The sequence below is a fragment of the Salmo trutta genome, chromosome 35 (assembly GCF_901001165.1).
Source record: "Salmo trutta chromosome 35, fSalTru1.1, whole genome shotgun sequence".
Taxonomy (NCBI): Eukaryota; Metazoa; Chordata; class Actinopteri; order Salmoniformes; family Salmonidae; genus Salmo; species Salmo trutta.
Window position 1 is genome coordinate 32,154,273 of NC_042991.1, and position 141,572 is coordinate 32,295,844.

At 42.7% G+C, this 141,572-nt stretch overlaps 12 protein-coding genes and 2 long non-coding RNA genes across 24 annotated transcripts; 3 read left to right on the forward strand and 11 right to left on the reverse strand.

The window, feature by feature from the left end:
• The first annotated feature begins 5,205 nt into the window (after positions 1-5,205).
• On the forward strand, positions 5,206-12,470 carry LOC115175083 (myosin-6). Its single transcript, XM_075074273.1, has one exon. The coding sequence runs from the start codon at positions 5,308-5,310 to the stop codon at positions 11,104-11,106; it is 5,799 nt and encodes a 1,932-aa protein (XP_074930374.1). The 5' UTR covers positions 5,206-5,307; the 3' UTR covers positions 11,107-12,470.
• A 19,805-nt stretch (positions 12,471-32,275) lies between these two features.
• Positions 32,276-33,703, reverse strand: LOC115175085 (cerebellin-2-like). The gene is made up of 3 exons (XM_029734259.1): positions 33,450-33,703; positions 32,960-33,097; positions 32,276-32,660 (listed from the first exon to the last, which is right to left on the reverse strand). The coding sequence occupies exons 1-3, from the start codon at positions 33,646-33,648 to the stop codon at positions 32,482-32,484; spliced, it is 516 nt and encodes a 171-aa protein (XP_029590119.1). The 5' UTR covers positions 33,649-33,703; the 3' UTR covers positions 32,276-32,481.
• A 525-nt stretch (positions 33,704-34,228) lies between these two features.
• Positions 34,229-36,198, reverse strand: LOC115175084 (complement C1q-like protein 2). 2 transcript variants are annotated; one of them, XM_029734258.1, is made up of 3 exons: positions 35,800-36,198; positions 35,502-35,633; positions 34,229-35,276 (listed from the first exon to the last, which is right to left on the reverse strand). In XM_029734258.1, the coding sequence occupies exons 1-3, from the start codon at positions 36,047-36,049 to the stop codon at positions 35,005-35,007; spliced, it is 654 nt and encodes a 217-aa protein (XP_029590118.1). In that variant the 5' UTR covers positions 36,050-36,198; the 3' UTR covers positions 34,229-35,004. The 2 variants fall into 2 exon arrangements, with proteins under 2 accessions (XP_029590118.1, XP_029590117.1); XM_029734257.1 differs by having other exon boundaries at positions 35,794-36,198.
• A 290-nt stretch (positions 36,199-36,488) lies between these two features.
• LOC115175086 (uncharacterized) lies at positions 36,489-38,129 on the reverse strand. The gene is made up of 2 exons (XR_003871907.1): positions 38,068-38,129; positions 36,489-37,015 (listed from the first exon to the last, which is right to left on the reverse strand). It is a non-coding gene; the product is annotated as an uncharacterized LOC115175086 (long non-coding RNA).
• A 13,041-nt stretch (positions 38,130-51,170) lies between these two features.
• On the reverse strand, positions 51,171-52,527 carry LOC115175087 (cerebellin-2-like). The gene is made up of 3 exons (XM_029734260.1): positions 52,256-52,527; positions 51,854-51,991; positions 51,171-51,553 (listed from the first exon to the last, which is right to left on the reverse strand). Exons 1-3 carry the CDS (start codon positions 52,512-52,514, stop codon positions 51,261-51,263), a joined length of 690 nt encoding a protein of 229 aa, XP_029590120.1. The 5' UTR covers positions 52,515-52,527; the 3' UTR covers positions 51,171-51,260.
• Positions 52,528-53,352: 825 nt separating this feature from the next.
• Positions 53,353-54,928, reverse strand: LOC115175088 (complement C1q-like protein 2). Of its 2 annotated transcripts, none has more exons than XM_029734262.1 (3): positions 54,602-54,928; positions 54,308-54,439; positions 53,353-54,082 (listed from the first exon to the last, which is right to left on the reverse strand). In XM_029734262.1, the coding sequence occupies exons 1-3, from the start codon at positions 54,849-54,851 to the stop codon at positions 53,811-53,813; spliced, it is 654 nt and encodes a 217-aa protein (XP_029590122.1). In that variant the 5' UTR covers positions 54,852-54,928; the 3' UTR covers positions 53,353-53,810. The 2 variants fall into 2 exon arrangements, with proteins under 2 accessions (XP_029590122.1, XP_029590121.1); XM_029734261.1 differs by having other exon boundaries at positions 54,596-54,894.
• A 1,978-nt stretch (positions 54,929-56,906) lies between these two features.
• LOC115175089 (cerebellin-2-like) lies at positions 56,907-58,243 on the reverse strand. The gene is made up of 3 exons (XM_029734263.1): positions 57,979-58,243; positions 57,599-57,736; positions 56,907-57,293 (listed from the first exon to the last, which is right to left on the reverse strand). The coding sequence occupies exons 1-3, from the start codon at positions 58,235-58,237 to the stop codon at positions 57,001-57,003; spliced, it is 690 nt and encodes a 229-aa protein (XP_029590123.1). The 5' UTR covers positions 58,238-58,243; the 3' UTR covers positions 56,907-57,000.
• An 832-nt stretch (positions 58,244-59,075) lies between these two features.
• LOC115175091 (complement C1q-like protein 2) lies at positions 59,076-60,652 on the reverse strand. Of its 2 annotated transcripts, none has more exons than XM_029734265.1 (3): positions 60,325-60,652; positions 60,031-60,162; positions 59,076-59,805 (listed from the first exon to the last, which is right to left on the reverse strand). In XM_029734265.1, exons 1-3 carry the CDS (start codon positions 60,572-60,574, stop codon positions 59,534-59,536), a joined length of 654 nt encoding a protein of 217 aa, XP_029590125.1. In that variant the 5' UTR covers positions 60,575-60,652; the 3' UTR covers positions 59,076-59,533. The 2 variants fall into 2 exon arrangements, with proteins under 2 accessions (XP_029590125.1, XP_029590124.1); XM_029734264.1 differs by having other exon boundaries at positions 60,319-60,617.
• A 1,976-nt stretch (positions 60,653-62,628) lies between these two features.
• On the reverse strand, positions 62,629-63,962 carry LOC115175092 (cerebellin-2-like). Its single transcript, XM_029734266.1, has 3 exons — positions 63,699-63,962; positions 63,319-63,456; positions 62,629-63,015 (listed from the first exon to the last, which is right to left on the reverse strand). The coding sequence occupies exons 1-3, from the start codon at positions 63,955-63,957 to the stop codon at positions 62,723-62,725; spliced, it is 690 nt and encodes a 229-aa protein (XP_029590126.1). The 5' UTR covers positions 63,958-63,962; the 3' UTR covers positions 62,629-62,722.
• Positions 63,963-64,795: 833 nt separating this feature from the next.
• Positions 64,796-66,265, reverse strand: LOC115175093 (complement C1q-like protein 2). Of its 2 annotated transcripts, none has more exons than XM_029734268.1 (3): positions 66,049-66,265; positions 65,751-65,882; positions 64,796-65,525 (listed from the first exon to the last, which is right to left on the reverse strand). In XM_029734268.1, exons 1-3 carry the CDS (start codon positions 66,248-66,250, stop codon positions 65,254-65,256), a joined length of 606 nt encoding a protein of 201 aa, XP_029590128.1. In that variant the 5' UTR covers positions 66,251-66,265; the 3' UTR covers positions 64,796-65,253. The 2 variants fall into 2 exon arrangements, with proteins under 2 accessions (XP_029590128.1, XP_029590127.1); XM_029734267.1 differs by having other exon boundaries at positions 66,043-66,265.
• A 2,582-nt stretch (positions 66,266-68,847) lies between these two features.
• On the reverse strand, positions 68,848-85,673 carry LOC115175098 (uncharacterized). 6 transcript variants are annotated; one of them, XM_029734273.1, is made up of 6 exons: positions 85,320-85,667; positions 84,918-85,069; positions 84,642-84,749; positions 84,220-84,378; positions 83,716-83,865; positions 68,848-69,289 (listed from the first exon to the last, which is right to left on the reverse strand). In XM_029734273.1, exons 1-6 carry the CDS (start codon positions 85,336-85,338, stop codon positions 69,005-69,007), a joined length of 873 nt encoding a protein of 290 aa, XP_029590133.1. In that variant the 5' UTR covers positions 85,339-85,667; the 3' UTR covers positions 68,848-69,004. The 6 variants fall into 6 exon arrangements, with proteins under 6 accessions (XP_029590133.1, XP_029590132.1, XP_029590134.1 ...); XM_029734272.1 differs by having other exon boundaries at positions 83,716-83,868; XM_029734274.1 differs by having other exon boundaries at positions 83,716-83,868; positions 84,232-84,378; positions 85,320-85,666.
• LOC115175099 (uncharacterized) lies at positions 70,796-75,437 on the forward strand. Its single transcript, XR_003871909.1, has 3 exons — positions 70,796-71,044; positions 74,864-74,968; positions 75,125-75,437. It is a non-coding gene; the product is annotated as an uncharacterized LOC115175099 (long non-coding RNA).
• A 5,450-nt stretch (positions 85,674-91,123) lies between the features above and the next one.
• Positions 91,124-94,843, reverse strand: zbtb1 (zinc finger and BTB domain containing 1). The gene is made up of 2 exons (XM_029734269.1): positions 94,679-94,843; positions 91,124-93,324 (listed from the first exon to the last, which is right to left on the reverse strand). Exon 2 carries the CDS (start codon positions 93,318-93,320, stop codon positions 91,224-91,226), a length of 2,097 nt encoding a protein of 698 aa, XP_029590129.1. The 5' UTR covers positions 93,321-93,324; positions 94,679-94,843; the 3' UTR covers positions 91,124-91,223.
• A 208-nt stretch (positions 94,844-95,051) lies between these two features.
• Positions 95,052-99,159, forward strand: LOC115175096 (zinc finger and BTB domain-containing protein 25-like). Of its 2 annotated transcripts, none has more exons than XM_029734270.1 (3): positions 95,052-95,625; positions 96,735-96,924; positions 97,540-99,159. In XM_029734270.1, exons 2-3 carry the CDS (start codon positions 96,752-96,754, stop codon positions 98,786-98,788), a joined length of 1,422 nt encoding a protein of 473 aa, XP_029590130.1. In that variant the 5' UTR covers positions 95,052-95,625; positions 96,735-96,751; the 3' UTR covers positions 98,789-99,159. The 2 variants fall into 2 exon arrangements, with proteins under 2 accessions (XP_029590130.1, XP_029590131.1); XM_029734271.1 differs by having other exon boundaries at positions 96,788-96,924.
• The last annotated feature ends 42,413 nt before the right edge of the window (positions 99,160-141,572 follow it).

The following is a 141,572-nucleotide window of genomic DNA, read 5'->3' on the forward strand; positions in this document are numbered from 1 at the left end:
GTTAGCTGACTAGGCTACTGATGTACCCCTGTTAGCTGACTAGGCTACTGATGTACCCCTGTTAGCTGACTAGGCTACTGATGTACCCCTGTTAGCTGACTAGGCTACTGATGCACCCCTGTTAGCTGACTAGGCTACTGATGTACCCCTGTTAGCTGACTAGGCTACTGATGTACCCCTGTTAGCTGACTAGGCTACTGATGCACCCCTGTTAGCTGACTAGCCTACTGATGTACCCCTGTTAGCTGACTAGGCTACTGATGTACCCCTGTTAGCTGACTAGGCTACTGATGTACCCCTGTTAGCTGACTAGGCTACTGATGTACCCCTGTTAGCTGACTAGGCTACTGATGTACCCCTGTTAGCTGACTAGGCTACTGATGTACCCCTGTTAGCTGACTAGCCTATTGATGTACCCCTGTTAGCTGACTAGGCTACTGTACTGTTTGCCAACACTGGATATCTATGTATTGTAGCTTTCTTATGTCAACACCCATTTTCACATGCATTTTTGTCCTTCAGAATGTTCTGTATCTGACCCTGTACAGCAGTTTATATTTTTCATACACTTCAAAAATGTGACTTCACTTTGCACGTTAGTACTTGGTAAGTACTGGTAAAGGACAAAACCTATGAAGGTACTTCTTTACATTTTTTAAAATAAATATCTGTGAACAAATGATTTTTTTGTTGTTGCAAATATCATATTGATTATGATTTAAATACAGTTAATTGGCCTACAACATGATATAAGCATATATGATATATATATGCATAAGAGCCTCTGATAAATGATCAAATACGTATACAAGTCATTGCCATTCAGGTGAGATCATCGATGTCCTAACAATTTCACAGGATACCCAGGATCTCTTTAATTTTGTGTTTTTTTAATCAGGTGTTTTGTGACCGAGCTTTCTGTGGCTGTCATTACACCTTATCATGGCATCTTTTAATGTGATGAAAATCACTAAATTATGGTATGAGTGACAAAGTGTTTCACAGAGTTTTAATAATTGCAGTAATTTCTACAACACACACTATACCAATGTAAAACAAGTGATGTGAGAGAAAGGTTTCCCAGAGGGATCTGTATTAACCTGGCTTACGTTAATGAGTTAGAAATATGGAAATCTTGTTGAAAAAAAGGATGACAAACAACCCTGTGAATTTCAGCGTGACTCAGTTTTCACCTAAATAATGTGCGATGAAGTTTGCAATGAAAACCCTTTTCGGTCATTTTGAAAACATTTTCATCACTTATAAAGCATGACAAATTGGGTGAAGAAATCAAATAGATAGATACAGATAAAGATATTCAATATGTTTCCTTAACAATAGTTTCATAATTACAAATGAAATGTCATATCAGTTATTGTATACAGCACAAAACTGGTACACAGTATGTAACACGTGATTGCGTAAGAGCAGTTAAACTGGCACTGCAGCTTTTCATAGCGCTTAACACAGCCATGTTTTTTCCCCCTCATTTTAAGAATGTTCAACTTGAAGAATGAAGGAGAATGAACCGTCTCAGAAGAGATTTGACACTGCTGTAGGATTGCAAAGGGAGGGAATTTTACCAGTAACTCTAGAAATGTACCAGTAAACAAGCAGATTTTTGGAAACTTGAGTTTTCATAATGTAAAAAAATTTATAAAATAATAAATTGTTTTAATATGAAAAAAGAATCTCAAAGCTGTAAAACATTATCGGAAATATAACCCATCAACTTAGTGAACGCTGTTACTCTTTAATGAGGGTTTCAGCATGCAATATCCTTTATATTTTGGGGTTTTATTTATTTTACAATGCCAATATATCTTTGTTGTAAATGTTTTGGGGACAAATTGGTGGCAGTTGTGAAAAAAGGTAAGATGTGTTTTTCATTATTAGGCTATTTTCTCCTGAACCACATGGCCTATCTACTAGAAACGATGGACATCGTGGAAACAGATATAAAGAATATGAAGAAAATATGAATATGTTTAGATTTCCAAAATTACCTTTAAATTACAATCATTTCTAAAAAAGAAAAAGTTATTTTGGTAAATTATCGGGAGTTTTACAAACCTACACTGCTGTCAATAGATCTGGCAAATGGCAGGCAATGCTTTTTTTTTATGTCCCTCACAGCCACTAAAGATTAGAAGTTGTTCAACATTTTCTAGAGTCAGAAACAGTGGAATTAAACAGTATGTCCATGTCCTGAAACCATAATTTCATTTCAATCAATTCAACTGTGAAATATGAACTTAGGCTGTCCATGGACATTTAGATGATATCAAATGCACAGGACTTCTTAATGCAGTCTTATGAAGAGAAATGCTATAGCAAAGCGGTTTCAAAAGCCCTATGTGTGACACTCTGTAAAACTTATCTCGGAATTAAGGACGGAGAGTGCTTGAAAGTGTGCAGGAGTGACGTATGGCAAGCTAGTGAGGCACTTTGTGATGATAGGCCTTGTTATCAACATACTCTTCAAGAGTCATTGAGAATTTAAGGCAATGCATGTTCTCAGTTTCTATAATTAGGCATGGCAACATAGCTCAACTCCAATTGTGGCAGCAAGAATATAGGGTTAGTCTGTTCAGAGTTGTGGATTATATAGGATTATATAGTAAACATCTATGTTCAGAGTTGTGGATTATATAGTAAACATCTATGTTCAGAGTTGTGGAGTATATAGGATTATATAGTAAACATCTATGTTCAGAGTTGTGGAGTATATGTATATACTGAAGAAAGATATAAACGCAACATGCAAGAATTTCAATGACTCAATGACTTTACTGAGTTACAGTTCATATAAGGAAATCAGTCAATAGAAATACATTTTTTAGGCCCTAATCTATGAATTTCACATGACTGGGAATACAGACATGCATGCATCTATTGGTCACAGATACCTTTAAAAAAAGGTAGGGGCGTGGATCAGAATACCAATAGGTTGGACCTGGAACACGCTGTCATACACATCGATCCAGAGCATCCCACACATGCTCAATGGGTGACACATCTGTGATGCAGCCCATGGAAGAACTGGGACATTTTCAGCTTCCAAGAATTGTGTACAGATCCTTGCGACATGGGGCTGTGCATTATCATGCTGAAACATGAGGTGATGTAATGTAACCAATTTGTAAGTCGCTCTGGATAAGAGCGTCTGCTAAATGACTTAAATGTAAATGTTAAATGTAATGTAATGTAATGTGATGGAGGTGGATGAATGGCACGACAATGTGCCTCAGTATCTCGTCACAGTATCTCTGTGCATTCAAATTGCCATCGATAAAATACAATTGGGTTACCATTATCCCGCCGCCACCATGGGGCACTCGGTTCACAACTTTGACATCAGCAAACTGTCGCACACATGACGCCATACACGTGATCTGCGGTTGTGAGGCCGATTGGACGTACTGACAAATTCTCTAAAATGACATTGGAGGCTTACGGGAGAGAAATTAACATTACATTCTCTGGAAACAGCTCTGGTGGACATTCCTGTAGTCAGCATGCCAATTGCACGCTACCTCAAAACTTGAGACATCTGTGGCATTGTTTTGTGTGGCAAAACTGCACATTTTAGAGTGGCCTTTCATTATCCCCAGCACAAGGTGCACCTGTGTAATGATCATGCTGTTTAATCAGCTTCTTGATATGCCACACCTGTCAAGTGGATGGATTATCTTGGCAAAGGATAAATGCTCACTAAGAGGGATGTAAACAAGTTCGTGCAAAATATTTGAGACAAATAAGCTTTTTGTGCGTATGGACCATTTCTAGGATTTTTTATTTCAGCTCTTGAAACATGGGACCAACACTTTACATGTTGCGTGTATATTTTTGTTCAGTGTTGTTCAATCCCATTACTTTTCAAAATACATACACTTTAGCATAGTTGTTTTAGAGGGGCAGTGGTATCGTCATCTAAAATGTGACATCTGTAAAGAAAAAGACAAAAACATAATTTAAAAATACTTCAACATAATTTGTGGCCTTACCAAGTCCTATGTAATGGTGCTTGTTTTAAAGGTCCAATGCAGACATTTTTATCTGAATATCAAATCCTTTCTGTGTAACAATTAAGTACCATTTTAAATTAAAATGGTCAAAAATGAACAAAAATATCTTCTTAGCAAAGAGCAATTTCTTAAGCAAGAGTTTTGCTATGACTGTCTGGGAGTGGTCTGAGTGGGGAGCGGAAAACTAGCTGTTATTGGCAAAGAGGTTAGGTAACTATTTCATCGCCTGGTGATGACACCAGGCAGGCCAAAACTCCATCCCACCAAAACAGGCTGAAATTTCACGCTGTCTTTTCAAACAGCCCTTACACTAAAAGGGCATTATCATAATTTTCACAATATCACTATTATTCCAACCTCATAGAGTGGAAATATACATAAAACACAGAACAATCAAGTTTTTGACTGCACTGGGGCTTTAATTCATCACAAACAAACAAAATATCAATAATTTGGTTGTTATGACGCAATTACCTTTTACCATATAATTGTCCAGTAGATGCTAGGTAACTACCAGACTGCAATATACAGTAGAATGTAACTAAATAACCTCTACACATTTTGAGAGTCCATACACGACTTACGTGCAGACCTGAATCAGTGAAACACCCCATTAAATAGGCCAGAGTGCCTTTGTGTGCTGTGCTATTTGAAGGGAATTGTTGAGTGGAGATGAGCCGAGACAGCTTGTTTTGTGAGAGCTGTGAGAGGTGTCTATGTCATCTCTTAGATAGGGACCATGGCAAGCAGCCGACCACAGATAAGGAACCAATTCAGCCGAACCACCATGTCATGACTATTCAGCTAAACACAGCAATATCTACTGTCATTTATGATACCTCTCAAAATTGTCCAATTTTGTGTACTACTCTTGCATAATATGGTTGGTTCATAATAACAAATATGAATGGACACCCAATGCTAAAGAGCTACAGTAAACTTTCAGGCTACGTCTATTAGGCAGAGCTGTGTGGAAAGTATTTCAAGGAGGGTGAACGGCAGGAGATAAGCAGAGACATGTCACTTTCCCTAAAATGGATACTAACAGCTAAAGGTCTTGGAAACTGCCCCCAAGGCACTTCTCAGTCTTGGGATAAAATTGGGTTCTTTTTTTGTCATGCCACCAGCTACATCCTAATTTGGCCTTCGGTCCCCCTTTATAAGGATCAGACAGCAGAGATGAGCTCGCAGTTACCCACAGAGTCAACAGAAACAAGATCTTTGCTCTGTGTTCACCCCAACTGAGTATCTCTTTGTCTGTGGACCTCCAACAGCAACAATGGGTGACGCTCTCATGGCCGAGTTTGGGAAGGCTGCTCACTTTCTGAGGAAGTCAGACAAGGAGCGCCTGGAAGCCCAGACCAGGGCTTTTGACATCAAGACCGAGTGCTTCGTGGTTGATGACAAAGTAGAATATGTCAAGGGGCAGATCCAAAGCAAAGAGGGGGGAAAGGTGATCGTAAAGAGGGAGGACCAGACTATCGTGACCGTCAAGGAGGTGGACGTCCATCCCCAGAACCCGCCAAAATACGATAAAATTGAAGACATGGCCATGTTCACCTTCCTCCACGAGCCAGCTGTTCTGTTTAACCTCAAAGAGCGTTATGCAGCCTGGATGATCTACACCTACTCAGGGCTGTTCTGTGTGACAGTGAACCCATACAAGTGGCTTCCTGTCTATGACTCTGAGGTGGTGTCTGCCTACAGGGGAAAGAAGAGGACTGAAGCCCCCCCTCACATCTTCTCCATCTCAGATAATGCCTACCAGTATATGCTTACTGATCGGGAGAACCAGTCTGTTCTTATCACCGGAGAATCCGGTGCTGGAAAGACTGTCAACACCAAGAGAGTCATCCAGTACTTTGCCAGCATTGCAGCAGTTAGTGGGGTTAAGAGGGATCCAAGCAAGGGCACCCTGGAAGATCAAATCATCCAGGCTAACCCTGCACTAGAGGCTTTCGGTAATGCCAAAACACTGAGAAATGACAACTCATCACGTTTCGGCAAATTCATCCGTATTCACTTCGGGACCAGTGGGAAACTGTCCTCTGCCGACGTAGAGACTTACCTTCTTGAGAAGTCCCGTATCACCTTTCAGCTCAAAGCTGAGAGGAACTACCATATTTTCTTCCAGATATTGTCCAATCAAAAGCCAGAGCTGTTGGACTTGCTGTTAATCACCAACAATCCATATGACTACTCCTACATCTCCCAAGGAGAGGTAACAGTAGCATCCATCAATGATTCTGAGGAACTGATGGCCACTGATAGTGCCTTCGATGTGCTCGGCTTTACTGCAGAGGAAAAACAGGGGGTCTACAAGTTGACAGGTGCCATAATGCACTACGGCAACATGAGGTTCAAACAAAAGCAGCGGGAGGAGCAGGCAGAGCCTGACGGTACAGAGGCTGCTGACAAGTCAGCTTACCTAATGGGGATAAATTCTGCAGATCTGATTAAAGGACTTTGCCATCCCAGAGTCAAGGTTGGCAATGAGTATGTCACCAAAGGTCAAGGTGTAGATCAGGTCTACTATTCCCTCGGTGCATTGGCTAAGTCAGTGTATGAAAAGATGTTCAACTGGATGGTGGTGAGAATCAACCACTCCCTTGACACAAAACAGGCACGCCAGCATTTCATAGGCGTACTGGACATTGCTGGATTTGAGATCTTTGATTTCAACACCTTTGAACAGCTCTGCATCAACTTCACAAATGAGAGACTGCAACAGTTTTTCAATCATCACATGTTTGTGCTCGAACAAGAGGAGTACAAAAAGGAGGGCATTGACTGGGAGTTCATCGACTTTGGGATGGACTTGCAAGCTTGCATTGACCTCATTGAAAAGCCACTTGGGATCATGTCAATTCTAGAGGAAGAGTGCATGTTCCCCAAGGCCAGTGACCAGACCTTTAAGGCTAAGCTATATGACAACCATTTGGGCAAGAATAGAATGTTTCAGAAGCCAATTCCAGGTAAGGGCAAGGCAGAGGCACACTTTGCCCTGCTCCACTATGCTGGCACTGTTGATTATAATATTTCTGGCTGGCTGGTGAAGAACAAAGATCCATTGAATGAAACAGTGTGTGGTCTTTATGCAAAATCCTCCCTCAAGCTGTTGAGCCATCTTTTTGCCATCATAGCAACGGAGGGAGGTGACAAAGCTGGTGGAAAAGGAGGCAAAAAGAAAGGGTCTGCTTTCCAGACTGTATCTGCACTTCACAGGGAAAACCTAAACAAGCTGATGAGCACCCTGAAAACCACCCATCCCCACTTTGTCCGCTGCTTGATCCCAAATGAGAGCAAAACGCCAGGGACCATGGACAACTGCCTTGTGATGCACCAGCTTCGCTGTAACGGTGTGCTGGAGGGCATTCGAATCTGCAGAAAGGGCTTCCCAAACAGAGTCCTCTATGGCGACTTCAAACAGAGATATAGAATCCTGAATGCATCCGTCATTCCTGAGGGCCAGTTTATTGACTCCAAGAAAGCCGCTGAAAAGCTACTGGGATCATTGGACATTGACCACACTCAGTACCGGTTTGGCAACACCAAGGTCTTCTTCAAAGCAGGCTTGCTGGGTACATTGGAGGAGATGCGAGATGAACAACTCTCCCGCATCATTACAATGATCCAGGCCAACGCAAGAGCCATACTCATGAGGGCAGAGTACCAGAAGCTTGTGGAACGCAGGGATGCTCTAATGGTCATCCAGTGGAACCTTCGCGCCTTTTTAGGGGTTAAGAACTGGCCCTGGATGAAGATGTTCTTCAAAATCAAGCCACTGCTGAAGAGTGCTGAGTCTGACAAAGAGATGGCAAACATAAAGGACGAGTTCACTAAGCTCAAAGAGGCCTTTGAGAAATCAGAAGCAAGACGGAAGGAGCTTGAGGAGAAAGTGGTGAGTATTCTCCAAGAGAAGAACGACCTGCTCCTACAATGCCAGTCTGAGCAGGACACACTAACAGATGCTGAAGAGCGCTGTGAGCAGCTCATAAAAAGTAAGATCCAAATGGAAGCAAAAGTCAAAGAACTGACAGAACGTATGGAGGATGAAGAGGAGATGAATGCAGATCTCACAGCAAAGAAACGCAAGCTGGAGGATGAATGCTCTGAGTTGAAGAAAGATATAGATGACCTTGAGCTGACATTAGCCAAGGTTGAGAAAGAGAAACATGCCACAGAGAACAAGGTGAAGAACCTCACAGAGGAGATGGCTTCCCAGGATGAAAACATTGTGAAGCTGACCAAAGAGAAGAAGGCACTGCAGGAGGCTCATCAGCAGACACTCGATGACCTACAGAGTGAGGAGGACAAAGCCAACACCTTGACCAAAGCTAAAGCTAAGCTGGAGCAACAGGTGGATGACCTTGAGGGCTCCCTGGAACACGAAAAGAAAGTCAGAATGGAGCTTGAGCGCTCCAAGAGAAAGCTTGAGGGAGACCTAAAACTGAACCAAGAGAATTTGATGGATTTGGAGAACGACAAACAGCAGCAAGACGAGAAACTCAAGAAGAAAGAATTTGAGATGAGCAGCCTGACTGTAAAGATTGAGGATGAGCAGGTGGCTGGAGTTCAGCTCCAGAAGAAACTGAAGGAAAGCCAGGCACGAATCGAAGAGCTTGAAGAGGAGTTGGACGCTGAGCGAGCAGCCCGAGCCAAAGTGGAGAAGCAGCGATCTGATCTCTCCCGCGAGCTAGAGGACATAAGTGAGCGTTTGGAGGAAGCGGGAGGGGCCACATCTGTCCAGGTGGAGCTCAACAAGAAGAGGGAGAATGAATTTCTGAAACTTCGCAGGGACCTGGAGGAATCCACGCTTCAACATGAGGCCACGGCTGCATCCTTGAGGAAGAAGCATGCGGACAGTGTGGCCGAACTGGGTGAGCAAATCGACAACCTCCAGCGTGTCAAGCAGAAGCTAGAGAAAGAGAAGAGTGAGCTGAAGCTGGAGCTAGACGACCTGTCCTCAAATATGGAGAGTGTGGTAAAGGCCAAATCCAACATGGAGAAGATGTGCCGATCGATGGAAGACAATATGAATGAGAACAAGACCAAGTATGAGGAGGCCCAGAGGTCCCTCAATGACTTCTCCTCACAGAGGGCCAGGCTGCTCACTGAAAATGGAGAGTTGGGACGTCAGTTGGAGGAGAAAGAGTGCCTGATTTCACAACTCACCAGGGGCAAGAGCTCCTACACCCAGCAGGTGGAGGATATGCGCAGGCAGCTCGAGGAGGAGGTCAAGGCGAAGAATTCACTGGCCCATGCTGTGCAGTCTTCCCGTCATGACTGTGACCTGCTCAGAGAACAGTTTGAGGAGGAGCAGGAGGCCAAGGCAGAGCTGCAGAGGGCACTATCCAAGGCCAACACTGAAGTGTCCACATGGAGGGCAAGGTATGAGACTGATGGAATCCAGAAAACTGAGGAGCTGGAGGAAGCTAAAAAGAAGTTAGTCCAAAGACTGCAAGAAGCAGAGGAGGCTGTGGAGGCTGTGAACGCAAAGTGTTCCTCCCTCGAAAAGACCAAGAGTCGCCTCCAAAATGAAATTGAGGACCTGATGTTGGATCTTGAAAGATCTAATGCCGCATCTGCAGCTCTGGACAAGAAGCAGAGAACCTTTGACAAAGTCATGGCTGAGTGGAAGCAGAAGTATGAGGAGTCACAGTGTGAGCTTGAGGGTTCCCAGAAGGAGGCTCGGTCTCTCAGCACTGAGCTCTTCAAATTGAAGAATGCCTATGAGGAGTCCTTGGATCACCTGGAGACCATTCAAAGGGAGAATAAGAACCTGCAGGAGGAGATCTCTGACCTTACTGATCAACTTGGTGAGGGAGGAAAAAGCGCCCATGAATTGGAGAAACTTCGGAAGCAGCTGGAGCAAGAGAAAGCAGAGCTCCAGTCAGCACTGGAGGAGGCAGAAGGTTCCCTGGAGCACGAAGAGGGCAAGATCCTTCGGGCACAGCTGGAATTCAACCAGGTGAAGGCAGATATTGAGCGCAAGCTGGCAGAGAAAGATGAGGAAATGGAACAGGTCAAGAGAAACTACCAGCGCATGGTGGAGTCACTGCAGACCTCCCTCGAGTCTGAGACCAGGAGCCGCAACGAGGCCCTGAGAGTCAAGAAGAAGATGGAGGGCGACCTCAACGAGATGGAGATCCAGCTTAGCCAAGCCAACAGACAAGCGGCTGATGCCCAAAAGCAGCTTAAGAGCATCCAGTCATATCTGAAGGATACCCAGCTGCAGCTGGATGACTCTACACATGGGAATGAAGACCTGAAGGAGAACATTGCTCTCTTGGAGCGCAGGAACAATCTGTTCCAAGCGGAGCTGGAGGAACTTCGGGTTGTTCTTGAGCAGACAGAGCGTTGCCGCAAGCTGGCCGAACAGGAGCTCACTGAAGCCACAGAGCGCATGCAGCTCCTGCACTCTCAAAACACAGGCCTCATCAACCAGAAGAAGAAACAAGAGGCTGATCTGCTCCAACTGCAGACCGAGGTGGAGGAAGCGGTACAGGAGAACCGCAATGCTGAAGAGAAGGCCAAGAAGGCCATCACCGATGCAGCCATGATGGCCGAGGAGCTGAAGAAGGAGCAAGACACTAGTGCCCACCTGGAGCGTATGAAGAAGAATATGGAGCAGACCATTAAGGACCTGCAGCACCGTCTGGATGAGGCGGAACAAATCGCAATGAAGGGTGGGAAGAAGCAGCTCCAAAAGCTGGAGTTACGCATTAAGGAGTTGGAGAGCGAGCTGGAGGCGGAGCAGAAGAGGGGCACAGAGTCCATCAAAGGGGTGCGCAAGTACGAGCGGCGCATCAAGGAGCTCACTTACCAGACGACGGAGGATCGCAAGAACATGGCTCGCATCCAGGACCTGGTGGACAAGCTGCAGCTGAAGGTGAAGTCCTACAAGCGCGCCTCCGAGGAGGCAGAGGAACAGGCCAATGCCAACCTGGCCAAGTTCCGCAAGCTGCAGCATGAGCTGGAGGAGGCTGAAGAGCGAGCAGACATCGCCGAGTCCCAGGTGAACAAACTCCGGGCCAAGACCAGAGACGGGTCTGGCAAGAAGGGCTTGGATGAGTGAGGAGGTCCCAACACAACAATGTCACAGGTGTGTTGATTAGAACAATTACACCTTTTTCTCACAATTGCATTATAGAGCAGAATGTAGGATATGAAGAATATAACCCATATTCCAGACAATGAGTACATTTTACATGCATACTTATAATTCAATATTACTTCCTTACTTACTCTCATTATCTTAATCGGTATAAGGTCATAAGCGAAGTAAGCATAAACCGATTAAAATACCTAGATTTTTTTTTAGCAATCTTTTGAATAATTAGGACATGTAAACACCTTAATCGAAGTTCCTGTTGTGTATTTGATCTGCTCTCACCAGCAGTGCGAGCCTCCCTCTTCGGCATGAGTGAAGTGAGTTTGGAAAGTATGCATTATAGAAATGATTTTCAGATGCAAACTTTATATGTCTAAACTCAGAATCAAATAGGCTTCCCAAAAAGTATATGATCACTGTGATAAAACGTTTAAGTTGATAGGGTATTTTCTGCATTTTTCAAGTCTCATCAGGTAGCCTGATTAACAGCTGTCCATGTTAACCGGATTCTAAGGGAAATCGATCTTCTTGCAAAGCATGTAAATGTTTTAATCAAGCTATTATAGTAATGAGAGTAATCACAATAATAATAGTATTGAATGCATGTACATGTACCTAATTATTTAAGAGGAATAGGCTTCATTAGTTTAAGAATACATACCTAATTGTAATGCCCTAAATCATTTCCCTGTGCTACATAAATCACATTGTATTGTAATTACACAATTAAAGTGAAATGTGAATACCATGGTTGGTTATGATGATTACAAAAATGTCTTGCTTAGGGCTTGTGCATGTCTTTGCCGCATCATGCACACATGTTTAAACTATACAGGAGAAAGATGCATTGCTGGATTTGTAAGCGTGGCTTCATGTCTAGTAAGTGGTCATGTTGTTTTTGAGGATAGTCTGTAAACCGTAGCGGGGACATGCTATGTAATATTGTTGATATAAAGCAGAGAAAAAGGATGGGAAATGTTTTGATGTCAACAAAGATATTTCCTGAAATGATTTTGTCAGATATATAACTCTCAAAACATGAGTTATTGTCAGACTTTCCTTTTAATCTGTTCCAACCGTGTGTCCATTGTCAATGTAACAATAACAAACTGTCTCCACATTTGTAAAGTACATTGGAAATGAATGCTACCAATTGTGCACCATAACATCTTAAATCCTTAAAAGATTAAACTAACAACATTGTATTACAACTATGAAAATGAAGCATTGCTCTGCACTAAAAACTGCCTCCGGCACATTGCTTAATGTATCCCGTGGTTTTTCTAAGGATTATGTAATATGATGAATAAAGTTTGAGGAATGTAAAATACTTGGCAGGTGTATCATATATCAGAATACAGGGGAAACAGGGTAACAGGCCTGTACTCGATCCCGACCCCGCAGCTTCTCATCAAACAAGGGAGAGAGGATCTTCGCCCGACCAGACTGAAACTGTGACTGCAACTGTGCTGGGTTTGGTTTAAAAGAATTCATTTTTTTAAAGTAAAATCATACACTAGTTCTATACAGTAGGGTTAAAAAGCACCATAAGCATGATCGCTGAGGCCTGCTTATCTACACAGCCAAAGGCTACACACGCCAAATACAGGTACACTCAGTCACACACCGATCCGATCAGAGGTAGCCAAACAAATCTATTGCTCTTGTTTTGGCAGTGTCTGAGGCGGAAGTGCATTATATCCCCCCCTTTTCCTATTAGGGTCATATATCTGTCTCTTTAAAATGAGCTACTTCATTCCCTACATGTAAATAGATCTATCGTTTTACTGAAACAAACATGAATCAGGGATTGCACAGTATTTGAAATTGTGTAAATTGTATTCTCGCTGATCAGTGACAGCATATCTTGACCAATACTGACCTCTAGAGGTGTTTACGGGGAATGTTTGTGTTTCGTTAAAACTACTGTACAAAGAAAATTAATAACATTAACAACAGCATGTGAAGCACATTCATAGTACTCACGGTATAGACAAACTAACAAAATGTTTAATATAAATGTAATTCTCCTTTAATTCTGACTCTGTATGGAGAAGTGTCATACAACCTACACAGTACACATAGCCTTTTTTCTTTTTTAAACTATTTTCTACATTGTACAATAATAGTGAAAAGTATGAAATTAGTAACCACAAAAAAGTATCCACCGTTTGCCTTGATGACAGCTTTGCATACACTTGAACATTCTCTCAACCAGCTTCACGAGGTAGTCACCTGGAATGCATTTCAATTAACAGGTGTGTCTTGTTAAAAGTTCATTTGTGGAATATCTTTCCTTCTTAATGCGTTTGAGCCAATCAGTTGTGTTGTGTGACAAGGTAGGGGTGGTATACATCAGATAGCCCTATTTGGTAAAAGACCAAGTCCATATTATGGCAAGAAAATCTTAAATAAGCAAAGAGAAACAACAGTCCATCATCACTTTAAGACATGAAGGTCAGTCAATCCGGAAGAATTCAAGAACTTTGAAAGTTTCTTCAAATGCAGTCACAAAAACCATCAAGCACTATGATGTAACTGGCTCTCATGAGGACCACCACAGGAAAGGAAGACCCAGAGTTACCTCTGCTGCAGAGAATAAGTTCATTACAGTTACCAGCCTCAGAAATTGCATCCCAAATAAATGCTTCACAGAGTTCAAGTAACAGACACATCTCAACATCAACTGCTAAGAGGTTACTGCGTGAATCAGGCCTTTATGATCGAATTGCTGCAAAGAAACCACTACTTAAGGACACCAATAAGAAGAAGAGACTTGGGCCTAGAAACACAAGCAATGGACATTAGACTGGTGGAAATTTGTCCTTTGGTCTGATGAGTCCAAATTTGAGATTTTTGGTTCCAACTGCTGTGTCTTTATGAGACGCAAAGTAGGTGCTCTGTAAGGGCTATTTGACCTGGCCTCCACAATCACCCAACCTCAACCTAACTGAGATGGTTTGGGATGAGTTGGACCGCAGAGTGAAGGAAAAGCAGCCAACAAGTGCTCAGCACGTGTGGGATATCCTTCAAGACTGTTGGAAAAACATTCCAGATGAAGCTGGTTGAGAGAATGCCAAGAGTGTGTAAAGTTATCATCAAGGCAAAGGGTGACTATTTTGAAGAATAGACAATATATTTGGATTTGTTGAACACTTTTTTGTTTACTACATGATTCCATATGTGTTATTTCATAGTTGATGTATTCACTATTATTCTACAATGTAGAACATTTAAAAAATTAAGAATAACTCTTGAATGAGTATGTGTCCAAACTTTTGCCTGGTACTGTATATACTCAGTACCTTTGGAAAGTATTGAGACCCCTTTACTTTTTCCACATTTTGTTACATTACAGCCTTATTCTAAAATGAATTAAATAAATAAAAATCCTCAGCAATCTACACACAATACACCATAATGACAAAGTGAAAATGTTGAAATTTTTATTTTAGCAAATGTATAAAAATAAAAACAACAGACCTTATTTACATAAGTATTCAGACCCATTCCTATGAGACTCGAAATTGAGCTCAGGTGCATCCTGTTTCCATTGATCATCCTTGAGATTGATCATCCAGGAGTCCACCTGTGGTAAATTCAATTGACTGGACATGATTTGGAAAGGCACACACCTGTCTATATAAGGTCCCACAGTTGACAGTGCATGGCAGAGCAAAAAACAAGCCATGAGGTCGAAATCATTTTCCATAGAGCTCCGAGACAGAATTGTGTCGAGGCACAGATCTTGGGAAGGGTACAAAAACATTTCTTTCAACATTGAAGGAGGTTCCCAACAACACAGTGGCCTCCATCAAATTTGGAACCAAGAACCTGATGGTCACTCTGACAGAGTTCTAGAGGTCCTCTGTGGAGATGGGAGAAACTTTCAGAAGGACAACCATCTCTGCTGCACTCCATCAATCAGGCCTTTATGGTAGATTGGCCAGAGGGAAGCCACTCAGTAAAAGGCACATGACAGCCCGCTTGGAGTTTGCCAAAAGGCACCTTCAGATTCTCTGGTCTGATGAAACCAAGATTGAACTCTTGGGCCTGAATGCCAAGTGTTACGTCTGGAGGATACCTGGCATCATCCCTACGGTGAAGCATGGTGGAGGCAGCATCATGCTGTGGGGATGTTTTTTAGCGGCAGGGACTGGATGACTAGTCATGATCGAGGCAAAGAAGAACGGAGCAAAGTACAGAGAGATACTTGATAAAAACCTGGTCCAGAGCCCTCTGGACCTCAGACTGGGGCGAAGGTTCACCTTCCAACAGGACAACGACCCTAAGCACACAGCCAAGACAACGTAGGAGTGGCTTCGGGAAAAGTCTCTGAATGTCCTTGAGTGGCCCAGCAAGAACCCGGACTTGAACCCAATCGATCTCTGGAGTGATCTGAAAATAGCTATGCAACAACGCTCCCCATCCAACCTGACAGAGCTTGAGAGGATCTGCAGAGAATAATGGGAGTAACTCCCCAAATACGGGTGCCAGGCTTGTAGCGTCACACCCAAGAAGACTCTATGCTGTAATCGCTGCCAAAGTTTCTTCAACAAAGTACTAAGTGAAGGGTCTGAATACTTATGTAAATGTGATATTTCCATTTTTATTTGTAATAAAAAAAGGTTTTTGCTTTCATCATTATGTGGTATTGTGTATAGATTGATGAGGGACAAAAACAATTTAATACATTTTAGAATAAGGCTGTAACGTAACAAAATGTGGAAAAGGTCAAGGGGTCTGAATACTTTCTGAAGGCACTGTATATACAGTGTATATATGTATGCATGTGTGTGTGCGTACAGTGTACAGTACAGTACATTTACAGTTGATCATCCAAATAGGATTAATATTTTTATGATTGGTAAGTCATGAGATATACTTCTATTTGTGCTCTAGCTCTTGTGTAGGACAAAAACAGGACAGTGTTATGAAGATTTCCTCAAATGTCATTTCGTACTTAATAAATAAGAAGATGTATACACGTGATGAGAAGAATCATATGAAACCACGTTTAAATGAATAAGGGAATTCATTGAAAACTACAAGATATATCGGGGGGGATACAAGTATACACAATTTTGTGCACGCACACGCATTGACAGATAAAGGTGCATGCACACTCACTCATTGCGTTTCAACACTATTATGCCTCTCTCTCTCCCTCTCTGATCTCCTCTAGTTGAGGTAGCTGGGGGTGAAAAGAGAGAGAGAGAGAGAGAGAGAGAGAGAGAGAGATGCCTGTTTGATGTGCAGACAGTGGCCAATTAGAACCAGGCATTGAGACCCTTTATCTCTAGTATGGTTGTGTGTCCGTGCATTACAGTCTACAGAGGCTGTATCTCATTCTGTTTGGTGGTGGTCAAATCAGAAGCGATGAATCACAGCACAGCTTGCAGAACCATAAGGTAAAGATAGTTTGGGTATTGGTTTGTATGACAAAGATATTCTACGCCATCTTTGGAAGTGTTGTGAATATCAAGACTCATTTTTCAGAGCATTCACCTAGGTTATTACAGTAAACTAAAACTGAAACTAAAATGAAAACAAATGATGAAAAAACAATTTAGTAAACTGAAATAAAAATAATTAACAAACTTATAACTAAAACAATGATGAAACTATTATCTTTGACTCCAAAACTAACTAACTCAAATAAAATAAAAAAACTCTCATGAATTATGTTGTTTTAGTTTTTATCTAAGCTTCGGGCAAAAATCCAATTGGGTTTCCAATGGGTTATTCAAGCTTTCCGGGGCGTTTTCAAGCTACTGAATCTATGGGGTAAATGCTGGCAGGAGATGGCAATGTCACTATTAGCCTCTAGACAGATGAGTTGCTTGCCAAGCTTACAATGCTCCAAGGTCTGGGATATTTGAGACTACATCACTATCACTAGCTAACAGGGCAAAAACAGGCTATGTAGCTAACTTGTCCTACTCAGCAGAAAAAGCATTGGATTGGTGTAAACATGGGCGAGAAAGAGTTTCCTTCCACCATATTACACCAGTTTTAGCGCTATTCCTTTTAAATCCAAGTCAAATTGCAAATGACCTCCTAATTTAAAGGACCAATCAGCAGGTTAAACAATAACAAAGCGTCCTGTCCGCCACTGTTTTGGTAAAAAGCTGAAGGATGGGGATGGAGAATTGCAACCACTCTAGAATTAACAGACAAGGATTATAGTTTTAACCATGTTTTGAAGCTGCACAGTGTTTGTTCACATTTACAAACATTGAAGTAAAACAAGCTTATATTTTGGTATCTGATGGGGAACGACAATCGAACTAAGCTAATGAGGCATTTATAAGTTATATTCTTCAAGAATCAATGTGTACACATAATTTATAAGTAAAAAAATGGATGGAGCAACTGCTGATTGCCTCTTTTAAACCTGACCTATGACCTTACCCATCCCATTATGCATTGCTGTCCCCCAGACATAGACAACATAATGTCTCCAAGCCACGCATGTTTTCTCTCCCTAACACTAAAACTAAAACTGAAACTTAATAATATCAAAACAAAATAGAAATACTTCTACACAATTGAAATGAAGTAAAAACTAGCCAATTAGGTCTGACAACTGAAACTAAACTGAATTCCAAATAAACAACTAATAGAAATAAAAAGTACAAAAAAAAAACTATAATAACTTTGGGACACGCGCACGCTCGTGCACACACGTGCACACGCACACGCACGCACGCACGCACACATGCTCACGCACAGAGAGAGACACAAACAGACACACACACACACACCCGTCCCTGATAAAATCGGACATTCTTGTCAAACACCTCAAACCTGTCAAACACGGCACATCTTTATGTAACATATAAAACATAGATTGTGTAGCCATACAAAAGTGCTGAAATAATATGAATGAAAAACAATTGTAAAACATACTGAACAAAAATATAAATGTCAATTAAAATAAATTCATTAGGCCCTAATCTATGGATTTCACATAACTGGGAATACAGATATGTATCTGTCGGTCACAGATACCTTAAAAAAAATAGTTCAGGGCTTGGATCAGAAAACCAGTCAGTAACTGGTGTGACCATTTACTTCATGCAGCGCAACAGATCTCCTTCGCATAGAGTTGATCAAGCTGGATTGTGGCCTGTGGAATGTTGTCCCACTCCACTTCAATGGCTGTGCGATGTTGCTGGATGTTGGCGGGAACTGGAACACACTGTCGTACACGTCGATCCAGGAACTGGGACATTTTCAGCTTCCAGGAATTGTGTACAGATCCTTGCGACATGGGGCCGTGCATTATCATGCTGAAACATGAGGTGATGGCGGCAGATGAATGGCACAACAATTTGCCTTAGGATCTTATCACGGTTTCTCTGTACATTCAAATTGCCATCGATAAAATGCAATTGAGTTTGTTGTCCGTAGCTTACGCGTGCCCCTACCATAACCCCACCGTCACCATGGGGCATCAACATTGACATCAGCAAACCCCTTGCCCACTCAACGCCATACACGTGGTCTGCTGCTGTGAAGCCGGTTGGACCTACTGCCAAATTCTCTAAAACGAAGTTGGAGGCGGCTTATGGTAGAGAAATTAACATTACATTTTCTGACAACAGCTCTGGTGGACATCCCTGCTGTCAGCATGACAATTGCACGCTCCCTCAAAACTTGAGGCATGTGTGGCATTGTGTTTTGTGACAAAACTGCACATTTTAGAGTGGCCTTTTATTGTCCCTAGCAGAAGGTGCACCTGTATAATGATAATGCTGTTTAATCAGCTTATTGATATGCCACACCTGTCAGGTGGATGGATTATCTTGGCAAGGGACACTAATAGGGATGCAAACAAATGTGTGCACAAAATTTGAGAAGAATAAGCCTTTGGTGCGTATGGAACATTTCTGGGATCTTTTATTTTTAATACAAAATAATCTTCAGGTTGTCTGGCTTGTGTGCATTGGTTAATTGGCTGTAATTGAATGCCTGGCAGCGCCAAAGAGTCAGAGTGCCTCTTCCCCTGAGTTTATAGTGCCCAGCTGCTGCTGTTGGCGCCAGACACTTTATTACCCAACCCCGCTGCTCAAAGGCCATCAAGGGATTTTGTCTCACACACACACACACACACACCACACACACACACACACACACACACACACACACACACACACACACACACACACACACACACACACACACACACACACACACACACACACACACACACACACACACACACACACACACACACACTCTCACACTTGTTACTGTGTCACAAGATGCCAAAAGCATAAAAAACTACGTAAAGACAGGAAATGATGTCACAGGAGTATTGACAGATGGGCTAACTATAGCTCTAAAGAGGACGTCATGATGCCATGATAGAGGCCATGTTCCAGAACAGATTTGGAGGCCACCTGCTGAGCACCAAAATGGATACAAGTGGATTGCCAATCTGCAGTGACTGGTTACATCTGTCACTCTAACACACAGATCACTAGTTACACATGAATGAGCACACTCACTCACAAAAAAGAGCAAAAACTGCAAAAAGTACACATAGACCTACATTTCACACACTTGCAGGAATAAGCATGTACAGTGTGTGTGCTTATTTTTTCATTAAAATATTACAGATACACTCACTCCCCCCATTTTCTAGAGGATGAAACGCAGAGGAGCACAGATGTGTGCCGGAGGCTGTCGCCATTGGAGACAGTCACCAGGGGAGACTGACTGACGTAGGCCTGCTGTCAGTCAGCAACATTAACCCAGTGGCCCCTGTCTCTGCCTCCTAGGAGACCACCCATCCAAAATTCATACAGCAATCCCAGAGGGAATATGGAAAAGGTTACAGAGCACAGAATATGTCCCTTTTCACGAAGACGGGTACGCTCAGTCGCACACCTAAGCTGGGCAGTGGTTGGCATGAGCAGTAGTGCAGACATAGGCTACTAATTTATGTACTGCTATTTCATGAAGAGATCTGGTCATATACACACGTGTTTACAACATACACAAGTGGAAGGTGTTGGGTTTGCATATGGTTGAGTAAAACTTGGCGCTGATGGAACATCTGTTGACAGTGTGCTTATTAGGGATAAATGGGCTATAGTTCTCACCACACACACACACCTCATCTGGCAGAAAGTAAGACCCTCATCAGCACAAATCAATGAGCTTCATCCTTGAGCCTCTGCATAAATGCAAATCTAATTTTATGTAAGATCCAGGAAATGCTTGTTTTTTTTCTCTCTCTCTCTCTCTCTCTCTCTCTCTTTCTCTCTCTCTCTCTCTCTCAAGCAATTACTTTTTTCTCTGCTAGGTAATGAGTGGGTGTATCTGTTAATATCTGTTTTTTTTAAGAGCACGTTTATTTGGAATGTCCCTTAGTCAAGCCTACACCTTGTGCAAAGACAGAAAATGATACTATGATGCTCCACAATGACCTTGAAAACACTAAAGCATCAATGATTGATCACCAAATTCAATTTAGATCAAAGTACCAGGCAGCTATGGGGACCATGATGAACCTTTTCATAGCCTACATTCACTTATGACAGAGGTCTGGACCCAACACAGGAAGTCAATATAAATGGACTATGTAAAGAGAAACAAGTACCGCATTCCTGGCTGTGCTAGTTGGATGGAGTCCCAGAACAACAAGGTCCCCTCCCTTGACAGTCCCGGGTGCGTCACCGAGCTGAAAGAGATGTGCCTGCTTGCTTTGGAACGTAGCTTGCGTCATGGCGCTGACGTGATTCACGCAATGCCATCATCGAGGCACAGCTGACGCCGGTGTGTGACTAAAGTGTGAAGTGTAAAAACATGGATTGTTGCATGTAAAAAAAAAAACGGTCTCCTGTGGTATTTGTTTCGCCTAGACAATGTAGCTTAAATGTATTTGTTATTCTACTAAAAGAGTTACAGAAATGGAATAAATTATTATTTGTGCACAGCCTTCCTTGTCTGGTAATCTGAGCTCTGATCTGAACATTTATTTGGGTAGAAATTGATAGATAGGTCTTATATCAGCGAAGTTAATAGTGTCACTAACTTCAACCAACCACAATAGAAGGGTAAGAAATAAAATCCTTCCTCAACTTAAGAGGTAGCTACAACTAATAAGTAGGCTATAGTATAGGCATAGGCGCAATGGTGCGTGGGCTTCATGAAGCAATTCCTCCATCCTTTAAATGAAATGAAATGAGTAGGCTATTGTATAGTGCATAGCTTCATCAAGCAATTCCTCCATCCTTTAAATGAAATGAAATGAGTAGGCTATTGTATAGTGCATAGCTTCATCAAGCAATTCCTCCATCCTTCATCCTCCATCCTTGGGCTTTTACAAAATTGCAGTAAGATGACAGTTCTGTATTCTATCACAATTGCTAACAGGTGCACCTAAGCTTAGCTCATACCTCTGTTTGTCCCAATGGTTTACTACGCGGAGCTGTCCATGCAATCGATCGCTTGTGCTCAATGCCAACATCACTCGATGCGCATCAAGACTTTATGTAGTTCAAGTATTTGATGATGACTGAACAATGACAACAACAAAAAAGTAATCCAAATAGATCCTGGGGGATTAATGAATTATGCGTATGGTACATTTCAGGGATCTTTTATTTATAATACAAAATAACCTTTAGTGTGTCTGGTTTGTGGGCATTGGTTAATTGCCTGTAATTGGGTGTTCTGGCAGGCAGGCAGGCTATAGGTCTATAATATAGTCTATAGGCTGATAGGTGACATACTGTGTGTGTTGCATGTGGTCCAGTATGGTTAATTTTTATCTTTGTGTTTTTACATGGACGTAAAAAAGAAAGATCACCATGTGCACTCATCTATCCTTATGCAGATTACAATAAGTATAGGCTAATGCAGCGAGAGAGAAACATGGAGCCTATTTTCATGAAGTCTGATGTCTTGAAATCATGGCATTTGAGGACAGTAAAATGGATCAATGCAGGGTAAAAAAAAATATTGAAATTTCTTCGCTTCATCAAAGGCCCGCCTCCTGACCATGTTTTGAGACCAGACCGTCCACTTAATTTGCTGGACAACAGAGAGGCGCCCTTGTACGTTACCTCATTTAATGAGTCGAATTAATCACATCCTAGCTGCCTGGACGCAAAGCCTCTAAATAATCGCCTACAAGAGCTTTCGTCGGGATAAACAATTGCAGTGAGCGTAGCAGAAAGCGCATGGACCACGGAGACTAGCGCGCCGCACCATCTCATTATCTTCCCAGTAAATGCCTGGTAAATAACGGAAGGGTGCAACCGCTTTAGGAAGTGAGCCGGTGTTATATCCGAGCCAAGATGAGCGCGATAGTAATCTGTTTGGTTACGAAGTGATACGTCGGTGTGAAAGACACATTTTGTGTGCGTTAATTAAGCGGGTAAGCATCTTCTCTTGCACCGTGGATACCATCTAATCCTTCAAGACGGACGGCGCGGCGGAGCGAAGAGGGAGAAGGTCGAAAATGAGGGACAGGGACTTCATGCCCAACATGGAACGGGGGAAACCCGCCACATACACGGGGGACAAAAAGGCGAAAATGGCTGCGAAGACTAACAAAAAGTGGGTGAGACTGGCCACTGTTTTCGCATACGTGTTGTCCGTTTCTCTGGCGGCTATAATATTGGCCATATACTACAGCCTAATATGGAAACCGACGTCTGCCGCCTCCTCATCGTTTGCGAGCCACAATGCTGTGACCGTTGTCGCGGCGAATACTACTGCGAACATAACCACCAGTAGTGCGCCGAATAATACAACGCACACAGGTACGCAGACGGACGCTAGTATACGCGACGACACGAGGTCCAAGGCATCACCAGTTACCATCAAAACAGAGACGTCCGGGACTGAGGCATTTCAGTGGGCGGATAGTAGTAGTAAAAGTCCCACGGTCTCCGCAGACGACAATACGCCCAAAACAGCAAATATCGGACCAACGAATGGACACTTGATCTCCGCGCAAAGCTACGCAGCCACAAACAACAAATTGGCAACTCCAACAGAAGTCAGACACGGGTCTCCAAGTGTCACTGGAGAGGATTCAGTGAACTTGCCGACGCACGCAACCATGGACCAAGAGGATAAGTGGTGGATGTTTAGCTTGGTCTCTCCTGCTGTTGGAGTACAACACGAGCCTGTGGAAGGATCTGGGCTGGATTATATTCAAGAGAGCCAAGCTACGGATTCTTATCGGATGAGCGCAGTGACGCTGGCGGAAGCCGCAGCGGCTACAATCGCAGATCATCAGACTTTGCCCACCGACTCTACCTCTGACCAGGCCCAGGGTACGTGGGGACCGGTTACCTTTACCGATGCACAACGTGATTCGGATTTAATAACGGATCGGTCCTCTAACGTACCAGAGCACAGGCAGGAGGAGATAGTTACCATGGAAAACGGAGATGCTCCAGCGAGAACTACACAATCCTAAACGCACATGCTTTTTTGGGCACCATTCAAACTGCGTTATAGGGCCTATTCTTATGATGCATTAACGCTTTTTGAAAATTAGCATTATAGCCTAGCATTCCAATATTTAAGTTATGCCTTCATTTGGTACCCTTATTTGGATTGTTGGCATCACAACATTTCTATCGAAGCATCTTCAAATGTGACCCCATAATGTTGAGGAAATGAACGAAATAATTTGTGCGTCTGGATTCGAGCTATAGGCCTATGTTTAAATGTGTTGTTTACGGAGGATAACGGAGCCATGATAAACAAACAGCCTATAGCTATTTAACGAGAAAGGCATTTGTATGGTATATCTTTATTGTCTCTGTCCCAAGGTAAGATGATATCAGGAATGGATTGGCAGAGAAAAATATGTAGACCCTCTCAGGTAGCCTATGTCCATAAACTAATACATTTAGCCGCAAAATACACTGTGTTTTGGTCTTTTCAGTAGGAGTAACATTGTGCGCACCGACCATTGTTGAAGTTATAGCCAAATGTAGCCTCCTTTTTACAATATCCATGTGCAATACGTAGCCTGTCTGAACACACAAATAAAGCCTTTTGAGAATAATATTGTTTTTCATGGTTTGTCACGTTTACACTACAGTATGTTACTTAGACAACCGGACTTGAGATCATGCTTTATGCACTTATTTCAATAACTTTTGCGCACGCACACCTTTGTTGACTAAATCAATGACCCAAGTGTCAAGTAGAGTAGGGCGTTCTTATTATTTCAAATGGGAACCATTGAAATCTTTATGCTCTGAAATGTTGCTTTGTCTTCAATATTTTTCAATTAGATATTGCTTGTTGGCGCGTGGGATAATTTTTCAGGGCAGGTGGAGAACAATATGCTACATTAAACATTTTGGAACGTGTCCATGTCTTATCAAAATATACAGAGGTACTGTACAAGAAAGCATGTTCTCGTTGTTGTAAACAAATTATTGCTGGGATGGAGGAAACGATGACACAACGGCCCTCAGCTGAGAAAAAATATGATATATTACAAAGTATGACAGCTGTTTCGATATTGGTGTATTGGCAATGGGCCATGAAATGGGTTGCTTGCAAACTGCAGACATTGGGCAATACCAGAGTGACAACGGTTTACAGGCTGACACATTTCCTAATAAATTACACATAACGTTTACATTAAGAATATATTTCAAAGTTCTGGGGCATTGCCCATTAAATGCTTTGTGAATGTGTGAATGACAAGAGAAATAAATGGCACCAGAGAGGAAGGGAAAGGTTAATGAGGGGGAGAGTTTTCATCTAATCAGACTGAACTTCAAGAGGAATAGAATTTCTTAATCAGGATAGACTTCCATCCTATCCTTCCAACTTCCAACCTACCACCCACCCTATCCTTCCAACCTATGCTTCCACCCTATCCTTCCACCCGATCCTTCTAACCTATCCTTCCACCCTATCCTTCCACCTATCCTTCTAACCTATCCTTCCACCCTATCCTTCCAACCTATGCTTCCACCCTATCCTTCCACCCTATCCTTCCACCCTATCCTTCTAACCTATCCTTCCACCCTATCCTTCCATCCTATCCTTCCATCCTATCCTTCCACCCTATCCTTCCACCCTATCCTTCTAACCTATCCTTCCACCCTATCCTTCCACCCTATCCTTCTAACCTATCCTTCCATCCTATCCTTCCACCCTATCCTTCCACCCTATCCTTCCATCCTATCCTTCCACCCTATCCTTCCACCCTATCCTTCCACCCTATCCTTCTAACCTATCCTTCCATCCTATCCTTCTAACCTATCCTTCCACCCTATCCTTCCATCCTATCCTTCCACCCTATCCTTCTAACCTATCCTTCCACCCTATCCTTCCAACCCATCCTTCCATCCTATCCTTCCACCCTATCCTTCCATCCTATCCTTCCACCCTATCCTTCCACCCTATCCTTCTAACCTATCCTTCCACCCTATCCTTCCAACCCATCCTTCCATCCTATCCTTCCATCCTATCCTTCCAACCCATCCTTCCATCCTATCCTTCCACCCTATCCTTCTAACCTATCCTTCCACCCTATCCTTCCAACCCATCCTTCCATCCTATCCTTCCACCCTATCCTTCCATCCTATCCTTACACCCTATCCTTCCATCCTATCCTTCCACCCTATCCTTCTAACCCATCCTTCCATCCTATCCTTCCACCCTATCCTTCCACCCTATCCTTCCACCCTATCCTTCTAACCTATCCTTCCACCCTATCCTTCCACCCTATCCTTCCACCCTATCCTTCCACCCTATCCTTCTAACCTATCCTTCCACCCTATCCTTCCACCCTATCCTTCTAACCTATCCTTCCACCCTATCCTTCCACCCTATCCTTCCACCCTATCCTTCCACCCTATCCTTCTAACCTATCCTTCCACCCTATCCTTCCATCCTATCCTTCCACCCTATCCTTCCATCCTATCCTTCCATCCTATCCTTCCACCCTATCCTTCCACCCTATCCTTCCATCCTATCCTTCTAACCTATCCTTCCACCCTATCCTTCTAACCTATCCTTCCACCCTATCCTTCCACCCTATCCTTCCACCCTATCCTTCTAACCTATCCTTCCACCCTATCCTTCTAACCTATCCTTCCACCCTATCCTTCCATACTCCCGAGACCAGAATGGGCTCCACTCTTCAGTGTCGTAAGAGCGTCCTCCACTAATCTTAGCTTGACTCTGTATCATTCTATGCCACAGTGGGCTTTAAATTGCTGCCTTGACCACCTTCCAGAATCATTTGCCCAGGGTCGGACTGGCCATCTGGCGTTTCGGGGAAATGCCAGATGGGCTGTTCCAATTTAAAGTCTAGTGGGCTTGTCAATTATTTATTTTTTTGCAGAATGATAATTATCTGGCTAATAATGGGGCCTCGAGGAAAAAATAGTCTGGTGTGTTAGAAATGCCAGGTCCATTTTTTGGTCCCAGTCCGACCCTGCATTTACCTGTGCCCTGCACCGTACCATGTATGCTCCCAGGCTCTGATGGCAAAACCTGGCCATTGTTCAACAAAAGGCGAGGCTGGGCTCTTCAATACCATGAGTTACCGCACTCCCGCTCATCCGAGTAATAGCTCTCCTCCCCAATGGGACCTGCATTAGTTCTGGCAGCTTCTGCCACAAATAACTGTACCCTCAGAGGACTATCACATGCACCCCTCCTTTCAGTCTTTAACACCCTTCTTCTAGAGAGCAGTGTGTTTTCTTAGGAGGAAACTAACAAACAGATGCTAGTCCAAATGGGAGTCTGGTCAACACTAAAGTGGCCAAAGCACATTCAGGGCTCAAGGTGTCATGTAGGCCTTTCTGTCCTTCAAGCATGAGAAATGGATGCATACTACTTCACTTCATGTTATGTTGAGTGTTGGTAGGAGGTTTTGAGAGTAAGGGAAGTGGAAGGGCAAGGGAGTTTAATCTTACAGATAGCCTTTTGATGGTGCAAAGATATATATATATTTTTTTTATTTAACTAGGCAAGTCAGTTAAGAACAAATTCTTATTTACAATGACATCCTAGGAACAGTGCCTTGCTCAGGGGAGGAACAACAGATTTTTACCTTATCAGTTCAGGGATTTGATCTAGCAACCTTTTGGTTACCGGCCCAATGCTCTAACCACTAGGCTCCGGGGTGGCAAAGATCAAGGCCTGATCCAGATCTTTTAGCAATGACAAATACAATACAGACAACAATAGGCACTTCAACTGGTCTAAAGCCAAGAATAACTAGTATTTTACTGGGTGACTTTCACTTTTACTTGAGTCAAGTAAAAATGACTCAAGAAAAATTGAAAGTCACCCAGTAAAATACTACTTCAGTAAAAGTCTAAAAGTATTTGCTTATAAATATACATAAGTATCAAAATTAAAGGTAATTGCTAAAATATACTTAAGTATCAAAAGTAAAAGTATAACTAGTTTTAAATCCCTTATATTAAGCAAACCAGATGGCACAACTAAGACAATCATTTACAAAGAAAGCATTTGTGTTTAGTGAGTCTGCCACATCAGAGGCAGTAGGGATGAACAGGGATGTTCTCTTGATAAGTGTGTGAATTTGAAAATGTTCGTGTCCTGCTAAGCATAAAAAATGTACAAAAAACTTTTAGGTGTCAGGGAAAATGTTTGGAGTAAAAAGTATATACTTTTCTGTAGGAATGTAGTGGAGTAAAAGTAAAAGTTGTAAAAAAAATATATAAATAGTAAAGTAAAGTACAGATACCCCACAACAAAAGTAAAGTATTTTTACTTACACCACCACATTTTTGTGTTAATGGTGCAATCAGTTGGTTGTAGTTTTGGATAGAGCAGACCATATATTTATGTTAGCTACATGTGTGACATAACTCCGCCAGTCCTATTTATGATATCATTAATAAAGATTATACCGTTTGTAATTTTGTTTCTCCCCCCCCAAAAAATATATACATCAATTTGTATATTTGAGTTTAACCATAATATTTGCTGTAATATGTGTTCTGTCTTTTAAGGTGGATTATACTGAAATTGCAACCAGCTTTCTATAGCTTGTTTTAAAAATAGCGATATTCTGTAGATGATATCATTTTTCATGACCTTTGTTTTGCTGCAGTTGATAACCAGGCCTTCTTGCTGGCCAAAGGACTGGATTTGGTCAATTTCTGGCTTGTAGATGTTGGTGTGTGATAAAAGAGTTGTCATCGGTGAAGTCAAGGTCTTAGTAAAATTCAAGGTCCATCGTATACCTCTTGCCTGATCTTCTGTTGTTCGCCGCATCACCCAGTCTATTGCCAGGTTGGAGAGTAGGGCTGAAATCACACAATCTTGACAAACTCCAGACTTCACAACAAAGCTCGTGTTGTTTGTTCCCACAGTGCATGAGAAGTTGCCGCAGAACTGTTTTATGATGTTAATGACATGGGTGGAGATTCCATAAATTCTTAATATCTTCCATAAACTGCCGCGGCGGATGCTGTCAAAAGTCTTCTGGAAGTCAATAAAGTTGATGTAGAGCTTCCAATGCAACTCACTACATTGATCAATAATGTTCCTGAGGGCAAAGATCTGGTCTGTACAGCTCCTTCCTCCACTAAAACCCGCTTGTTCGTTCATAAGCACTTTGTCTACAGCTGGAGACATCCGTTGTACGATATTCTTGCAATAGATCTTGTTGGGAACTGATTTTGCAGTTCCATCCTGTTTTTGCAGTTGTGTGCCCTTCTTAGGTACCTGTATGATGATCCTTTTGGTCCAATCTGAAGGTATCTTTCCTTTCATTCAGATTTCAATGAAGATTTTGAACAGCTCTTCATTGAGGCTATCAGGACCTGGAGCTTTTCCATTCTTACTGGACTTGATGGTAGTGATTATTTCTTCTTCGGTTGGTGGGTCGGTGTTTATGTCTAGATCTTCTGGAGCAGTTTCAGGTGTGTTAATTAGATCCACAGGGGGTTGAGAACCTCTGAAATGTTCTGTCCATCTTGCTTCCTGTTCATTTTCTGTATTTGACTTGAAGTTTCAGTCACAGATTAGGTTAGTGATTTTTTATACTGTTCCTTACGTCCTTTTGTCTCTTCTGACTAGCCAGTTGTCTATTCTGACTAGCATGTTCATTTTTCTGTACTGCTCTTCCAGTTTCTGTTTCAGCCTTTTTGATTTGGCATCTGTTGTTTTCTCTTACAGGTCCCCTCTTTCTTCAATAATTTCCCATGCTTCTGGGGTGATCCATTCCTCAATAATTTCCCATGTTTCTGGGGTGATATATTCCTCAATTTCCCATGTTTCTGGGGTGATCCATTCCTTGCATTGCCGCCTTCTCTGTCCATGGTTTCCTTGCTGCTTTTACTGTAAGCCTTAATCACTTTCTCCCACTTCCTATCTCTCTCTCTCTCTATATATATGTAAATATATACTGCTCAAAAAAAATAAAGGGAACACTTTAACAACACATCCTAGATCTGAATGAAAAAAATAATCTTATTAAATACTTTTTTCTTTACATAGTTGAATGTGCTGACAACAAAATCACACAAAAATAATCAATGGAAATCCAATTTATCAACCCATGGAGGTCTGGATTTGGAGTCACACTCAAAATTTAAGTGGAAAACCACACTACAGGCTGATCCAACTTTGATGTAATGTCCTTCAAATAAGTCAAAATGAGGCTCAGTAGTGTGTGTGGCCTCCACGTGCCTGTATGACCTCCCTAAAACGCCTGGGCATGCTCCTGATGAGGTGGCGAATGGTCTCCTGAGGGATCTCCTCCCAGACCTGGACTAAAGCATCCGCCAACTCCTGGACAGTCTGTGGTGCAACGTGGCATTGGTGGATGGAGCGAGACATGATGTCCCAGATGTGCTTAATTGGATTCAGGTCTGGGGAACGGGCGGGCCAGTCCATAGCATCAATGCCTTCCTCTTACAGGAACTGCTGACACACTCCAGCCACATGAGGTCTAGCATTGTCTTGCATTAGGAGGAACCCAGGGCCAACCGCACCAGCATATGGTCTCACAAGGGGTCTGAGGATCTCATCTCGGTACCTAATGGCAGTCAGGCTACCTCTGGCGAGCACATGGAGGGCTGTGCGGCCCCCCAAAGAAATGCCACCCCACACCATGACTGACCCACCGCCAAACCGGTCATGCTGGAGGATGTTGCAGGCAGCAGAACGTTCTCCACGGCGTCTCCAGACTCTGTCACGTGCTCAGTGTGAACCTGCTTTCGTCTGTGAAGAGCACAGGGCACCAGTGGCGAATTTGCCAATCTTGGTGTTCTCTGGCAAATGCCAAACATCCTGCACGGTGTTGGGCTGTAAGCACAACCCCCACCTGTGGACGTCGGGCCCTCATACCACCCTCATGGAGTCTGTTTCTGACCATTTGAGCAGACACATGCACATTTGTGGCCTGCTGGAGGTCATTTTGCAGGGCTCTGGCAGTGCTCCTCCTGCTCGGTAGCGGTCCTGCTGATGGGTTGCTGCCCTCCTACGGCCTCCTCCACGTCTCCTGATGTACTGGCCTGTCTCCTGGTAGCGCCTCCATGCTCTGGACACTACGCTGACAGACACAGCAAACCTTCTTGCCACAGCTCGCATTGATGTGCCATCCTGGATGAGCTGCACTACCTGAGCCACATGTGTGGGTTGTAGACTCCCTCTCATGCTACCACTAGATGAGTACTACTGAGTAGCATGAAAGCACCGCCAGCATTCAATTATTGGGGGTGTCTTGCTAATTGCCTATAATTTCCACCTGTTGTCTATTCCATTTGCACAACAGCATGTGAAATTTCTTGTCAATCAGTGTTGCTTCCTAAGTGGACAGTTTGATTTCACAGAAGTGTGATTGACTTGGAGTTACATTGTGTTGTTTAAGTGTTCCCTTTATTTTTTTGAGCAGTGTATATATATATATATATATATATTCTTGATGGTTTGGTCTCTCAGCATGCCAACATGTTGATGGTCCTGAACGTTTCAGCTAGCAGTCACAAGATGGTGGTCACTGGCAACATCTGCTCTCCTTCGCAACTTGACGTCCCTCAGCGAGCTTCTCCACTTGCCGTTGATCACCAGGTGATCAATCTGGTTTGCCTCTTCCATTAGGAGAGTACCATGTCAGCTTGTGGATATTCTTGTGGGGAAACTGGCTGCCACCTATCACCAGGTTATTTGTGACGCAGAATGTTGCCAGTCTGTCACTGTTATCATTCATCTCTCCACAGCCGTGCTCCATATTGCTCTCTCGTAGTTAGTGTTGTCGGTGCCAACCATTGCATTCAGGTAACCAATGAAGAGGATCAGGTCTTTAATAGGTGTTTTCTCTACTTCAGATTGGAAGGTGTTAAAGAACAGGTATTTTTCTTCATCTTTGGCATCGTTTGTGGGAGCATAACACTGAATTATTGTTAGTTTGGTTGGTTGTCCATTGAGCCTGGCTGTTATCATTCTGCTGCTGATTAGTTTCCATTCCATTAGAGTTCTCTACACCTTTCTGTAGGATGATGTCAACACCGTCACAATGTTGTCCGTCCTCCTTTCCAGCATGTAGTACTGTTTCTCAAGTGCTAGTTCTTGTAGATTCAGAGCTAGTCCACCTGACTTCCCTCACCCCCAGGATCTGTAGCTTGTATCTCCTCATTTCGTTGGAAACCTGTGCCAGCTTTCTGGACTCAAACATTGTTCAAAAATTACAAAAGCCAAAGTGCAGTTTGTTTTTGGTGTTCAGTGCTCCCATAAGTCTGTCACTAGATTCCCGTAGGCTTTCACTGATGGTGCTCATACAAGTCTGGGACTCTGGGAGATCTTCATATCCAATTGTAGAATTGTAATTTGTTGCGGGTTCTGTAGCACAAATTTTTTGCGGTTTCGGGTTGTTAGCCCCATGCCCAACAGTCCAACCTTTCTGTTTTCGGGAGATTTTGGAGATGATTTGTTAGTCCTCTCCCCTGACCTTTTGTCTTCCTGGTGATGGATTACAGTCTCATACCACGTGAGGCCAGACAGGCTTTGGGTTGTGTACAAGCAGCCCCGGCACGTCAAGCCCAACCAACTACTGCTACGTTGGTTTTACCAGTTCATACCAGCAGCGCAAAACATTTTTGACTGTATCAACAGTGGACTAATTAAAAAAATACCAGAAGATAGCTTTTGAGTGGATTATTCCTTTAATGAAATGTTGAAATAAGCATTTTCAATTCTTGCTTAGTCATGCCATGTAAATATCAGCCTTTTACTATTACTTATTATTGATAGGAAATCGAAGGTAACCACTAAACATGTTAATTCTGCTGTTGTCAAACATGCTACTGCCACTCCAGAGAACCACATTGACTTTGTCTCCTTCCACTAGGTCTAGTGTGACTCCATTGGCCCCCCGCCGTGGTATATTCCGGATTTTGGGTTTGCAGTTTCATAGACGGCAACCATTTTCACACCGTTCTTAAGCAACGCTGCATTCGCCTTCCCTGAATTCCCAACATTGCAAGTGAATGTGAAGTAGTAGGCCCCTCCCACAGGTGCAGTAAAGACACCTGCATCAGGTAGGAAAGCAAGGTGGACAAAAACAACTCTGTGTGATTATGACACAACAGAACAAGGACATAAAGACACCTCAGTAACATACATAAAGGTGCAATCTGTATCTTTCATCATTGCCAGTGGCAACTCAAAGTACTACAAACACTTTCATCCAAGAACCGAAATATTAAACAAACTGTTTGATTCACTAAGTCTCATCCCCTCAGTTTATAAGTGCAGGGCAGCGCTTGACACTAAATGAAATTACCGATTGCACCTTTAAAATAATGTTGAGAGACTAGTGGGTAAATACCTGTATCTGGGTTATATGCTTCACCGATGTTCGTAATGACCTTTTTATACACCACGGTGGTGTTCTCGTCGAAAGGTCCTAAGTGATAATGTTCATCATTGACCATAAGTGTAGTGGAGAAGGCCACTTTTGGTTTTCCTGTAAAAAGACATTATGTTCAGATTACTACACATCATACGTTTGAAGCCAGATAGCTTGACAGCCTGAACTTTTGCACTTCTTTCCAATGACACTGTGAAATAATGACAGAGCATGAACACACTTCCACTGATCATGCGTACACACACACACACACACACACACACACACACACACACACACACACACACACACACACACACACACACACACACACACACACACACACACACACACACACACCCACACACACACACACACACACACACACTGTTCCTGCACGCCCTTAGGAATACCGACACACATTAAGAAACTTAGTCTAGGGACAATGATAAGAAATGGCCAACATTACCGTTACACTCGCTCTCCAGTTTCTCCACTCTGGCTGTCAGTTCCCTCAGCAGCCTGTCAACCTCGGACGGGACAGCTGAGAAAGATGTTGAGATGGGAACCTGGTTTGGCCCAGGTGTTGGTGAGATAGGCTCACTCTCCGTCTGAGTCTCAACCACACAACAGCAAAGCAACACCACTACAGCCAAAACAGACTCCATCGCAGGGCTTTCAACGAACCGGGTGGGAAAGGTTTGCTGAGATGTCTGACTGCTCCTCATATGTTGAGTTAGATATATATGGATTGGTTTATTTAAAATGTAACCAGGGTTGCAAAATTCTGGGAACTTTTCATAAATCCCCAGCTTTTGCAGAAATCCTGGCTGGAAGATTCCTGGAATCAGGAGGGAATAAGCAGGAAATCCAGTACTCCTCCAACTGGGATTTCTGGACCACCTGGGAATTTTGTCAAAATTACCTGGATTTTGCAACCCTAGTATCAGCATAGTTCACTCAACTCTGTGCGTCAACAAATTACATCAAACCGATCCTTCGCTTTTTACCGTAATAGAACAGCGAAGACAAATGTATATTTTGATTAAAGGAGCAGTCGACAATATTTCTATAAAACGTATGTCTATGTTGTATCTATAGTAGTAAAGGAAGAAAAAAACGAAACATAATACCCGTATGGCCAACTGACATAACCTTGAAATAGCAGATGTTGATGATAACAAGAAATACACTTGTTTCTCTATAACCAATGATTAAACAAATAAAACAACATTCTTGAGACATGGGTAGGTTGGATCCTTATATTTGCTTTATTTTCCAGAACAGAACAAAAAACATTTTATTAAATCAGGTTATGTGAACAAAACTGTTTTCTGTAAGGCTGCAGTATGTATGGTACATTCAGTTTCTGATGCTCCTTGGTTACATAAGAAGTAAAAAAATGTAAAAACAACTAAACATATTGTCACTCCTGCTCCCGTTCTTCCCCCGAGCGCCAGGCTCCCCTGCACTTCACACATCATCATTACTCACACCTGCCTTCCCCACATCACGCGCATCGGCGATTACTGGACTCACCTAGACTCAATCACCTCTGTCATTACCTTCCCTATATCTGTCTGGTTCCCCGCTCTGTTCCCTGCTTCTGCATTGATTGTCATATGTCCATGTTTAACCGTGTGCTGACGCTGTCCTGTTACCTGTTTGTTCCTGATTAAAATGTTGACTCCCCTTACCTGCTTCTCATCTCTTGCGTCGGTCCTTACACTTATGCTCTAGTACAGTGTGCTCAGGCTCACTGTAGTTAGTGCTGGATATGTTAGTGGGGGGATTCCTATGCATCTGTGACATCTGATAAACTAGTTTTACTGTATTGGTGATTAAGAATCTTTACAAATCATACATTTGTAAAACCTTCAGAATCCTGTTTGCATAAACGTTGGAGAAATGCACCTGCAGTATTTCCTGAAGGATGACGAACATCACTGTTTGATTATTGTACATACATTCCTACAAAAACTTTACAATCATTACAGATACAACAAGCAAATGGTATGCTCTCCTCACATTGGAAAGAGCAGGACACCAGTGAATGTGCTCCTGTATCCATTGTCATAGATGCTGTTGTCACGCCAGAGGATAATTTTAACATGATCACCTTCATTTAACTGCAGTATTACACTATTTGACCCCATGCTGTCAACATTACCATTTTCAATCACGGCAGCCATATTTTGGCCATTCTTCAACAGTGCCGCATTCACTTTTCCTGTAGTCCCAGAATTGCAAGTGAACGTGAAGTAGTAGACCCCTCTCACCGGTGCAGCAAAGACACCTGCAGTGCAGAGAGAGGAGATGCATGCAATAGATGCATTCATTTCAACATCATACTCGTGATGAACATGAATTCCTTTTGGTACAATTTATATAGAATGGTTGACTTGCATGTTTGATGTCCGAAGGTATATAAAAGTCACGGACAATCAAAGCCCTCTGAGCTCATATTACAATTCAAAATAAATTAAATTAGAAACAGTAATTATGCTGTAAAATAAACTACCTGTTCCAGAGTTGTAAGCTTGGCCAATGTTTGTGATAACATTTGTGAATATCAGGGTGGTGTCAATATTAAAGGGCCCTCTGTGTTGAGATGATGGGAAGAGCGATGCTGAGAACGCCACCTTAGGTCTCTCTGTGAAGAAACAAGTGTAAATTATTTCAAGAACACACACACAAACACGAAAAGTGATTGAAATTAACTTTGGCTTTAGAAGTACCGGCCATTGGGGAAATTCACAATGTTACAAAATGTAGCAAGAACACCATCATATCGTGCTCAGTCACTTACTCACCATTACCTGCCTTCTCCAGATTTTCCACTTTGGCAATAAGTTCTCTCAGCACAGTGTAGACGTCCGATTGGGAGCCGGTGGTGCCTGCCGCTTCACCGGAACTCTCCATCAGCTCGTTCATCCAGTCGTTTCCTACTTTGTCGTCAAAGTGTTGAGAGCTTTCGTTTGTGACGTTTCCTTCATTACTGCTCTCAACTTGCGCTCCAGACAGACTGCAGCAGCACAGCAACAGCAGCAGAACACTGACAGCCTCCATCTCTTAATAAAGCAACTGCTATGAGAATTTTGTTCCCAATGTTCATAAACTGAACTTCAATTAAACTACTCAGTCTGCACCCCAGAGTTTGTAAGGTTCTGGTTAAATGACACAGATGGAGGCCCAGCCTACAATAGTCAACCAAGTTTATTCACGAGAGCTCTGAATATCATACAATGTACACAACCTTTTATACCTAACATTTGGTCATATCATATGTCATACCCCTTACAGATGCCCCCTCCTCTTCTTTAACACTGTCAATGCTTATTTAAAAGTCTTCTCCATCACATACATTGCTTATCATATCCTGCCCCATGTTACATAATTTACTGTAAGCCTAAAGGTTTCTCCCCTCCCTGGGTGGGGAGACCTTCTTCCTGTTATTAGTTTCACAGTGGTCACAAGTTGTCTGCTGTCTTAACAGTTCCCCTTTTTCCTTGAATGTCTTGCTTACATTGCTAAATCCTTAAGCTTAAACTTTTCCTACACACACACATTAGTACCTTCATCTTATAATCACTCGGTTATACATTTTCAGGGTGAAATCATTTAGTCAAACCTTTAATCATAACATTTTCATTACAATCCACCCTATTGGCTAAATATTTCACATACACTATTACACATCTATTTTTATTGGATTCAGAAATGTCACCCAAAATCAACTAGATAAAAGAAAACAAATACATGTATTTTCATTACATACTTATCAATGACTGTTCTAAGCCTATGTCCAGTCATAACTCTTCGGATTAGGATTTTCGCAATGACCTTCATTTAAAGAAACAGCCTTCCTAAGTGTTAAAGATGGTTTCATCGAACATGGGTTCCTCATAACTGAATGGATCCTCCACCAGGCTCGGTGGTAGGTATTTGTCATCCCACTGGTCTGAACTTGGAATCAGTCCGTATCTCACCATCTGCTCCGTCATTGATCTCTCCAGAGCCCTGGAAATGAGACCTCTTGCACAAGGGACCAAACAACAACCACATAATATGCTAGTTCTGAACGTCACATGCTAATGTAAAAAGCTGTTTTTTTATATAAATATGAACTTGATTGAACAGACATGCATGTATTGTATAACATAATGTCCTAGGTGTGTCATCTGATGAAGATCATCAAAGGTTAGTGCTGCATTTAGCTGTGGTTTGAGTTTTGGTGACATTATATGCTAGCTTGAAAATTGGGTGTCTGATTATTTCTGGCTGGGTACTCTGCTGACATAATCTAATGTTTTGCTTTCGCTGTAAAGCCTTTTTGAAATCGGACAGTGAGGTTAGATTAACGAGAGTCTTGTCTTTAAATAGCTGTAAAATAGTTATATGTTTGAAAAATGGAAGTTTTCGGATTTTAGAGGAATTTGTATTTCGCGCCACGCCCATCATTGGATATTGGAGCAGACGTTCCGCTAGCGGAACATCTAGATGTAAGAGGTTAAAGACAAGACTCTCGTTAATCTAACCACACTGTCCGATTTCAAAAAGGCTTTACAGCGAAAGCAAAACATTAGATTATGTCAGCAGAGTACCCAGCCAGAAATAATCAGACACCCATTTTTCAAGCTAGCATATAATGTCACAAAAACCCAGAAGACAGCTAAATGCAGCACTAACCTTTGATGATCTTCATCAGATGACAACCCTAGGACATTATGTTATACAATACATGCATGTTTTGTTCAATGAAGTTCATATTTATATCAAAAAACAGCTTTTTACATTAGCATGTGACGTTCAGAACTAGCATACCCCCCGCAAACTTCCGGGGAATTTACTAACAATTTACTAAATTACTCACGATAAACGTTCACAAAAAGCATAACAATTATTTTAAGAATTATAGATACAGAACTCCTCTATGCACTCGATATGTCCGATTTTAAAATAGCTTTTTGGTGAAAGCACATTTTGCAATATTCTAAGTAGCCCAGCCATCACGGGCTAGCTATTTAGACACCCAGCAAGTTTAGCCTTCACCAAAGTCAGATTTACTATAACAAAAATGTTATTACCTTTGCTGTTCTTCGTCAGAATGCACTCCCAGGACTTCTACTTCAATAACAAATGTTGGTTTGGTCCCAAATAATCCATCGTTATATCCAAACAGCGGCGTTTTGTTCGTGCGTTTTAGACACTATCCGAAATGGTAAATCAGGGTTACGAGCATGGCGCATTTCGTGACAAAAAATATCTAAATATTCCATTACCGTACTTCGAAGCATGTCAACCGCTGTTTAAAATCAATTTTTATGCAATTTATCTCGTAAAAAAGCGATAATATTCTGACCGGAACTCTGCGTTTCGGTAAATAGAGGGAAAAAAAGAAGGACTGGGGCGGCCAGTGCACGAGCCTAAGCCCTTTGTCCTCTGATCGGCCACTTGACAAAGGCGATAATGTGCTTCAGCCTGGGGCTGGAATGACGACATTCTGTTTTTTCCCCGGGCTCTGAGAGCCTATGGGAGCCGTGGGAAGTGTCACGTTACCGCAGAGATCCTTTGTTTTGGAAAGAGATGTCAAAGAAAGCCAATAAATGGTCAGACAGGCCACTTCCTGTAAAGGAATCTCTCAGGTTTTTGCCTGCCATATGAGTTCTGTTATACTCACAGACACCATTCAAACAGTTTTAGAAACTTTAGGGTGTTCTCTATCCATATCTAATAAGTATATGCATATTCTAGTTACTGGGTAGGAGTGGTAACCAGATTAAATCGGGTACGTTTTTTATCCGGCGGTGTAAATACTGCCCCCTAGCCCTAACAGGTTAACCTGCATTCAATGGTACCGTTCATGCGCTCAATCAGGCCCGTGGATTGTGGACTATAGGAACAATGTTTCTTCATATTTATACCTAATTTTTGTCCAATGTTATCTATTATTTGATTAGAAAAATGGGACCCATTGTCGGAATAAATGGTTTCTGCTAGACCAAATCTAGGAATGATATCTTGGCATAATGCCTTAGCCACTGTTAGTGCATCTGCAGAGGAGGTGGGAAATGCTTCCACCCATTTAGTGTATTTATCTATGAGGGTCAGACAGCACTTCTTTCCTTCACTTCTAGTAAGTTCTATAAAATCCATTTCTAGTTGTTGGAAAGGATATTTTGCCCGGGGATATTCTCCCTGTGGTGCTCTCTGTCTACCCTGGTGATTACTTTGTGCACAAATAACACATCTGGAACATTTTTTTTAAGTAGTTTGTAATCCCGTATGCTACGAAGTGCTTTCTTATTATTTCTACCATCCCTCCTGTTGATACATGGCTCTGCCCATGTATCAATATTGTTGTATATCTAAACAATGACTTAGGCAGTATTGGTAATCTATCCTTATACCAAATCCCATCTGTATGGACCGCTCCTAACCTTTCCCATTTTGAAATCTCCTTCATTGGTGCTCTAGATTGACTGTCCTGTAATATTGTTCTGTCTATGCTCACTTCCTCTTTTAACAAATGCTGTGTCGGCAGTTGTGGCTTGAGGCCTGCCCGTTTTGCTTCCTGATCCGCCTTCCTGTTGCCATTACTGATACTATCCTTTCCAGTAGTGTGAGCCTCACATTTACAAATAGCTAACTTTTCTGGCAAAAGTACAGCATCTAATAGATTCAAAATTAACTGAGCGTGTGTAATAGGTTTTCCAGAAGTGGTTACCATTCCCCTGTTTCTCCATTGGGCTGCAAATATGTGTACTGTGTTAAATGCATAGGCACTGTCTGTGAAGATAGTAATACATTTTCCTGTCCCTAACTGACACGCACGGGTAAGTGCCACTATCTCTGCTTGTTGTGCTGAATAGTTTCTCGGTAACGGTTCTGCTTCCAAGACCTCTGTGTCTGTAACTATAGCATACCCTGTCGCATTAGAACCATCAGGGTTTTTTCTGGATGAACCATCTACGAACATTGTCAGTTCCCCATCAGATAAGGCTAGGTCAGTCAAATCGGGCCGTGGTAGGACAACTTTCTCAGTTTCGGTTACACAATCATGTGGGCTGCCATCTGTTGCAATCGGAACTAATGTTGAGGGATTCAGAGTCGTACAACGTTCTATTGTCAAATTAGGCATATTCAGAAGAATTATCATACAAGACAAATGTCTAGCTGGTGACATGTATGCCATCTTATGTTCTAACAACAGTATGGATACGGCATGAGGAACTGTTAAAGTCAAGTCATGATAGAGCACCACAGAAGCCGAGTCCTTCACTGCCTGAGCTGCTGCTACCACAGACTGTAAACACGGTGGCATGGCTTGGGCTACTTCATCTAATCGGGAGGAATAGTAAGCAATAGGCCTACTTTTTCCCCTGTGTCTCTGGGTTAGTACTGACGTCATGAACCCCTCCCTACAGTCTACTGTCGTGTCTTTGGGTACCATTAAACTGAAGATAGGTTTATCAATTAACTCCCTGTAATTATTATCACGCGATTAAACTGATTAATCGTTTAATTGTAATTAACTAGGAGATCGGGGCACCAAGAAAAATATTCAGATTACAAAGTTATAATTTTCCTAATATAACTTTCCTATATTATAATATAGGCCGATTATCTTCTGGTTTCAATGGTGTATTTTACCTCTAGTCCAGTCTCATTCCAAACGTCGTAAATTGTTGTATCTGCACGAACCCAGTCTTTACTAAAATCATCCATACATCAATTGTCTTAAAATCATTTATTTACTACACTAAGTAATTAACAGAAAACATACAAACAGTAATTATCGTCACAAAGGATTGGTAGCGTAATGTGCCCTAATGGGCTAACAGGCAGGTCGGCCTGTTGGACAATGGATCATAAAAGTCAGCTGAGGATGCACACCTACAGAGTTCATTAATATTACAATTGACAATTGAACGCTCACTCATTCGGGAACAATTGCAATCAATATATATTTACGCTCAGTGTCGTCGGGATCCTTGTTGAAGCGTTCTGTTCTAATGGAGAGTTCTCTCTCTCTCTCTCTCTCTCTCTCTCGTTTAGAATGGATCTTTCAAAGCGACATTCATTAATGTCGTTATAGAATGGATGTTTCGTTGGTCTTCGCGTTCGATGATATAATTTACTTAGCTGCAGACTAATAATTAATATCAAAGACTTGTTCTTATTCTGTCTGTCTCGATAGTCTAAAAGTTAACCACGTGGTATAGTTCACTTTCAGTAGAGTACTTGGATGGTCAAACCTATGGGCCAACTCGCAATGGAGTGGAGGCCTGGTCTTAAGAAAGTAAATCAGGGTGGGGGTTTTTATAGATGACCCTAGAACAGGCTTGTCAAATGACGCCTGGTCCTGTCTGTGTCCCTTGGGGGGCGTGCCGATGGCTGAGTGAAGCTTGGTACAGAAATCCAATTCTATCACATTAACATCAGTACATAGCATCTCAATGTATTACAAATAGCTTTATCCTTATTAATACATTTTATACAACCATTATGAGGCAAGTCTCATCGCTGAGGCTATTATATAAACAGTTTTATGGTAATATGGCTATATTGTCTCTTCTGAGTATCACAAAATTGTACCAAGCGGACCAGTTTGTAGCTGGACTCTTCACCAATCTTCCATACCCTCTCCAGAACACACCTGTCGCTCGGTTCTCCAATTCTATGAGTTGGAAGAATTTCCTTTGTCTCTCTATGGAACATGTGATAGGAGATTCTCCTCTTAGAGTTTTTACAACCCTTTCACACAGGGCCTGGGTTGGGGGGAAGGTAGGTTGGGGGATGGTACAAAGGGGAGGGGGTCAACTGATAGCCCTGTACCCAAAGAGGCCAACGTCATGACACTACTGTCTGTGTAAAGGGGCAATCATATCTGGGAAACGCCAGTACGAGCTCGATGTTAATAACTTTTTAATGTTTACAAACTGGTTTTCAGCCTCATCTGTCCACTTGATCTTATCTTTTGCTGCCATAGCTTTACCGTATATCAACTCACTAAGCTTCCCTGTATGTAATGCAAAATGGGGTATCCATGCACGGCAATAGTTAGTCATTCCAAGAAAACTCATCATCTGTTTCTTATTGAGTGGTTTAGGTGCTTCTAGAATGGCTGTCTTTCTGGTAGAATTAAGTGTTCTCCCTTCTTGAGTTATAGTGTGCCCCAAATAGATAACTTCCTCCTGCCAGAGTTGCAACTTCCTCTGGCTGACTTTATGACCTTGTTCTGCTAAGAATACTAACAGAGCCAGAGTGTCAGCCTTACAGCCCTTCTGAGAGGGATTCGCCACCAAGATATCGTCTACATATATTAAAATTTGGCTGTTATTTGGAGGATCAAATTGTCCTAAATTTCGGGTAAGGGCTTGGTTGAATATTGTTGGACTTGCCGAAAATCCCATTGGCAGTCTTGAATACACCCATTTTTTTCCCAAAAAGGTAAAGCCGAACCATCCCTGGCTGTCTGAGTGTACTGGAATGCTAAAAAATGCATTTGCTAAATTGATCACCGTGAAGTATGCATTCTCTGGTTTCAACTGGTTCAATAAAGTGTGTGGGTCTGGTACGCATGGAGTTCGTGGAATGATACTATTATTAACCCCCTGTAAGTCTGTGACCATCCTCCAATCAGTACTAGGTGCTGCCTTTTTAACATGGAAAACTGGTGAATTGCAAAATGCTTCATCTCCTGGCACTATCACTCCGCCTTGTCTCAACTGCTCAAAAACAGGCATAATGCCTTTTATTGCCTCTGGTTCCATAGGATATTGCTTCTGATATGGTCGAAAATTAGATTTTGGCACTACTTGTATGGGGACTACTCCTTTAATTAATCCTACATCTGCTGGACCTTGTGACCATAAATATTCAGGAACTTGTCTCAATTCCTCCTCTTGTCCCTCAGTTAGAAGATACATCTTCTCTCATTTCCCCCCATGGTCGCTCAAATGTACCCCAGGAATACTATTGGCTCTCCAATTCAGCTTCCTACGGTATCGATCAGTGGAGGGACTGTGCTGGTCTCCCCCCGTCACATCAATCCAATCTGTAATTCTCTTTCCCTTAGACACCCACTCTCCCATGTCCTCCCACCCCTCTGAAGGCTCTTTGGCGAGAGATACATGCGCACTCCACCTCTCCCTGAACAACTTCTTAGTCTGAGGCAATAATTCTACTTCAACTGCAGCGTGTGTACTGTCATAGTGAAACCACTTCAAACCAATAGTTCTTTCTGCTGTTTTGAACAAAACTTCCTCATAGACTGGGTCTGGACCTGGGTATTTGTTATACCAGAGAGTACAGTGTAAATCATCGGGGGACATCTTGGTGGGTCCTGATACTACATCATCAGCGAGTTCTATCAAAGTTTTAGGAATGTCAGTTAACCCCCCCCTCAGTAGATCTTGACTGTACCAATAACATGGTTCCCCATCCCCACAGACAACCATATTATCCCGGACTATGTATGCTTTCATACCCCTCTCAGTGGGAGTAACGACCACATTCAATCTCGTCATCACATCCCTGTTAACTGGGCAAAGTTTAGATATCAGTACGGGAACCGTAGCTTCTCCCCCAGACGCCTCATGTTTCAGTGTTACAGGAGCGGATAGCCTCTCCATGCACTGATGTCCCGTTGCTGATCGTACAATGATTTTCTCCCCTGATGACTCAATCCCCCTGGGGGCATCCTCATTACATATGGCTGTTCTACAATCCCCAGTATCACATAGGAACTTAATTTTCTTTCCCATTACTGTAAGAGTTAAAAACAGTTTCTGTTCCTGTGCCAAGGCCAGATCCACATTAGCTAATTCAAACACTTCACATTCAAAATCTAAGTTATTTGACATACTCAGTTTTAAATCTATTTCTCCTTCGTCAATGTCAGGCCCTCCATACCAGTTTGTCCAGTCAGTCTCGTTCTCTGTCATAGGGTCCTTCTCTAGTCAGGATTCATCGTCTTCGTCCTCTGAATGAGGATTTGGGCGTCTTTCCCTTTTCCCCTTTTTATCTACCTTACCCTTTGGTTTTTGTTTACAATCGCGGTGATTATGTCCCGTCCTACCACAATGCTCACATGGGGCCTTACACTCTCTAGCAAAATGTCCATCTTTCTGACAATTGTAACATTTTCTAGTTTCCCCTTTGACATTCCTTTTCCGTCTGGTCTAGTCCTGTCCTCTCTTTCTCTTCCTCCCATGACCTTGTCTTCTAAAACTGCCATTAGAAATTCATCTTTCCTGTTCTCTTTCTTCCTCCTTTCTGTCTGTGTATGCTGTTCATGGTGGACAGCATATCTTTTTACCTCCGCCAGGGTAGCTAATCCCCATCCTACCAAATTTTTCCTTACCTCCTTACTTACTTCAGGATGCATCCCTGTCAAAAAGGCTATCTTTAATTGCTGATGATAAGGGGTGTTTTGGTCTCCCCCGTGGGGAGGTTCTGGTGTGCCACTGTTGGCGTTAAATACATCCTTTAACCATTCTAGGTACTGGCTGACCGTCTCACTATCTCCCTGTCTGCATTCAGTTATCTTGGAGAAATCAGCATGTCAGTGATAATGTACCGTCAGATTAGCGCATAATTCCGTGATTTTAGCTCTAAAAGGATCCCCTGGCCCCTCGGTCCACTGAATGACATTCCCGTCCTGCCCCGTGGGCACCCACGCCCCGCGCACGGCGAACCAATCCTTACCTACAATGGTTCTGACTGCTCTCTCTATCTCCCCTGTGTTTAATCTAAAACTGGACGCTAGCCCGCTCAAATCTCTCTCAAATCCAGCCATTCCTGTCTTTGGGTGGGGAATCCCAACCACTGCTTTCTCTATATCTCTCTGTGTCCAGGGCCTGTAGACCCGAACAGTAGGTTCGTTATCCTCCACCCCAGCTTGGGGATTGGGTAGTTCTATCAGGGGATACTGCTCTTCTCTCTCCCCACTGTCTTCTTCCCCACTATAATACTGAAACTCCCTCCTTGGTTTTAGTCTATTCCTTTCTCCTGTGTCTGATGTTCTCCTGAGTAGTCCTGATTGGTTCTGCCTTGGAGAATGTGCTTGATACTTTCCCTTCCACAACATTTCTCTATCTTTTACTGTTTGAGCCTCGGCCCATACTCTACTTTCCTTGATGCTGCAACAATCAGTTCCTGTTCTTTCTCCCTCTCTATTTTTCTATTTCTCTCATTCTCTCTCTCTCTCTCTACCTCTTCACCACCCACGCCTCAATCATAAGCTGGGGGAGGTTCAACCCGGGGCGGCAACTGCACCCTCCTCCGAACCACCACCACCTCATCATCGGGATTTCTCCTCCACGCTTGGTCTACCAGCGATGGGTATAGGTTTTGACCCCCACCCCCACCCGAGTGGCTTATTCTTTCGGCTGGAGGAGCGGAGGGTAGTGTTTCTTGACTCTCTATGATTTCCTTTTTCTTCTCTCCTTCCACCCTCTTTCTGGCTTCTGAAAGCCAGACCCTAGCTGTGTTCAAACCTTGTTTTTTCTGCTTGTTCTCATCTCTCCCACATTCCTTATGCATCCGTTTAATCATAGACTCCAGTTTATCTACGTCCAGGCAACCCTCAAATCTTCCTCCATTTTGGGCCATAATCTACATTCCGTTTATCTTTTAGCTCCATATATCTCTCATCGCCTGTGAGTTCTCCACGCCCCTTAGACCCTTTACTTCCCATTTTAACCTGGTTTTGTTCTATTACGACTACTAATTTGGATCTATGATTATCTTACCTGGTTTTATTTAATTCCACTCTGTTAATTTGGATCTACAATTAGTTTACCTTGTTCCGTTTAATTTAATGCTCTCGCCTCTCCTCCTTTTTGGACTTTATTTCAGTGTTGTCTTTTGAATCGGATCTATGGTTAATTCACTCTTGTTAAGTGACCATTTGAGTTATCTTGTTCGCATAGAATTACCTTCCTATCTCACAAAACCTATTTTATATCCTCTCCTCAATTTAGGATTTTATTTAGGTATGTCTCTTGACTCGGATCTATGGCTAATTTACCACTCGTTAATTAACCCTTTAAGTTATCATATTTGCACAAAATCACCGTCCTATCTCACAGCACCTATTTTAACCTCTTGTCGTTCGCCTAGGATAGGGGGCGCTACAGCGTTTTTTGAAAAAAATCGTGCCCATTTTAAACGGCCTCCTACTCAAACTCAGAAGCTAGGATATGCATATAATTAATACTTGTGGATAGAAAACACCCTAAAGTTTCTAAAACTGTTTGAATGGTGTCTGTGAGTTTAACAGAACTCATATGGCAGTCAAAACCCCGAGACCAATCGTAACAGGAAGTGGAATTCTGAATTGCGGACTCAACTTCATCTCGTTGCCTATAAATCACACAGTGAGCAATGGTTCATTGAGCACTTCCTATTGCTTCCACTAGATGTCCCCAGTCTTTACAAAGTGGTTTGAGTCTCCTACTGTGAAAACTGACTGAATGACACGCTGTGGAACGTGGTCCCCTTTCGAAACGTTTTGAAAGACAATGCAATCTTCCCCCTTGAATCTTATTGGAGCTCTGGTTGAAAAAGGCCCTAAAGATTTATGTTATACAACGTTTGACATGTTTGAACGAACCTAAATAAAAACAAATGCATTTTTTCGAAAGAGGTGTCCCGCGCACGACGGAACTTTTGGTGCAGCCTTCAGAACGAGCTAACAAGAACAAGCTATTGGAACATAAAGGATTAATTTTTTCGAACGAAAATACATTTGTTGTGGACCTGGGATACCTAGAAGTGCTTTCTGATGACTAGATTTGATATGGCCACAGTGTCTTCTGATCCCTCCTGTCTCAGCCTCCAGTATTTATGCTGCAGTAGTTTATGTGCCGGGGGGCTAGGGTCAGTCTGTTTCATCTGGAGTATTCTCTTGTCTTATCCGGTGTCCTGTGTGAATTTAAATATGCTCTCTCTAATTCTCTCTTTCTCTCTTTCTTTCTTTCTCTCGGAGGACCTGAGCCCTAGGACCATGCCTCGGGACTACCTGGCATGATGACTCCTTGCTGTCCCCAGTCCACCTGGCCATGCTGCTGCTCCAGTTTCAACTGTTCTGCCTGCGGCTACGGAACCCTGACCTGTTCACCGGACGTGCTTGTTGCACCCTCGACAACTACAATGATTATTATTATTTGACCATGCTGGTCATTTATGAACATTTTAACATCTTGACCATGTTCTGTTATAATATCCACCAGGCACAGCCAGAAGAGGACTGGCCACCCCTCATAGCCTGGTTCCTCTCTAGGTTTCTTCCTAGGTTCTGGCCTTTCTAGGGAGTTTTTCCTAGGGAGTTTTTCCTAGCCACCGTGCCTCTTTCACATGCATTGCTTGCTGTTTGGGGTTTTAGGCTGGGTTTCTGTACAGCACTTTGAGATTTCAGCTGATATACGAAGGGCTATATAAATAAATTTGATTTGATTTGATTTGATATGCGATTGTTCCAAGATGGCACTGACCTGTAACGCTAGCCTATTTTTCTGAGTATCGCATCCCCTTTTATCGCAAAGTGTGATTACCCAGTAAAGTTATTTTTAAATCTGGCATTACAGGTGCTTTCAAGAGATATTCATCTATAAATCTTAGAATGACAATATTACATTTTAAAAATGTTTTCGAATAGTAATTTAGTAAATTGTAGCGCTGTTTCACCAGATGCATTTGAGGGAAAATAGTTAGTCAACGTTACGCGCCGATGTAAAATGCGGTTTTTATATATAAATATGAATTTTATCGAACAAAAGAATGCATGTATTGTGTAACATGATGTCCTAGGAGTGTCATCTAATGAAGTTTGTCAAAGGTTAGTGCTGCATTTAGCTGTTTTTTGGTTATTTGTGATGCATGTGGTTGGTTGGAAAATGGCTATGTGGCTACTTTTACGATATACCCCTCTAACATAATCTAATGTTTTGCTTTTGCTTTTGCTGTAAAGCCTTTTTGAAATCGGACAACGTGGTTCGATTCAGGAGAGGTGTATCTATAAAACGATATAACATAGTCCTATATTTGAAAAAAAATATATTACATTTTGTTATGCTATTTGGGTTAGGATTTTTCGCTGGATGTCCATCCCGTATGCCCGACCAGGGGTTAAAGAAGAGGAGGGGGCATCTGTAAGGGGTATGACATATGATATGACCAAATATTAGGTATAAAAGGCTGTGTACATTGTATGATATTCAGAGCTCTCGTGAATAAACTTGGTTGACTATTGTAGGCTGGGCCTCCGTCTGCGTCATTTAACCAGAACCTTACAAACTCTGAGGTGCAGACTGAGTAGTTTAATTGAAGTTCAGTTTATGAACATTGGGAACAAAATTCTCATAACAATTTGGGCCTTCGAGCCGGATTTCAATACCTGTCCCTGTCGTCCATATGTGACACGCCGAAAACCGTGCACGGGCGGGTCTTTGACCCGTAAATTAAAGACCTGACCCCTGACATTGGGGTTCCATAACAGGCCGGCATATATCTAAGGTCGACAGAGACGGTGACGGAATCCAACCAACATTGCCTTTCCCAGCCTACAAGACGAAGGTCAGTAAATCTTAATTCACTATTTTTTGGGGAATAATTTAAGGTATCTTGGATTTGATGTTCTAAATACTTGGAATTTATCAATAATAAGAGCTTAGTTATTCTAAACAGATTCACTAAGGTGTTTTTACTTTGTGTATTAACAAAATCGATAAGGGAGCAGGTCCGCAAAGACCTGAGGTACATGTGCACTACCGTAAATTAAACTAGCTTAATAATTGAGGTCAGTGTTTTCTTTGTGAAGTGGCCGAGATGTTATTAAGAAGGGATTTAACACTGTCAATGCTTATTTAAAAGTCTTCTCCATCACATACATTGCTTACCATATCCTGCCCCATGTTACATAATCTACTGTAAGCCTAAAGGTTTCTCCCCTCCTGAGTGGGGAGACCTTCTTCCTGTTATTAGTTTCACAGTGGTCACAAGTTGTCTGCTGTCTGTTAACAGTCCCCCTTTTTCCTTGAATGTCTTGCTTACATTGCTAAATCCTTAAGCTTAAACTTTTCCTACACACACACATTAGTACCTGCATCTTATAATCAATCGGTTATACATTTTCAGGGTGAAATCATTCAGTCAAACCTTTAATCATAACATTTTCATTACAGCAACAAATCGGGTTCCATGGGAAAGGAGTATGCCAAAATAATAATTCTTCTTCAGAACCATAAACTAAACATTAACTAGATGTTTCTCATCAACTTGGCATCTGATCTGACCTAATGCAGATATTTGTAAGGATACAAGTGAGTGTTTTTGGCCTGTGTCCCCACCCCCTGAGCAGCCATTGGACTCCTCACTGGTCATTACAAAAATGTAACCATATTACGAGGAGGAAGTTAACCACAGGAAAAAAAAGTGTTTGTCCCTTCTCAAGTAATAATTAATGGTTTTATCTGACAGATTGTAGATTAGATAGGCGACTATGAACCAGATAAGATGTAAAATATTCTCAGATAATACAAATAGGTTCCTCATCCTTGCATGACTCTTCCAAGGTTTAGATTGTTTACTCAAGGACTGACCAGTCAAAGACACTAAATGAAAATTGCCATGGTGCCCAGTCTCTTCCAACTCCTAGTATCTCCTTGGAGTGGACCCCAAGTGATGCAACTACCACTTCTTACTACATTTACTTAGCCAGGACGGTCCACTCAGTAACACTTGCCACTGTTCTCCCATTTAACCCTCATCTATTAGCGATACCATGTTTATAGACATGCTGGTAGCATAGATTCTATCAGCATACAGTACACAACTAGGAGAGAGGCAACCAGAACAACTTCATGAGTCCCTAAGAGTATAGTTTGTGGGAGCATAACACTGAATTATTGTTAGTTAGGTAGGTTGTCCTGTGAGTCTGGCTGTTATCATTCTGCTGCTGATTAGTTTCCATTCCATTACAGTTCTCTACACCTATCTGTAGGATGATGTCGACACCAGTCAGGGGTGTGAAGTACTTAAGTAAAAATACTTTAAAGTAGTACTTAAGTCATTTTATGGGGGGTATCTGTACTTTACTATTTATATTTGACAACTTTTACTTCACTACATTCCTAAAGAAAAAAATGATGTACTTTTTACTCCATACATTTTCCCTGACACCCAAAAGTACTTGTTACATTTCAAATGCTTAGCAGGACAGGTAAATGGTACAATTCACACACTTCTCAAGAGAACATCCCTGGTCATCCCTACTGCCTCTGATCTGACCGACTCACTAAACACAAATGCTTCGTTTGTAAATTATGTCTGAGTGTTGAAGTGTGCCACTGGCTATTCTTAAAACAAGAAAATGGTTTCGTCTGGTTTGCTTAATATAAGGAATGTGAAATGATTTATACTTTTACTTTTGATACTTAAGTATATCTAAAACCAAATACTTTTAGACTTTTACTCAAGTAGTATTTTACTGGGTGACTTTCACTTGAGTCATTTTATATTAAGGTATCTTTACTTTTACTCAAGTATGACAATTGGGTACTTTTCCACCACTGACACCAGCGTGTAGTACTGTTTCTCCAGTGCTGGTTCTCGTGGATTCAGAGCTAGTCCACCTGACTTCACTCACCCCCAGGATCTGTAGCTTGTATCTCCTCATTTCGTTGGAAACCTGTGCCAGCTTTCTGGACTCAAACATTGTTCAAAAATTACAAAAGCCAAAGTGCAGTTTGTTTTTGGTGTTCAGTGCTCCCATAAGTCTGTCACTAGATTCCCGTAGGCTTTCACTGATGGTGCTCATACAAGTCTGGGACTCTAGGAGATTTTTGCATCCAATTGTAGAATTGTAATTTGTTGCGGGTTCTGTAACACAAAGTTTTTGCGGTTTCGGGTTGTTAGCCCCATGCCCAACAGTCCAACCTTTCTGTTTTCGCGAGATTTTGGAGATGATTTGTTAGTCCTCTCCCCTGACCTTTTGTCTTCCTGGTGATGGATTACAGTCTCATACCACGTGAGGCCAGACAGGCTTTGGGTTGTGTACAAGCAGCCCCGGCACGTCAAGCCCAACAACTACTGCTACGTTGGTTTTACCAGTTCATACCAGCAGCGCAAAACATTTTGGGACTGTATCAACATTGGACTAATTAAAAAAATACCAGAAGATAGCTTTTGAGTAGATTATTCCTTTAATGAAATGTTGAAATAAGCATTTCCAATTCTTGCTAAGTCCTGCCATGTAAATATCAGCCTTTTACTATTACTTAGTATTGATAGGAAATAGAAGGTAACCACTAAACATGTTAATTCTGCTGTTGTCAAACATGCTACTGCCACTCCAGAGAACCACATTGACTTTGTCTCCTTCCACTAGGTCTAGTGTGACTCCATTGGCCCCGCCGTGGTATATTCCGGATTTTGGGTTTGCAGTTTCATAGACGGCAACCATTTTCACACCGTTCTTAAGCAACGCTGCATTCGCCTTCCCTGAATTCCCAACATTGCAAGTGAATGTGAAGTAGTAGGCCCCTCCCACAGGTGCAGTAAAGACACCTGCATCAGGTAGGAAAGCAAGGTGGACAAAAACAACTCTGTGTGATTATGACACAACAGAACAAGGACATAAAGACACCTCAGTAACATACATAAAGGTGCAATCTGTATCTTTCATCATTGCCAGTGGCAACTCAAAGTACTACAAACACTTTCATCCAAGAACCCGAAATATTAAACAAACTGTTTGATTCACTAAGTCTCATCCCCTCAGTTGATAAGTGCAGGGCAGCGCTTGACACTAAATGAAATTACAGATTGCACCTTTAAAATAATGTTGAGAATCTAGTGGGTAAATACCTGTATCTGGGTTATATGCTTCACCGATGTTCGTAATGACCTTTTTATACACCACGGTGGTGTTCTCGTCGAAAGGTCCTAAGTGATAATGTTCATCATTGACCATAAGTGTAGTGGAGAAGGCCACTTTTGGTTTTCCTGTAAAAAGACATTATGTTCAGATTACTACACATCATACGTTTGAAGCCAGATAGCTTGACAGCCTGAACTTTTGCACTTCTTTCCAATGATACTGTGAAATAATGACAGAGCATGAACACACACTTCCACTGATCATGCGTACACACACACACACACACACACACACACACACACACACACTGTTCCTGCACGCCCGTAGGAATACCGACACACATAAAGAAACTAAGTCTCGGGACAATGATAAGAAATGGCCAACATTACCGTTACACTCGCTCTCCAGTTTCTCCACTCTGGCTGTCAGTTCCCTCAGCAGCCTGTCAACCTCGGACGGGACAGCTGAGAAAGATGTTGAGATGGGAACCTGGTTTGGCCCAGGTGTTGGTGAGATAGGCTCACTCTCCGTCTGAGTCTCAACCACACAACAGCAAAGCAACACCACCACAGCCAAAACAGACTCCATCGCAGGGCTTTCAATGAACCGGGTGGGAAAGGTTTGCTGAGATGTCTGACTGCTCCTCATATGTTGAGTTAGATATATATGGATTGGTTTATTTAAAATGTAACCAGGGTTGCAAAATTCTGGGAACTTTTCAAAAATCCCCAGCTTTTGCAGAAATCCTGGCTGGAAGATTCCTGGAATCAGGAGGGAATAAGCAGGGAATCCGGAACTCCTCCAACCAGGATTTCTGGACCACCTGGGAATTTTGTCAAAATTACCTGGATTTTGCAACCCTAGTATCAGCAAAGTTCACTCAACTCTGTGCGTCAACAATTTACATCAAACCGATCCTTCGCTTTTTACCGTAATAGAACAGCGAAGACAAATGTATATTTTGATTAGAGCATCCCACAATATTTCTATAAAACGTATGTCTGTTGTATCTATAGTAGTAAAGGAAGAAAAAATCAAAACATAATACCTGTATGGCCAACTGACATAACCTTGAAATAGCAGATGTTGATGATAACAAGAAATACACTTGTTTCTCTATAACCAATGATTAAACAAATAAAACAACATTGTTGAGACATGGGTAGGTTGGATCCTTATATTTGCTTTATTTTCCAGAACAGAACAAAAAACATTTTATTAAATCAGGTTATGTGAACAAAACTGTTTTCTGTGAGGCTGCAGTATGTATGGCACATTCAGTTTCTGATGCTCCTTGGTTACATAAGAAGTAAAAAAATGTAAAAACAACTAAACATATTGTCACGCCTGCTCCCGCTCTTCCCCCGAGTGCCAGGCTCCCCAGCACTTCACACTCCTGCCATCATCATTACTCACACCTGCCTTCCCCACATCACGCGCATCAGCGATTACTGGACTCACCTAGACTCAATCACCTCTGTCATTACCTTCCCTATATCTGTCTGGTTCCCCGCTCTGTTCCCTGCTTCTGCATTGATTGTCATATGTCCATGTTTAACCGTGTGCTGACGCTGTCCTGTTACCTGTTTGTTCCTGATTAAACGTTGACTCCCCGTACCTGCTTCTCATCTCTTGCGTCGGTCCTTACACATATGCTCTAGTACAGTGTGCTCAGGCTCACTGTAGTTAGTGCTGGATATGTTAGTGGGGGGATTCCTATGCATCTGTGACATCTGATAAACCAGTTTTACTGTATTGGTGATTAAGCATCTTTATAAATCATACATTTGTAAAACCTTCAGAATCCTGTTTGCATAAACGTTGGAGAAATGCACCTGCAGTATTTCCTGAAGGATGACGAACATCACTGTTTGATTATTGTACATACATTCCTACAAAACTTTACAATCATTACAGATACAACAAGCAAATGGTATGCTCTCCTCACATTGGAAAGAGCAGGACACCAGTGAATGTGCTCCTGTATCCATTGTCATAGATGCTGTTGCCACGCCAGAGGACAATGTTAACATGATCACCTTCATTTAACTGCAGTATTACACTATTTGACCCCATGCTGTCAACATTACCCTTTACAATCACGACAGCCATATTTTTGCCATTCTTCAACAGTGCCGCATTCACTTTTCCTGTAGTCCCAGAATTGCAAGTGAACGTGAAGTAGTAGACCCCTCTCACCGGTGCAGCAAAGACACCTGCAGTGCAGAGAGAGGAGATGCATGCAATAGATGCATTCATTTCAACATCATACTCGTGATGAACATGAATTCCTTTTGGTTCAATTTATACAGAGTAGTTGACTTGCATGTTTGATGTCCGAAGGTATATAAAAGTCACGGACAATCAAAGCCCTCTAAGCTCATATTACAATTCAAAATAAATTAAATTAGAAACAGTAATTATGCCGTAAAAGAAACTACCTGTTCCAGAGTTGTAAGCTTGGCCAATGTTTGTGATAACATTTGTGAATATCAGGGTGGTGTCAATATTAAAGGGCCCTCTGTGTTGAGATGATGGGAAGAGTGATGCTGAGAACGCCACCTTAGGTCTCTCTGTGAGGAAACAAGTGTAAACTATTTCAAGAACACACACACAAACACCAAAACTGATTGAAATTAACTTTGGCTTTAGAAGTACCGGCCATTGGGGAAATTCACAATGTTACAAAATGTAGCAAGAACACCATCATATCGTGCTCAGTCACTCACCATTACCTGCCTTCTCCAGATTTACCACTTTGGCACTACGTTCTCTCAGCACAGTGTAGACGTCCGATTGGGAGCCGGTGGTGCCTGCCGCTTCACCGGAACTCTCCATCAGCTCTTTCATCCAGTTGTTTCCTACTTTGTCGTCAAAGTGTTGAGAGCTTTCGTTTGTGACGTTTCCTTCATTACTGCTCTCAACTTGCGCACCAGACAGACTGCAGCAGCACAGCAACAGCAGCAGAACACAGACAGCCTCCATCTCTTAATAAAGCAACAAATGAAGGTGTTTGTAACTAGTCATTCCTGTTGGATATTTATACACATGCCTGGTAAAACATTAACATCGGGTTCCATGGGAAAGGAGTATACCAAAATAATAATTCTTCTTCAGAACCATAAACTAAACATTAACTAGATGTTTCTCATCAACTTGGCATCTGATTTGACCTAATGCAGATATTTGTAAGGATACAAGTGAGTGTTTTTGGCCTGTGTCCCCACCCCCTGAGCAGCCATTGGACTCCTCACTGGTCATTACAAATATTTAACCATATTACGAGGAGGAAGTTAACCACAGGACAAAAAAGTGTTTGTCCCTTCTTAAGTAATAATTAATGGTTTTATCTGACAGATTGTAGATTAGATAAGATGTAAAACATTCTCAGATAATACAAATAGGTTCCTCATCCTTGCATGACTCTTCCAAGGTTTAGATTGTTTACTCAAGGACTGATCAGTCAAAGACACTAAAGGAAAATTGCCATGGTGCCCAGTCTCTTCCAACTCCTAGTATCTCCTTGGAGTGGACCCCAAGTGATGCAACTACCACTTCTTACTACATTTACTTAGCCAGGATGGTCCACTCAGTAACACTTGCCACTGTTCTCCCATTTAACCCTCATCTACTAGCGATACCATGTTTATAGACATGCTGGTAGCATAGATTCAATCAGCATACAGTACACAACTAGGAGAGAGGCAACCAGAACAACTTCATGAGTTCCTAAGAGTATAGTTTGTGGGAGCATAACACTGAATTATTGTTAGTTAGGTAGGTTGTCCTGTGAGTCTGGCTGTTATCATTCTGCTGCTGATTAGTTTCCATTCCATTACAGTTCTCTACACCTATCTGTAGGATGATGTCGACACCAGTCAGGGGTGTGAAGTACTTAAGTAAAAATACTTTAAAGTACTACTTAAGTCATTTTATGGGGGGTATCTGCACTTTACTATTTATATTTGACAACTTTTACTTCACTACATTCCAAAAAGAAAAAAATGATGTACTTTTTACTCCATACATTTTCCCTGACACCCAAAAGTACTTGTTACATTTCAAATGCTTAGCAGGACAGGTAAATGGTACAATTCACACACTTCTCAAGAGAACATCCCTGGTCATCCCTACTGCCTCTGATCTGACCGACTCACTAAACACAAATGCTTCGTTTGTAAATTATGTCTGAGTGTTGAAGTGTGCCACTGGCTATTCTTAAAACAAGAAAATGGTTTCGTCTGGTTTGCTTAATATAAGGAATGTGAAATGATTTATACTTTTACTTTTGATACTTAAGTATATCTAAAACCAAATACTTTTAGACTTTTACTCAAGTAGTATTTTACTGGGTGACTTTTACTTGAGTCATTTTATATTAAGGTATCTTTACTTTTACTCAAGTATGACAATTGGGTACTTTTCCACCACTGACACCAGCGTGTAGTACTGTTTCTCCAGTGCTGGTTCTCGTGGATTCAGAGCTAGTCCACCTGACTTCACTCACCCCCAGGATCTGTAGCTTGTATCTCCTCATTTCGTTGGAAACCTGTGCCAGCTTTCTGGACTCAAACATTGTTCAAAAATTACAAAAGCCAAAGTGCAGTTTGTTTTTGGTGTTCAGTGCTCCCATAAGTCTGTCACTAGATTCCCGTAGGCTTTCACTGATGGTGCTCATACAAGTCTGGGACTCTGGGAGATCTTCATATCCAATTGTAGAATTGTAATTTGTTGCGGGTTCTGTAACACAAAGTTTTTGCGGTTTCGGGTTGTTAGCCCCATGCCCAACAGTCCAACCTTTCTGTTTTCGGGAGATTTTGGAGATGATTTGTTAGTCCTCTCCCCTGACCTTTTGTCTTCCTGGTGATGGATTACAGTCTCATACCACGTGAGGCCAGACAGGCTTTGGGTTGTGTACAAGCAGCCCCGGCACGTCAAGCCCAACCAACTACTGCTACGTTGGTTTTACCAGTTCATACCAGCAGCGCAAAACAGTTTTGACTGTATCAACAGTGGACTAATTAAAAAAATACCAGAAGATAGCTTTTGAGTGGATTATTCCTTTAATGAAATGTTGAAATAAGCATTTCCAATTCTTGCTAAGTCCTGCCATGTAAATATCAGCCTTTTACTATTACTTAGTATTGATAGGAAATAGAAGGTAACCACTAAACATGTTAATTCTGCTGTTGTCAAACATGCTACTGCCACTCCAGAGAACCACATTGACTTTGTCTCCTTCCACTAGGTCTAGTGTGACTCCATTGGCCCCGCCGTGGTAAATTCCGGATTTTGGGTTTGCAGTTTCATAGACGGCAACCATTTTCACACCGTTCTTAAGCAACTCTGCATTCACCTTCCCTGAATTCCCAACATTGCAAGTGAATGTGAAGTAGTAGGCCCCTCCCACAGGTGCAGTAAAGACACCTGCATCAGGTAGGAAAGCAAGGTGGACAAAAACAACTCTGTGTGATTATGACACAACAGAACAAGGACATAAAGACACCTCAGTAACATACATAAAGGTGCAATCTGTATCTTTCATCATTGCCAGTGGCAACTCAAAGTACTACAAACACTTTCATCCAAGAACCCGAAATATTAAACAAACTGTTTGATTCACTAAGTCTCATCCCCTCAGTTTATAAGTGCAGGGCAGCGCTTGACACTAAATGAAATTACAGATTGCACCTTTAAAATAATGTTGAGAGACTAATCTAGTGGGTAAATACCTGTATCTGGGTTATATGCTTCACCGATGTTCGTAATGACCTTTTTATACACCACGGTGGTGTTCTCGTCGAAAGGTCCTAAGTGATAATGTTCATCATTGACCATAAGTGAAGTGGAGAAGGCCACTTTTGGTTTGCCTGTAAAAAGACATTATGTTCAGATTACTACACATCATACGTTTGAAGCCAGATAGCTTGACAGCCTGAACTTTTGCACTTCTTTCCAATGATACTGTGAAATAATGACAGAGCATGAACACACACTTCCACTGATCATGCATGCGTACACACACACACACTGTTCCTGCACGCCCGTAGGAATACCGACACACATAAAGAAACTAAGTCTCGGGACAATGATAAGAAATGGCCAACATTACCGTTACACTCGCTCTCCAGTTTCTCCACTCTGGCTGTCAGTTCCCTCAGCAGCCTGTCAACCTCGGACGGGACAGCTGAGAAAGATGTTGAGATGGGAACCTGGTTTGGCCCAGGTGTTGGTGAGATAGGCTCACTCTCCGTCTGAGTCTCAACCACACAACAGCAAAGCAACACCACCACAGCCAAAACAGACTCCATCGCAGGGCTTTCAATGAACCGGGTGGGAAAGGTTTGCTGAGATGTCTGACTGCTCCTCATATGTTGAGTTAGATATATATGGATTGGTTTATTTAAAATGTAACCAGGGTTGCAAAATTCTGGGAACTTTTCAAAAATCCCCAGCTTTTGCAGAAATCCTGGCTGGAAGATTCCTGGAATCAGGAGGGAATAAGCAGGGAATCCGGAACTCCTCCAACCAGGATTTCTGGACCACCTGGGAATTTTGTCAAAATTACCTGGATTTTGCAACCCTAGTATCAGCAAAGTTCACTCAACTCTGTGCGTCAACAAATTACATCAAACCGATCCTTCGCTTTTTACCGTAATAGAACAGCGAAGACAAATGTATATTTTGATTAGAGCATCCCACAATATTTCTATAAAACGTATGTCTGTTGTATCTATAGTAGTAAAGGAAGAAAAAAACAAAACATAATACCCGTATGGCCAACTGACATAACCTTGAAATAGCAGATGTTGATGATAACAAGAAATACACTTGTTTCTCTATAACCAATGATTAAACAAATAAAACAACATTCTTGAGACATGGGTAGGTTGGATCCTTATATTTGCTTTATTTTCCAGAACAGAACAAAAAACATTTTATTAAATCAGGTTATGTGAACAAAACTGTTTTCTGTGAGGCTGCAGTATGTATGGCACATTCAGTTTCTGATGCTCCTTGGTTACATAAGAAGTTAAAAAATGTAAAAACAACTAAACATATTGTCACGCCTGCTCCCGCTCTTCCCCCGAGCGCCAGGCTCCCCAGCACTTCACACTCCTGCCATCATCATTACTCACACCTGCCTTCCCCACATCACGCGCATCAGCGATTACTGGACTCACCTAGACTCAATCACCTCTGTCATTACCTTCCCTATATCTGTCTGGTTCCCCGCTCTGTTCCCTGCTTCTGCATTGATTGTCATATGTCCATGTTTAACCGTGTGCTGACGCTGTCCTGTTACCTGTTTGTTCCTGATTAAACGTTTACTCCCCGTACCTGCTTCTCATCTCTTGCGTCGGTCCTTACACATATGCTCTAGTACAGTGTGCTCAGGCTCACTGTAGTTAGTGCTGGATATGTTAGTGGGGGGATTCCTATGCATCTGTGACATCTGATAAACCAGTTTTACTGTATTGGGGATTAAGCATCTTTATAAATCATACATTTGTAAAACCTTCAGAATCCTGTTTGCATAAACGTTGGAGAAATGCACCTGCAGTATTTCCTGAAGGATGACGAACATCACTGTTTGATTATTGTACATACATTCCTACAAAACTTTACAATCATTACAGATACAACAAGCAAATGGTATGCTCTCCTCACATTGGAAAGAGCAGGACACCAGTGAATGTGCTCCTGTATCCATTGTCATAGATGCTGTTGCCACGCCAGAGGACAATGTTAACATGATCACCTTCATTTAACTGCAGTATTACACTATTTGACCCCATGCTGTCAACATTACCCTTTACAATCACGACAGCCATATTTTTGCCATTCTTCAACAGTGCCGCATTCACTTTTCCTGTAGTCCCAGAATTGCAAGTGAACGTGAAGTAGTAGACCCCTCTCACCGGTGCAGCAAAGACACCTGCAGTGCAGAGAGAGGAGATGCATGCAATAGATGCATTCATTTCAACATCATACTCGTGATAAACATGAATTCCTTTTGGTTCAATTTATACAGAGTAGTTGACTTGCATGTTTGATGTCCGAAGGTATATAAAAGTCACGGACAATCAAAGCCCTCTGAGCTCATATTACAATTCAAAATAAATTAAATTAGAAACAGTAATTATGCCGTAAAAGAAACTACCTGTTCCAGAGTTGTAAGCTTGGCCAATGTTTGTGATAACATTTGTGAATATCAGGGTGGTGTCAATATTAAAGGGCCCTCTGTGTTGAGATGATGGGAAGAGTGATGCTGAGAACGCCACCTTAGGTCTCTCTGTGAGGAAACAAGTGTAAACTATTTCAAGAACACACACACAAACACCAAAACTGATTGAAATTAACTTTGGCTTTAGAAGTACCGGCCATTGGGGAAATTCACAATGTTACAAAATGTAGCAAGAACACCATCATATCGTGCTCAGTCACTCACCATTACCTGCCTTCTCCAGATTTACCACTTTGGCACTACGTTCTCTCAGCACAGTGTAGACGACCGATTGGGAGCCGGTGGTGCCTGCCGCTTCACCGAGACTCTCCATCAGCTCTTTCATCCAGTTGTTTCCTACTTTGTCGTCAAAGTGTTGAGAGCTTTCGTTTGTGACGTTTCCTTCATTACTGCTCTCAACTTGCGCACCAGACAGACTGCAGCAGCACAGCAACAGCAGCAGAACACAGACAGCCTCCATCTCTTAATAAAGCAACAAATGAAGGTGTTTGTAACTAGTCATTCCTGTTGGATATTTATACACATGCCTGGTAAAACATTAACATCGGGTTCCATGGGAAAGGAGTATACCAAAATAATAATTCTTCTTCAGAACCATAAACTAAACATTAACTAGATGTTTCTCATCAACTTGGCATCTGATTTGACCTAATGCAGATATTTGTAAGGATACAAGTGAGTGTTTTTGGCCTGTGTCCCCACCCCCTGAGCAGCCATTGGACTCCTCACTGGTCATTACAAAAATTTAACCATATTACGAGGAGGAAGTTAACCACAGGAAAAAAAAGTGTTTGTCCCTTCTCAAGTAATAATTAATGGTTTTATCTGACAGATTGTAGATTAGATAAGATGTAAAACATTCTCAGATAATACAAATAGGTTCCTCATCCTTGCATGACTCTTCCAAGGTTTAGATTGTTTACTCAAGGACTGATCAGTCAAAGACACTAAAGGAAAATTGCCATGGTGCCCAGTCTCTTCCAACTCCTAGTATCTCCTTGGAGTGGACCCCAAGTGATGCAACTACCACTTCTTACTACATTTACTTAGCCAGGATGGTCCACTCAGTAACACTTGCCACTGTTCTCCCATTTAACCCTCATCTACTAGCGATACCAAGTTTATAGACATGCTGGTAGCATAGATTCTATCAGCATACAGTACACAACTAGGAGAGAGGCAACCAGAACAACTTCATGAGTTCCTAAGAGTATAGTTTGTGGGAGCATAACACTGAATTATTGTTAGTTAGGTAGGTTGTCCTGTGAGTCTGGCTGTTATCATTCTGCTGCTGATTAGTTTCCATTCCATTACAGTTCTCTACACCTATCTGTAGGATGATGTCGACACCAGTCAGGGGTGTGAAGTACTTAAGTAAAAATACTTTAAAGTAGTACTTAAGTCATTTTATGGGGGGTATCTGTACTTTACTATTTATATTTGACAACTTTTACTTCACTACATTCCTAAAGAAAAAAATGATGTACTTTTTACTCCATACATTTTCCCTGACACCCAAAAGTACTTGTTACATTTCAAATGCTTAGCAGGACAGGTAAATGGTACAATTCACACACTTCTCAAGAGAACATCCCTGGTCATCCCTACTGCCTCTGATCTGACCGACTCACTAAACACAAATGCTTCGTTTGTAAATTATGTCTGAGTGTTGAAGTGTGCCACTGGCTATTCTTAAAACAAGAAAATGGTTTTGTCTGGTTTGCTTAATATAAGGAATGTGAAATGATTTATACTTTTACTTTTGATACTTAAGTATATCTAAAACCAAATACTTTTAGACTTTTACTCAAGTAGTATTTTACTGGGTGACTTTCACTTGAGTCATTTTATATTAAGGTATCTTTACTTTTACTCAAGTATGACAATTGGGTACTTTTCCACCACTGACACCAGCGTGTAGTACTGTTTCTCCAGTGCTGGTTCTCGTGGATTCAGAGCTAGTCCACCTGACTTCACTCACCCCCAGGATCTGTAGCTTGTATATCCTCATTTCGTTGGAAACCTGTGCCAGCTTTCTGGACTCAAACATTGTTCAAAAATTACAAAAGCCAAAGTGCAGTTTGTTTTTGGTGTTCAGTGCTCCCATAAGTCTGTCACTAGATTCCCGTAGGCTTTCACTGATGGTGCTCATACAAGTCTGGGACTCTAGGAGATTTTTGCATCCAATTGTAGAATTGTAATTTGTTGCGGGTTCTGTAACACAAAGTTTTTGCGGTTTCGGGTTGTTAGCCCCATGCCCAACAGTCAAACCTTTCTGTTTTCGCGCGATTTTGGAGATGATTTGTTAGTCCTCTCCCCTGACCTTTTGTCTTCCTGGTGATGGATTACAGTCTCATACCACGTGAGGCCAGACAGGCTTTGGGTTGTGTACAAGCAGCCCCGGCACGTCAAGCCCAACCAACTACTGCTACGTTGGTTTTACCAGTTCATACCAGCAGCGCAAAACAGTTTTGACTGTATCAACAGTGGACTAATTAAAAAAATACCAGAAGATAGCTTTTGAGTGGATTATTCCTTTAATGAAATGTTGAAATAAGCATTTCCAATTCTTGCTAAGTCCTGCCATGTAAATATCAGCCTTTTACTATTACTTAGTATTGATAGGAAATAGAAGGTAACCACTAAACATGTTAATTCTGCTGTTGTCAAACATGCTACTGCCACTCCAGAGAACCACATTGACTTTGTCTCCTTCCACTAGGTCTAGTGTGACTCCATTGGCCCCGCCGTGGTAAATTCCGGATTTTGGGTTTGCAGTTTCATAGACGGCAACCATTTTCACACCATTCTTAAGCAACGCTGCATTCGCCTTCCCTGAATTCCCAACATTGCAAGTGAATGTGAAGTAGTAGGCCCCTCCCACAGGTGCAGTAAAGACACCTGCATCAGGTAGGAAAGCAAGGTGGACAAAAACAACTCTGTGTGATTATGACACAACAGAACAAGGACATAAAGACACCTCAGTAACATACATAAAGGTGCAATCTGTATCTTTCATCATTGCCAGTGGCAACTCAAAGTAATACAAACACTTTCATCCAAGAACCCGAAATATTAAACAAACTGTTTGATTCACTAAGTCTCATCCCCTCAGTTTATAAGTGCAGGGCAGCGCTTGACACTAAATGAAATTACAGATTGCACCTTTAAAATAATGTTGAGACTAATCTAGTGGGTAAATACCTGTATCTGGGTTATATGCTTCACCGATGTTCGTAATGACCTTTTTATACACCACGGTGGTGTTCTCGTCGAAAGGTCCTAAGTGATAATGTTCATCATTGACCATAAGTGAAGTGGAGAAGGCCACTTTTGGTTTGCCTGTAAAAAGACATTATGTTCAGATTACTACACATCATACGTTTGAAGCCAGATAGCTTGACAGCCTGAACTTTTGCACTTCTTTCCAATGATACTGTGAAATAATGACAGAGCATGAACACACACTTCCACTGATCATGCATGCGTACACACACACACACTGTTCCTGCACGCCCGTAGGAATACCGACACACATAAAGAAACTAAGTCTCGGGACAATGATAAGAAATGGCCAACATTACCGTTACACTCGCTCTCCAGTTTCTCCACTCTGGCTGTCAGTTCCCTCAGCAGCCTGTCAACCTCGGACGGGACAGCTGAGAAAGATGTTGAGATGGGAACCTGGTTTGGCCCAGGTGTTGGTGAGATAGGCTCACTCTCCGTCTGAGTCTCAACCACACAACAGCAAAGCAACACCACCACAGCCAAAACAGACTCCATCGCAGGGCTTTCAATGAACCGGGTGGGAAAGGTTTGCTGAGATGTCTGACTGCTCCTCATATGTTGAGTTAGATATATATGGATTGGTTTATTTAAAATGTAGCCAGGGTTGCAAAATTCTGGGAACTTTTCAAAAATCCCCAGCTTTTGCAGAAATCCTGGCTGGAAGATTCCTGGAATCAGGAGGGAATAAGGAGGGAATCCGGAACTCCTCCAACCAGGATTTCTGGACCACCTGGGAATTTTGTCAAAATTACCTGGATTTTGCAACCCTAGTATCAGCAAAGTTCACTCAACTCTGTGCGTCAACAAATTACATCAAACCGATCCTTCGCTTTTTACCGTAATAGAACAGCGAAGACAAATGTATATTTTGATTAGAGCATCCCACAATATTTCTATAAAACGTATGTCTGTTGTATCTATAGTAGTAAAGGAAGAAAAAAACAAAACATAATACCCGTATGGCCAACTGACATAACCTTGAAATAGCAGATGTTGATGATAACAAGAAATACACTTGTTTCTCTATAACCAATGATTAAACAAATAAAACAACATTCTTGAGACATGGGTAGGTTGGATCCTTATATTTGCTTTATTTTCCAGAACAGAACAAAAAACATTTTATTAAATCAGGTTATGTGAACAAAGCTGTTTTCTGTGAGGCTGCAGTATGTATGGTACATTCAGTTTCTGATGCTCCTTGGTTACATAAGAAGTTAAAAAATGTAAAAACAACTAAACATATTGTCACGCCTGCTCCCGCTCTTCCCCCGAGTGCCAGGCTCCCCAGCACTTCACACTCCTGCCATCATCATTACTCACACCTGCCTTCCCCACATCACGCGCATCAGCGATTACTGGACTCACCTAGACTCAATCACCTCTGTCATTACCTTCCCTATATCTGTCTGGTTCCCCGCTCTGTTCCCTGCTTCTGCATTGATTGTCATATGTCCATGTTTAACCGTGTGCTGACGCTGTCCTGTTACCTGTTTGTTCCTGATTAAACGTTTACTCCCCGTACCTGCTTCTCATCTCTTGCGTCGGTCCTTACACATATGCTCTAGTACAGTGTGCTCAGGCTCACTGTAGTTAGTGCTGGATATGTTAGTGGGGGGATTCCTATGCATCTGTGACATCTGATAAACCAGTTTTACTGTATTGGTGATTAAGCATCTTTATAAATCATACATTTGTAAAACCTTCAGAATCCTGTTTGCATAAACGTTGGAGAAATGCACCTGCAGTATTTCCTGAAGGATGACGAACATCACTGTTTGATTATTGTACATACATTCCTACAAAACTTTACAATCATTACAGATACAACAAGCAAATGGTATGCTCTCCTCACATTGGAAAGAGCAGGACACCAGTGAATGTGCTCCTGTATCCATTGTCATAGATGCTGTTGCCACGCCAGAGGACAATGTTAACATGATCACCTTCATTTAACTGCAGTATTACACTATTTGACCCCATGCTGTCAACATTACCCTTTACAATCACGACAGCCATATTTTGGCCATTCTTCAACAGTGCCGCATTCACTTTTCCTGTAGTCCCAGAATTGCAAGTGAACGTGAAGTAGTAGACCCCTCTCACCGGTGCAGCAAAGACACCTGCAGTGCAGAGAGAGGAGATGCATGCAATAGATGCATTCATTTCAACATCATACTCGTGATAAACATGAATTCCTTTTGGTTCAATTTATACAGAATAGTTGACTTGCATGTTTGATGTTCAAAGGTATATAAAAGTCACGGACAATCAAAGCCCTCTGAGCTCATATTACAATTCAAAATAAATTAAATTAGAAACAGTAATTATGCTGTAAAATAAACTACCTGTTCCAGAGTTGTAAGCTTGGCCAATGTTTGTGATAACATTTGTGAATATCAGGGTGGTGCCAATATTAAAGGGCCCTCTGTGTTGAGATGATGGGAAGAGTGATGCTGAGAACGCCACCTTAGGTCTCTCTGTGAGGAAACAAGTGTAAACTATTTCAAGAACACACACACAAACACCAAAACTGATTGAAATTAACTTTGGCTTTAGAAGTACCGGCCATTGGGGAAATTCACAATGTTACAAAATGTAACAAGAACACCATCATATCGTGCTCAGTCACTCACTCACCATTACCTGCCTTCTCCAGATTTTCCACTTTGGCACTAAGTTCTCTCAGCACAGTGTAGACGTCCGATTGGGAGCCGGTGGTGCCTGCAGCTTCACCGAGACTCTCCATCAGCTCTTTCATCCAGTTGTTTCCTACTTTGTCGTCAAAGTGTTGAGAGCTTTCGTTTCGAGTGTTTTTGGCCTGTGTCCCCACCCCCTGAGCAGCCATTGGACTCCTCACTGGTCAGTACAAATATTTAACCATTTTACGAGGAGGAAGTTAACCACAGGACAAAAAAGTGTTTGTCCCTTCTCAAGTAATAATTAATGGTTTTATCTGACAGATTGTAGATTAGATAGGCGACTGTACCAGATAAGATGTAAAACATTCTCAGATAATACAAATAGGTTCCTCATCCTTGCATGACTCTTCCAAGGTTTAGATTGTTTACTCAAGGACTGATCAGTCAAAGACACTAAATAAAAATTGCCATGGTCTTCCAACTCCTAGTATCTCCTTGGAGTGGAGCCCAAGTGATGCAACTACCACTTCTTACTACATTTACTTAGCCAGGACGGTCCACTCAGTAACACTTGCCACTGTTCTCCCATTTAACCCTAATCTATTAGCGATACCATGTTTACAGACATGCTGTTAGCATAGATTCTAACAGCATACAGTACACAACTAGGAGAAGCAACCAGAACAATGTCATGAGTCCCTAAGAGCATCGTGCCCCACTAGCAATGGTTTCGTTTGCACAGCAAGTGAAAAGATGCCAATACATACATGGATTCAGAGTAGGTCGACTGAGGCAAAGAGGATCAGGACACCTAGGTCTTTGCAATCACTTTTTAATCATTGGGTGGGTTTTACGTAAGCCTGATAATATTGAGAGTGGACAGCGTTAGCAGCAGAGGCGTTTGTCCTCTTCAGGGCCCTAATCTCTGCAGGTGTCGAAGTGAAAATGAAATTACTTATAGGCATCATAATCCCAACGATGCCCGCAAACACAATACACACAAAGCCCCACACAAGCACACAGCTGCAGAGGACATCCACCCCCACCAGCCAAGGTCTCAAGGGCTCTCCCTGCATGCCACTAGGGAACACTGAACCACACTAAAGGATTCAAAAAGGATGACGTGTGGCTATAGGGGCCATACTTTCAGTGTTCTACATACCATGTGAGATTGGGACAACACAGAGCCCGGTTCAGTGATTGATGCCAATTTCTACAGATGTGAACAATTTACACTCACACTTGTGTCATGAAGACTAACCCAGAGAAGCCAAGTAGAGTAGTTTGATGTATATTTGTTAAGATGTTTGGGCCTATTCTAAGCCTGGGGGTAAACAATAGCCAAAACAATTCAATGATGCCCCAAAGTCAACATTGGCCAAAACAATTCAGAGGCAGGCTTATTCCATTTCCAACAGACAAAGTCTCTTCAAGTTGTTAAGTGACTTTACACCTCATGAAGTACACCATGAAGTTATTAAAAGCCAGACAATGACCTGTCATAAAACAAATGGAATTGTGATTTAAAAAGAGACATTTGACCTTGATATAAAACATACCAACACTTTAGTCAGTCATTTTGTAGTCCGCTTTCAACAGGCTTTTGATTAAAAGATTTAACACAAGGATTTGTCATCTTTACTACTCCCAAATATGGCGAGGCTTTCCAACCCCATAGTAAAATAACTCCCCCGCTAAACCATCCACACTGTATTGTCTGAGAACAAGCTTTTCTGGGAATTCATTTGCTTCCTCCCACCATTTAATTGCACGTCCTAATCTGTTGGTTTAATAACTACTCCAGATGCACGCTGTGACTTGGGAAAGTTGTGAATAGCTTATGTAGGCTATTCTAAACTATTATGCACTTAGGTACGAGTCCTAATTGAATGTACTTATTAGGTTGCAATATACTGTATTTCCATATCTGAAATGTCTTGGTGCAGAGCTGGCAGACGGTCAGCCAAGTGGACATAGTGACAATGCAAAAAATCCCCCCCACTCGCTACGAGGGACAATGTTCAAGGTAGTTTGGTGTTCAAATAACTTAAATTGAGAAACATTAACCAGAGATAGCACATAAAAGCAACTTGTCATTACAGTATCTGACAAATGTCTACACTACCTACCCACCCAGATCAATTAATGGTATAGTTCTCCCAATAACTTTGTTTCCTTATCCTGTAAGCAGTCTATGGACAAGGTAAAACAGCAATCCATGCTTCGGTTTTTTCCCTGGGGATGTGTGAAAAATGCTAATATAGATACCATGACTTGGGATTTGTGTCAAACGTATCTAGTGACGCAGGCCCCATTGATCTGGTCAAACGACATCAGAACAACCACTATAATGAGGACCACTAAATTGCTTGCTCTATACAAATGAAAACGTCCCTTAAGAGGTTTCAATCAAAAATGGGTCACTGGCATATATAGTACCTAACATGACAGTCAGTAAACTTCAGTTGTTCTCCAGGTGAGTATTCTTTTTGTTAAACGTTTAAAGAACCAAAAATGGAAGCAAACAGTGTATCAAATTGCACATCAGCTACGCAGACAAAAAAATAACATTTACAACAGGGGAATTCAGGGAACACTTCATTACACAAACAGAACTGTCAGCGTACACACTAAGTTACGGTTTGGATACAAAACCCAGAGTAAAGACAAAACTTTTAATCAAAGACCATGGCGGTCCATCTCCCCTGGGCATCATGCTAGAATAAGAAAGAGAAGTGAAGTACATTCAGACTGTTAACTTTATCTCTGTCAGAGAATGTGTGAGGAAAGAGAAAAACAAAGCTTGTGGTTGCTCATTTTACAGATTGTTTATAAAGTACAGAAAATTGTAACATTAACAGTGAAAATATCAAGAAATAAAGTGCAATACACCAATAAACATGCACAAATACAAACAGTGGTTAACTGAACAAGAAAATGAGAATTGTGTCATTGTCCAGCTAACGGGCCTTCTTACGCTGCTCCCTGCTGCTCTGTAGGTGTACTGCCAGGTCGTCCTGGTCGAGCAGTTCCATCTGCTCCTTGTTGCTCTGGAGGTGTACTGCCAGGTCGTCCTGGTCGAGCAGTTCCATCTGCTCCCTACTGCTCTGTAGGTGTACTGCCAGGTCGTCCTGGTCGAGCAGTTCCACAATCGAGCGGTTGCATCCCTTCTTCCAGCGTAGGTACTCTCGCCTCTCTACGTCCGATGTGCTGCCACGGTGGTCTGTGCAGTAGTCTCCTGCATCCTGGGAGATAAAGAGAGACTACTTAGAAATAGGAGCCAGTTGAGGAACTCTGATGTTACGCTGCTATTTTGCTTCCAACGGTCTTGTGGCCTTTGTTAATAAGGTCAACGGCATCATTAACTTTACCAAGTACCAGTTTAGCCAAAAAACTGGTTGCCTCTGCCAGGAAGCTGACATTTGGCAAGTGGCTCTACCAGCAAAACACCAAGCACACCAAAATATACAAAGAAATGGTTAAAAGACAAAAAAATATATATATATATAAAAAAAATATATATATATCAACATTTTGCAATGGCTGTCTCAGTCTGCGGACTTGAACCCCATTGAAAACCTGTGGTTTGAATTGAGGAATTCCATTAGCGCAGACAAAGGATAAAGGACCTGGAAAGCATCCGTGTGGAGGAATGATCTAAGATCACCCCCAACGTGTTCTGCAATTTCAAAACATTTTAGAAAAAGGCTCAGTCATTATCCTCACTTGTGGAGGGTGCTAGAGTATTGAAAACAGGGGTGCCAATCATTTTGACCCCCATCTTATTACTTGTTCAACAAAATCTGAGCAATTGTATTGGTCTAAAATATACTTTGATAATACATCTCAGCATTTGCATTACACAGTATTTTTTTTTTTTTAATAGCTCATCTTTGTCAAGAGTGCCAACAATTATGGACCTGACTATATCAGTCAACAACAGCTAACTAGGTTTCTTCTTGACATTCAACTTTTAGCTACAAATCACAATATTTAAAATTGAAGGCAATGGAAAGACTAGTGAAGAATCTGCTTCGACTTGCTTTCTTGTTCGATAGCCAGCTAGCTAAGTTAACCGCGATAGCTAATATTAGCATGCTAGCTAACTGCTTCTAAAAACAGCCAGCAGAGCAACTCTTACAAACAATTTGAAAAAGTAGTGACTGGCGAAAAGGACAACGCATATACAACAAAAACACCAGCTGTGAATTGATTGGCTTGCTACATAGCGTGTGTGCAGTGTGCACTCCTGAGCCCATGTCTCTCCTAGGCTCCTTCTCACCACCTGAGAATTTAAGTTGGGGAAAAAAAAGAAAGCTGCTGGACAAATCACCTACGGGCCTGTCTAAGCCAAATGGGATGTCATGTTCCAAGCAAATTTAAAGCATAAAAAAAAATAAGTGAGATGGGTGTTACCGTGTGTTTTATATAATTTCTAAAAACCTGTTTTCACTTTGTCATTATGGGGTATTGTGTATAGATTGCTGAGGATTTTTATTTATTTAATCCATTTCAGAATAAGGCTGTAACGTAACAAAATGTGGAAAAAGGGAAGGGGTCTGAATACTTTCCGAATGCGCTGTATGCTTTGGCCACAACTGTAAGTAAAAGGACAAGTCAACAACTATTTGGGTAAGAGCAAAAAAATTATTTCACTGGACTGTTTAACTACTGGTGTGACTGTGGCGTGTTTGAGCTGAGGAGGGGGGGGGGAGGGGGGGGGGGCACATAGTGGTGAGGGACTGGTTGATTTCTGTGAAGGCACCAGAGCAGGTAAGCAGGGAAGTTGGGATAGGGTCTTGTGAACAAGTGGTGAGCCTCATTGTCCTAACCAGCTTGTTACATCAGCTGCAGTAACTGTGGAGGAGAACCTTGACTCAGGGATCGGAGGATCTGGGTACATCACCTACAGGGGCTGGAGAGGACAGGATGTTGTCGTTTCCAATATTAACATTTGGAAGAAGCACAGGTATTGACGGCACCGTTCTGAGGAGGCTGAGGTAGGTTGGAGAAGCTTGCTCACAGTAGAGAACAGCACCTGGGAGTTTGTATTTATTAGGGATCTAAGTCAGCAGCTACTCTTCCTGGGGTCCAGCAAAATTAAGGCAGTTATACATGTTAAAAAACATTACATTCACAGATTTCACAACATATTAAGTGTGCGCCCTCAGTGTGCGCCTCTACTACCACATATCTTTAACACAAAATCCATGTCTACATGTGTGTATGGTGCGTTTGTATGCATGCGTCTGTGCTGCTTCACAGTCCCGCTGTTCCATAAGGTGTACTTTTGTATATCTACATTGTACTGTTGGCATGAGTTACTTGATGATGTGGTGGAATAGAGTTCCATGTAGTCATGGCTCTATGTAGTACTATGCACCTCCCAGTCTGTTCTGGACTTGGGGACTGAAGAGACCTCGTGGCATGTCTTGTGGGCTATGCATGCATGGGTGTCCGAGCTGTGTACCAGTAGTTCAAAACCGTCAGCTTGGTGCATTCAACATGTCAACACTGCTCACAAATACAAGAAGTGATGAAGTCAATCCCTCCTCCACTTTGAGCCAGAAGAGATTGACATGCATATTATTAATGTTAGCTCTGTGTTCACCACTGCCGTTGCTGATCAGTTGGGAGTAGTACAACACCCATTTGTAGTTTTGCTGATGTTGCGCAAACATCGCAGTTTTCATATACTGTGTACAAAACATTAGGAACAACGTAATATTGAGTTGCACCCGCTTTTGTCCTATGAACAGCCTCAATTCGTCGAGGCATGGAGTGTACAATGTGTCGAAAGCATTCCACAGGGATGCTGGCCCATGTTGGCTCCAATGCTTCCCACAGTTGTGTCAAGTTGGCCGGATGTCCATTCTTGTAACACAAAGGAAACTGTTGAGCGTGAAAACGCCTTGAGGCATGGACTGTGTATGTGTGCTGTGCCTTTTGAACAGGGTATGGTAGTAGGTGCCAGGCGCACCGGTTTGTGTCAAGAACTGCAACGCTGCTGGATTTTTCAACACTCTGTTTCCCGTGTGTGTATCAAGAATGGTCCACTACTCAAAAGGACATCCAGCCAAATTGACAACTGTGGGAAGCATTTATTTACCTTTATTTAACCAGGTAGGCCAGTTGAGAACAAGTTCTCACTTACAACTGCAACTTGGCCAAGATAAAGCAAAGCAGTGCAACAAAAAACAGTTACACACATGGGGTAAACAAACATACAGTCAATACAACAATAGAAAAGCTGTATACAGTGTGTGCAAATGAAGTAAGGAGGACAGGCAATAAAATAGGCCATAGTGGCAAAGTAATTAATTTCAGCAATTAACACTGGAGTGAGATGTGCAGATGATGTGCAAGTAGAAATACTGGTGTGCAAAAGAGCAGAAAAAATAAATAAGGGGATGAGGTAGGTAGTTGAACCCTGTGGCACCCCATAGAGACTGCCAAAGGTCCGGACAACAGGCCCTCTGATTTGACACACTGAACTCAGAAGTAGTTAGTGAACCAGGCGAGGCATTGGAGTCAACATGGGCCAGCCCTGTGGAACACTTGACATCTTGTAGATTCCATGCCATAATGAATTGAGTCTGTTCCGAGGGCAAACCAGGGGTGCAACTCAACATTAGAAAGGTGTTCCTAATTTTTTGTAACACTCAGTGTATATTTCCACACCGAGTTTGGAATAATACTGTGAAAATGATAATGCCCTTTTAGTGTAAGAGAGGTTTGATTTTCTGCCCGTTTTGGTGGGATGGAGTTTTGGCCTGTCTAGTCACCAGGCAGTAAATTATACTGAACAAAAATAGAAGAAAAAAAAACCTCAACATGTCAAGTGTTGGTCCCATGTTTCATGAGCTGAAATAAAAGATCCCAGAAATGTTCCATATGCACACATTTGTTTACATCCCTGTTAGTGATCATTTCTCATTTGCCAAGATAATCCATTCATCCAGCTGACAAGTGTGGCATATCAAGAAGCTGATTAACAGCATGATTACACAGGTGCACCTTGTGCTGGGGACAATAAAAGGTCACTACAAAATATGCAGATGTGTCAACACAATGCCACAAATGTCTCAAGTTGAGGGAGTGTGCAATTGGCATGCTGACTGCAGGAATGTCCACCAGAGCTGTTGCCATAAATTGTCCTGTTAATTTCTCTACCATAAGCCACCTCTTAATGTTATTTTAGAGAATTTGGCAGTATATATATCTATATTAAAAAAAGAGTCTTCATTGGACCTTTAAATCATTTACTAGGGTACTTTTGGAATTTCCCTGCGCCTTAAAGTTCAACCATACGTAAACTACCCTTGGGATCAATGAGCGTTTCACTTAGGGAGAAACTCTTGAAACACCAACACATCTCTATATAAAAATGGAAGATTTTTCAGGTGTTCCATTTTCTAATCAAGGCTTCTTTCTTGGTAAGACCATTACGTCTCTGAAGGCTCAGTTCACAGTGATCTACACGATGTGTGTTCTTTACGTGCTCCCTCTCCTTGCTCTGCTGACTGTGGGAAACTGTTGTGTAGGGATACACTCACCAGCAGACCAACATGCAGTAAGTACAACTTATGGAGTGGGGCTAAGCCATGCTGGGGTACGTAAAAAAAAGTAAGACTCTCCTCCCCCCCTTTCCAATTTGTAAAATGAATCTACCTTCAAAATGCATTTGACGTCAACTTTTGTGCTGATAGGCAGAATACAGCGTCGGCCCTCAGGCACAATGCTCCACAGACAACTAAAACGATAAAGTATTACAAGGAAATGACAGACCAATCTATTTTCCCAGGGATCTTTGGATCTTCATTGAGGGTTTTGCAGACCATGAGATGTTCAATGCGGTACTGAGAAAGACTAACAGCGCCTGGATTTAAATCTTTCCCACATCACACAAAGAGACTGTTTTTAAAAGAGGGAAACATGATGTAAGCGATAGTAACCCTCCACAGCCTTGTCACTAATGACTTGTGTCATGTATCATTACACAGTGGCTGTGAAGAGACATTCTACAGATCTAACAAAAGTAACCCTCCACAGCCTCACTAATGACTTGTGTCATGTATCATTACACAGTGGCTGTGAAGAGACATTCTACAGATCTAACAAAAGTAACCCTCCACAGCCTTGTCACTAATGACTTGTGTCATGTATCATTAGACAGTGGCTGTGAAGAGACATTCTACAGATCTAACAAAAGTAACCCTCCACAGCCTCACTAATGACTTGTGTCATGTATCATTACACAGTGGCTGTGAAGAGACATTCTACAGATCTAACAAAAGTAACCCTCCACAGCCTTGTTACTAATGACTTGTGTCATGTATCATTACACAGTGGCTGTGAAGAGACATTCTACAGATCTAAGAAACGTATCTAATGAGCATCTCCTTTCCTCTGCCAGTGATGGAAAATGCTTCCATGCATCTGACATGACTTTTTCCTAAATACCTTTTCCAAACACCATCCACCTCACACGTAATTCAAACTTTGTTGACTGGCTGGCCTGCTTCAATTCAACATCCTATGCCAGATGATCAAATAGAAATGAGTGGTGTGTTTTTTTCTTACGTAGACAGTAATGTGACTTCCACGGGAAACTTCATTCAAACCTGTCCTGACTGTCTCATCATGGACTTCAATAGCACCATGGCTGGAGTTCATATTCAATCTTTCTATATCTTTGGTATCTGTGTGCTTTTGAGAACCCTACAAAGGCCAAATAATACCAAACATTTACCCAAAAGCTTTTGGAAACCTTGAAGTCAATCAAGTCATGTAACCAACAAGTTTTTGTTTCTTTCTAGGTAAGACCAGGACACTGACGGAGTCAGAGCTGGAGTATTTCCAGAAAGCAGCAGAAAGCCTCGAGTATCCTCAACCTGCACAATATTCCTACGAAGGAGTCACAGGTCACTTTCCCTAACCTACACTTAAAAAAAAGGGACACTAGGCAACATTTAGCATTGATTGAGAATGTAATTTATCAATTTAGTATAGGTCGCCATTAGCTGTTTATTTAAACCTTGTCCAAGTTGTCACTAACGTCTCCCCTCTTCTCTCTGCAGAGTTATGCGCTGAGGAAAAGGAGAGCACGCACATTGCAGTCTCAAGTTGAAAAGGACGGTTCTTAGTGATATGGCTAATTATGATGAATTAATAAAATAAAATTGTACTCTAACACGATGTTTGCGTTTCCTAAAAATCTTTTGAAATGCATCCTCGTCCATAAATGCACACAGCCAGACAGTTATTGCCTAAAAATTGGCCGAGGCCAATTCATCTCCTGCGAGCCTTAACTAAATGAATTAGTATATGTAAAATGCTAAGTGAGATATATACTGCTCAAAAAAAGGGAACACTAAAATAACACATCCTAGATCTGAATGAATGAAATAATCTTATTAAATACTTTTTTCTTTACATAGTTGAATGTGCTGACAACAAAATCACAAAAATAATCAATGGAAATCCAATTTATCAACCCATGGAAATCTGGATCTGGAGTCACACTCAAAATTAAAGTGGAAAACCACACTACAGGCTGATCCAACTTTGATGTAATGTCCTTAAAACAAGTCAAAATTAGGCTCAGTAGTGTGTGTGGCCTCCACGTGCCTGTATGACCTCCCTACAACGCCTGAGCATGCTCCTGATGAGGTGGCGGATGGTCTCCTGAGGGATCTCCTCCCAGACCTGGACTAAAGCATCCGCCAACTCCTGCACAGTCTGTGGTGCAACGTGGCATTGGTGGATGGAGCGAGACATGATGTCCCAGATGTGCTCAATTGGATTCAGGTCTGGGGAATGGGCGGGCCAGTCCATAGCATCAATGCCTTCCTCTTGCAGGAACTGCTGACACACTCCAGCCACATGAGGTCTAGCATTGTCTTGCATTAGGAGGAACCCAGGGACAACCGCACCAGCATATGGTCTCACAAGGGGTCTGAGGATCTCATCTCGGTACCTAATGGCAGTCAGGCTACCACTGGCGAGCACATGGAGGGCTGTGCGGCCCCCCAAAGAAATGCCACCCCACACCATGACTGACCCACCGCCAAACCGGTCATGCTGGAGGATGTTGCAGGCAGCAGAACGTTCTCCATGGCGTCTCCAGACTCTGTCACGTGCTCAGTGTGAACCTGCTTTCATCTGTGAAGAGCACAGGGCGCCAGTGGCGAATTTGCCAATCTTGGTGTTCTCTGGCAAATGCCAAACGTCCTGCACGGTGTTGGGCTGTAAGCACAACCCCCACCTGTGGACGTCGGGCCCTCATACCTCCCTCATGGAGTCTGTTTCTGACCGTTTGAGCAGACACATGCACATTTGTGGCCTGCTGGAGGTCATTTTGCAGGGCTCTGGCAGTGCTCCTCCTGCTCCTCCTTGCACAAAGGCAGAGGTAGCGGTCCTGCTGCTGGGTTGCTGCCCTCCTACAGCCTCCTCCACGTCTCAATGCTCTGGACACTACGCTGACAGACACAGCAAACCTTCTTGCCACAGCTCGCATTGATGTGCCATCCTGGATGAGCTGCACTACCTGAGCCACTTGTGTGGGTTGTAGACTCCGTCTCATGCTACCACTAGAGTGAAAGCACTGCCAGCATTAAAAAGTGACCAAAACATCAGCCAGGAAGCATAGGAACTGAGAAGTGGTCTGTGGTCACCACCTGCTGAACCACTCCTTTATTGGGGGTGTCTTGCCAATTGCCTATAATTTCCACCTGTTGTCTATTCCATTTGCACAACAGCATGTGAAATGTATTGTCAATCAGTGTTGCTTCATAAGTGGACAGTTTGATTTCACAGAAGTGTGATTGACTTGGAGTTACATTGTGTTGTTTAAGTGTTCCCTTTATTTTTTTGAGCAATATATATATACATTTTTTTTTTTACTAACCTCGATTTGGACATGGACTTTAATTCAATGAGTCGGAGGCAAAATAATTATTCCCGGACCAAATTCCCGACACTCTGCGTCGACTGCGCTAGCGAGGCGTCGTGCGGGCTACCTGAACAGACTACTACGGCGAGTGGATAAACTGCCTCTACCCTCCGTTCTATTGGCGCACATGCAATTACTGGAGAAAAACTGCATGAGCTTTAATACAATATCGCAAGTATGAATACAATATCGCAAGTATGCGCTAGCTTCTGGCCAAACCAAGTTAACAGTTGATACAATGTTTCAAGTTTAGTTTTTTCCTCCGTTCTGATTAGGCGATATTGATCTCTGGCTCCTTCTTTAGTAATTTGTGCATCTTCATTTTTAAATCAGTGCTTAAAGTATCAGACAAGCTCAGTAGCCTACATACAGTTGATTTTATTTAAACATGGGGTGTGTCACTATATGGAAAAAAAAAAAAAAAACATGTTTCATGGACAGCCCTAATGTACATATTTACCTCGTACTCCTGCACATCGACTCGGTACTGGTACCCTGTGCATCTAGCCAAGTTACCGTTGTGTATTGATAACTTGTTCCTTGTGTTTTTTTGTATCATTTCTCTACATTGTTGTGAAGGGTCTGTAAGTAAGCATTTCACTATTAGTCTACACCGGTTTACCAAGCACGTGAAAAATTATATTTGAGGGGTTAGTAATTTGGCAACAAGGACAAATATATCCTCAGAGGCCAACCATAAGATCCCACACATGGCCTGGGTCGTGTTCATTGGGCATCAAAATGGAAGAAAACTGACTGAAACTACCAGGGCTTGCCCAATAAGGAATGCCTATTTTTGATTTGTTGTAGTAAAGCATTTTAAAATGTTATCTTTTGCTAGCCTTAATGAACACAACCCTAGTCACGGACGATTAACTAGGACCGTAAGCACTGTGGTCTAAGACAGGGGTATTCAAGCCTCTCCTTGGGTATCCCGAGCCGTTCAACATATTTTAACTATGCCACAGCTAGCACACATGATTCAACTTGACTACCGTAATCAAGCCCTTGAATAGGACAATCAAGTGACCTAGTTAAGGGCTACAAAAAAATAATAGTGAAACGTCTCAGGGTCCCCGAGGACAGGTTTAAAAACCACTGGTCTAGGGCTCAGTGCCTGGGAGATAAGAGTTGGCGGCTGGGAAAGAGTAGATATTTCCAATTCTTATCCCTAAGGAAAGAGGGGTGGAGGGGATGTAACACAGGCAGGAAACAGCTGGTTAGTCTTCAGTAGGGCGTTCAGATAGAAACATAACGTAGAGCAGACAAGCCTTTGACATGTGGACAGAGGAATCGGTTTGGCTCTAGCTACAACATTCAGTTATTTTCCCCCTGGGTGAACGCTGCAGCCCTGATGTTTGGATAGCAAATCCCTTTCACTTCCCTCTTGTTACAGCTAAAAAGTGGTCATATTTCAGTTTAAAAAGGAGGACTTCACAGGGAGAGAAAAGGAAACCAAAGAGAGCAGGGCTAGGGAGAAATCTGGAATGTGTCAAGATAAAAGCATGGAGGGAGAGAGATGAGAAATGCTGAGAAAGGTTGTTGCATGATGGGCTGCCCATCTCCTGAGATTTGGGTGGGGGAGGGGTATTTTCCATTAGTGCTGGGGGACAGCATGAGGGACACTTAGGGCTGGGCGATATGGCCAGAATATCATATCACAACATTTAATAGTATGGCGGTATTTCATGTTTGTGAAGTTCTTAATAAATATTTTTTAAGAGTAGGGCAAGGACCCTAGGATGACAAATGAAGTGGTTTTACTGGGTTCTCCACTCTGTTTTATACTCAACCAGCCAAGAACAAAACTGACAGTGAATTAGTCCAATTTGTTGAACTTTTATTTAGTAAACATTCATACCAGTATGTGAATCCATACCGGTATATACGATATTGCCCAGCCCTAGGGACAGTTGGCGGATTACCACTCTCGCTCCCAGGCCTCACCAGGCTCCCACAGCAACTAGTGCTTTCAATTTCCCTCTTCCTCCTGGGTCGCGGTGTGGGTGTGTGTGCGCAGTGTCGCTAGAGGCAGACAACGCCCCTGTTGCATAACCTGTAGAATAAAAAGGCAGACTTGGTGCCGTGCGCTTCCATTTGTGTGTGTCACACCTATCCCCTGGAGGAAAAAAAACTTTGATCGTCACGACAGGGGTAGTGTCATTTGTTCCCAAGAAACACCAGAGAAGGTGTTTGTGCACATGCGAGCGTCAGTTATTCAAACGGCTGGAGGTAGGGCTTAAGCAAACGGCTGGAGGTAGGGCTTTCTCCTATAGAGCTCCATTTTTATGGAATGGTCTGCCTACCCATGTGAGAGACGCAGACTCAGTCTCAACCTTTAAGTCTTTACTGAAGACTTATCTCTTCAGTAGGTCCTATGATTAAGTATAGTCTGGCCCAGGAGTGTGAAGGTGAACGGAAAGGCTGGAGCAACGAACCGCCCTTGCTGTCTCTGCCTTGTCGGTTCCCCTCTTCCCACTGGGATTCTCTGCCTCTAACCCTTTTACAGGGGCTGAGTCACTGACTTACTGGTGTTCTTCCATGCCGTCCATGGGAGGGGTGCGTCACTTGAGTAGGTTGAGCCACTGACGTGGTCTTCCTGTCTGGGTTGGCGCCCCCCCTTGGGTTGTGCCGTGGCGGACATCTTTGTGGGCTATACTCGGCCTTGTCTTCGGACGGTAAGTTGGTGGTTGTAGATATCCCTCTAGTGGTGTGGGGGCTGTGCTTTGGCAAAGTGGGTGGGGTTATATCCTGCCTGTTTGGCCCTGTCCGGGGGTATCATCGGATGGGGCCACAGTGTCTTCTGATCCCTCCTGTCTCAGCCTCCAGTATTTATGCTGCAGTAGTTTATGTGTCGGGGGGCTAGGGTCAGTCTGTTACATCTGGAGTATTCTCTTGTCTTATCCGGTGTCCTGTGTGAATGTAAATATGCTCTCTCTAATTCTCTCTTTCTTTCTTTCTCTCTCTCGGAGGACCTGAGCCCTAGGACTACCTGGCATGATGACTCCTTGCTGTCCCCAGTCCACCTGGCCATGCTGCTGCTCCAGTTTCAACTGTTCTGCCTGCGGCTACGGAACCCTGACCTGTTCACCGGACGTGCTTGTTGCACCCTCGACAATTACTATGATTATTATTATTTGACCATGCTGGTCATTTACGAACATTTTAACATCTTGACCATGTTCTGTTATAATATCCACCCGGCACAGCCAGAAGAGGACTGGCCACCCCTCATAGCCTGGTTCCTCTCTAGGTTTCTTCCTAGGTTTTTGGCCTTTCTCAGGAGTTTTTCCTAGGGAGTTTTTCCCAGCCACCGTGCTTCTTTCACATGCATTGCTTGCTGTTTGGGGTTTTGGGCTGGGTTTCTGTACAGCACTTTGAGATTTCAGCTGATGTACGAAGGGCTATATAAATAAATTTGATTTGATTTGATTTGATTCACAATCCCCAGAGACTAGGGTGGCCCCGTCATACACAATAATTCATCTCCATTAACAAGTCCCATTACTTTGTTTGTACAGATCCTCATGTTGAGAGCATAGCAGGAGGTATACAGTCTTGTGGCCTTAGAGCTTGGTTATGTTATTTGTTACTAGGCTGTGGGGGCAGAATGATGAATCAGGAATACAGACAAAACAGAATTCAAAGATGTATTTAACTTAGTAGGGAATCAAATAAAATGTACTTGCCCAAGTTTATCATAAGACATGAACAGAGATTCCTATCCCCCCACCAAAAAATAATTGTGTACAACATCCTAAGTGGTGGTGGTACAAAACTGTTTTATTAAGACAGCAAGTTCGAGGTAGTTTCTCGAGCCAATGTTAACTAGCACAACGACTGGAAGACTTGGCAGCAGGTACCTTAACTGTTAGAAGCGTTGGGCCAGCAACCGAAAGGTCGCTGGTTTTGAATCCCCGAGCCGACAAGGTGTAAAAATCTGCCGTTCTGCCCTTGAGCAAGGCAGTATACCCCCAGCAACAACTGCTCCCTGGGAGCCGATGACATGGATGCCTCCCGCACCTCTTCGATTCAGAGGGGTTGGGTTAAATGCAGAAGACACATTTCAGTTGAATGCAATTAGTTGCGCAATTGACTAGGTATCCCCTATCCCCTATGGGTAGTTACAGCATGTGGTGTGCAGTGTGGGAATTTGCTTGATGTCAGTATACAAAGCAACACACCAATGAGAAAGCTCAGCACCTACCAAATGAACAGTTGGCCTTCGCTACAGGATGATTTGCTGTCCATCAAAGCCTGGCCCCTCCCTACAATCAACCTGTGATCATAGGCCTCAAGCCTAACATGAGACATCTCCCATTGACATCAATGCATGATTTAGCCTACACGTGGGTTTGGAATTAAACGCGCACATCTCAAGTTAGGATTCAGCCCTCAGAAAGATTTGCCCAAACATCAGAAGGTGGTAGATGGCACCAGCAACCTACAGGGCTGTATAACCGAGAGGCTTGTTCAGAACGACCCAACAGACCACAACACATACCAGGACACTTGGATCCATAAGCTTTAGCCTATGGATTCAACAGTATGCAATACATAGAATCATTATAAGATTTCCATCGACAACACTCTGAACTTGGCATGATATAGGCCCATTATAGTACCAGGGTATGTACTATAAAATTAAAGTGAACACTGCTAGGCCTAGTGTGACATGTATGGTGTACGCACATTTACACCAGTGTATATCAGTTGGCAGATTATGGCCAGCAGTGAATTCTGTGTCATGTCTTGACCGGTGGGTGTAATCAGGCCTAATTGTTATCTCTCAGGAAACAGAGAGAGACTTCAGTCTCAGTGGGGGAGAAATGTGACGTAGCAGCTTAGATTTTTGTTTTGTGGAGAGGGCTCCACAGCTGCCCAACAGAACGCAAGAGGCACTAGTTGGTCCAATTGGTGACATTTAATAGCTTCTGATCATGCACTTTAATAAGTGAAAAGTAGAATTCAAGAAATAAAATAAAACTTCATTAAAAAGCTGCTACATGGGTAAATTAACATATGTCTAAAACATGGGTCAATACATACAGATGAATAGCCCTGGCCTAATTCAAACAAACAAGTAGTGGAGAAACCTGCTCAGTGTGCAACAGCACACCCAAGTGGACAAGATAGGAACCACAGTCCAGGAACCACAGCACAGTGTACCAATGTCAAAATATTTAAAAGACAGGACAACTTTAATTCATCACAGCCAGGATGATTCATCCTTCCTATATTGCATCATATTAAAAAAAGTGAACAATGTGCACCATCAAACACTAGGCCTACTGTGTTAATCAAGGCATAGTAAACAAGGACGACCATTCGACAACACATTTTGCAATAAGATTATGGCGGTAACATGCCTCCACAGGGATCTATTCAACTAGTCCAACAACAATCCCCATGGGGAATAAATAATAACTGCTGCAGTTGAATAATTAGAGGTCAGATTGGCATCCATCCCTGAGCTTCCATTCCAGCCCGATTCCACTGTCACAGCCAGTTACTCAAGTGTCTAAAAGTGGGGCATTTATGTACTGTGGCCTTGTCTGGGCCGTGCTCAAAAAGGACAAAAAAAAGGGTAGAAAATGCTCCAAAACAGTAAAATGGGGACGTACTGTGATCTTGTCCAATAAGAAACACTAGTTTCCCCATTGCAAAACAATTTGCCACACTGTGCCATAATAAACACCATCCTGATGTGTGGTGGAGTGTTTTCTGGCACAAAATGGCTGCCATGGCATCATCCAGGTGGGTACATCACATTAGCGGTGGATGAGGAGAGTATTCCCCATACAATGTTAAGTGCCAAGAGAACCACTAGCTGCCTATAAATCCAATATCAAGTTTAAATTCTCAACAGGACTAGACACAACTGATGTACAGTGGCTTCCACAGTAGTGTATACTACTGCTGGCCCTATGATATAGCTGTAGGCCCTATAGTAGCTTCTCATATAGTAGACTACATGGCAGAGCACTAGCGCCTAGCAGTTAGCATGGGATAGCGTGCCATGCAGTTCGGCCTAGTGGATGACATGCTGCTTTCATTGCACTTGGCAGCCTACAGGGCACTGTGCTCTGCCTGTGAGTGGTTTCTCAACATTCCATGGGGATCAAAGACAGCTGTTATAGAAACACGAGTAGAAAATGGTCGAGAGTCTGAAATATCAGTTAATAGGGTAAACCTTTTCTTGCGTAACATTTCCCACGGGGGAAAGGAAGCTAGGTCTATTGGATTGGGACACGACCCATGAAGCTCAATGGCAGGCGGTTCAAGAGGGATATGACGTCATATATATATATATATATTTATTGTCATATATACCAGAGGTGCTGTGAAAATCACTTCAGTTTGAGCTTTGCACTGAAAGCTGACGAACATGTTCATGTTTTAGCAGACAGGGCCGCATGAAAAGGTTTTACGTCTCATTCATCTACATTTCCAGAGACACAGAAGAAGCGCTAAGCTTCACAAACACTCAAAACGACAAACATTGATGTCAACCTCACATTAGTCAATAGACAGCCTCTTTTTCAAGGGTAAGTTCCTACCCATGAGAGCGGGGATGGACCTTCCTTGTCAATATTTTATTGCCTGTATGTTTCTTGAGCAACACCAAAAATCACTCATTTAACTCTTAAACCCTTGTCAATGACAGAGTCCATGTCATAGTGGACAGTTCTGACCCGTGTTGGTAAAAGCACTTACCTCACCGTTGTCTATAGTGCAGATTATCAGCTGCCTTTGCTCCAAAATGTTTTTCTCCTCCCCACATCTCTTTTCCAGGCGGTCCTCCAACCTCCGTGATTTGGGCGGCCTTCTGCCTCCATTAGACCGTCTTGCCACCAAACGGGAGTCCTTCTCCATATGACACATAGGAGAGGGGATATTAGATGGTGCATTGAATTATTAAATTAATAAAAAGCATTATTAATTATTAATAGGGAAAACTATCAATAGGGAAAACTATGTCACCAGCAATGTCACCCCATCAGAGATAATGGGAAGAGCCATGTTGATACTGTAACTACAAGTTATCCTGTATTATTATCAGCAGGTGTGGGGGTGCGATAAACTGGATGAATCCAGGTCAACTTTAGGAATCTTTCAATTAATTTCATGACTCAGGTTACTGCTTTCTTATGTTTCCTTGCAGTCGAGTAGCAAGTGAGAAGTGCAATGTCTCCCCCAAGTGGGCTGCACAGGAAACACCTGGGTTGGCACCTGGTTCATTACGGTGATGGTGAGGCTCTCCCACTGGTCCGACACGTCAGTGGTAGGAGCTGAATAACTGGTTTTGACCAGTTTGGTGCTTTTGGGCAGCAGGGCTGCCCCCCTACGCTCAGCCCTTCTCCTGTCCTCCTCAACTTCCTATGAAGAATGAGACGTGTCATGTGACTTAGGTGAGGTGACTATATCTGAGGCCTCAATACAGCCAAACACATGAGGAAAATGTAAAGGTAACCAATTCAGTGACCATTTGCATTCTGCTTTTTAGGTAACATGATGAAAGGCTTCAGTTTCAAATTCCTTAACTAAACCTTTTCAAAACAGTAGCATATCAATGTATAGGGTTTACCTTTGTATGATATCCGTTTCAGTCTGGGCGCTGCACTAGCTACTGATACACTTACATTGAACCGTTTCAGCAAAGCGTCATTTCGCCTCCTCATATCCTCAATCCTCCTTTCCAGCTCCATGGCTGCATTGGCTGGGCCTACAACCTCTGGCTCTGCAGAACACTAGCAAGGGGAAAGCGATGGGTTTATTAACAAGTATAGCGTCTTAGAAAAATGTACGTAAGGCAAAACAATTTGAATGAGAGATACACCACCTTTAGTGCCATTCTCCTGAGCAGGTAACTAGGGAAGTTTGCTAGAACACCGGCAATAACTAAATCAAAGCCTTGCCTTCACAATGTCTTCTTCTGAAGATTCCTCAGATGATTCTGAAGAATGTAGTTCCAGTATGGCGCTGCATTCAGGGTCGTGCATGACCACATTATCATGGGGACTCTGGCATTGGCAAGACTCTTGCATCTGACCCGACCTGCGTCTGTCACCTGCAGACCATCAACAAGTTTGCAAAACATGTTGTAAAAGGTTGGATAAGTGTGACTACAGTATTTCGTTTGAAACTGAAATATTGAGTAACTTAGTGTGCACTGCTAAATAGTTTACTAAAGCCAGTTTAGTCACCACAAGCAAGCATAGAACTAGGGTGTGAGAAATTGAATGAGTAAATTCACTATCTAGCCATAACTGTTTGTAGCAACTACATTACCTAGCTACCTACATTTACTTGTAACTTACCTTCAATACTTTGGGCCATGGCGAATTTGTAAACAAAAACACTTTGGCGCGCACACTTTCTCCGCCTTTTTGCTAGCTACTAACCACCGATAGCAACGTGGGGGGGCAGCATTTCCGTCAGAGCACCAGGTACAAACAAGCAACTACCAGTAATCAATTATCTAGTCAACCTGGCCAACAGGCTGCATTTAGACAGGCAACCCAATTCTAATCTTTTTTTCCACTAATTGGTATTTTAGTCAATCAGATCAGTTCTCAATTTTTTGTTGTTGATGCGATTGGCTAGATGGGATACAGTTTATGTGAAATGCCGCATTTACACAAGCAGCCTAATTCTGATCTTTTGCCCAATTATTGGCATTAGAGCTGATCTATTGTTCAAAAGACCAATTAGTGGTAAAAAAAAGAAAAAATGATCCAAATTGATCTGTCTGTGTAAACGCAGCCAAAGGGACGTCCAAAGTTGCATGTTGGGGGAGAATTTTAGCATTTTTGCTAACCTTTCCTAACCTTAACCTAATTATCCTAACCCTCTGCGTAAGTTCTCCAACCTGCTACGAAAAGTCACTTTTGACCGTAGTTGTATACCACCTAGTCAAATCTAACATAGTAGGCCAAGCCTTCTCTAGCTACCTACCTGCATGGTGATCGATGAAATAAGTTTGCAAAACACCACACTTGGTTGGTGAGCATCTTTATTATCAATCTTGTTTATTTAATTTTTCATTTCATGCAATCAATTGCTGTATCATGACCATCAACTATTGTTTATCCTAAAAATGTCTCATATCGACAGTGTAGTTACAGCAAAACCACTCATCATATACAATTTACAATGCAATTGAACATGGCACTATGGTTGCGTTTACACAGGCAACCCAATTCTGATCTATGCCCAATTATTGGCAAAAGAGCTGATTTGATTGGTCAAGAGACCAATTATAGGGTGAAAAGATTTGGCGGCATGTGTAAATGAAGCCTTTGTTTTCTGCCCTGTGTGTGGATTAGAGAACAAATCAGTGCTCCCTCCGAGATATATATATCTTGGATTGTTGTCAGGTGCAGACCATAGGAGCTAGTCCTAGTTTGGCTGTGTGTAGTTAAAGCAAAATCACTCATCATATTCGATTTGCAATGCAAATGAACATAGCTCTATGGCTGTGTTTACACAGGTGACCCAATTCTGGTCTTTTGCCCAATTATATAAAATCTGAATTAGTCTTCCTGTGTAAACAGACTTTGTATATTTTTCCTTCATGAAATATAAAATACTACAACCCTTGCAAAGGTAGGCTCCTTACAATCTCTCCCAAGTGGGTTAACTCTATAAAAGCCTCACTTGAGGTGACATGAGTTACCAGATTGTATGCATACCAACACATTTTCGTACCTATTTTGCATTACTTTAACGGTTCTAAAAAGCAATAACAAATTTCAATTGCAGCAGTAAAAACACAGAAATTACGAATTACTTATGCTTTTGTTTAACACCGGTTTGGTTTTCAAACTCATCTCACTCTAATATACTTATGAAAGAAAACCATTTTTCCCCCTCACAACCATGTTATTTTCTTCTTCCTCACAACCAAGGTACAGTTACTGTCTGAAGAAAAAAAAAGGATAATTTCAATTTGTTTTACCTTGCTTTTGATTGGATAGGGCCCTGAGTAGTAGATCATATACAGAAATTAGCTTGCTTGCTCATTAATAATTCTTAATTTACCCCATGAAGGGATGTCACTCCTGTTAAGGTTACTAAAATACAACCTCCATACAGATGTAGGATCTTAAATTTGACCTATATAGCAAAAATAATCCTGCAGCAAAAGTATTTGAACACAATGTTGCTTGATCTGTGGTTAGGCTATTAGCTGGCCAAAAGTGAAATGAAAATTCCATTACTGTTAATATAACCGTGTGTTAGTGTGGGTTTTCAGTGAATTTACAGTTCAGGAAAATTCAGGAATATTCTCAGCAACAAAAGAGTGATCAAATTAAGATCCTACATCTGTACATGGTCATGTTGTAGGCCTACATTATGATGGCTTAAAATAACTGCCCAGTCAAAATCTAACTTTTAAAAGCTCATCTGTTAACTCATACCCAAATAATGTTGTTGACTCATTCTATACTTGTATTTGTGGCCAACGTTTTTGGCCAAGACGTCTCAATGAAGGGTTTGATTAATGTCGCCCAGGCGCCCATGTAGGCATGTTTTGCACTGGGTGAAAGTTGATTGCATTCATTTTGGACTTGGGCTGCCTTCAGGCATGAGCTAGGTGCGATGTAGGAGCACGTGGAGTAATGAGTAGGACTCTGTGTTTTAAAATGCAAAAGTGATTGCTTTTGAGCTTTATCTGCCTTCCCAATGAAAATGAGTTAGCAAATTCTAACATTTGTTTTATGGAAAATATATGTATGTTTCTGGACGATGCACCATGCTGCCTTGTTGACAAAATGACCGAGCGGCGTAGATTACTGTTCCATTTGAGAAGGGTGCTCTTCCCTCCCCTCTTTCACCCGATTATATAATGTGCCTTTGCCAGGTTCCCCGCTGCTCAGTATAATCGAATCTGCCCACTGACTCATTGGCTGAGCTGGCCAATCAGCTGTTTACTTGTCATGGCTATTTTTATCAACCGGTATACGCCCACACCATTCAAACACAGAAAAGCTGCTTTTTAACTTTTTTATTCATTTTTTTTTTTCAAGAAAGATATTTCACTCATATTAACCAGGTTTCCAACTAACCTTTTTATGCGAGTAAAGTATATGTCAGATATAAAATGTAACGACAGGCCTGATGGAAACTGAAAGGTTTTCGGTAAACTTTCCAAATGTCGACAAAACACAATACACTAGACAAGGTGTGATCTTTTTTGTGTCTGTAAAATGAGAAATGTGAGAAATGTCAGTGGAAATGCATTTTAATAATAATGTCATCATGTAGGCTAGGGTTCCCCAACTGGCGGCCTGGGGGACACATTTGGCCCAAGTTTTCTGTGAAAATGTGTATATTTTTATTTTATTGTTGGTCATAAAAGACTGTACAAACACCAGCAAATCAGCTCCAAGTGATTTTAGATTTGTAAATAGAGAGATATACAGTATGTGATCGTATACAAATGTAAGCAAGGTTTGAAATGATTCTGTTTTAGTTAAATATTATATAGTTTGGGCTTCTTGAGGTCAATTTGCAGTTGACAAATGATTTGTAATTATGTTCTGGCATCCTGACCATCCACTCAAGAAAAGGAAAAAAAATAAATCAGTCCACGGCTGAATCTAGTTGATGATCCCTGATGTAGGCTATAAGTGCGCTCTAGCCAACAGTACTGTATCTGTGCACTGTAGCGCACTGCCAATACCGGAGTGGGAACACTCAGCTATATAATGCCATTTTTTGGGTGAGAAAACCATAAAAAGAGTTGAATGTGATGGAAACCCATTTAACTTGTATGTTTTTTTGTCGGTACATGGGAATTTAACCGCAAAAGCTATTTTTACGCGCACTACGTCATCACGCATAGTCTTTAATCTGCAACATCTCTGGTGGAAAAATGCGCATTTTGTTTTTATGCAGATTCTTTTGAATATTCACATGGAAATCTGTCACCATTAGATGAAAACCTAGCTATAGTAATTAATTATAGATCATATTTTATAGAAATGTGGAAACACTGGATAGCTACTTTAAGAGGCTTTACCAGCTTCCACACTACTGCATGTTGTTTCAAGATGTTTTCAAGGAGTATGTTCTCTCTGCAGTGCAACAAACAAAAGGATTAGCATTTCACAATAGCAACACGTGTGACATTGTCCAACATGCAGGAGACATACTGCTCAAGTAACTCCCCTCAATATAACACCACCAACGTAGGACAAAGCTTAATATTGGCTGTGTAATGCAATCAAACAAAAGTTCATACAACGGCAAATGTTAAAGGAAGCTTCTGACTAAATCTATCCAAGCTGAAGAGAAAGCAAATGTAACATGAATGAAGTCATCGATTAGCACATAGAAGTTCCCAAGAGTGGATTCAGACATAGTTTTAGTCTGTGTACAGTATGCAAAAATGAAATATTACAGTTTTTGATTGTCTATAAAGCCAAATTACTGTCCTATGTCACTGGGTCGAAGTTATGTTGCTAATTGTATAGGTAATATACAATACCCCCCTACCTTACCAGGAATACTGAATAAGAATCAATGTAGACATCATAACTGTTTTCTCACACAGTGATAAAAGTAATTAATTACTGTATATGAACAATAGAAATCCTTTGAATCAAAGGCTGTTTGAAAAGCGAATGAAAGTTTCAGAGTTGTGTATAGCCCAACATTGCATAGTAAACACGTGAAATAATTGATTAAGCAAAAGAGCGAGTGCATGATCTTGCCTTGGTGGCATGAAAGATTTCATATGGAATTAGGTGATAACCATTGTCAAGAGTAAAGCATTCTAGTGTTTTTTTGTGTCCTATTTACAATCTGAAGTTCTCACAGCTATTGAACTTTCCACTTAAAAAGCAACTTTCATGAAGAAAAAAAAAGTGTTCATATCTGATATGAGTTGTAGTCATGTGTATCAACTGTGGTAGAAAAAAAATCTACCTTATGGTTTAAAAACTATCATTTGGGGCTTAAAGGTCCAATGCAGCTGTTTTTATCTCAATGTCAAATCATTTCTGGGTAACAATTAAGTACCTAACTGATTATTTTCAATTAAAATGGTCAAAAATAAACAAAAATAGCTTCTTAGCAAAGAGGAATTTCTCAAGCAAGAAATTTGCTAGGACTGTCTGGGAGTGGTCTGAGTGCGGAGGGAAAAACTGAAAACTTGCTGTTATTGGCAGAGGTTTGGAACTCTTTGTTTTTGGTCTATTAACTAATTTACCACCTTAACTAATTTACCACCAGGCAGGCCAAAACTCCACCCCACCAAAACCAGTCTTTTACATTTTAGTCATTTAGTAGACGCTCTTAACCAGAGGGACTTACAGTAGTGAGTGCATACATTTTTGTACTTTTTTGTGCTGGTCCCTATGGGCTCTTACACTAAAAGGGCATTATATCATCATTTTCACAATTTCACAGTATTATTCCAACCTCATAGTGTGGCAATATATATAAAACACAGGGAAATCACGTTTTTGACTGCACTGGGCCTTTAAAGACAGGAATTTCTGAGCCTGTCTGAAACAGAATTTTGGAAAACCGTGATGTAGCATATGTTATGATTGGGCTAAACAAACGATGCCTCTCTTTTCATTTCGTAGCATCATTTTAAAATACAAGGAGCCAGATCAGTCAATTTGTTGAGATATTCAGTTAGGCTTGTCCATGTCCCTAATGCTTTACATTGAAATGACAAAGATGTGAGCATTGCAAAGTGGCATCGCCTGGCAGACAATGTTCAGAAATGCAATGCCACTCTCATGCACACCTGTAAAGCAAGAGCACAGCACCGCCAAAGCAAAGGCAAGGCCATTCTTCATTGTAAATGCACAAGTGCTATGTACAGTAACTACTCAAAGACTATATTGAAGTGTGGATTCATATTACAATCAAAACACACCTCTTTGCAAGGAACTTAAGTTGAATCCACTTCATTCCATGAACTGTGTATTGCATAGGCTGTTTGCTGAGAAACACTAGATTCCAAAAGCCTTAAAAGATGAGCCAAGGATTTGTCTACTGTGGCACTGTGAACAAATGGTAATGTGTGTTTAGTACAGGGGTGTGAAACTAAATGACAAAATGGCCAAAATTTGAGGCAATAACACACTTTGATTATTCATACAAATTTGAAAGTGCAGATTTTATAGGTTTTCTTTTTTTGGTGTTCAAGTGCATAAATTTGTTCTCACATTTATGGCTTTTAAGTAACAGACGCATAGAATTCAGGCAGGACACAGTCTTTTGGTGTGCTTGGAGTTGTAGTGGCTCCGCATGTCCTTGCGAAGGCGAAACTTCTCCCCGCAGACGCCACAGATGTACAGGTGCACGTCCATGTGCTTCTCCAGGTGCTCCCCGCTGGGAAAGATCTGGAAGCACACCTGGCAGATGGTCTCGCCGGCCGACAGGTGCGAGATCATGTGGCGCACATGGTCGTGTTTGAGGAAGGTTCCCTGGTCACACACAGGGCAGACGTAGCGCGCCATGCCCTTGTGCATGTCGGTGTGCAGCCGAAGCTGCCGCTCACGCAGGAACTGCTTACCGCACGTCTGGCAGGTGAACTGCTTCTCCTTGGTGTGGACGGTGTAGTGCTCCCGCAGGTGGCAGCGCTGGTAGAAGCCCTTTCCACAGATGGCGCAGAAGTGCTTGCGCCGGTGGTCCGGCTCGACGCCGCCATCCTCCAGCAGGGCGGGGCGGAACAGCTCCTGCTCGTGGCAGGCCAGAGCATGCTCCAATGCTAGGCTCTCACTCTGGAAAAGCAGGCCACACTGGGGGCAGGCCAGGTCACCCCCCTCCAGCAGCCCATCGTCCATGGCCTGCGGGTCCTCGGGCAGGGGCGAGTCTGCCTCCTCACCATGGGAGTCGGTGTCCGCACCCTGAGGTTCGCCACAACGCTCAGCGTGCTCCTGCAGTTGCCTCCCCTTGATTAGGACCTGGCCACACCTCCCGCAGGCACAGATGTGGCCCATGTGGCTGGAGATGTAGTGAGCTGACTGGTCCTCCTTTGTGAGCAGTTCCCCGCACAGCTCACACGGTGCACTGTCCCCGTCCTGCTTCTCTTCTTTAATCTTGCGCATCTTAACAGGTATGCCAGAATCCTTGTTGCTGGACATGTGCCCCTCGAATGGCTCGTTGCTGTCGTCCATGACTGAAACACAAGCCTCGGCCTCCTGGTTAAATTTAATCGGTTCCCTCATAGTGTCGCTGAGTGCACTGTGCCTCGCACTGATCTCTCCCACCTGAACTACCTTAATGCCATCCATCTCGGACACCACGTTTTCTTCCAGCTCCACCTTGATGGTGATATTCCTGGCAGAACCAGGCTCGTTATCCGTACCAACTGTCATGGACCTGATCACTGTGTCAGCGTCTGACTTGTGGTCCGGCCAATCCTCTTCACCCTTGCAGACCACCCTGTGCTCCTCCATCCCCTCAGAGGCCGAGCTCTCCACCTTGCTGGAGTCGTTGTCTGCCTCGGAGCTGGTTCTGGGGACCTGAAAGGCCTTACGATTGGTGCAGGTGAGGATGTGCTCAATCAGCAACTTCTCGCAGCTAAAGACAAAGCCACAGTCGTCGCAGGTGTATGTGCGCCCGAAGCGGGGGCGCTCTTTCAGGGTGGCACTCCTGCCACCGGGCCTCTTGCGCAGGTCACAAGGCTGCTCAGCCACACTGTCTAGAAACGGTGGTGGAACTACTACCAAAGGGGACGCCACATCCTCCACCACAAGTGGAGGCCTGTTGACTGAGACAGGAATGCTTGGTCGCACAGGCACAGCAGTGATGGCAACTTTGGGCAAACTTTTGGGCTCCCCCTCTGGGGTGCTTGGCTTCTGCTGCTCGTACATGCGGACTCCAAACATCATTTTTCCTGCAATTGCTGGGCCAATGGAAGAGGAGGAGCTGGATGAGGTGGTGGAGGAAGAGGAGGAGGCCGAGGAGGACGGTGTGAGGTTGGAGGCGTTCCTGATGTCCCTGAGGTCCTCCAGGGTGTCTGGGATGTAGTACATCTGCAGGTAGGCCATTGAGACCTTGAGCTCCTCAAACTCGTAGCTGCCCACCACGATGCAGCCCAGGTACATGAGCTGCAGGATGAGGTCGAAGCACTCTGCGCTTATCTGCATGTTGCTGAGATCCATGCGAGCTGTCCCCTGCTGGTCCCGGATGAACATCATGCGGAAGTAGGAGCTGCACGCAGCCAGCACTGCCTTGTGGGCCCTGAAGTAGATGTCGCCAATGGCGATACAGCAGTCGCACAGGAAGCCCCACTCCCGTTGGTTGTTGAGCTGCTGCAGGACATGCTCGCTGTGGCTCGGCCTCGCCATCACCCTGGAAGAGTGAAGGGGATAGCAGCGAATTAGCAAAGCAATGCTTCAATCTAAAGATGCTACATTTAGTTATTTAGCCGGTACCAAATCTGTTTGAAAACACAATTGCACATCTTAAGCTTAATTAAGTGGTTATTATCCCTGTACAATAACCCTCATTAAAAACAAAGGTTAAATAAAACAACAAAGGAAATAAAAAAATGTAAACTCTCACGCCTTAATTAAGTTCTCAGAATAGTGCTAAACATTGCATGTTGAAGTAAAGTATTTTTAAAAGGTTTGCATGTGGCACATACTTAAAATAACATCACCCTAAAGATAATTCTTGTCACCCAGGTATGTACTCACACAAGACTATATTATCAAATTGACGATTTCAAAACGATCTAGCCTAATTTTATAATATACAGTAGAGCACATTATGTCTTGAACTAGTGTGGCGGCATAAAGCCTAGAGGTTAGAGAGGTAGGCCTGCAATCGGAGGGTTGCTGGTTTGAATCCCACGTACGATGGGGAAATGTCTGTCGGGATTCTGGTATTCCATCTCCTGACTTTGTGCCCATGAGCAAGGCACCTAATCCCTTAATGCTACACTGTAACAGACCCTGGCCTCCAAACGCTCAGTGTGTGTGTGTTTGTGTAAGCGTTCCCCAGGAAGCAGTGCTTCTCTGGAAGCAAAAAATACACATATCTACAGTATATAGCTGGCTTATCATTTTTATTTAATTTACAGATTTACAGTGATGTCAATTACAGATTTTCTACAGTAACAGTGTTTACATAGTGGAGTTCAGTCTGCACTGCATTTGTAGCCTTTTTTTAAGCCTATAACATAACATGTACTTGAACTTAGTTGATCGCAATGAAATATCTGTTTGTTTAACAGCTGTAGACGAGTCTATCAATGGTCTACTTTGATAATGTGCAGTGAGGTGATGTCCTCTTATTTATGGCTCAAAAATAGCCGTTTCTTTGTCGGTACTCGTTGACTGCTCAAATCCCGCCCACCAATTTTCATTGGCCTGTTTTGGAGACTAAGTCGTGCGGGCATCGTGACTGTCAATCATACCTCACTAAAAGTAAAGATGACCTAAACAGCTTTACAATCATTCCAATCGGAGCATCAGCGTAAATGAGTGATTATTATTTCTTGTTGAAAATATCGGGAGGACCAAACAATGTGAAACCAAAATGGAGAGACCTCCACGGCAGTGGCAGTGTTGTCGGAAATCTCACGCAAGCACGCACTGCCACCCCCGCGCTCCTACCCGCATTCACTCTATGAGAAAAAAGGCACAGGGTTTTTCCGAAAGCAGGAATGTTTACTCTGTGAAAACACTGAATAAATACTCACCGACAATAAATGGGGCAGACTGTGGATGTAGTAAAACTCAAGTTGGGGTGTACTGTCCAGAAGTTCCACCTGAACCGCTTTTATCCAACCATAAACTTGTGACGAGAGTAATCGCGAGGGCGAAGCAAGCCCCTTCTGCAGCACGGATGAAAGAACTTCCGCACAGCCGCTCTGCCGAGCTCGTTCACCGCACTGAGCGAGATCCAGCCCACCTCACGCAAATCCAAACCTCCCGAGACTGGGTGTTCTGTAACAAGGCAGTGACTAGGCTGCTCAGCTGGACGCGTACAAGTAAAATGGACGAACATAGAGACTGTGACTGTGGCACAGGCTATTTAGGTTAATAGCGCCAATGCATAAATTAACAAGGTTTATCTTCCTCCGCATAAATTTGATTAAAAGCCTAATTTTATTGTCTATTTATTTCGCCTCCATATGCACTTACTAGAATAACAAACCGATAAGGATGGTGTAGGTACACATTTGATTAATCTTAAAGTTTTACAGAAGTAGGCTTACATCTTGATAGGATGTTAAGGCTACATTTCAGCATAAAGGCTCATTTGAAAAAAGCCCAAATCTCCAAGGCGTGTGTTTATGAGGCTGTACTACTTGGTTATTAGAACTTTGAGGCGCTCTTAAATTGACTGAACATGTCATGTCAATTTTATAATGTATTTAGAATGTTACCCTTACTTCAACGTTTGTCAACCAACGACGTATGTTTTAGGGGAAAGTAAAACACGGTATTTACAAACTGTTCACACCTTTTATGACAGAACAGCAAACGTACAGTAGGCTACTGTATAGTCACGTGACGAATAACACCCTCAGGAGACAACCACATAGGAAGACGCGCGAGACCGTGCGAGAATTTCTCTGTGGCAACAAATAGGCTACGTACGAAATATAAACCTTTTATTTAATATATATTTCGCAAATAGGTGGTAAGAAAGACTTCCGATTATCGTATTTGCTTTGTTTTGCAAATAGGAGGGGATATCCAAATGCATGCATTGGGGCCCGTGTGGGTTATCGAGGCTGTTCACGGTTGTTGATTTTGTCTAGAAGGAACACTTGATTCGGTCGGCAGGAACACTTGATAGGCTACAACGCAGACGTGTGTGAATCGATGTGATGCTGTAGTGAAACAAGCTGGCGAATATATCTTGAGACCGCCTGTGGGTTGTAGGCTACATAGGGGACTGGCATGTTGACCATCATTTAGGATGGTATTTTTCAGTTATTTGCATATTTCATTTGAAAGCTGACCCCTTTATCTGTGGCGGTTGCAAGAATGCATGCGTTGCTATGTCTGACAGTCCATCATATTGTCCCGTCTGCTTTGAAGTAGGCAGCATAAATGGATACAATTAAATAAAGGGTTTGCTACAATATAAACATGCCCTATCTATTGCAACAATGTAACGGTATATTATATCGGCCCACGCTCTGTTACAATGTAATAACCTTGCTGTAAGTATACATCGACATAAAATGAACTGTTTTTATGTCAAAGTAATTATTAGTTTGCGGCTCCTCAATGTTTCATCTTTTCACACCGGAAGTGAAACTCTTATTACCTAAGATGTCAACAGGTAGAAAGTTACGCAGATGCCAACATCTGGCCAATAGTCTTTTTTTTAAGGGGGGGCGGGGTGCTTCTCTCAGTTTTTTTGACCAGCAGAGTACGCCATTGTTTTCAGCAGCACTTTCAGAAATTCCTTAATGCATGCTTCAGAGGTGTGACATTTTATGAACATATGTTGGGTGTGTTCTAGAGGCTGAGAAAATAGTTTGATCATATAGAATCACATGTTGTCTTTGCACAGCAATCAGACCTCGCCTGGGTTCCAATAGTATTTGTGTTCATTTATTGAGCTTACCTGGCACAATGGAACCAATTTGAATAGTCCCAGAAGTGCAAACTCCACCCCAAACTATTTGAAAGGAAGCGAATACTATTTTAACCCAGGTCTGCACAACATATCCTCTCCTGAACCTAATTTTTATATTATGAATTACTATGTGCGTATATTTATGTGTGTGACATGAGGTGGAGTGGGGGGTATCATGGACGTGTCCAGCCACAGCCTGTTCCTCTTGCAGCAGCTCAACATCCAGAGGGAGTTTGGCTTCCTGTGCGACTGCACAGTCGCCATTGGCAACGTGTACTTCAAGGCCCACCGGGCCGTGCTTGCTGCCTTCTCCAACTACTTCAAGATGATCTTCATTCATCAGTCAAGGTTAGATGAATACTGCATTCTGTGTCACACTAAGGGTGTTATTTAATTTTACTAGGCAAGTCAGTTAAGAATAAATTCTTATTTTCAATGATGGCCTACCAGGGAACAGTGGGTTTAACTGCCTTGTTCAGGGGCAGAACGACAGATTTTTACCTTGTCAGCTCGGGGATTCGATCTTGCAACCTTTCAGTTATTATTCCAACACTCTAACCACTAGGCTACCTGCCACCTAATGAATGCCTATGTGTATAGCAAGTCCCTTCAAGTAAATAGTTGGACCAACTTTTTTGGTCTTGTTGTACAGTACCAGGGTCTAGTGACCATCAGAGGTTGTTTCAGTGATATTGGGGATTAGAAGGGGTGTTGTCTCACATTGCACTGATTGTTAACCACATGTTTCTTTGGCTGCAAGAATAGATTATGCACTTGTGTGTTTGTTTTTGTACATTTTATTACCTGAATGTCCTGCATGAGAGAAGGTCTTAACTAATTTGTATACATATATCTAACTTTACAAAATCCGAGGGATACTTTGTTATTAGAGACAGGAAATATGAATGTGCTTCGAGAGTAAAGGCTAATATACTCTCCCACTGTCTATCGTCATCTTTATAGTGAGTGCATTAAGATCCAGCCCACGGACATCCAGCCAGACGTTTTCAGCTACCTGCTCCACATCATGTATACGGGCATGGGCCCCAAGCAGCCGGTGGACCAGGGCCGCCTGCAGGAGGGCATCAAGTTCCTCCATGCCTACCAGCTGTGCAGTAAGCCTGGTGAGGGTGGGCCCGATGCCGTCACCGCCGACCTTGTCCGCATGTCCAACCTGTACGGCATTCAGATTTCATCCCAGTTAGCAAACAAGGAGGGTACTGGGGTCCCTAAAGGTAGTGCAGGGGCCCGAGGAGGGGGCGGCCCCGAGGACGGGCGTTCGTCCACTCGGGCAGGCCGCTCCCACGCCACCCAGTTTTCGATGACTGTGGGGATGGAGGGCATCCCCTCATCAGGCCGTCAGCCCTTCTCTGGTCTCCTCCGTGGTGTCTCCTCTATGGCTTCCGGCGACGACTCAGACATCTCAACGCGCATCAAGCAGGAGAGGGTGGAGGAAGAGGGAGAGGAGTGCCATCAGGTGCCAGGCGGGGGAGGGTCCCCAACGTCTCCTTTGGCCCAGGGCGGCAACCCCTGCCAGGGCCTCTTGTTCAAGGATGGCCCCCATGCGCTGCTGTGCCCCCAGTGCGGCAAGCGCTGCTCATCCCCCGAGGGGCTCCGCGAGCACCTGTTCAGCCACGCCACCTGCGCCCTGGACCCCAGCGGACTAATGGAGGGCCTCTCCCAGGGTGGGGGAGGGGACACAGTGGGCCCTGAGGACCAGCAGCAGCAGCGGGGGTGCCCCCAGGATCAGCAGGATGCAGGCTACCTGGAGGAGGCCCTGAGACAGAGCCAAGCCCTAGCTGACGAGCTAGCCACCGAGCTAAGGCGGAGCAGGGGGGGTATAGCCGGTGGCACCAGTACACCCCCCACCACCACCATGACCACCTCTACTACCAGTCACACACGAAAGCGCAAGATCGCCTGCTCCGTGTGCAGCCTGCGCTTCACCCAGAAGAGCCAGCTGCAGGAGCACATGTACACGCACACGGGCAAGCCGTCGCGCTACCATCGCTACAGCCACCTCTGCAGCCAGCTCATCCACACTTCTGGGCACTTCTGCAAGGGGCCACCGGAGGGCGGCGGGATGGCGGCAACCACTACAGTAGCGCTGGCGGAGGAGGCAAACAGGGAAGCTCAGGACAACGGAAGCTCCTGCTATTCGCTAGACTCTGAGATCTCGCAGGAGAGCGTGGACAACGCCGCTGTGGAATGAAAGCGAAAACAAACTGTAGAAATGAAAGAAATACATCAACTCCCATTTTACATAGGTGATGTGCTGGAGTCACCACGTAATTTGATAACTCTTGTTTGTGTGATTATGCAGTAGCCTCTCTTTTTTTGTGTGTTTTCTTAGAAACTGGATTAACAATGGTAATTGGTAAGAACTATGTACTTATACTTGTTACAAGGTAATTGACATAAGTTATTCCCTTACAGTTACCCGGGGATAACAGCTATGTAATAAGAAGCGTTTTGTGAATACATCTTCATTCACCCATCTGCACTCACCGGAGACTGTACACATCTGGTTCGTCTTCATTAGGGCACAACAATAGTAAAATGTTTTTGCAATGGAAAACAAAACTTTGTGATTCTTATTGGACGATTCCAGATAGTACCTCCTGTTTCACCCTATTTGAATTTGTTTTCTTCAGTTTGATTCCTACTGAACATGACCCTGTTTCAGTTACGTTCCTTACCTTTCGTCATTATCTTTCCACTGATCCGGTTTCCACTGATCCGGTTCGTCATTATCTTTCCACTGATCCGGTTTCCACTGATCCGGTTCGTCATTATCTTTCCACTGATCCGGTTTCCACTGATCCAGTTCGTCATTATCTTTCCACTGATCCGGTTGTATCCTGTCCTTTTGTCAATACCGTCATCTCTCTGTCGGTTAGATGAAACCCTGTGATGTGAATCCAGTGTAAAGTGTATGTTCTTTTATTCAGTGAACGGTTGAATAGAATAGAACATGGTATTTAAAAGAGGAATGTGTTGTCTCTCTCTCAGTTGGCATATTTTACCAGCTGGTAAATTGATTGGAAATGAGCAAATACTATGTATCTGCATTGTTTTCTGAAAATGTGCACTCTCAGAAATAAGTAGCTGTTGAAATGGAGCTTGGCTTGTTGTTATGGAGGGTTGTCAGGGTTACAGGAATTTGCAAGGGACAAATTCTTACGCCCACAATGTTGCAGTACACAATTGATGTATGGTAGTACATCATTACACATATTGGAACATTTAAATATTTCCCTCCAAAATCATGAGCAGGGGCTTGGTGTTCCTCTTTTTCTTTCTTTAATCTCAACAAACTAGAACTTACAGTATACCTAAACTTGATCATTAGCAGAGAATTTGCTTGGCCAGCTTCATTCACCTTCAAGAAGTGTGTACTAGCTATGAAAATGGACGTGTATGCAAAAGAAGACAAAGTCACAAGTGTCATCCCAAAACCTTTAAAGCTGGAAAACCTGGGGATGTATTCAAGCGTCACAGGAGAGCTGATCTAGGATCAGGCCCCCCCCCCCTGTCTTATTCATTATAGATCTGAAAGGCAAAACTGATTCTAAATCAGCACTCCTCCTCTGAGATGCTTAACACATACGACCCTTAGCAGTGTTTAACTACAGAGGAAACATGTTGAATGTGCTTTATCCTGCGCTCCCGAGTAGCACAGCAGTCTAAGGCACTGCAAGAGGCGTCACTACAGTCCCTGGTTCGAATCCAGGCTGTATCACATGATTGGGAGTCTCATAGAGTGGCGCACAATTGGCCCAGCGTCGTCCAGGTTTGGCTGGGGTATTCCGTCATTGTAAATAAGAATTTGTTCTTAACTGACTTGCCTAGTTAAATAAAAATGTAAAATCCTTGACAACTTAAGAGGAAGGACTTATTTTAGCTCATAACAGACTAACATGAGTAGAAGTAGCCTGACGACTCACACTAAGTTCTTCTGCTGCTCTGTCGTTAGCTACATACTGCCATCATTGAAGTCATTTTTGGTGATGAGGGGCATTGTACAAAACAAAGTGTTTGCATTTGGTAAAGGGTGGAGGGTTGGGGAGGTACTCAGATCCAGACTCATGGCGGAGAAAAAAACTAAAGTCTGTGGGCGTGGCGTAGCGTTTGGCCGGAGCAAAGAGTCCGGGTAGCCAGGCAACAGTAGAAGTGACTAAAAGAGATACTCTGAACTTAGTTAGTCCTCTAAAGCTTTATGATTGTGCGATTGTAGATTCATATTTGACGGATATGTGGCAATGGCTATCAGAGTGTGTAATGTCGAACCAGGAACCTGTATGTACTGCGATAGACAGTATAAACCTAGGATTATCAAATTGACCTTTCTGGGTTTGTTTCCATTCTATCCTGTTGGTGTGTGTGACCTCTGGTATGTTTCAGTTTGCTACTCTACTATGGCTTTTCCACTTTGTCATACACTTTGTCGTTACCATGTGGCTGTGGTTTCATGTTTTCTTTCATCTGTGTCACTTTTCCATACATGGAAAATGTTTTGTAAATAAATATATTTTTTAACAGATTGTCTCATGTAACTCGTCTCATTGATAGGTATGTTTAGTTTCTTCAAACCAAACATCTGTTTCAGATATCGGAATTCCTTTCCCTCTCACTATTTCTGTTTGTTTAACGCTGCATGTTAATTACGATGAGGTAAATGTTACACACACACCAGTGTCTAAATACAATGGCTGTTTTCCACAGGAGGTTGGTGGCACCTTAATTGAGGAGGACGGGCTCATGGTAATAGCTGGAGTGGTATAAGTGGAATGGTATCAAACACATAGTTTCAATGTGTTTGAAGCCATTCCATTGACTCCGTTCCAGACATTATTATGAGCCGTCCTCCCCTCAGCAGCCTCCACTGCTTTAGTCCCATGCTCTACCCTTATCCCCGAAGTGTAAAAACACGTTCACTCACTCATGGAAGTAAAAGCAAGATTTACAGTGGTAACTTCAATCAGCCTATGATTACACCAATACAATGTTTTTAAACCAGTGAGGACAGAGAAAGTAGGACACACTTAGAGAAGGTTGGAGAATCTCAACACAGCTCAATTTATAGAGCACACCTAGTATGTTCCCTAGCCTGAGTGCCAGTCTGTTGTGTTATATCATGCCGACTCCTCGTTGTCATGCCAAACTTCGCTAGACATGGACTGCAAATGAGTAAGCAAGAACAGCAACATTTCTGGAACCAGGCTTTATGTTCCCTGTTCTTGTAGTAACAACTTCTTACCACCAGAGGACACTTAAGAGCTGAAGGACTCATCGCCAGAAGGTACCATCAGGCCTCTCCTCTACCCGGTGCTTATTGGTCTGCGTCACAATTTTCCTTCTCCACCCTTTTCCACAAGTGTGCACTTGCACACGTTCCCGACATGGATTTAACAAAGGTGGAAACTCCCTCCCAGCCAATGCTTACACCAATCATGTGCTTTTAAATCCATTATGGGGAGTGTGCAAGTACACACTTCTGGAAAAGGGTGGAGAATTGGGAGTGAAGCAGGTTAATGGAACAGCTACACAGAATGTTTTATGTATCCCTCTGGAGCTCAACATTAAAATATTAAAACTGACATATGGCTCTGAGACAACACAATTCTCTCTCAAGCACTAAGTTAAGTATATTCTACTTTAATATAGGACAGCTAGTGCTAGAACCCATCAACCTCTTACTTGTGATAATAACAAAATGTCCAAAAATACATTGTTACAATCTGCCATAAAGTAAGATTAAGCCGAGGCTGTAAGAACAATAAGTAGTACCCCACCCTCCCAATCAAATGGCAAATTATTATTGTGCCTTAATTAACAGAGAATAAACACGATGAGAAGAAACTGAGAAACTAAACAGAACTGTATAATGCTTCAAATTGGTCCTTTCTTGATAATAGGTAGGTTATAATGAAATAGAAGATAGCTCTATTGCTATAGAAACACACTGCAGACTTCACTGGGGAAGATCATGTTCACATGTTCAAGCTAAAAATAGGTAGATCGGGAGTGAGATTATGCATGTCTGTCCGATCATTTAATTGGTGACAGTTTTCAAACAGAAAATATAGTTATATTCATAAATAAATATCCACCAGCACGTTATACACATTTAACATAAAACAACAACAAATCAACCAGTTATTACTCACATAACTCAATTAGAAAAGGCAATATTTCTCCTCACAATTGAATTAATCCTCACCCGTCACATTAAAAGACTGTCAACACCCTTCACTCCTCTGAAGTGATTAACTCCGTAGCCAGATCTCAAGGGGGTGATCACACATACAGGACATACTGCTCATGGTCATATCAGAGAGTTGGCTCATATTATTGGATTACACATTGTTTTGGTTAAGAGAGCCTGGTATCCACCTCTAATGATGTCATTGCTGTTTGACTCACAGTCCCCCACCTCTAAAAGAGGCCTTTGGGAAACCAGCAAGCCTCCATGTATTGAATGTTGTGCTGCATCAAGACAGATGTTTGCTGGTCTTGTTTCCAAATACTGCAAATCTTCTCTGAAGTCCAGGAGGTCAAGCTATGATGACAGAATGACAGCAAATAGCCACCTGGAGACTAGGTTGTATTTATCCATATACACCAGGTGTCAAACTGTTTAATCATTATTTTCCCATGACAGAATGACATTCACACAGAAAAACGACAGCACAGAGTTCTATTCGGACTAGGGTACCTAATATTTTCTTATGACAAGTTACAGGTGTAACGCTAAGCGTTGTATAGTCTCTATACACATAAGAGAGAAAGCTTTTTAACTGAGCAATGTATGCTTAAACATCTATTAAACGGCAACCAGAAGGCAAGACACTATTCAATAAGAGCCTAAGACTTTCATCGTGTGAAATAATCACCATATCTTAAATACATCATCAAATGTTTGATTAATTAAAATTGGAATCGGTAGCGGTGAAACTGCCGTGTCCATTTGTGATATTACAACAACGATGACGTTACATCAACAACCAGCACTGTTTTTTTCCCCCTCTGACATCGTTACACGTCATTGCGCTTGCGATAGAACAGCAGAGTAATGTACCACGATGCTGGTTGCTCATTGGCTCAAAACAAAAACAATAACAAATGCGCCTGGGGTGGCCAGTGGAGCTGTTTCCGTATCGCGGATCTCAGATTTTTAAGAACTATAACTTATTCAGATTAACAGATTAACTTTATCTGAGAATCTGAGACTTTCAGTTCTATAGGTAAATAAACCGTAATTGAGGTATAAGGACTATATTCAATCTGTATCACTGAAGCGCTACAGATTGTGCGCTAGAAATGTAAAGGTAATTTCCGATTGAGGTGACATATGCAGAGTTTACTGAGAATGCAGTCTCCGCTAACGCGGGAACATTGCCTTGAAAATTCAATCACACAATAACGCTGAATTTCTGCGATATGGATTGAATAGAGCCCTTAGTTCCACCATTTTCAAAACACAGTCACACTGAACAGTTAAAATGTTTGTGATGGTAATTGTTAAAATTGAGTGCCACCTCTTGTACAATATAAGAGAATATATTGTAAAAATGTATTGTGTCAATACGGTTCTCTGGTTTAGATTTATATGAACAACAGCAGTTTGGTCTGTTAACAACAAGTTGTAACCAACAATAACTTTAAAAGTGGTTTACAAATGTATACTTGTCTAATTTAAAAATATATATTTTCTCAGTAATCCTGGGTCGTGTTCATTAGACACAAAACGGAAGAAAACGGATTGAAACAGAAACTACTGGTTCAATAAGAAACTCACTTTTTTTTTCTGTTGCAAAATATTTTAAAACATTTTCCACTGTCTGCCGTAATGAACGCAACTCTGCTGATCCAAATGGGGTCATACATACGTGTTGTCACAACATGCCGGAAGGGGGTGTCAAGCGTGATCTCGACTCCCTTGCGCCTCCCTGTGTACAGTGGTGGGAGTGCCTCTCTGTTCCATTGAGAGCTGCTCCATGGCAGCGCTCATGGCTGCCTGGACCAAGAAGCGAGCCGTCTGCACTAACAGGTTCTCTCCACACAACAACAAGTCCTGGTCGTCCTCCATCAGGAGGCCACTCTTGCCGCTTTCATCCCCCACCTCATGGCCATCCTGGTCAGACACATCCTGGTCTGAGTCAGCCCCGGGGGCGATGCTGATGTTGGTCGAGGGCTGGCCATTCTGCACAATGTTATCTTCAGTGATCCTGCAGAGCGTGTCATTCTCCTCAGATGCATCAGCAGCGTCCTCGGCAGCATTCTCTAAAGAAATTATCTGATTTGAGTCTGAGGGATACTCATTAGTGTCCATGGCAACGCTGTTGAGTGTATCGATTATCGCACAGTCTGACTCAATGACCTTGTCCTCTAAACACTGGATATGATACAGTTCATCTACTCGCATCTCGTTAGCATCCATGGTAACATTGATGACCTCACTGAGATTTGAGTCTGTGCCAGTTTTGGCACAAGTCTCAGTTTCCCATAACTTAGTTTTGAAAGAAGTATCAGGTTCCAATATCTCTATTTCCTTTGAATCATCCGTTGGACTGGTCACTGTGTCTTCTGTATCTACCTCTGGTCTTACAACTCTTGTCGGGATGGGACTCACTAGTAGGGACTCTGGGCTCATTGGGGTGTCTGTTGGGCCTCCATCCTCGGGCTGCAGGGCGCTCACTTCGGCACACACTGTCACTCTCTCTGTACATTGTCCTCTAACCTCAGCCCCCTTTTCCAGAAGCTCAACCCCCTGGATGTCAGATGTGCACTGTTGTCCCGTGTCTTGTGTCCCCATTGGCTCCACCTCAGTCTCCTTGTCTCCAGTGTCCTGGGTGTCCTTGTTTCCAGGGTCCTGGGTGTCCTTGTCTCCAGTGCCCTGGGTGTCCTTGTCTCCAGTGCCCTGGGTGTCCTTGTCTCCAGTGCCCTGGGTGTCCTTGTCTCCAGTGCCCTGGGTGTCCTTGTCTCCAGTGTCCTGGGTGTCCTTGTCTCCCAGAGGGAGCACAGCTGAAGGTGCCCTTCTTCCACACATCAAAAAATGCTGAAATGTCTTCCTGAAGGTCACTGACGGTTGTTGTTGGATGTCTTCAGAGACCTCCTGTACAACATTTCCCTGTTTGGGCCTTTGGCCGCGGACGTAAGACGGTGTCAAGAGCCGCTTGAAGGTCGGCCACGTCCGGATGGTAAACCTGCGCCTCCTTTTCATGACATTGTCAATGTCAGGAGCATTGCGGACACACTTGTCACTCAAGGAGATGGTGTCTTCTCCCATTGACTTTGCTTCATTATGAATTAGTCTCTCAGCTTGTACAACTCCCTGGTCACCATCCTGGATTGAAGATTTTGCAGCGTACTTCTTCCTTTGTCTTCTGACGCAAATGAGAGCCGGGGAAAATAACCTTCTCCAGCCATGCTTTGTTGATTTCCTCGTCTTACTGTGTCCTTCCAATTGGCCTTCACTGGTCTCATCCTCATCTGAGGTGGAGCGCCACCTTGAGGGCTCAGTGGGTAGTTCAGATGAAGCTTGATCCTCATCCATTTTTGAGGTTGTACAGATGTCGTCTGACGTGGCTACAAGTTGTGATGATCCAGTCTCTCCAGCTTCTATATTTGACTGTTTGATGGAGGAATCCATTTGAGTTCCATTGATGATGTTCACTCTTTTGTTTCTCTTCTTAGAATGAGCCTCAGACCAGTCACCTCCCTGGTTGTTGGATTTTGATTTGCCCAGGAGGAGTCTGGGTGGACCAGTCAACTTCCTCTTCAAGACAACTTTTTCCTGACGCTGTCCATCTTGGCCCCCCTCAGTCGCCATTGGTTAGTTTATAGCCCAGCACCAAAGTGAATGCTACTGATTGATTAGAAATGAAGAACGCACCTCACTTATGCACAGCAAGCTGTCATGGAAAAGTGCTCTCTTCTAATTACCAACAAGAAAAATCCTCAAACCTGGGGAACATCAACAGAGAATGACTAAATTAGAATTGTAATTGTCATGTACATTGCCATGTTAATTAATTAATTCCAAACGTTGATTAACCTTCAGTTATGCCCAAAGCTACTGTAATCATGTATGTACAGCATTAAGCCATTAGTCTACATAAAATACAGTGAGCTCCAAAAGTATTGGGACAGTGACAAATGTCTTGTTGTTTCCAGCCCTTTGGATTTAAAATGATACAATGACTATGAGATTAATGTGCAGACTATCAGCTTTAATTTGAAGGTATTTTCATCCATATAGGGTGAAACTACAGCATTTTTGTACACAGTTCCTCTATTTTAGGGGACCAAAGGTATTGGGACAAGCTTAAAGTAGTCAAAAGTGTTGTATTTGGTCCCATATTCCTAGCACACAATGATTACATCAAGCTTGTGACTCTACAAACTTGTTGGATGCATTTGCTGTTTGTTTTGGTTGTGTTTCAGATTATTTTGTGCCCAAAAGAAATGAATGGTAAACAATGTATTGTGTCATTTTGGAGTTACCTTTTATTGTAAATAACAATAGAGTATGTTTCTTAACACTTCTACATTAATGTGGATGCTACCATGATTACGGATAGTCCTGAATGAATCGGGAATAATGATGAGTGACAAAGTTACAGACACACAAGACATGCTAACCGCTCACCATTACAATAACAGGGGAGATTAGCATTAAGAGAGGGTATGATATTTGTGCATCTAACTTTATTACTTATTATTATTCATGATTCAGTCAGGACTATCCGTAATCATGGTATCATCCACATTAATGTAGAAGTGTTATTCTATTCTTATTTACATATTATATTCTTATTTACAATAAAAGTGACTTCAAAATTACACAATACATTATATACCATTCATTTCTTTTGTGCACAAAATAATCTGAAACACAACCAAAACAATCAGCAGATGCATCCAACAAGTTTGTAGAGTCACAAGCTTGATGTAGTCATTGTATGCTAGGAATATGGGACCAAATACTATACTTTTTACTACTTTAATACACATATAAGTGAATTTGTCCCAATACTTTTGGTCCCCTAAAATGGGGGGACTATGTACAAAAAGTGCTGTAATTTCTAAACGGTTCACCAGATATGGATGATAAATACCCTCAAATTAAAGCTGACTGTCTGTACCTTAACCTCATAGTCGTTGTATCATTTCAAATCCAAAGTGCTGGAGTACAGAGCCAAAAGAACAACAAATGTGTCACTGTCCCAATACTTTTGGAGCTCACTGTATATAAGATCACATGAGCAAATTTAACAAAGTATTTTCATAAACTGACTGACAGAAGTTAGTCTTTGAGACATGTTTCGGGTATGATATAACTGAAGTAAACATTTAGGTTGTCAGTTTCATATCACATTGTTCCCAGAAAAAAGCGATCAATCTGACTCAGACTGATAATGTATAATTAAATTACACGGATGTTTTCATAAACATGCCTCTTAGAATGATGGACAAGACAATTACAGGCTGGCTCAGTTGACTCATCGTGTTTACCTTGTTATAAATGGCTGCTTAGTTTATAGTTTTCCTTGAATGATCGCAAGTACATAGCTGTGTCCTTTATCTAAGATTAAATTACTATATGAATTCATTTATTGATCTGAAAATGAGACAAATATCCATAACCAAAAATGTACAGGGCTATTTAGCCTATCTGAAGGCAGAACATTATAATCATATTTCAAGCATCACCTGGCATATAATGTATTATAATGTTGTCCCCATTGGCTCAATATCAGACAGGCAATCAGCTTTTAATTTCTAATATCTAATACATTTCAGTTAAGCTAATTCCAATGATCCAAGCTCTCATCAGGCTATTGAATTGAATGAGTTTAGGATATTGGATTATGCAAGCACATGCGACAGTTATCATGCTATCAGTAATATGCTGTCATTTATATTTTTGGTTACAATTGATCTTTTTCCTTTCATCTAGGCTGATGAAGCTTGTTTGCATTTATGGCGCCAAATGATCTTTACCAACTAAACGATGAACCCTGCACTCCCTCTCACCACCTTGCTTCACATGCGAAACGGACAGATGACATGCTTGGTTGAGTTTTAAATCTATTTACTGGTCAACAATAATATCCTGGAAATACACGTATAGCCTACCTGGGTCTATCTGATAAACGCCTAATCCTGAAGGACAAAATTAGTCGGAGGTTATCGGTTGGCGTTGACGGCTATAGTAGAAATCTCCAGTTTCCTTCAACTACAGTGCGCCCCTGCCACTGTCAGGCTTGAGTATCCTTTTCAAACCCATGCCTGCTCCCTGCCTGCAGCGAGCGAGAGAGACTCCGGCGAGCAGCACGCAGGTAGCGTACCGCCCAGTTTCCATGGAAACCAGGTGATTGACAGTTTATTTAGAGAACTATGTCATTCAATAAAAATATAGAATGTGTGGAGGCCTTAATATAGAATATTAATATTAAAATATAGATTTGTAACCATGTCACTAAAATAGCCTCATTTATTTCATGAAATGTGTCATGTTTAGCCCTGAAGAAGACTCTATGGAAGATGAGTTAGCTATAGGCCTATCTGTTTTATTTTTTGTACACTGCGACTTCAACTTCTACTGTGAGTTCACATCAGAGTTCACTAATTCAAGTAGGTTAAAGGTCACATAACCTATATAGAAAATAGAGTAGGTCGATTTTTGTAGACAAACAGTACAGCATCTCATTGACATATTAAGATAAGACATGTCGCCAACAGTGGTCTTAATTAACCATAGATTTTTACCCAAGCTGTCACTATTATTGCCAATGTCTCAATTCTTTAATTACAGTCACCCTAACCTCTGAAGAAGAGTCAACTGAAGATGAGGTAGGAGGTAGGAGGTTAAGGAGGTAGATGGTAAGGAGGTAGGAGGTGAGGAGGTGGTTAAAGGCTTATACATGTAAATATAATCAATTCACTATATTTCTATGGCAGAAGGTACATTGTGAAGTGTTCCAAGAAATGAATAAAAGAGTCGTAAACAAAACGCATTGGGGGCCTTGGCAACTACAACTGACCACCTGATCATGTTGAGAGCAAAAATAGACCACTGACAGATGGCACGGCCATATAACCATAACCATATGAATGGATATTGACATCATAAAGACAATTACAGTGCCTTCAGAAAGTATTCACACTCTGACTTATCCATAAATGTTGTGTTACAGCCTGAATTTAAAATGGATTAGACTGAGATGTTTTGTCACTGGCCTACACACAATACCCCATCATTTCAAATTGGAATTTTGTTTCTAGAAATATTTTGAAATTAATAAAACATTTAAGCTGAAATGTCTTGAGTCAGTAAGTATTCAACCCCTTTGTTATGGAAAGCCAAAATAAGTTTAGGAGTAGAAATGTGCTTAACAAATTGCATAATAAGTTGCATGGACTCATTCTGTGTTCAATAATAGTGGATAACATGATTTTTTAATAACTACCCCATCTCTGTACCCCACACATACAATTATCTGTAAGGTCCCTCAATCAAGTACTGAATTTCAAGCACAGATTCAACCACAAAGACCAGGTAGGTTTTTACTTAGAGCATGGTGAAGTTATTCATTAGGTTTTGTGTGGTATATCAATACACCCAGTCAATACAAAGATACAGGCATCTTTCCTAACTCAGTTGCCAGAGAGGAAGGAAACCGCTCAGAGATTTCACTATGAGGCCAATGGTGATTTTAAAACAGTTAGAGTTTAATGGTTGTGATAGGAGAAAACTGAGGATCCTCACCCTTCCCTGTGGCTCAGTTGGTAGAGCATGGTGTTTGCAACGCCAGCATGGTGTGTGCAACACCAGGGTTGTGGGTTTGATTCCCACGGGGGGCCAGTACAATTATTATTTTTTTAAATGCATGAAATGAAAATGAAATGTATGTAGTCACTACTGTAAGTCGCTCTGGATAAGTGTCTGCTAAATGACTAAAATGTAAAATGTTGTAGTTACTCCACAATACTAACCTAATTGACAGAGTGAAAAGAAGGAACCCTGTACAGAATAAAATATTCAATAACATGCATCCTGTTTGTAAAGTAATACTGCAAAAAATGTGGTGAAGAAATGAACTTTTTGTCCTGAATACAAAATGGTATGTTTGGGGCAAATCCAACACAACACATCAATGAGTACGTCTTCATATTTTCAAGCATGGTGGTGGCTGCGTCATGAATTGAATTCAGGCACTGTATCTAGATCGCTTGCAAGGTAATCAGATGGATTCAGCATCCGTAATATATCGGTTAATGGTTAGGTGTGGACCATATTTGGAACATAATGTACTCCAAGGTCTCCTGGGTAGGAACAGAACAGGAACAAAACCATCAGTATAGACGCTAGGTTAGCCTGCAGCTGAGAGGAATGAAAATGTGAACTCTAACTTTATTTTTCAGCTCTGGGCTAAAACATTTTGCGATAAAATGTGTGATTTTATCCTGGAGTTCTGGTGCTGTATACTTACAGAGTGGGCAGGCTTTAGTTCTAGCTCTGCACTAGTACACGTGATTGAACGAACCAACTAATATTCAAGCTCTTATTTTAGAATTGGGGTTAAAAACACACAACACTTTTTTTGTACCACCACAATAGTTTAACAAAGGGCCACTAACCAGAGAGTGTTTTTACTGTATGTGGAATGTGGTGCCACTATATGATCATAATAATAGTAACACTATCAATACTGTTGCCTTTCATCAAATTATTTACAAGCATCATTTACAAGCAAAGCTTAAAAGAGTCACCAGTTACTTGCTGACGAGTTAATGTCTGCATCCCAAACGGCATACATTTTGTTAATGGTGCCCTGTAGGAATCAAATGCCCTATATAGGGCACTACTTTAGACCAGGACCGTTAGTTCTCTAGTCGAAAGCAGTTGTCACGGTTGTCGTAGAGAGAAGCGGACCAAAGTGCAGCGTGTGTGTCATTCCACATTTGATTTACTCTGTGAAACTATGCAATACATAAATAAACTGAATAAACAAAACAACAAACCGTAATGCAGAGGTGAAACATACACTACTCAAAAATAATCTCCCACAAACCCAGGTGGGACAAACACCAACTTAAATATGACCTCCAATTAGAGACAACAATGACCAGCTGCCTCTAATTGGAGATCATCTCAAACAAAGCCCAACATAGAAATACAAAAACTAGAACAACCCAACATAGAAATACAAAACTAGAACATAACATAGAAAAAACTAAACTAGAAAACCTCCCTGTCACGCCCTGACCTACTCTACCATAGAAAATAACAGCTTACCATGGTCAGGACGTGACAGCAGTGGTAAGCTGTCATCGTTGTCTCTAAATGTAGGGAATAAGGTGCCATTGGGAAGTACTCGACGAGCAACGTCAGATGACTCAATGCATCATTATGAGGGATAAAAGAGACATGAGATAATGCAATCTTCAAAGGATCCCTTGTCTTAGCTATGCATGATGAGATGACAACAATACTGAATACGAGTTGGTCATTCTGATGCGTTGGCCAAATGAACAGCATGTGAGTTGTTGAGTCAACGTATTGAATAACATTGAATATATTGAATATATTTCCAGGGGCTGGTCGAGCAGCTAAAAGCCGCTGCCTGCAGCACATAAACATCTCCCTCTAATGTCTCCAGAGGACTTGCTCTGACGTGGAGCAGAGGTTGGGCCTCTGGTACTTTTCAGCCTCATTTACATAACAATGAGCCATTGTGAACATGGGTTTACACCTTTGACAGTTAACACCTTTCGAACAAAGCAACTGTCTTGATAATGCAGCGGTTGTTGATTCTTCTCTTCACAAGTCCCCACTGTCAACCCTAGCTATGGAAACACAATTACCCTATTATAACATCATGGTGTATACACCAATAGTAGAACACTGGTGTTACAGTCGAAAAGCAGCGTAAAAGTTTGAATCCTGGACCCTCCAGTAATCTGTATTTCCATCTCTCTCTCCACCCTCATTCAATTCTACTAATATTTAAATAAAATAAAAATAACATATATATTTTTAAGAATATTGAATGTACAATGTGTGTCCATAGACATACGATACAAAGCTGTGAGATCTCCCCCTTCTCAACTCGAATGCCTGAAAGAAACAAGAGGATATTTCCTGTTATCAATTACATTTCAGTCATTTAACAGATGCTCTTATCCAGAGCGAGTTCATAGATTTTCAGAATGGTGCCCCGTAGGAATCAAACCCACAACCCTGGCATTGCAAATGCCATGCTCTACCAACAGAGCCACACGGGACCACCCCAATTGTGTCTAATGTGTGAGGATAATTGGCACTAACCGAGAGCAAGGAATGGAGCACATTAGTGTTGCTGTTTTTGAATGGTCGTAAATCAGTCATATCTGACGACTGGGATGCCTGCCTGGGGTGTAGCCGTCGGTAAGTTGGTGAGAGCAAAGGCAGCTGATCAGTAGTAGTTTCTTTGCAGCTGATCTGATAACAGACCTCAGGCACTTTCTCACTCTCTCTCAAACGTGTGTGTGGTTTGAACAGATATACAGTGTAACAGTGTTGCTTCCGTCCCACCTGGGCTCGAACCAGGGACTCTCTGAACATACACTACTTGACCAAAAGTATGTAGACACCTGCTCGTCGAACATCTCATTCCAAAATCATGGGCATTAATATGGAGTTGCTCCCCCCTATGCTGCTATAACATCCTCCACTCTTCTGGGAAGGCTTTCCACTAGATGTTGGAATATTGCTGCGGGGACTTGCTTCCATTCAGCCATAAGAGCATTAGTGAGGTCGGTTACTGATGTTGGGCGATCAGGCCTGGCTCGCAGTTGGCGTTCCAATTCATCCTAAAGGTGTTCGATGGGGTTGAGGCTAATCAAGTTCTTCCGCAACAATCGCGACAAACCATTTCTGTATGGACCTTACTTTGTGCATGGGGGCATTGTCATGCTGGGGCCTTCCCCAAACTGTTGCTACAAAGTTGGAAGCACAGAAACATCTAGAATGTCATTATATGCTGTAGCGTTAAGATTTCCCTTCACTGGAACTAAGGGGCCTATCCAGAACCATGAAAAACAGCCCCAGACCATTATTCCTCCTCCACCAAACTTCACATTTGACACTATGCATTGGGGCAGGCAGCATTCTACTGACATCTGCCAAACCCAGATTAATCCTTTGGACTGCCAGATGGTGAAGCTTGATTCATTACTCTAGAGAACACGTTTCCACTGCTCCAGAGTCCAAGAATCTCTAACATCTATGTACCACTATTACATACCACCAACTAACATCTACATACCACTATTACCGTAATTTCCGGACTATAAGCCGCAACTTTTTTCCCACGCTTTGAACCTCGCGGCTTAAACAATGACGTGGCTAATATATGGATTTTTCCCGCTTTCAATTATTTTTTCTCCAAAAAAACACATTCTGCTCAGTTTTTTGGCGGCATGAAGCTTTCATTAGACCAATGAAATTGACGAACGGGTTAAGGTCAAACAACTTTTTTGTTTACTGTTTAGATTAAATCGAGCGCTCTCAAACTTCCCATCATTCTGATTACGGTAGTCATTTTGTCACCCTCATTATGGCAAAGACACGGAGAAATGCATATGATGCAGCTTTCAAGTTGAAGGCGATTGATCTGGCTGTTGGAAAAGGAAATAGAGCTGCTGCACGGGAGCTTGGTCTTAATGAGTCGATGATAAGACGTTGGAAACAGCAGCGTGAGGAATTGACTCAGAGCAAAAAGACAACTAAAGCTTACTGCTAATTATTATTTTTTTGTTACAAGCCGTGTTTCGTTAAAGCCTATTTATTTTTGTTACAAGCCGTGTTTCGTTAAAGCCTATTTATTTTTGTTACAAGCCGTGTTTCGTTAAAGCCTGTGTAAAGTTAATTTGTTTCAATGTACCGGTAGGCACCTGCGGCTTATAGACATGTGCGGCTTATTTATGTTCAAAATAATATATTTTTTTAAATTCAGTGGGTGCGGCTTATATTCAGGTGCGCTCAATAGTCCGGAAATTACGGTACATACCACCAACTAACATCTATATACCACTATTACATACCACTAACTAACATCTATATACCACTATTACATACCACCAACTAACATCTACACACCACTATTACATACCACCAACTAACATCTATACACCACTATTACATACCACCAACTAACATCTATATACCACTATTACAGACCACTATTACAGACCACCAACTAACATCTACATACCACCAACTAACATCTACATACCACAATTACAGACCACCAACTAACATCTATATACCACTATTACATACCATCAACTAACATCTACATACCACTATTACATACCATCAACTAACATCTACATACCACTATTACAGACCACCAACTAACATCTATATACCACTATTACATACCACCAACTAACATCTACATACCACTATTACATACCACCAACTAACATCTATATACCACTATTACAGACCACCAACTAACATCTACATACCACTATTACAGAACACTATTACATACCACCAACTAACATCTATACACCACTATTACATACCACCAACTAACATCTATATACCACTATTACAGAACACTATTACAGACCACCAACTAACATCTACATACCACTATTACAGAACACTATTACATACCACCAACTAACATCTATACACCACTATTACATACCACCAACTGACATCTACAGATCACTATTACAGACCACCAACTAACATCTATATACCACTATTACAGAACACTATTACATACATTTTACATTTTAGTCATTTAGCAGACACTCTTATCCAGAGCGACTTACAGTAGTGAATGCATACATTTAATACATATATATATATATATTTTTTCTCCCCCGTACTGGTCCCCCGTGGGAATCGAACCCACAACCCTGGCGTTGCAAACACCATGCTCTACCAACTGAGCCACACTATATACCACTATTACATACCACCAACTAACATCTACATACCACTATTACAGACCACCAACTAATATCTATATACCACTACTACATTCCACCAACTAACCCTACACCTGCAGTACCAGTCAAAAGTTTGGACACACCTACTCATTCAAGGGTTTTTCTTTATTTATACTATTTTCTACATTGTAAAATAATCGTGAAGACATCAAAACTATGAAATAACACATATGGAATCACGTAGTAACCAAAAAAGTGTTAAACAAATCAAAATACATTTTATATTTGAGATTCTTCAAAGTAGCCACCGTTTGCCTTGATGACAGCTTTGCACACTCTTGGCATTCTGTCATCCAGCTTCATGAGGTAGTCACCTGGAATGCATTTCAATTAACAGGCGTGCCTTGTTAAGTTAATTTGTCAAATGTATTTCCTTCGTAATGCGTTTGAGCCACTAAGTTGTGTTGTGACAAGCTAGGGGTGGTACACAGAAGATAGCCCTATTTGGTAAAAGGCCAAGTCCATAGGCCAAGTCCATATTATGGCAAGAACAGCTCAAATAAGCAAAGAGAAATGACAGTCCATCATTACTTTAAGACCTGAAGGTCAGTCAATCCGGACAATTTTAAGAACTTTGAAAGTGCAGTCTGTCACGTCCTGACCATAGTAAGATGTTATTTTCTATGGTAGAGTTGGTCAGGGCGTGACAGGGGGTGTTTTGTGTTTTTCTATGTTTTCTATATCTATGTTTAGTTCTAGTTTTCTATTTCTATGTTGTTGTTTTTTGGGGATGATCTCCAATTAGAGGCAGCTGGTCCTCGTTGTCTCTAATTGGATATTTAAGTCGTTTTTTTTCTCCACCTGCGTTTGTGGGTAGTTGTATTCTGTTTAGTCTATGTACCTGACAGAACTGTGCACTTTCGTTTTTTCTCTTTGTTATTTTGTCTTTAGTGTTTTTGAGTTAAAATACATTTCATCATGAGCACTCAACACGCTGCGCTTTGGTCCCCTCTCTACGACGGCCGTTACAGAACTACCCACCACAAAAGGACCAAGCAGCGTGGAAAGGAATTGACCTGGGAAGAAATTCTGGACGGAAAAGGACCCTGGAGTCAGGCTGGGGAGTATTACCGCCCGAGGGAGGAGATTGAGGCAGCAAAAGCGGAGCGGCATTATTATGAGGCGCTGTACCAACCCCGAGGCAAGTGCGGGGTTGGTACAGCCCCGCACTTGGGCTACAGCACCGAGCGCACCGGGCTGTAGCTGTGCACTGGCGACACAGTGCGCATCCCCGCATAACACGGTGCTTGCTCGATCACTCGCCCCCCACGGTAAGCACGAGGGGCACACGGGGAGATTGGCAAAGTCAGGTTGGAGACCTGAGCCAACTCCCCGTGCTTACCGTGGGGGGCGAGTGATCGAGCAAGCACCGTGTTATGCGGGGATGCGCACTGTGTCGCCAGTGTGCAGCTACAGCCCGGTGCGCTCGGTGCAAGCTTCCCACAGTTGCCGTGCTAGAGTTAGCATTCATCCAGGAAGGATTGTGCCTGCTCAGGGTTCCTGGTCTCCGGTGCGTCTCTTCGGCCCAGGTTATCCTGCGCCAGCTCTACGCACGGTACCCCCAGTTCGCCAACACAAACCTGTGCGACCTGTTACAATGCCCCGCGCTTGCGGGGGTTATCCACCCAGGACGGGTTGTGCCAGCCATAAGCTCCAGACCTCCAGTGCGCCTCCACGGCCCAGTATACCCTGTGCCTGCTCTGCGCACCCAGCCTCCAGCGACGTTCCCTAGTCTGGTGAGACCTATTCCAGCTCCACGAAAGAAGCCTCCAGTGATGATCTATGGTCCGAAGCCTGTAGAGAGGATCCATGGCGCAGAACCTGTAGTGATGATCCATGGCACGGAGCCTGCAGCGACGGTCCCCAGTCCATAACCTACAGCCACGCTCCCCAGTCCAGAACCTACAGCAACTCTCCCCAGTCCGGAGCCTCCAGCGACGCTCCCCAGTCCGGAGCCTCCAGCGCCGCTCCCTGGCCCAGAACCTCCAGCGGCGGCCTGCAGCCCAGAACCTCCAGCGATGATCTACAGTCCGGTTCCTTCGACGACGATCCACGGTCCGGTGGTACTAAAGCAGAGGAATCAGCGGGTGGAGTAGGGGTTGTTTTTTCGATGATCTCCAATTAGAGTCAGCTGGTCCTCGTTGTCTCTAATTGGAGATCATATTTAAGTAGGGTTTTTTTCCACCTGTGTTTGTGGGTAGTTGTATTCTGTTTAGTCTATGTACCTGACAGAACTGTGCGCTTTTGTTTTTTCTCTTTGTTATTTTGTCTTTAGTGTTTTTGAGTTAAAATACATTTCATCATGAGCACTCAACACGCTGCACTTTGGTCCCCTCTCTACGACAGTCGCAAAAACCATCAAGCGCTATGATGAAACTGGCTCTCATGAGGACCGCCACATGAAAGAAAGATCCAGAGTTACCTCTGCTGCAGAGGATACATTCTTTAGAGTTAACTGCACCTCAGATTGCAGCCCAAATAAATCCTTCACAGAGTTCAAGTAACAGACACATCTCAACATCAACTGTTCAGAGGAGACTGCATGTTCAGGCCTTCATGGTCAAATTGTTGCAAAGAAACCACTACTAAAGGACACAAATCAGAGGAAGAGACTTGCTTGGGCCAACAAACACGAGCAATGGACATTAGACCGGTGGAAATCTGTCCTTTGGTCTCATGAGTCCCAATTTGAGATTTTTGGTTCCAACCGCCGTGTCTTTGTGAGATGCAGAGTAGGTGAACGGATGATCTCCACATGTGTGAATCCCACCATGAAACATGGAGGAGGTGTGATGATGTGGGGGTGCTTTATTCAGAATTCAAGGCACACTTAAGCAGTAAGGCTACCACAGCATTCTGCAGCAATACACCATCCCATCTGGTTTGCGCTTAGTGGGACTATCATTTGTTTTTCAACTGGTCAATGACCCAACACACCTCCAGGCTGTGTATTTTCTTTTAACCTTTATTTCACTAGGCAAGTCAGTTAATAACAAATTCTTATTTACAATGACGGCTTAGGAACAATGGGTTAACTGCCTTGTTCAGGGGCAGAACAACAGATTTTTACCTTGTCAGCTCGGGGATTCGATCTAGCAACCTTTCGGTTACTGGCCCAATGCTCTAACCTCTAGGCTACCTGTCGCTCCAAGGGCTATTTGACCAAGAAGGAGAGGGATGGAGTGCTGCATCAGATGACCTGGCCTCCACAATCATCCGACCTCAAAGCAATTGAGATGGTTTGGGATGAGTTGGACCGCAGAGTAAAGGAAAAGCCACCAACAAGTTCTCAGCATATGTAGGAACTCCTTCAAGAGTGTTGGAAAAGCATTCCAGGTGAAGCTGGTTGAGAGAATGCCAAGAGTGTGCAAAGCTGTCATCAAGGCAAAGGGTGGCTATTTGAAGAAAATAAAATCTAAAATGTATTTTGGTTTGTTTAACACTTTTTTGGTTACTACATGATTATGTTATTTCATAATTTTGAGGTCTTCACTATTAATCTACAATGTAGAAAATAGTAAAAACAAAGAAAAACCCTCGAATGAGTAGGTGTGTCCAAACTTTTGACTGGTACTGTATATACCACTATGTAAATAAAAAACTTCACCCATTTCAGGGGAGGCCGGGACTGTTTCATTCAACACACTTTGTAATTCTGCAGTAAAGACACGTACATCCAAAGGGTACCCCCACCTGTTGAGCTAAAAAAAAATATATTGTCACGGTTGTCGTAGGGTAAAGTGGACCAAGACGCAGCGGGGAAATGTGCACTTATCTTCTTTTTATTAAATGGATAAGAAGGTGAACCAAAACAACACACACCAAAAAAAAAAACACACCGACTAATAACATGCCGGTAAGGCACAAAGCTATACACAGCACAATCTCCCACAAATACTAAAACAAACACATACCTATTTATAGAACCCTCAATCAGAAGCAACGAGAAAACACCTGCCTCCAATTGAGGGTTCAACCCCCAATAAACTAAACATAGAAATACAAAGAACTAGACTAAACATAGAAATACATTAACATAGAACAGTGCCCAAAACCCCGGAATAATAAATCAAAAACACCACTAAACACACAACCACCCCGAACCACATAAAACAAATACCCCCTGCCACGTCCTGACCAAACTACAATAACAAATAACCCCTATTACTGGTCAGGACGTGACAAATATATACTCTACCACTCAAAAGTTTGGGGTCACTTAAAAATGTCCTTGTTTTTGAAAGAAAAGCACATTTTTTGTCCACTAAAATAACATAAAATTGATCAGAAATAGAGTGTAGACATTGTTAATGTTGTAAATGTCTATTGTAGCTGGAAACGGCAGATTTTTTATAGAATATCTACATAGGTGTACAGAGGCCCATTATCAGTGACCATCACTCCTGTGTTCCAAAACAACTGACATATCCTAACATCACTTTGTCAGGAGAAGACTCAAAACTCAAAAGGACAGACAGTGTCCTCTCAGTTTCACCACGCTCGCCACCGGGTCTGCATCGCACCAAACAGCGATCGTCACAGACACAGGGAATCTTCAATATCAGTTGTTCCACCTCAACACTTAACGCCACGAAAGTAAGCGCTCCTTTCAAAGGTGCCCTGCTCCGGAGAGCAAAGCAAGTCACAGGTCTTATCCCAAGGAGCGTGACGTGAAGCGCCTGTTCCCTCTGGTCAGAAGAAATCCAGAAAATCCTCACTAGTCCACTTCGAGCTACCTTCACCGGTTTAACAGTACCCAAATTATTTTCTACCCAGCCTGAGACTACATATAGGTCAGCCAAAAGGCAGGGATCCATTTTCACCAAAAATGTCACTCCCACTGGGCCAGAATCATCCTTTGCATGACCATCGGCATGAGGCTCGGACTCGGATGTCTTCACCACACCTACCACCGCAGGTAATTCATCCTCACTCTCGTCAGATTCAATTTCAGAGCCATCAGACAGCAGAGTATGGTTTGTACTTGGCGCCATTCTTCCTCAACACACATCTTCCCTCTGCACTCTGCTTTTCTCCTACTTCCTCGCTGTCCATAACCACGTCTATCCGTTCACCACGCTCATGTCGCGCCATCATCCACTGTATTGTTTGCAGAACACGCACTGATGGCCTTTCTCCAATACCCAACTTATTTTCCTTAGCCCAATTGACTATTTTTGGCTATCTCTGACCTCTCCATGCTCACCAAACGTGCGTAGTCTCCCCCCAGTCAAGAGTCTCTCTGTGTACACTATTTTATTGTCCTTGTTTCGGTGTCATCAGTTTCTTGTTTGACCGTAGATTTCTATAACCAGTTCATCGCCCTCTACTGTCCCATGGTAATATTGTTTGTCTTTTAAGGGAGTATGCCAGCACACTGGTTGGGTTCACCTAGCTGAACAGAAGCATGCTGATCTTTAGAAGAACACGCTGAATACATGCACCTGATGGTAAACTAACAAATTTGAGGCCTGGTGGTTCTAGTGAGTCAAGCAAGGATGGTGAGACGTGAAACCTGAAGACTTGCATTACCACCCAAGCTAATGCCTGGGCTAACACAGTCTTTTGGCAAGTTGTATAGCCTCAGGTTCCTGTTCGGGCTCCTTAAACAAATAACACATTTACACCACATAAAAGATTAAAACAGAATAATTCAGAAAACGTTCATCATTGAAGATCCCCAATGAATTCCCCTCCTTCCCCCTGAGGCTTAGTCAATTCTTCCTCAGTTGACATGGCCATACAGCATCCACAACAGACTTGTATTCGGAAATGGGAGATACGGGCAGATAAAGGACAAATGCTGGCGTATCCGCACGATGCAATCGCATCATTAGTCGTGTCGCTATAGCAACGGCAGGCTTTCTAAAAGGTCACCATGAGATTTCATTTGTCCAAGACAAGATAAAATAGATATGGGTTTCCACAGTCTGCTCCTGGGAGAACAAAGCTTCCACTGGCCTCAATATGAGGAAGTGTGTGTGTGTGTGTGTGTGTGTGTGTGTGTGTGTGTGTGCACGTGTGTGTGCATGTGTGGGGGTGGGGGTGTGCATGTGTGTGTGTACAGGCATGTGTGTATTCGCATATGCATATTTGTGTGTGCAGGGAGATTGAGGAAGGGGGCCATTTTAATGGTGAATAACACAACCAATTTCTTATTATCACCACTGAGGGAGAAGGCTTTATTACAAAACATTGTGATGCCCTAATTTAATACAATTGCCTCTTTTCTGTGCTTTCCCTGTCAGCTGTACTTTTAGTTGTTTGCCAGCTGTGCTTTTAGTTGTTTAGTTGTCTCTCTCTGTGTTTGTGTGTATAGATATGTGTGTGTGTGTGTGTGTGTGTGTGTGTGTGTGTGTGTGTGTGTGTGTGTGTGTGTGTGTGTGTGTGTGTGTGTGTGTGTGTGTGTGTGTGTGTGTTTGTGTGTACTGTATGTGTGTGTGGTTGTGTGTCCTTCTATCCTTGTGGGGACCTAAAATACCCCAATGTACCCACAAGGATAGTAAAACAACAAAAAATCTCCCTTGTGGGTACATTTTCAAAGGCCCCATGAGGACAACAGCTATTTTAAGGTTAGGGGTTAGGTTTAGGGTTAAGATTAGGGTTAGGGTTAGAATTAGGGTTAGGGGTTAGTGGTTAAGTTAGGGTTAGTATTCAGTCATTAAGGTTCTATGGGTTAGGGTTAGGGTTCACATTCAGTCATTAAGTTTCTATGGGTTAGCATTAGGGTTAACATTCAGTCATTAAGGTTCTATGGGTCAGGGTTAGGGTTCACATTCAGTCATTAAGGTTCTATGGGTTAGGGTTCACATTCAGTCATTCAGCTTCTATGGGTTAGGGTTAACATTCAGTCATTAAGGTTCTATGGGTCAGGGTTAGGGTTAACATTCAGTCATTAAGGTTCTATGGGTTAGGGTTAGGGTTCACATTCAGTCATTAAGGTTCTATGGGTTAGGGTTAGGGTTCACATTCAGTCATTAAGGTTCTATGGGTTAGGGTTCACATTCAGTCATTCAGGTTCTATGGGTTAGGGTTAACATTCAGTCATTAAGGTTCTATGGGTCAGGGTTAGGGTTAACATTCAGTCATTAAGGTTCTATGGGTCAGGGTTAGGGTTCACATTCAGTCATTAAGGTTCTATGGGTTAGGGTTAGGGTTCACATTCAGTCATTAAGGTTCTATGGGTTAGGGTTAGGGTTCACATTCAGTCATTAAGGTTCTATGGGTTAGGGTTAGGGTTCACATTCAGTCATTAAGGTTCTATTGGTCAGGGTTAGGGTTCACATTCAGTCATTAAGTTTCAATGGGTTACGGTTAGGGTTCACATTCAGTCATTAAGGTTCTATGGGTTAGGGTTAGGGTTCACATTCAGTCATTAAGATTCTATGGGTTAGGGTTAGGGTTAACATTCAGTCATTAAGGTTCTATGGGTTAGGGTTAACATTCAGTCATTAAGGTTCTATGGGTCAGGGTTAGGGTTCACATTCAGTCATTAAGGTTTTGTGAGTTTGATATTAAAATAGTTTCTAGTAAGTAAATATCTCAGGAATAGTTTAATGAGTTTTCAGAGCTGTGTAATATTTCTTTCACATTAAATAAGACTGTAAAAAAATGTCCTCTGTAGTGGACATTAGGATGCTAATAAATGTCCTCTGTAGTGGACATCAGGATGCTAATAAATGTCCTCTGTAGTGGCCATCAGGATGTTAATAAATGTCCTCTGTAGTGGACATCAGGATGTTAATAAATGTCCTCTGTAGTGGCCATCAGGATGTTAATAAATGTCCTCTGTAGTGGACATCAGGATGTTAATAAATGTCCTCTGTAGTGGCCATCAGGAAGTTAATAAATGTCCTCTGTAGTGGACATCAGGATGTTAATAAATGTCCTCTGTAGTGGCCATCAGGATGTTAATAAATGTCCTCTGTAGTGGACATCAGGATGTTAATAAATGTCCTCTGTAGTGGCCATCAGGATGTTAATAAATGTCCTCTGTAGTGGCCATCAGGATGTTAATAAATGTCCTCTGTAGTGGACATCAGGATGTTAGTAAATGTCCTCTGTAGTGGACATCAGGATGATAATAAATGTCCTCTGTAGTGGCCATCAGGATGTTAATAAATGTCCTCTGAAGTGGCCATCAGGATGTTAATAAATGTCCTCTGTAGTGGACATCAGGATGTTAATAAATGTTCTCTGTAGTGGCCATCAGGATGAGCAAATTTTTTCTCTTTTTAACAATACTTGTAAATGTTTCCTATTTTCTATCAACCGAGTCCTAATGTCCACTACAGTGTACATTCAATATATATAAATACAAAAATATATACAGTATATAAAAAAATAACATTATTTGTAGCACTTACGTGATGTGAAAAAGTAATAATTCCACAACTTTTTCCCAATAAATATTTACAATGCATTCAGAAAGTATTTATACCTGTCACGTCCTGACCCTAGTAAGATGTCATTTTCTGTAGTAGAGTAGGTCAGGGCGTGACAGGGTGTGTTGTGTTTTTATATGTTTTCTATTTCTGTTTGTGTTCTAGGTTTTCTATTTCTTTGTTGGTTTTTTGGGGGTTGATCTCCAATTAGAGGCAGCTGGTCCTCGTTGCCTCTGATTGGAGATCATATTTAAGTAAGGGTTTTTCTTCCTGGGTTTTGTGGGTAGTTGTTTTCCGTTTTGTATGTGTTACCTGACAGAACTATTGGTGGTTGTTTTGTTGTTTTTGTTAAGTGTTTCATTAATAAAGTAAATATGAGCACTCTACACGCCGCGCCTTGGTCCCCTTTAGACGACCCACGTTACAATACCCCTTGACTTATTTTACATTTTGTTGAGTTACATACCGAATTCAAAATGGATTAAATATTGATTTTATCACCCATCTACACACAATACCCCATAATGACAAAGTGAAAAATATATTTAGAAACTTTAGCACATTTATTGAAAATGAAATACAGAAATATCTCATTTATAATATCTATTTACACCGCTGAGTCACCTTTGACAAAGATTACAGCTGTGAGTCTTTCTGGGTAAGTCTTTCTACACCTGGATTGTGCAACATTTGCCAATTCTTATGAAACAAATTCTTCAAGCCGTGTCAAATTGGTTGTTGATCATTGCTAGACAACCATTTTCAGGTCTTGCCATAGATTTAAGTAGATTTAAGTAAAAACTATAACTCGGCCACTCAGGAACATTCACTGTCTTCTTTTTTTTCTTCTTTTTTCCTTTCTTCTTCTTGGTAACTAACTCATTGTAGATTTGGCCTTGTGTTTTAGGTCATTGTTCTGCTGAAAGGTGAATTCATCTCTCAGTGTTTGATGGAAAGCAAACTGAACCAGGGTTTCCTATAGGATTTAGCCTGTGTTAGCTCCATTATGTTTCTTTAATTCGAAAACAATTTCCCCGTCCTTAACGATTACAATAATACACATAACATCATGCAGCCACCACTATCGTTAAAAATATGGAGTGGTACTCAGTGATGTGTTGTGTTGGGTTTGCCCCAAACAGAACACGTTGTATTCAGGACAAAAAGGGAATTGCTTTGCCACATTTTTTGCAGTATTACTTTAGTGCCTTGTTGCAAACAGGATGCATGTTTCAGAATATTTTTATTCTGTACAGGCCTTCTTTTCACTCTGTCAATTAGGTTAATATTGTGGAGTAACTACAATGTTGATCCATCCTCAGTTTTCTCCTACCGCAGCCATTAAACTCTGTAACTGTTTAAAAGTCACCATTGGCCTCATGGTAAAATTGTTAAGCGGTTTTCCTTCCTCTCCGGCAACTGAGTTAAAAAGGACATTATACATTTACACATTTTAGTAGATGCTCTTATGTACTTTTTTCCATACTGGTTGCCTATGGTAATCAAACCCACAACCCTGACATTGTATCACCATGCTCTACCAAATGAGCCACACGGGACGTCTGTATCTTTATAGTGACTGGGTGTATTGATACACCATCCAAAGTGTATTTAATTATTAATAACTTAACCATGCTCAAAGGGATATTCAGTGTCTGCTTTTCATTTTTTTACCCATCTACCAATAGGTGCCCATCTTTGCAAGGCATTGGAAATCCTCCATGGTCTTTGTGGTTGAATCTGTGTTAGAAATTCACTGCTCAACTGAGGGACCTTACAGATAATTGACGTGTGGTGTACAGAGATGAAGTAGTATTTTAAATCGATGTGAAAAACACTATTTTTGCTCACAGATTAAGCCCATGTCATTTATTATGGGATTTGTTAAGCACATTTCTCCTCCTAAATTTATTTAGGCTGGCCATAACAAAGCGGTTGAATACTTATTGACAAGACATTTCAGCTTTTCATTTTTTATTAATTTGTAAAAATGTCGACATTATTGGGTATTATCATGTGTATTATTATGTGTAGGCCAGTGACAAAAGATCTCAATTTAATCCAATTTGTATTCAGGCTGTAACACAACAAAATGTGGATAAAGTCAAGGGGTGTGTAACGGCTGTCGTGAGAGAGAGTAGACCAAGGTGCAGCGGAGTTAGTGTTCATCATTGAATATTTAATAAAGCAAGAACACTATACAAACAAAACAAGAAAACCGACAGCCAAACAGTCCTGTCAGGTGCAAAACACTAACAGAAACAATTACCCACAAAACCCAAAGGAAAAACATGCTCCTTATGTGTGACTCCCAATCAGCAACAACGAGCTTCAGCTGTGCCTGATTGGGAGCCACACACGGCCCAAAACAAAAAAATACAAAAACATAGAGAAAGGAACATAGGATGCCCACCCAATGTAACACCCTGGCCTAACCAAAATAAAGAACAAAAACCCCTCTCTATGGCCAGGGCGTTACAGGGTGTTGTCATAGTCGTGTGTGTAGGTGGCAGGGAAGTCAGGCGCAGGAGAAACCAACTTGGTTAAACTGGAGTAGTTTTATTAACAAAAAACGAACTCCAAAACCAACGTACAAAAATAACATGGGTAAAAATAACCCGTCGCACACCGATACAATATACACGAGTACATAACATACAAACAATCACTGACAAAGACATGATGGGAAACAGAGGGTTAAAACCTCTTACATCTACACGTTCCGCTAGCGGAACGTCTGCTCCAATATCCAATGATGGGCGGGGCGCGAAATTCAAACTCCTCTAAATCCGAAAACTTACACTTTTCAAACATATGACTATGTTACAGCTATTTAAAGACAAGACTCTCCTTTATCTAACCAAACTGTCCGATTTCAAAAAGGCTTTACAGCGAAAGCAAAACATTAGATTATGTCAGCAGAGTACCCAGCCAGGAATAATCACACAGCCATTTTTCAAGCTAGCATATCATGTCACATAAACCCAAACCATATCTAAATGCAGCACTAACCTTTGATGATCTTCATCAGATGACACACCTAGGACATTGTGTTATACAATACATGCATGTCTGTTCAATCAAGTTCATATTTATATCAAAAACCAGCTTTTTACATTAGCATGTGACGTTCAGAACTAGCATTCCCACCGAACACTTCCGGTGATTTTACTAAATTACTCACGATAAACGTTCACAAAAAGCATAACAATTATTTTAAGAATTATAGATACAGAACTCCTCTATGCACTCGATATGTCCGATTTTAAAATAGCTTTTCGGATGAAGCACATTTTGCAATAATGTAAGTACATAGCCCGGCGTTACAGGGCTAGCTATTTAGACACCCACCCAGTGTAGCCTTCACCAAAATCACATTTCCTATAAGAAAAATGTTCTTACCTTGCTTGTTCTTCATCAGAATACACTGCCAGGACTTCTACTTCAATAACAAATGTAGGTTTGGTCCCAAATAATCCATCGTTATATCCAAACAGCGACGTTTTGTTCGTGCGTTCTAGACACTATCCCAACGCTAAATCTCGGCCACGAGCATGACGCAAAATATGACAAAAAATTTCGAAATATTCCATTACCGTACTTCGAAGCATGTCAACCGCTGTTTAAAACCAATATTTATGCAATTTATCTCGTAGAGAAGCGATAATATTCCGACCGGGAATCTGCCTGTCTGTAAACTGAGGAAAAAACCGAAAGCCGGGGGCGGGGCGTGTCACGCGCCTAAGGCTTAGTCCATTGACTGACCACTCAGCATTTGCTCTCGTGTGCTTCAGCCAGGGCTTTGAATGACATCATTCCTGTTTTTCCCGGGCTGTGAGACTCCATTGTTGACGTGAGAAGTGTCACGTAAGAGCAGAGATCCTTTGTAAACGACAGAGATAATAAAGAAGGGCAAGAAATGTTCAGACAGGGTACTTCCTGAACAGAAGCATCTCAGGTTTTTGCCTGCCATAGGAGTTCTGTTATACTCACAGACACCATTCAAACAGTTTCAGAAACTTTGGAGTGTTTTCTCTCCAAAGCTAATAATTATATGCATATTCCAGTTTCTGGGCAGGACTAATAATCAGATTAAATCGGGTACGTTTTTTATCCAGCCGTGAAATTACTGCCCCCTAGATGTAACAGGTTAAATACACAACATGTAATGAATGGGATTGGAACCAGGTGTGTAGGAAAACAAGACAAAACCAATGGAAAATGAAAAACTGATCAATGACGGCTAGAAGACCGGTGACATCGACCGCCGTTCACCACACGAACAAGGAGGGGCATCGACTTCGGCAGAAGTCGTGACAGTACCCCCCCCCCCCCCCCCCCCCGCGCGTCGACACCGGCCTCGGGGATGACCCGTTGGACGAGGCGCAGGGCGATCCGGATGGAACTCTCGCAGCAGGGAAGGATCTAACACATCCTCCACCGGAACCCAGCATCTCTCCTCCGGTCCGTACCCCTCCCATTCCACGAGGTACTGAAGGCCCCTCGCCTGACTTCTCGAATCCAGGATGTATCGAACGGAGTACGCCGGGGCCCCCTCAATGTCCAGAGGGGGCGGAGGAACCTCCCGCACCTCAGCATCCTGGAGCGGGCCAGCCACCACCGGCCTGAGAAGAGACACATGGAACGAGGGGTTAATGCGTTAATGGGGGGGAAGCTTTAACCTATAACATACCTTGTTCACTCTCCTCAGGACTTTAAATGGCCCCACAAACTGCGGACCCAGCTTCCGGCAGGGCAGGCGGAGGGGCAGGTTTCTGGTCGAGAGCCAGACCCGGTTCACCTCACTGCGGTGACGGTCTGCGCCAACTTTCTGGCGCCGTATGGCGCGCTGAAGGCGGACGTGAGCGACGTCCCAGGTTTCCTCCGCGCGCCGGAACAAGTCGTCCACCGCAGGAGCCTCGGTCTGACTCTGATGCCAAGGGGCCAGAACCGGCTGATACCCCAACACACAATGAAAGGGAGAGAGGTTAGTGGAGGAGTGGCGGAGCGAGTTCTGAGCCATCTCTGCCCAGGGCACGAACGCCGCCCACATCCTGGTTAACTCTCTCCACCTGCCCGTTACTCTTAGGGTGAAAACCTGAGGTAAGGCTGACGGAGACCCCCAGACGTTCCATGAACACCTTCCAGACCCTTGACGTGAACTGGGGACCCCGATCAGACACTATATCCTCAGGCACCCCGTAGTGCCGAAAGACGTGTGTAAACAGGGCCTCCGCAGTTTGTAGAGCCGTAGGGAGACCGGGCAAAGGGAGGAGAAGACAGGACTTAGAAAAACGATCCACAACGACCAGGATTGTGGTGTTACCTTGTGAAGGTGGAAGATCGGTTATAAAATCCACTGACAAGTGCGACCACGGCCGTTGTGGAACTTACGGTTGTAACTTAACTCTGTGTAGGTGTCTAGGAGCCTTGCACTGGGCGCACACTGAGCAGGAGGAGACATAAACCCTCACGTCCTTAGCTAAAGTGGGCCACCAGTACCTCCCACTAAGACAGCGCATCGTCCGATCAATCCCAGGATGAGCAGAGGAGGGTGACGTGTGAGCCCAGTAGAGCAATCGGTCGCGGACAGCAGACGGAACGTACAGATGCCCAGCTGGACACTAAGGGGGAACGGGCTCTGTACGCGATGCCCGCTCAATGTCCGCGTCCAGCTCCCACACTACCGGTGCCACCAAACAAGAGGCTGGGATTATGGGAGTGGGATCCATGGATCGCTCCTCTGTGTCATACAGCCGGGACAATGCGTCTGCCTTAACGTTCTGGGAACCTGGTCTGTAAGAGAGGGTAAACACAAAACGGGTGAAAAACATGGCCCACCTTGCCTGGCGAGGATTCAGTCTCCTCGCTTCCCGGATGTACTCCAGATTGCGGTGGTCAGTCCAGATGAGAAAAGGGTGTTTAGTCCCCTCAAGCCAATGTCTCCACGCCTTCAAAGCCTTGACGACAGCCAACAGCTCCCGGTCCCCCACATCATAGTTTTGCTCCGCCGGACTAAGCTTCTTAGAGAAGAAGGCACAGGGGCGGAGCTTAGGTGGCGTACCCGAGCGCTGAGAGAGCACAGCTCCTATCCCAGCCTCCGATGCGTCCACCTCCACTATGAATTGCAAAGACGGATCCGGATGAGCCAACACAGGAACCGAGGTAAACAGAGCCTTCAGTTTCCTAAAAGCCCTGTTCGCCCCAGCCGACCACTGCAAACGCACCGGACCCCCCTTCAGCAGTGAGGTAATGGGAGCAGCTACCTGACCAAAACCCCAGATAAACCTCCAGTAGTAATTGGCAAACCCTAAAAATCGCTGCACCGCCTTCACCGTGGTTGGAGTCGGCCAATTACGCACGGCTGCAATGCGGTCACTCTCCATCTCCACTCCAGACATGGATAGGCGATACCCTAAGAAGGAGACGGACTGTTGAAAGAACAGGCATTTCTCAGCCTTGACATACAGGTCATGCTCCAACAGGCGACCAAACACTCTGCGCACCAGGGACACATGCTCGGCGCGTGTAGCGGAATATATCAGAATGTCATCGATATATACCACTACAACCTGCCCGTGCAGGTCCCTGAGGTGGTACTAAATGCTGTCTTCTACTCGTCTCCCTTTCGGATACGCACCAGGTTGTATGCACTCCTGAGATCCAATATAGTGAAGAAGCACCCTACCGTGATTTTATTAAGACTTCGATAATCAATGCACGGGCGCAGACCTCCATCCTTCTTCTTCACAAAAAAGAAACTCGAGGAGACGGGTGAAACGGAGGACCGAATGTACCCCTGACGCAGGGATTCAGAGACATATGTCTCCATAGCCACCGTCTCCGCTTGCGACAGGGGATACACGTGACTCCTGGGAAGTGCAGCATCTACCATGAGATTTATCGCACAATCCCCCTGTCAATGGGGTGGTAATTGAGTCACCTTCCTTTTACAGAACCATTTACAGAGGAAGCAAATTAAGGTAAACGAAACAATGTAATTACAGGGAATGATAATGTAGGCTATACCAACTGAAAGGAACTACACTGAACACAAATATAAACGTAATATGTAATAATTTCAAAGCGTTACAGCTCATATAAGGTAATCAATCAATTGAAATAAATCCATTAGGCCCTAATCTATGGATTTCACATGACTAGGAATACAGACATGCATTTGTTGGTCACAGATACCATCTGAGTAGCGCAGCGGTCTAAGGCACTGCATCTCAGTGCTAGAGGTGTCACTACAGACCCTGGTTCAATTCCAGGCTGTATCACAATCGTCTGTGATTTGGAGTCCCATAGGGCGGTGCACAATTGGGCCAGTGACGTCTAGGCCCATTGTAAATAAGAATTTGTTCTTAACTGACTTGCCTGGTTCAATAAAGGTACAATAAAATATATCAATAAAAAAAAAGTTAGGGGCATGGATCAGAAAACCAGTCAGTATCTGGTGTGACCACCATTTACAAAGCCCTTATCCAAAGGGATTACTCATTTACCTAGCTCTTATCAATAGCTATGATTAAGTTGCAAATGACATGGAGAATGGTGTTATTTCATATGGAAAAATTAAAGTAGAAGGGAGAGAGATGAACATGGTTCATTTAAGCAATAAGGCCTAAGGGGGTGTGATATATGGCCAATATAGCATGGCTAAGGGCTGTTCTTAGGCACGAGGCAACGTGTATGTTTTGTCATACCTGTGGTATATGGTCTGATATACCACGGCTGTCAGTCAATCAGCATTCAGTGTTCGAACCACCCAGTTTATAATGATTATTGCCTTCTTTCTTCCCTCATGTCTTTTAGATGTTTCTCTTTGTTTGGTCCACATTAATGAAAGGGGTTGTCACAGTGTATCTTTAAAGGAACGATAGCTAGCTACTCTCACACGTTAACAAACAGGTAACCAATACAGTCAGCAATAAATGCCTGTTTTCATAGCCTTACACGGATCCTGCCTCTGCGTCCCAAATAGCACTCTATTCCCTATTTAGTGCACTAATAGGGCTCTTGGTCAAAACTAGTGGACTATATAGAGAATAGGGTGCCATTTGGGATGTAGTCCCTGTCACGATACCGACGGATGGTGGCGCCCCTCCTCGACCGGGCGGCGCTCGGCGGTCGTCGTCGCCGGCCTACTAGCTGCCATCGATCCTTTGTTTCACTTTCTGTTGGTTAGGTCTAGGTAGGCACGCACCTGTTTTGGTTTAGTTATTAGTAGGGGGGGTTATTTAGTCTAGCAAGGTATGTCTGTGTTTGTGCGTGATTATTTTCGTCAGGTTGTACGTCTGGGGAACAGCTCTTTTTTCCATCTGCCTGTGGGTTTTGTGGCAGTGTGTTTTGGGCTGCGTCCCTACGCTGTGTTCGGGCTGTTAATGGGTATTTGTTTTACCTTGCCCTGCTCTACCTGTTTTTGGCAAGTGTGGATTCTTTATTAAAGACGAGTGTTCACGGACTTGTGTCTCCTGCGCCTGACTTCAACCCTCCTGTTTCCTTGAGCACTCTGACAGTCCCTGTTTTTTCTATTGGCTTTCAAACTGAAATGGATTCAATGTCTACTTCCCTCTACCAGCATGTTTGTCTTTTAACATTGGCCATATGGTCGGCTGTCACGGCTGTCGTAGAGAGGGGCGGACCAACATTTTATTTACTCTGTGAAACTCATGCAATACATCAAAATAACTGAATAGACAAAAACAACAAACCGTGACGCAGAGGAGAACAAACACTACTCAAAAATAATCACCCACAAAACCCAGGAAGAAAATCCCCTACTTAAATATGATCTCCAATTAGAGACAACGAGGACCAGCTGCCTCCAATTGGAGATCATCCCAAACAAGCCACCATAGAAATACAAAAACTAGAACCTAAGAACATAGAAATAGAAAACATAGAAAAACACAAAACACCCCCGTCACGCCCTGACCTACTCTACCATAGAAAATAACATCTTACAATGGTCAGGACGTGACAGTACCCCCCCAAAGGTGCGGACTCCAACCTCACCTAAACACAACAACAAACCCCCCCACCAAAAAAACAAAAAACAAAAGGGAGGGTAGGGTGGGTGACAATTGTCTATGGCGGCTCTGGTGCAGTACACAGAACCTTACTATCCAGCGGATCCTCCAGCAGAGGAGGCGGCTCCGGTTTGGGGCGTAACCCCCGCTCTGCCCGCATATCCCTCTGCTTCTGTACCACCGGACCGTGGATCCTCGTCGGAGGAACCGGACTGTAGATCATCGGCAGAGGTTCTGGGCTGCAGGCCGCCGCCGGGGACTCTGGGCTGCAGGCTGTCTCCGGAGACTCCGGACTAGGGAACGTCTCAGGAGGTTCCGGACTAGGGAACGTCTCAGGAGGTTCCGGACTGTAGGCCTTCTCAAGAGGTTCCGGACTGTAGGCCGTCTCAAGAGATTCCGGACTGGGAACTGTCAACGGAAGCTCTGGACTGGGAACTGTCGCCGGAAGCTCTGGACTGGGAACTGTCGCCGGAAGCTCTGGACTGGGAACTGTCGCCGGAAGCTCTGGACTGGGAATGCGCACTGGAAGCCTGATGCGTGGGGCTGGCACAGGTGGCACCAGACTAGTAACATGCACCTCAGGGCGAGTGCGGGGAGCAGGAACAGGACACCCCGGACTGGGCAGGCGCACTGGAGGCCTGATGCGTGGGGCAGGCACAGGGTATACTGGGCCGTGGAGGCGCACTGGAGGTCTGGAGCTTATGGCTGGCACAACCCGTCTATGCTCAACCCAGCTCGACAACTGCAAGGCGCGGGCACAGATCGCACTGGCCTGTGAGTGTGCACTGGCGACACAGTGCGCATCACCTCATAACACAGTGCTTTCCCCGTCACTCGCTCCCCACGGTAATCACGGGGAGTTGGCTCAGGTCTCCACCCTGACTCTGCCAAACTCCCCCCCCCCCCCACAATTTTTTTTGGGGTGTGCCTTTCGGGCTTCCGTCGTTGGGCTATCTCCTCATAGCATCGCCGTTCCGCTTGCGCCGTCTCCACCTGCTTCCATGGCAAGGTCTTGTCCCCTGCCATTGCCTCCTCCAAGGTCCAGGACGTCCTCCATTCTCTCTTCTCCCGAGCCCAGGATCCCTACTCCTCCTGGGCATGCTGCTTGGTCCTTTTGTGGTGGGTGATTCTGCCACGGCTGTCGTAGAGAGGGGTGGACCAAAGTGCAGCGTGTGAGTAGTTCCACATTTTATTTACTCTGTGAAACTCATGCAATACATCAAAATAACTGAATAGACAAAAACAACAAACCGTGACGCAGAGGAGAACAAACACTACTCAAAAAGAAGAAAATCCCCTACTTAAATATGATCTCCAATTAGAGACAACGAGGACCAGCTGCCTCCAATTGGAGATCATCCCAAACAAGCCAACATAGAAATACAAAAACTAGAACCTAAGAACATAGAAATAGAAAACATAGAAAAACACAAAACACCCCCTGTCACGCCCTGACCTACTCTACCATAGAAAATAACATCTTACAATGGTCAGGATGTGACATCGGCGACTTATGTGATTCTGTTATTGCCTGACTTGCTGAAAGCGAAACATTACTCTTCAAATGAGAAACAATCAAATCATTCACAAGAGTGGAGGCACAACACAACCTCTTTCATGATCGTAGGGGAATTTCCATTTTGATTCCAATTATGAATCAATTCGGTGGGTGGGTGATTTCATTTGTCCTATTCCACATATGTACAAGTAAATTGGAAATGTGGTTTTTGCATATCCCACTCCCCCTTGAGACATCCTCGAAGAGTGGGGACACAGCCAGGGATCAGCCGTTATTGACAGCAACCCTGGTACAATTAGGGTTAAGTGCCTTGCACAAGGGCACATCGAAAATATTTTTCACCTAGTCAGATAGGGGATTCAAACAAACAAACTTTCGGTTACCGGCCCAACGCACTTAACCGCTAGGCTACCTACCTATATAAAAAAAAGTTCAGAGTAGTGTTAGTGATTTACTCATTCAACCCGTTGTGAACTCACCCGAGAGGAGGCAGGGACTATTTGCTCTCTCTGCTGAGGTCGTTGTCATAGAAACAGGAGAAGGCCGGAGATTGGGGTGGTGCGCTCATCTAGTACAGTACTGATAGAGGGAGATAAGAAAAGTGATACAACAGTACAAAATGGAGAGCAGCAGGTTGCTATCTGTTTTTGTTTCTAGTGTTGGTTGCTAGAGCAGACTGTGATTAACAGGGTGTAAAGTAGTGGAGGGGTATGCTGTAGGGTTTCCAGAAGGAGGAGTATTGACAAAGGAAATGAAAATTAGAGAAACATTATGACAAAAGCAACAGGAGCTTTGTCTACCTCATTAGTGTGTGTATGTGTGTGTGTTCATAACACCTAAAAAAATAAACCAAATAAATTAACTTAACATTAAAAAATAAATATTTATAAATTACCACATTATCATAGACGTATGTAATGATTTTGCAAGATTTTGTAATATGACTATTTCTATGTCTGTAACCAAATAATTACAGTAACACCCATATCTGTGCCATTCGGTTCCTCTCAAAACATCTGAATAGTCTGATGGTACCCAGATTATATCTATTTACAACTTCTTTGACACTCTACAGGACCCCAAGGCTATTTAAAGTTATTACTTGTATAATTCATGTATAAATCATACAATATTAAAGTTAAAATCACTTGTTTTTATCAACCCAGCAGCTATGACAACATGTACCTAGCAAGAGACTACAACAGTGACATGTCATTCATGTCAATGTTTAGCCAACAGATATTGAGGAAAATTATGCTAATTTGAATTATTAGGCTCAGGACGGTATAAGAAAATTACAGCCGGAGGAAAAAAATATTTTCATTTGCCCATAAATAAATAGTGAGAAATTTGACTAACTTTTCATCACTCTGGCAGGTTTCTGTTTGGAGAAATTCAAGGTGTTACAATTGCCTCCTGTTACAATTGGCCCCAGTCTACCCAATGTGTAGGGTCTGGGTGCAATCTTCACCACACACACACACACACACACACACACACACACACACACACACACACACACACACACACACACACACACACACACACACACACACACACACACTCCCCAGAGAGCTGTATAGAATAACTGAGCAGTGATAACACCTTGGGACAGACAACCGATAGCAGTGATAACACCTTGGGACAGACAACCGATAGCAGTGATAACACCTTGGGACAGACAACCGATAGCAGTGATAACACCTTGGGACAGACAACCGATAGCAGTGATAACACCTTGGGACAGACAACTGATAGCAGTGATAACACCTTGGGACAGACAACCGATAGCAGTGATAACACCTTGGGACAGACAACAGATAGCAGTGATAACACCTTGGGACAGACAACCGATAGCAGTGATAACACCTTGGGACAGACAACAGATAGCAGTGATAACACCTTGGGACAGACAACCGATAGCAGTGATAACACCTTGGGACAGACAACCGATAGCAGTGATAACACCTTGGGACAGACAACCGATAGCAGTGATAACACCTTGGGACAGACAACTGATAGCAGTGATAACACCTTGGGACAGACAACTGCTAGTAGTATTCTTCCCTAAACATCCATATTCAGAACCCCGGCCAGTGCAACCTAGCAACTCTCAGTAAAAATATCCTCTGGGTAGTAGAAACCAAGGTGTCTCAGCTTCGTCTTCTCCTCCACATTGCTCTGACAGCTCACCCACGTACTGTATGTGAACACCTATCAGAAACTCAATCCATTCGTCTCCTCACTTGAAGTGTGTGTATGTGTGTGTGCGTATGCGTCTGGGTGGGGGGCGGGTTCTTCTGAGCCCTCGTGACATATTTGAACATGTCCTTCTATTTTAGTGACTTCATCCAAAGAGGAGTGATTGTCTGGGGACCTGTTCTTGGTTGGGTTTTTGTTTCTTTGGGGCTTTTCACACTAAACTGAGCCGAGCCAAACCAAGCTGTACTGAGCTGGCTTGGTTTGGCACAGTAGCGGTGCGTAGGTAAAACCACTGGGGAAGCCAGAAAAAAAGCCATATTACATCCTATGTGTTGTGATAATTGCGTTGTTTGCTCTATAACCTGTTAGTTAAATCATATGCCTTGATACCGTGATATATAGGCCTAAGAAGACACAGTGGCAGAATAAATTCAACCACACCTTTGTTTCATCACAAAGCTGGAGAGCAACCTCTGTCCAGTGAAGTCCACAAAGCATATTGCATGTAACAAAGAGTTACATTACCTACAGCATGGTCAAGCAAGTTGATGTTGCCGAAATTTTCCGACCATTAAATGACAGTTGATTTAGAACCACAGAGAGGTATCGCAAGTCGCAAAGATAACAGGAGCTGCCTCCACTATTCCAGCACCATTTCAACATCTAATAACGTATGCTTAGTCTAATACAGTGACAACTAAAAGATACCAAAAACAATTTATTACAATCAACGTAAGCTAAATATGATGTGGCTGTCCATGGTTCTGACGTGTGTGTGTGTGCGTGCGTGTACGTGCATGCGTGTGCGTGCATGTGCGTTTGTGTGCGTGACTCACCCAACTGGTAGAGAAACACCAATGCCATCCTCCTCTCTTTCATGTTGATGAAACAGTCTATCACTGTCATACAGTACACACTTACATGTTTTGTTGTGCTAGGCTACCTGGCTAAAATGCTTACTCACTAGCCTAACTCCATTCATGGGCAACGATAGCTACTTAAAATTAGCCTTCTACATCTAGCTACATATTGAACTTCTATCCTCTCAGGCCAGGGGCACAATGTATGAATTAATGATTGGATCACAATTGCTGTTATAATCATTAGTCAGTACGGAGAATTAAGTAAAACCACAAGTCCAAATCCCTATCTCCATACATGGATACATATAGTAAAGGGCCAATTTTAGCGACACAACACAGCGGGATGCAACAATTCAAGTTGTTTCTGTCAATGATGTCTGCTCTCGATGTGATCTGACAGGAGTGACCCCAAATCCAAACTGGCTTCCCTTGACACTTTTTTTTGGTGCGCCAGGATCATTCACAGCTGAGCTCACTCAGTTTAGCTCAACACTGATTGGCTATTATTTTATACCTTTTTTTATCAAGGGAGGTCAAACGCTCGCTGGCTTCCCTTATATTCATTGCTACAGGCGACAACAATGTAATACTCTTTTGGACCAGATAGCATCAGATAGATGGCCTACACATACAGAACCAGTTCAAAGTTTGGACAGATCTACTCATTCAACGGTTTTTCTTTATTTTGACTATTTTCTACATTGTAGAATAATAGTGACAACATGAAAACACATATGGAATCATGTAGTAACCAAAATAGTTTTATACTAATCAAAATGTATTTTATATTTGAGATTCTTCAAAGTAGCCACCCTTTGCCTTGATGACAGCTTTGCACACTCTTGGCATTCTCTCAACCAGCTTCATGAGGAATGCTTTTCCAACAGCTTTGAAGGAGTTCCCACATATGCTGAGCACTTGTTGGCTGCTTTTCCTTCACTCTGCGGTCCAACTCATCCCAAACCATCTCAATTGGGTTGAGGTCGAGTGATTGTGGAGGCCTGGTCGTTTCTCTTTGCTTATTTGAGCTGTTCTTGCCATAATATGGACTTGGTCTTTTACCAAATAGGGCTATCTTCTGTATACCATCCCTACCTTGTCACACACAACTGATTGGCTCAAACGCATTAAGAAGGAAAGAAATTCCACAAATTAACTTTTAACAAGGCACACCTGTTAATTGAAATGCATTCCAGGTGACTACCTCATGAAGCTGGTTGAGAGAATGCCAAGAGTGTTCAAAGCTGTCATCAAGGCAAAGGGTGGCTACTTTGAAGAATCTCAAATATAAAATATATTTACATTTGATTAAAATATTTAGATTTGTTTAACTTTTTTGGTTACTACATGATACATTCAGCCTCTTGCGAATTGAAGGAACATGAAACACAGATCAATTATTTTATATGTTTTTTGTTGGGGTTTTTTGTCAATTTTTGGGGGAAGCCTGGCTTCCGTTGGCATCTATGCATACACATCACTGGTTAGGCATCCACCATAGCTGCTGGAACCATGCTGAAAGAGACCATGTCAAAAGAAAATAGTAAAAATACCTGAGTAAGCACAGTGCGGTTTGGGTCAGCTTGTTAGTGGGAACATGTCATCGGATTATGTCTGGTCACTGAAACTGTGCTCCTGGCTAAATGTAAAAAATTGCATCATATGTCTGTAGAGGTGGTATTTGGGGGACGTGTGGCCTAAGTGAAAATCTCAGGGTGAATCTTCTTTTAACTGAATGCTCGGACATCTGATAACTCAAAGTTATATTTTTTTCAATTTCCACTGTCTGTAGTTTTGAATCTCTCTTGCGATGATTCTAAGAAGCTCAAGTCATCACTTGTTTTAGCATCTCAGCTAACTGGCATTCCTCACTATACCCATGTGTCATATAAATGCATACCCGTGTCATGTCCAGTCCAGCATTCATGAGTGACACTGAGTAATGAATACACTGGCAGCACCAGTAGTCACCGTGCTCACCAAAGAGTCGAGGAATGCCCCCAGTGGCATGGATGTCCCTGACAGGCAGGATGATGCCGGGGGGCACCCCTATCCTCTCTGGGTCGTTGAACAGGGACAGGTGGGTCTTTGCCATGCAGATGGGCAAGCCCTGGGGGAGAGATGGGCAGGTTGGCCAAGCCCTGGGGGAGAGATGGGCAGGTTGGTCAAGCCCTGGGGGAGAGATGGGCAGGTTGGCCAAGTCCTGGGGGAGAGATGGGCAGGTTGGCCAAGCCCTGGGGGAGAGATGGGCCGGTTGGCCAAGCCCTGGGGAGAGATGGGCCGGTTGGCCAAGTCCTGGGGAGAGATGGGCAGGTTGGCCAAGCCCTGGGGGAGAGATGGGCAGGTTGGCCAAGCCCTGGGGGAGAGATGGGCAGGTTGGCCAAGCCCTGGGGGAGAGATGGGCAGGTTGGCCAAGTCCTGGGGGAGAGATGGGCAGGTTGGCCAAGTCCTGGGGGAGAGATGGTCAGGTTGGCCAAGCCCTGGGGTAGAGATGGAGAGTGGAGACAATGTGATTCATGGTTTCATTGGTGTAAAGTCCAGTGAAGTCAAAACTAGGAATTCATTCACTATTCGTTGTGGATTGTATTCATACATTATCACATCCCTTTTTGGAGGGCATCTTGAAAATACAGTTATTTTCAGAAAGGAATAAAACACAAATGTACTTAAAGGTTAAGATGAAAATAGTGGGTGAAAATAATTCTAGCTTTTGTCTGTTTTGTGAAACTGAAGAAGTTGCCCCTAACCACAGATTTCTGATCAGATAACCCCACCCCAAGGTCCTAACCTTAACCAATAGGACAACTTAAAATATATCTGACCCTGGACCAGCGGTTAGATTCACCCAACTCTGTTTGGCTGTCTAACACAAAGGTTGTCCTGTTGCATTGCTGTGTACTCCCTTGTTTTGAGAACAGCGTGTTGACGTGCTACCTGTCCCAGACCTGCTGTTTTCAACTCTCTAGAGACAGCAGGAGCGGTAGAGATACTTTCAATGATCGGCTATGAAAAGCCAACTGACATTTACTCCTGAGGTGCTGACTTGTTGCACCCTCTACAACCACTATGATTATTATTATTTGACCATGCTGGTCATTTATGAACATTTGAACATCTTGGCCATGTGCTGTTATAATCTCCACCTGGCAGAGCCAGAAGAGGACTGGCCACCCCTCATAGCCTGGTTCCTCTCTAGGTTTCTTCCTAGGTTTTGGCCTTTCTAGGGAGTTTTTCCTAGCCACCGTGCTTCTACACCTGCATTGCTTGCTGTTTGGGGTTTTAGGCTGGGTTTCTGTACAGCACTTTGAGATATCAGCTGATGTAAGAAGAGCTATATAAATACATTTGATTTGATTTGAGTCATCCGCTCCATACAATCACTTACTTAGTGTTGCTCTGGTTTTTGTCGAGGATGGCCATCTAAAGAAATACACATATTTTCTCACAGTGAGTGGAGTCAACACATAGTTATAGCATGACGACACCCTGATTATTCCCTTCATACTGGTGTCTAGTACGACACTAGCAAGACGCTGACTGTACTTAGGTAACAAGAAATATTTACACCTGAATTAAAAAAGCAAGTGACACATTTACAGTTTCATTTTAGTCAATTTGAAGATGCTCTCGTCCAGAAAGACATTCGGGGTTAATGCCAATGCTAAGTGATTTTCAACAGGATCGTGTTCATCAGGGCATGAAACAGAAAACGTTTTAAAAACATGTTACAACAGAAAACAATAGTTATCATTGGACAAGTCCCTGTTTTAGTCTATTTTCCCATTTGATGCTTGATGAACATAACCCAAGACAGGGGTGTATTCCTTACGTCTTGCAATGGAAACAGTTTATTGTTTAAGAACCAAACGGAAGCAATCGGAAACAAAACGGGGAGGGACCTACCTAAATTTGTCCAATATAAACTCTAGTTTTCCATTTGGAGTAAACGGTTTCTGTGGCAAAAACTAAA

What these genes read in the sequence shown, in the direction of transcription:
- LOC115175083 (XM_075074273.1), top strand. Translation starts at nt 5,308, where the DNA reads ATGGGTGACGCTCTCATGGCCGAGTTTGGGAAGGCTGCTCACTTTCTG.
- LOC115175085 (XM_029734259.1), bottom strand. Translation starts at nt 33,648, where the DNA reads ATGGAGTCTGTTTTGGCTGTAGTGGTGTTGCTTTGCTGTTGTGTGGTT. An exon ending in ACTGGAGAGCGAGTGTAACG is followed by an intron (nt 33,098 to 33,449) that starts GTAATGTTGGCC and finishes GTCTTTTTACAG; the next exon opens with GAAAACCAAAAGTGGCCTTC. An exon ending in AGCATATAACCCAGATACAG is followed by an intron (nt 32,661 to 32,959) that starts GTATTTACCCAC and finishes TACCTGATGCAG; the next exon opens with GTGTCTTTACTGCACCTGTG.
- LOC115175084 (XM_029734257.1), bottom strand. Translation starts at nt 36,049, where the DNA reads ATGGAGGCTGTCAGTGTTCTGCTGCTGTTGCTGTGCTGCTGCAGTCTG. An exon ending in TCTGGAGAAGGCAGGTAATG is followed by an intron (nt 35,634 to 35,793) that starts GTGAGTAAGTGA and finishes GTTTCTTCACAG; the next exon opens with AGAGACCTAAGGTGGCGTTC. An exon ending in AGCTTACAACTCTGGAACAG is followed by an intron (nt 35,277 to 35,501) that starts GTAGTTTATTTT and finishes TCTGCACTGCAG; the next exon opens with GTGTCTTTGCTGCACCGGTG.
- LOC115175087 (XM_029734260.1), bottom strand. Translation starts at nt 52,514, where the DNA reads ATGAGGAGCAGTCAGACATCTCAGCAAACCTTTCCCACCCGGTTCATT. An exon ending in ACTGGAGAGCGAGTGTAACG is followed by an intron (nt 51,992 to 52,255) that starts GTAATGTTGGCC and finishes GTCTTTTTACAG; the next exon opens with GAAAACCAAAAGTGGCCTTC. An exon ending in AGCATATAACCCAGATACAG is followed by an intron (nt 51,554 to 51,853) that starts GTATTTACCCAC and finishes TACCTGATGCAG; the next exon opens with GTGTCTTTACTGCACCTGTG.
- LOC115175088 (XM_029734261.1), bottom strand. Translation starts at nt 54,851, where the DNA reads ATGGAGGCTGTCTGTGTTCTGCTGCTGTTGCTGTGCTGCTGCAGTCTG. An exon ending in TCTGGAGAAGGCAGGTAATG is followed by an intron (nt 54,440 to 54,595) that starts GTGAGTGACTGA and finishes GTTTCCTCACAG; the next exon opens with AGAGACCTAAGGTGGCGTTC. An exon ending in AGCTTACAACTCTGGAACAG is followed by an intron (nt 54,083 to 54,307) that starts GTAGTTTCTTTT and finishes TCTGCACTGCAG; the next exon opens with GTGTCTTTGCTGCACCGGTG.
- LOC115175089 (XM_029734263.1), bottom strand. Translation starts at nt 58,237, where the DNA reads ATGAGGAGCAGTCAGACATCTCAGCAAACCTTTCCCACCCGGTTCATT. An exon ending in ACTGGAGAGCGAGTGTAACG is followed by an intron (nt 57,737 to 57,978) that starts GTAATGTTGGCC and finishes GTCTTTTTACAG; the next exon opens with GCAAACCAAAAGTGGCCTTC. An exon ending in AGCATATAACCCAGATACAG is followed by an intron (nt 57,294 to 57,598) that starts GTATTTACCCAC and finishes TACCTGATGCAG; the next exon opens with GTGTCTTTACTGCACCTGTG.
- LOC115175091 (XM_029734264.1), bottom strand. Translation starts at nt 60,574, where the DNA reads ATGGAGGCTGTCTGTGTTCTGCTGCTGTTGCTGTGCTGCTGCAGTCTG. An exon ending in TCTGGAGAAGGCAGGTAATG is followed by an intron (nt 60,163 to 60,318) that starts GTGAGTGACTGA and finishes GTTTCCTCACAG; the next exon opens with AGAGACCTAAGGTGGCGTTC. An exon ending in AGCTTACAACTCTGGAACAG is followed by an intron (nt 59,806 to 60,030) that starts GTAGTTTCTTTT and finishes TCTGCACTGCAG; the next exon opens with GTGTCTTTGCTGCACCGGTG.
- LOC115175092 (XM_029734266.1), bottom strand. Translation starts at nt 63,957, where the DNA reads ATGAGGAGCAGTCAGACATCTCAGCAAACCTTTCCCACCCGGTTCATT. An exon ending in ACTGGAGAGCGAGTGTAACG is followed by an intron (nt 63,457 to 63,698) that starts GTAATGTTGGCC and finishes GTCTTTTTACAG; the next exon opens with GCAAACCAAAAGTGGCCTTC. An exon ending in AGCATATAACCCAGATACAG is followed by an intron (nt 63,016 to 63,318) that starts GTATTTACCCAC and finishes TACCTGATGCAG; the next exon opens with GTGTCTTTACTGCACCTGTG.
- LOC115175093 (XM_029734267.1), bottom strand. Translation starts at nt 66,250, where the DNA reads ATGGCTGCTCAGGGGGTGGGGACACAGGCCAAAAACACTCGAAACGAA. An exon ending in TCTGGAGAAGGCAGGTAATG is followed by an intron (nt 65,883 to 66,042) that starts GTGAGTGAGTGA and finishes GTTTCCTCACAG; the next exon opens with AGAGACCTAAGGTGGCGTTC. An exon ending in AGCTTACAACTCTGGAACAG is followed by an intron (nt 65,526 to 65,750) that starts GTAGTTTATTTT and finishes TCTGCACTGCAG; the next exon opens with GTGTCTTTGCTGCACCGGTG.
- LOC115175098 (XM_029734272.1), bottom strand. An exon ending in CAGAAGAAGACATTGTGAAG is followed by an intron (nt 84,750 to 84,917) that starts GCAAGGCTTTGA and finishes TCCCCTTGCTAG; the next exon opens with TGTTCTGCAGAGCCAGAGGT. An exon ending in GCACTATAGACAACGGTGAG is followed by an intron (nt 69,290 to 83,715) that starts GTAAGTGCTTTT and finishes TTTATCTCCCAG; the next exon opens with GATGCAGGAGACTACTGCAC.
- zbtb1 (XM_029734269.1), bottom strand. Translation starts at nt 93,320, where the DNA reads ATGGCGAGGCCGAGCCACAGCGAGCATGTCCTGCAGCAGCTCAACAAC.
- LOC115175096 (XM_029734270.1), top strand. Translation starts at nt 96,752, where the DNA reads ATGGACGTGTCCAGCCACAGCCTGTTCCTCTTGCAGCAGCTCAACATC. An exon ending in ATCTTCATTCATCAGTCAAG is followed by an intron (nt 96,925 to 97,539) that starts GTTAGATGAATA and finishes TCATCTTTATAG; the next exon opens with TGAGTGCATTAAGATCCAGC.